Consider the following 144,179-nt stretch of genomic DNA (forward strand, 5'->3'; position numbering starts at 1 on the left):
CATTTCTAGCAACTTCCTTTCCTTTCTCCCTCCTGTCGGCTCCCAAAGTAACTGCGCTGTTTGGTGTTATGTGCAGTAAAGCGAGTAGGAATGTGAAATGCCCCCTGTATGTAGTATCCCCTGCTGTGCCCCCTATGAACTAATAATGCCCCCAGAGTTGCCCCCTATGAACTAATAATGCTCCCAGAGTTGCCCCCATGAACTAATAATGCCCCCAGAGTTGCCCCCATGAACTAATAATGCCCCCAGAGTTGCCCCCATGAACTAATAATGCCCCCAGAGTTGCCCCCATGAACTAATAATGCCCCCAGAGTTGCCCCCATGAGCTAATAATGTCCCCAGAGGTGCCCCCAGAAGTGCCCCCTCATGAACTAATAATTCCCCCAGAAGTCCCCCCCCCCATGAACTAATAATGCCCCCAGAGGTGCCCCCATGAACTAATAATGCCCCCAGAAGTGCCGCCATGAACTAATGGTGCCCCCATGAACTAATAATGCCCCCAGAGGTGCCCCCATGAACTAATAATGCCCCCAGAGGTGCCCCCCATGAACTAATAATGCCCCCAGAAGTGCCCCCTCATGAACTAATAATGCCCCCAGAAGTGCCCCCTCATGAACTACTAATGCCCCCAGAAGTGCCCCCTCATGAACTACTAATGCCCCCAGAAGTGCCCCCCTCATGAACTAATAATGCCCCCAGAAGTGCCCCCTCATGAACTAATAATGCCCCCAGAAGTGCCCCCTCATGAACTACTAATGCCCCCAGAAGTGCCCCCTCATGAACTACTAATGCCCCCAGAGGTGCCCCCTCATGAACTAATAATGCCCCCAGAGGTGCCCCCCATGAACTAATAATGCCCCCTGCTCTGCCCCTAAAAAAAACAAAAACAAACATCCTACTCACCTAATCCGGGCTGTGTGGCTGCAGGCAGCAGCTCTCCTCCTCTTCAGGCTCCATCTTGTGAGCCGCAGGAACGGGACCTCCGGCAGGCGTGATGACGTCACATCATCACGCCTGCCGGAGAGCTCACGTCCCGGCGTCCCATAGGCTGCAGGTATGAAGTGCCGGCAGCCTATGGGAGTGAATGTAGGAGCAGGATTCTGATGGGGACTTACTGTGCGGGCGGAACATCAAAGTAATCTGTGCATCCCGAGAAGCTGCGTGGCTGCAGCTTCTCGGGATGCTTAAAGAGGACCTGTCACCCCCGTGCCGGGGTGACAGGCCCCCGACCCCCCGCTGGAGCATCCTATACTCACCTGATCCTGCCGGCTCCCGCTTCTGGAGGTGGTCGGGTGACTGAGATATTAGCGCCTGAAGCACGAGTCCGACGCTCCGTCATTCTCTATGAGCTTTGGACTCCAGAAGCGGGACCCGGCGGGATCAGGTGAGTATAGGGTGCCCCAGCGGGGGGTCGGGAGCCTCTCAGCCCGACACGGAGGGTTACAGGTTCCTTTTAAAGAGACAGTGACAATTCCCACCGGGATCCCGTGGCACCCCAGTGTGCCGCGGCACTCCGGTTGGGAAACTCTGCATTAGCCCGAAACATACAGATAGGTGAATTTAGATTGTGAGCCCTAATGGGGACAGAGAGCAATAATTGGCAAACCTATGTCAAATGCTGCAGAATCTGTGAGCGCTATACAAATAAAAATATCATTTATTATTATTATCCTGCCTTCTGCTCCCCGTTGCTGTTATGGATGTGCTGTACTCGCAAGGGCCATCCGACGACTTGCCAGTTTGCGTCTGTGCCGACAATTCCCTCTGGGGGGCGCTCCTGACTGCATGCGTAAATGGCGTTATTGGGAGCGCACCCCCAGAGGGAATAGTCTGCGGCCCTTGCCAGCAACAGCACATGCGTGCAACTGCATGACAGCAACTGGGAGCAGGAGCCAGGAAGTCGAGAAGGAGGAAGTAATGGTGAGGCGTGCCAAGGTGCGTCACAAACCCCAAGCTACTACTCCACTTTGACACTTGGTTAAAGTGTGTTTGTAAAGGGTGTAAAAATGTACTACATGGAGGCTTTGTAGACAGGGACCATGCACACCAGGGGACACATACCTATACTACACTGTCAGCACATTGGGTCCAGTCCGGGTGCTGACAGATTCCATTTAAGGTTTGGTGCTTTAAATGCCAGAATCAGACGTCAATGTCGCAGGTGGGGCAAGTAGGGGAGATGCCCAACATGGGGGCATGCTATCTACTGAAGGAGGCGTGAATAGGGGAGATGTCTAACATGGGAAAAAGCTATCTACTGGGGGAGATGCCTGACCTGGGGGGTGCTATCTACTGGGAGGACTAACAGGGGGCGCAATTAAGTTTGCTACGGGCCCCAGCCAGTTCTAGTTACTAATCTGTAATTTTGATCAGTACCACATTTGTATGTGTCTGACTTTTCGATTACTTTTTTTTTTTGTGATGTGACCTAATATCACTTACACTGTTTACTGTGCCACACTCCTGCTCTCACAATGTAATTGCCCAGGCAGTTACATGTACAATAAATTGCACCAAATATTTTTTTTTTTTTTAATGGCAAAAGGGGGTATTATTAGAACTTTTTTTTTAAGTCTCTCCTAGGGTTGTTTTATAATTGACAGACTGCTGATTCCAACCTATGTAATCTGCCTATGCCATACTCTCTCATGGTATCATATTGTTTTTAAAGGGAACCTGTCACCATGGCACAGTGATTTCCCCATGGACATCGGACTTAAAGCGACTCTGTACCCACAATCTGACCCCCCCCCCCCCCCCCCCCCCCCCAAACCACTTCTACCTTCGGATAGCTACTTTTAATTCAAGATCTGTCCTGGGGTCCGTTCGGCAGGTGATGCAGTTATTGTCCTAAAAAACTACTTTTAAACTTGCAGCCCCTAGCCCAGTGGCTGGGGCTTAGATTGTGTATGCATTAGGCTTTAATTAATTTGTGTCATTGTGTATGCATTAATGCCCCTAGAACATTTTCTCTATGCTGAACATTGCACAGGTGCCCTACTGATCCAGCCGGGCTAACAGCTGATGAATAGGAGACAATCTGCCTGGAGCATTCCTAATGATGAGGAGGGACAGAGAGGTTGTGCCAGCCTAATGCATACACAATCTAAGCCCCGGCCGTTGGGCACAGGGCTGCTAGTTTAAAAGTAAATTAAGACTATAACTGCATCATCAGCCGAACGGACCCCAGGACAGATCTTGGATTAAAAACAGCTATCCGAAGGTACAAGCGGTTTGAGGGGGGGGGGGGGGGGGTCAGATTGTGGGTACAGAGTCGCTTTAAGCTAACTGATCTGAATTCAGTTTTTTTTCAAGACTACAAACTATCCAGGCATCGCCGTTCCCTAACCTTGGGCATTTGAACTATTGCAAAAGCAGAAGGCTGTTTGAGTATGATGTGAGTTGTATACTTTCAATAGCTAGAGAGCTGTAGGTTGGAAAACATTGATGTGTCTGTTTATTTGGAATCAATTCACCATTTTATATATACACAGATTTCTTCCTCAGTGCCTCACATTTACTGTGCCTGATGTGTCAGAGTTGGCATCGATGTTACATAGTCGTGAATTCAAATGCCATGAGCCAAAACACTTCAAAATCTAATTTTGGTGCATTACCTTTGCCTTAAAGGAGACCTGTCACCCCCTTTGCCGGGGTGACAGGCTCCCGACCCCCAGCCAGATCTTCTTATACTGACCTGATCCTGCAGAGTCCCACTCCCGGAACGGAGATATCCTGGTCAGAAGCTGGCGCGCGCTGTGGACATAAGGTCCGGCGTCCATAGAGAATAAATGGAGCCAGACGCATTTCTGCAGCACGCACGGTTCCATTCATTCTCTATGGACGCCGGGCCTATCTCCACAGCGTGCACCGGCTTCTGACCAGGATATCTCTGTCCCGGGATGGGCTCTGGGAGCAGGACTCTGTGGGAATAGGTCAGGATAAGGGGATCTAGCTGGGGGTCGGGAGCCTGTTACCCCGGCATGGGGGGTGACAGGTCCTCTTTTTAAATGGAATCTGTCAGCTGCAATTCATGTTCAAAGCCGCTGGCAATGTCAGGTGCTAGGCCAAGGAGACACATGGTACCTTTCACATATCTATCTGTGCTCTAATAACGTAGAAAAATGCTTTTATCATCTGATGCAGTGCAAGAGGCTTTACCAAGCTCTCGGCTGGAATGCCTCCTCGCTTCCCTCTTATCCCTGTTTCTATTGACAGTCAGCTTCCAGCACTGAGCCCTGCTTCCACATCTTGCACCTGTGCCCAATCTTTAGGCACTGTAACAAGATTTGCAATCCACATTGGAGAGCGGATCTCCCTAGCATGATGTGAAAGAGTTGTATACTTAAAATTCATGAGCATAGCTATCCATAAAATAGTTTATTTTATTAAAACAAAATCATTCATACGGATTAAAAACAAGGGAATAAACAATGTCCAAAATGCAACACAACAGGACAATAACGCAGCATGGGTAAACAGACCGTGAACATACTGTATATTACTAAATTCCTCTACCCAATACATCTACAGATAGCAGCCAATAAAGTGCTCAGTGCGTTTCCATACTAGTCGTTCATATAGCCAGCACACATCACCATTACCTATACCACCTATTGTTGCTATAAGGTATCTCCACGCATCAACCGGGGACCAAAATTCACTGTAACAACTTACCCATCGTGCTGCGATTGTCCTGATGCCAACTCTGACGTACTTTTTGCCGATATTAGCTTTGACTAATGAGTGACTAGTATGGAAACGCACTGAGCACTTTATTCATTACGTTATGTTCACAATCTGTTTACCCACGCTGCGTTATTGTCCTGTTGTGTTGCATTTTGGACATAGTTTATTTTATTAAAACAAAATCATTAATACAGATTAAAATCAAGGGAATAAACAATTTTATGGATATCTATGCTCATACTTTTTAGTATACAATATTTTAAGTGAGTTCTATCCTTACTATTGGTAAGAAATGCGATGTAGATATTTACCTGAGTTGTTACATAGATTGATATTAAGGTAACATTGCAGATTGGAGCTTAAGAGGCCTAATAGATATTACAAGAAGGCAAAATGCTATAGAATTAAAATCCAGAAAGAAAAGTGAAACAAGACTAAATTTTCCACATTTTATTAAAAATAAAGTGCTGTAATAAAAAAAGGTCATAAACTGCAAATCAACACAGGGAAGCAGACTGTACAACAGGACTCACCAACACCACATACTGACAAAACATTTGGCACAGAAAAGCTGCACGTACATATTTACAACAGATGGGACGTTTCCATGCATGCATTGTGATAAGGTGCGCATTCCTCTCTTTTTTTTTTGCAACACAGGTAAGGTTATGTCAGAGTCCTAGTGGTCCTCTATATTCAGTGTAGTACCGGTAAATATCCCTGTCAAGCAGCAGCTGGTTCACAGCATTGTAGATCTGTTTTATAGCATGTACACTACAGGTAGTCACTGAACGTCTGCATGTAGAACACTAAGGAAATTTTGTCTTTGCTACAGGAGTTATAGTATAGCGGCTGTGCTTTAGATCAGATGCTACTGAGTCAATACTGTACAGTCAGAGATGTATTCGCTATTCCAAAGTAGTTTTATACAAATCGACATTGATCAATGCTCCTTGGGCTGCACCGAGACGGGAAACTAAAATTCTAGGGCAGAAAGGTCTATAGATTATTGTTCTGTAACGTGAGTAGAAAAGTAGGAGCTGGATTATAGCTGAGGTACGTGTGCTTTATAAAGAAGTAGCTATACTATAGCCCACTGAGAGGATAGATCTGTAGTCCTTAGTACCATTCTCACTCAGAGTTTGTTGTGTATAAAAATGGCAGCTGCCTGAGATATTCCCAAGGATTTATCTGCACAAAACCACTTTGTAATCTATACAATATCTATCTAGTAGCCAGACAACTACTTTGGTATTTTTCAACACTGTTCAGACTAATCTGCAGGAAAACAAGAACAGACATTTATGGCACTCTTGGAGTGTAGAGCGTGTTCTTGCAGTTTATTCTCAGACACTCTACGATCAGTATCTTGCATTAGCCGAGGAAGAGTGTGATTGCCACTTCCATAACATCTTCCAAGTCATAGTTTACACCAATGATAAACAATGTCTAAAATAAGCGCAGGATGTCTTACCATCCAGACTTTGAGTATGTTAACAAAGTCCCACGTTATGAAGGCACTGGAAAAAGTGTGACAGGCGAGATTCTGACAGCTCACAAACAATGCTATGTATTTTTCCCTACTGGTCACTTGGTGCACACTACTGGTAAATCTGTCGATACTAACAGGACACATCCCGTACACACACATTTTCTCAAAAAAAAAAAAAAAAATTAATAAATGTACAATATTTACACCCCACCCTCTGAACAAAACAAAAAAAAACCTATATGTTGTCATTTCTAACAAAAGTATAAATTAAATAAATCTGTGTGTGTATCTTTTATACTTTAGGCAGAGTATAGCTGGTTGTTGGTGCCGTAACACCAGATCCTGGTTTCACATTTTTTAAACAAAGTAAAAAGGTAATGACAATACAGAAAAAAAAAGAAATAAAACAGAAATAATAATAATAATTGATGTTTCCTCAAAGGTTTAGGATGTGGATGAACATCAGCAGTAGATGGTTGCTTGGACGACGTGGCAAATATCTGACAATTCCTTTGTCTGACAGAAGGGCTTCTTACCCCCGCAGTAGAATATTGCTACCAGTTGGCAATGTACCCGACCTATATTCTGAACACCCTTTTTTCAGGGCTAATGCCTGATTCTTATTGTGCTTCTCATAAAAAATAAAGCCTGCCAACACTGACAAAACGTTCATTGGTTGCTCAGAATTACAAAGTCCGGACGCTCAGTGATCTACAAAACGTTCACAGGTACAACATTCTTGATGATCTTCCTACATGGCCATGAGGACTTCCAACGACATTTGGTTTTCTCCATAACCGATACTGAAGACCAGCCATAATGGAGGAATAACACTAGTATCCAAACGTTCTACTAACCAAGTGCAAATTTCTCAAAAGATGGTCCTTGCACACAGTTTATCAAATGAGTGTTGAAATGGTAATGTGCTACCTGGAGGCCAAGTGTGCACACGCTCCCAAACACAATTGTCATTCTGTGCCTAGAAACCATGATGATGATTGTAACAGAAGATGATGTGCTATCTTTCCACAATGTACACTTGTATACTTTCTGCACACAGAAGCTATCCAAGTATAGGTAGCCTGGGTTGACAATCAAGTTTTGACCATCATCATTAAGTTGCATGCACACACATAGAATACTTGTGGATCACAAAGCCTCGTTGAGCAGTTGCTTGTGTGGTCCCATAGTAGTTTGTGGGTTCAGGAATGTATTCGGTTTAGTCTCTCATACCACAGAATCTCTTATCTCTGAGCCTAGTCGTACCCTCGGTCTTGGGCATGCTGCTGTTACCTCCACCAGAGTGTCCTTGACATTCAGAGGTCTTTTCTCTGATTCTGATACAATTTTACTAGCGACCAAAGGGTCATGAACAGGAGTGCTGATGATATAGTTGTCATTTAGAGTCTGATAACCCTTATGGTCAGCTTGTGGGATAGGAACACTGCTTCCATTTAGAGGCACACTTTCAGCATTTTTACGTGGCTTCTTGTCTGAGTTTTCTACTGGCTTCAGAATGGATTTCATCCCACTGCGATGTTTGTACAAAATGCACAATGTCATAATGACCAATACCACCACAAATAATATAGTCATTATTAAAAATTCATTCCAGTATGATTTCCCTAATAGCTGGGCAGAGTTACCACCCGAGACTGAGGAAATAAATTTTGAGGTGTTGACAACCTTGTCAATGGCACTAACTTGGTGAAAGATCATTTCTGTTTGAGCCCTTTGCGTGGTTGGTCTTACGAAGTTCTCTGATGTCACACAGTACTTCACCATCATCTTCTTGAAATCCTTCTCTACTGACCAGCATTCATATGTTCCCAGCCTTTCAGGACTGTTTAAGAGAATGAGGTCTCCAGTTTCTAATACAAAATATGAGGCATCAATAGCTTTTTCATTGTGAAGCCATTGACGTGACGCTAAGTTGGATAACAAGTTGCAAGGCAATGTAGTAGCATTATTCGGCCTTAGCACAATCTTCTTACACTCAACCTCTCCTGTGAATAAAACATCAATAATAGGAATTAATGGTCATTTCTACTTACTTTTGCATCTCATCTATCTATCTATCTATCTATCTATGGCTTTAGCCTACTCTCTCTCTTTCCCCACATTTTGGCTTCTCTCTCTTTATATCTTTTCTTATCTCCCTCGCTCTCTCTACTTGCCGCCTTCTCTCTCTCTTTACATTTTCCCTCTCCCTGTCTACATCTTCCCTTCTCTCTCTCTTTCTCCATCTTGCCTTCTCTCTCTCTCTCTCCACATCTTCCTTTCTTTCTCTCTCTACACATCTTCCCTTCTATCTCACTCTCACTCCATCTCGCCTTTTCTATCTCTCGCTCTACATCTTGTCTTCTTTCCATATCTCACCTTCTCTCTACACCCCCCCCCCCCCCCCCCGCGCTATCCATCTGTAACATACTGAATCATTTCTATTAGCGACTTACCCTTTGTAATAAGAACACGTCCAGAAGGTCCGGAGCTATTGCTCTGCTGGCAAAGTTTTTCAGTATCTGCATTTTCAATATCTTGGAGCCAGTGTCTAGGATACAGAAAATCAGCCGTAAATAAAGGAAATCTATGTATGTAATCATCACTGCCAAAAAGACATAAAATAGGGACCACTCACTGGGCATTTGGGTCATGTGAATGGTGGTGGACACTGCGGCAGCCCTTCTTGCTCCAAGCACAGTAGGGATCACGTGAAAGGATGCATTCCCCACAGCTTGCATACATACTGCAGTTTGAGACAGGAACTTGTACTACCATGGAACGAGATGAGGCGTAAACCAGGTTCTATGGAAGAGAAAACAACATATGAGTTTCCAAGGCTACAAATGGAAAATCAAGATGTCAGCAGTCAATGCATGTCAACCGATTGCTTAATAAGACGTAGATATGGATTTTTTTTTTTTTACTACAGGAAAGGCTTATTGCGTCTGTAAAGAAGTAAGCTAATATTAAATGGTTTGTTAGATACAGTATGTTTTGTCAAGCTATTTTAAAATAATAAAATAACCAGTGATGAGAAAGGGTAGAGGTGTATATTGTGGTTCTAGAAGAATACCGATCAATAGCTCAGTATCTATGCTCCAGTTAACACCAAGCACAATGGCCACTACTACTGCTCTGCTACTATGGGGTCTTCCATTCAGTTAGAGTAATATCTATTCCTATCTCATGGACAATGCCCTATTACTGGGAGGATACATGATGTGGATGAATGCATTCTGTGAATATGTTGGCCCAATTTAAAGTGAATTCACTTTTATTAAGTTACTTTTACTTGTGTAGCCTACAGTGAAGTCAGACCTTGTTCTTACCTTGCTGTGATCGATCAGTAGCTCCTGAACTGGATCTGCACCGGGGAACAGTTTAATCTCTTCAATAACGTGGACTTTTTTATTCACATGGACAGCCTTGTGCAGCCGTCCGTCATCTGTGGAATGGAAAGCATTGTTAAGATTGGTAATAATAAAAGGTGGATAAAACGGTGCCAGGATTGAGAGTGTACAACCGCATTAACCCTTACCTGTCCCCAAGAACATGACATCATAGGTTTTCTTCAGCCCCTTGACTCTCTGCACGCTGATCTGCTGATAGAGCATCTGGGTCTGGAGAAGCAGAGGCTGGCTCCTCACAGGACTGTCCATCAAGAAATGGTCCTTGATGAAGTTCAATACTCGGTCAGGCATTTGTAGGGAGGAATTGATTTTCATGTTCCTTGCTTTGTTAGTGATGCACTGTTGGGAGGAAAAGATATGAATGAGCTATACGTAGTATGATTGGCTTCAATGAGCTGTGTCGCTTTGCCAGACGATGTACAACTTGATCAGTAAACACTGCAGAATAAATAGTCTTTCATTGTATAAGACTTTGCTGCTAGAATGTATTCACTTACACACAGCTATAGCTATAGTAAAAGCGGACATTGTTTGCCTCAGGCTGATGTCAGTTTGGGGGGGAAACCGGTATTACAGGCAATTTAAATTAAAGTATTTAAGATTTTGAGGTCACAAGTTTCGATTGATAGAGTCTGAGCGTCCAGACCCGCACGATTGCTACATAGAGCTGGAAGAGACATTTGGCCTTGCTCCCTGGCTCACTTCAGGAGTCAGGCTCCATGGACTTACTATAGAAGCTGATCCCTGCAATAAAATGGAGAGTGTCCTGTGGTTTTAATTCTACATGTTTATAATGTCAGGGAGTGAAGTGCTTAGCCATGCACTTCTCCCGACTCTAACTAGCAATCAGTTGGGCTCCCACAGCCAGACCCTGACTGATGAGAATTCTTGACATTGTCTGAGACAGTAACACTTTACAGTTATTTATACACAGGATAACTAGCTAATCACTGAGGGCCTGACTGTTCAGACCCCCACCAATCACAAGAAAAGAAACCAATTACTCATCAAGTAAATGGAGCAACAGCGCATGCTCGACCCTTTTCCATTCATTCTCCATTGGAAGTCCCATAGACTGTGACTGCATTGTTGACCAAGCATTTCCTTTACATTCACAATTTATCTATATTTTCATGATCAATGAGAGGGGTCTGATGATCGAATTCAGACTGAATAGATAAAGAGCTCCTATGGATAGGGGATCATTTTAAGCTGGAGATTATTCCTTTAACTGACTTTCCATAGGGTATGTGAGACCTTAGTATGGGGGGGGGGGGAATGAAGATTGTATGAAGGCTTTGGTATTCAGTGTGGCTTACGGTTTACAGCACTGTGGAATATATGGGTCCTAAATCATAATGAAAAATAATGAACTAACACAATCTACTAAAAACTCTGTACTGCATACAGTTGTCCATGAGGGGGCAGTGTTGACACACATTACCCAATAAAAAGACAAGCGTTCTTGAAATTTTAGCAAAGAGATCAAAGGGAACAACAGTGTCTGATCCTGTGCACTGCTTGCTTTTCCACTACACAATTGTATGTCCATACATGGCTTTCTATAAGAAAAAACACCATATACTTACAGCTCCGGGTCGTGGCTCTGGGACAGAATTGGTGTATGTACTCCACTGCTGAGATTCCCGGTTTACTTCCTTATAGAGGCCACTGAACGCCCTCTGCACATCACTCATTGAGAAGGCACATACTGCTGAACTTCCAACACCCCCCTTGTTCCTGAGGAGAAAAATACATTTCTAGAATAAGTTTCAATATGGGCCTAGTGCATCTAAAGCTACCAGATTCATTTATCATAGTTACGGCAGATACACTATGTACCCCATGTGCTTATAATTATAGTGATCCAAGTAATGCAATTTAATGGTCACATAAACAAGCTCGGGGAACTGAGAAGTAGGACAAAGCGGCCATTACGAAACAAAGGAAAGGCTGAAATGTAGTTCACAATACAAGACAGTAATGAACGCTAAAAACAGTTTTCACAGCTAAGTCGCAGCATGGGACTTGTTAAAGGAAAGCCCAAAATCATGGGTGTTCCTCACATTCACACATAGAATGAATACTAATAGCGTTCTGCTTACCACTGGGAATTAAAGACCCCATAGAAAATGGTATTCATCCAGTGTTCCCCTCCTGGGGTGAGGACAAACATGTCCTTCAAGACATTAAAGGGGAAGCCATCTTCTGGGCGATTGCAAAGGAGCTGGGCCTTCAGGAACGTGGTCCACCTCTTCTGTAGGACACGCTCACCACCCAGGTCACCCTAGGAAAGGAAGGACATGATTGTGCTGTCAAGTCAATCATAAGAGACAATAGCCAATTATATAATTAGATAATAAGCCAGATCTTGTTATGGAGTTAACACTGTGCACCTTGCACCCTGACCAAAAGTGCAAATTCATGTGCAATCTGTGCCTACTACATCATATCGACAACGATCAATTGACAGAAGAATAAACCAGCCTGGCATAACGTCAGCCTTTTTTTTTTTTTTTTTAAAGCGGTGGGGGAGGACGAGTTATGCATAAATGGGAATGCCTCTATACATAGAACACGCAAGAAGAAAGTGAAATCACATCAGTTAAGGTGGTACATGGACAGACCCATAAGGCCCCTAGTTGGAAAATTTCTCTTTGATGAATTATATACATGCCGCTCCTGACAATATGATGTTCTTTGCTCCGAAAGACTACATAATCTGAGATGAAATGGAATACATACATGTATACTGATCACTATAAATTATGCTTTAAGTAATAGCTGGCACTTGAAATGGGATAGAAATCCCATCGCCACCCTTATTTGTTATGAATGTAAAGCAGGGGTGGAGAACATCTGGTCCGCTAGGTCCTCCAATCCAGCCCTCACCCCACCAACTATTAAAAAAAGTTATAAGCATGCTGCGCCTGCCCACCTCATCACCGCACTCCTTAGCGGTCAGTAAGCAGGGAGTGTGCTGTGGAAGTGGGTAGGCTTACAGTCCCTGGCCTAGATGGCTGCTCACTGCCATCCCCATGTACTGCCATGCTGCGTCTCATTATGTGACGTAACTCAGCAGTCTTCCTGTTGATTAGACAAGTACGCCGCTACACTCTCAGACCGCCTCCACAACAGTGAACAGCAACACGGCCGTCCTGCGCTTTTGTAATTATAATCCCTGGAGGGAGAAGATGGAGCTATGCTAGGTTAAACTTAATGATTGAGTGGTGGGCATTGGTCTCGCTGCAGTGGGGGTATTCATGGGTACAGCTTGTGGTAGTATTATATTCAGGGGCACAGAGTTTGGCATCAATATATTCACTGGTACAGCGTGCGGCAACATAATATTCTGGGGCACAGGGTGCGGCAACATAATATTCTGGGAAACAGCGTGCGGCAGTATTATATTCTGGGGCACAGGGTGCGGCAACATAACATTCTGGGGCACAGCGTGCGGTAGCATTATCCACGGGGGCACAGTGTGCGGCAGCATTATACACTGGGGCACAGCGTGCGGCAGCATTATACACTGGGGCACAGCATGCGGCAGCATTATATTTAGGGGCACAGCATGTGGCAGCATTGTACACCGGGGCACAGCGTGCGGCAGCATTGTAAACCGGGGCACAGCGTGCGGCAGCAATGTACATCAGGGCACAGCGTGCGGCAGCATTGTACACCGGGGCACAGCGTGCGGCAGCATTGTACACCGGGGCACAGCGTGCGGCAGCATTGTACACCGGGGCACAGCGTGCGGCAGCATTGTACACCGGGGCACAGCGTGCGGCAGCATTGTACACCAGGGCACAGCGTGCGGCAGCATTATATTCAGGGGCACAGCGTGCGGTAGCATTATCCACGGGGGCACAGTGTGCGGCAGCATTATACACTGGGGCACAGCGTGCGGCAGCATTATACAGTGGGGCACAGCGTGCGGCAGCATTATATTTAGGGGCACAGCATGCGGCAGCATTGTACACCGGGGCACAGCGTGCGGCAGCATTGTAAACCGGGGCACAGCGTGCGGCAGCATTGTACACCGGGGCACAGCGTGCGGCAGCATTGTACACCGGGGCACAGCGTGCGGCAGCATTGTACACCGGGGCACAGCGTGCGGCAGCATTGTACACCGGGGCACAGCGTGCGGCAGTATTATACACCAGGGCACAGCGTGCGGCAGCATTATATTCAGGGGCACAGCTTGTGGCAGCATTATATTTAGGGGCGCACCGTGTGGCAGCATTACATTCAGGGGCGCACCATGCAGCAGCTTTATATTCAGGGGCGCACCGTGCGGCAGAATTATATTTAGGGGCACAGCGTGCGGCAGTATTATACACCAGGGCACAGTGTGCAGCAGCGTTATATACCGGGGCACAGCGTGCGGCAGCATTATATACCGGGGCACAGTGTGTGGCAGCATTATATTTAGGGGCACAGCGTGCAGCAGCATTATATTCAGGGGCACAGTGTGTGGCAGCATTATATTCATGGGCACAGTGTGTGGCAGCATTATATTCAGGGGCACAGTGTGTAGCAGCATTATATTTAGGGGCACAGCGTGCGGCAGCATTATATTCAGGGGCATTTTGGTAATTTTCTTTGGTATTTTTTTTTTTTCCTGCAATTTTGTACAACCCTCAAACTATGAATATTTTTGTTTGTTCTCTCACCTTGCATACTCGAGCAATTCGAGACACAAATGGATTCTTAACAAAATCAAACTCTTTTGCCGTCTCAGTGAAGAAGAAATAAATCTTATCATCATCACCAACAGTGTTCCCTTTGGGAAGACTCTCTGGAATATGAGCCGAGCCAACAAAAGCTGGATCTGCAATGACAAAGCAGAGGATAATGAGTTTAATAGCAGGTCCTGTGCACATAATCACAGAGTCAGCACAAGCATACATCCCAGTCTGATGAGTACTCAGACTATGCTCTTATTTACATACTACAAAGTACTCATCCCAAATTATCTTCCAACACGCCTCCATTGTCGCCTAGTCTAAATTACACCAACCCAGCCATATCATCTGTAAGTATAGTATAATAAAGGGTTTGTGCTCTTTGGGTTTAGGAGCAGAGGAAAGGATGTTAGAGATTCCTAACAATCGGCCTGTTCTATTTTAACTATAGAAAACCTGGATTGAACCCTACAGGCAAATATTTGCAATTTAGGAAGGATCTGCATACATCAAAGGTGGTTCCTGATCTCTATCAAAAGCCATGTTACTGTATGTCTGAACACATGCTTATCAGAGAAGTAAATCAAAGGTCAACCTTGGAGCCAGTTCATGGAGGTCTCGGTTTTCAGAGTAATTTTGCTGTCATCACTCTTGTAAATAATAGGCTCATTTCCTTGGAAGGTACTGACAGTGCCTCCATACATGTCCCCATCTGGAACAGAGACAGAAGAATAGATTAAGCAGTGTACAGAAAATCGGGGAAATCACGAATCCTCCATTGGGGATCCAAGAAGAAATTACAGGACATTTAAGGGAGACTATTATAAAGCTCTTGGAGGCACTGTACTTACCAACCATTAGAGCAGAGGACCTATATTCTGGATCAAAAGGGCATCGGCCCCTTCCATCTTCCATGATGGGGATACCATCTGAATCTGTTTCCAAAGCAAAATCATGGGTTCTCTAGAATGGAAAAAGATTTGCCCAACTGTTAAGATATGGTTTTTAAGGACAAGAAAATGTGTCAGTGAGAATATACAAACTCTATGCAGATATTACTAGACAGCATAAGACCCCAACTGAAGCCCTATTCACACAGCATTTTGTTCATGCATTACAGATTTACATCTGAATATCTCCCAATCAGTAGTGGATTATAATAGGGGTGTTTCGGGCGGCAGCCCGGGGCCCTGAGCTCCTGGGGGGCCCATGACCACCCAAAAAGACTTATACTTTCAGTGGTGTACTGTCTCCTGGCTACACTTCCGCCATGATTTGCAAAAATCACAGTTTTTTAATGGCAATTTTGCACAAATCAGGACATCATGACATTATCTATACTGTGCTATGAACACCACGCTAGTGCTGCCAAAGTTACAGTGGGGTGGGGGGGCCCAGGCTTGGTGAACAGCCCAGGGCCTATGGTAAGGTTAATCTGCCCCTGCTCCCAATAAGTATTCTGGTATTTACAATGATTACATGTTATTCTTTAAAAAAAGACTAACACAGTATAAGCCTATGTTTACACACATTAAGCGACGGTCTCCAATTGATCTTTAGGGCGCCAGAGTTCAGATGCGGGCACATCTGTGTGCGCCCGCATCAGAACTCCCCACTGCATACTATGGAGTGTGCGGCCGGAGCCGATCGCTCCATAGTGTGCACTGACAGGGTTTTCTGCGGCCGCTATTCACTGAATAGCGGCCGCAGAAAACTGACACGTCAGTTTTCTACTGCGGCACGAGAGATCCCGGCCAGAGCGTATACTATGTGTATACGCCGCGGCCGAGATCCAATAGAAAGCAAGGCAACGTATGTTTTCGTACAAAATAAGGCCATTGTTGCCGATTGCAACAATGGCCGTACTTTTACGAAAATCTATCTTTTGTGAGCATAGCCTATAGGTGTAAAGAAGACAACAGATTTAAGGGTACATCACTTGATTCATGGCGATGCATTCGATCAACTGACATCAAGGTCTTTATGTGAACAGCCCCTTACATCTATGGCCAGCTTCCCTAGCAGACTACATCTAGTTACTGGAGTTCCATAAGCAGGGCACATTACAGGACCCATCTAAAAATGGACAAGCTGCATCCTAACTGCTTGCTATATACAGTACACTTAGGCCTCATTCACATTTTCAGTAGTTTTTCAGGACTGTATATTATATCCACAATTGTAAAAACACAATCTGCAAAAATTTTGTCCACAGTGCATCATTGTGGATGTTTCTTTCACAAAAATTAAAGATCTGCAAAAATGACAAACGTTCCCATAGACTTCTATGGGTGCCACAATTATAGCCAGTACTAGGACATGTCCTATTTTTTGTGAGACATCCGTAAAACTACAGATTCGCAGTGTGAACTACAGTGTTAAAACCCTAATAGAAATCAATGTTCGCTAAATTTAACCATAATTTATAGAACATATGAATAAGGCTTTACTCTTTTCTTGTGCCATGCTTCTTCTATATATTGGACCTCACGCTCCACATACCTTCAGCTCAACACTTTCTGAATCTATTCTTACTGTCGCTTAGAATTCTTCACTTTTTGGCCGCGGTGTACAGATGTGTGTCACTGCAATGGCTTCATGTAGCATGGGATTTTATAATTGGCTTCACTGTGAGAGGCAATGAAGCAGGCAGAATGTGTTTGTGTGTGCCTGTTTACAATGATTACACGTTAGCTTGGGTACCCTTGAGTATCAGCGCATCTGTGCATAGGCAATCGCATTTATCGTTTTGTCAGAACCAGTTGGCGTATGGATAAATATTGGTATACTTAATAATCCTCAGGTATTCCATGGATAAATAGATGCGCTTTTGGCTGTTTTACCCAGATTATTGTTAACCGCTTAGGTGCCGTTTCTGAATAACAATGTGGTTAATGATTTTTCTTGTGGGTGTAAAGACATAAGATCGGTCTGATGGGTGTCGGTATGTGGGTACAAGCATGGATTGATGTTGTGGGTGTTTAATATACTGGGATGATACGAGTGAAGTCACTACAACAACACTGGGCAGGTTTCAGCCTATGGCCTATATACAGCACATAATAATGCCTCATTCATGGAGGCAGACAAAAGTCCTGGAACGTGTAAAAATAAAAAATATAGGGAGAATATTAAATGATATAACCCGGAGGCCTCAGGTAAATAATTGCCAGGTTGTGGTAAGAAGAAAACACAGATCACTGCAATCCTGAATTCTCGTCTACTTCTATAGACTGCATAACCCACTTATCAATATATCACCCCATACAGCAATGGAAAAACATCATCTGCATGACTACAGCAAGACGAAGCATCAAACTCTAAAACAATAGAGATCATTAGGAAATCCACTATATTTGGGCCCCATTCACATCTTGTTGTTGATCTACGTTGCCAGTATAACTAATCTGCCAAATTGATGATCGCTTCATGTATTTTACACTTATTAGGCAAGGGCTGCACAGATATCGCTTACAATGTCCGTGCAGCCCTTGATGTACAATTATCGAACTGTATATGGGCTCAGTAAGGGAGCGCCAATCTAGCAGATTGGCGCTAGCTTACATCAAGTCATCAGGCCTTGTAATACGACCCTAACAGTGTACACATTCAGTCTATTACTGAAATGTATACTTTTTTTTCTTGCAAGATTCAAAAGCATAGTCTACCAGATTTTTGAGCCTATTAAAATGGAAGTATACATTTAGACAATATGCAATTAGAGTCAATGGGGAAGATCTATCAAGCATGGTGTAAAGTGAAACTGGCTCAGTTGCCCCTAGCAACCAATCAGATTCCAACTTTCATTTTCCAAAGAGTCTGTGAGGAATGAAAGGAGGAATCTGATTGGTTGCTAGGGGCAACTGAGCCAGTTTCACTTAACACCATGTTTGATAAATCTCCCACAATGGGTTTACTGGGGATATGCCAAAAAAAGTTAATAAGGCAGATTCGCCACATAGCAATGAGCGCCCAATGCCTGATGATTTTAGGTGTGAACCAGCCTGATTCGGACGATCAGTCCGTGTAATAGGGCCCTAACTCTTATCATTCCTGTAACTTCCTCTGGGACTTGCATCTATCAGTCATCTATACTGTGGATATGACATATTTCTAAAGTGAGAATACACCTTTAATTAAAAAAAGTTTCTCACTAATTATTAATAGCAGAAAGGGTTTTGGGCTTTTTTTAGCGCCAGTTTTTATTTTCACCATTGGCTAAGTTTCCAAATAATGGTTGGATTTGTCCAACAGAAAGTGGGTAACAATGTCCGACAAGTGGGTGATGTCATCTGCCAGTCTTGAGTTCTCGTGCTAATACCATCAATCAATAAAACCAAATATTTATCAGGAATAATATTCCACAGAATTATTTTTAAATGATATTTTAAACCATAACCGTTAATGACGTGTATGAACACAATTAATTCATGTAACCTCCTGTATTATAACACCAAACTGCATTTAGCAAAACTCCTATGATGCAGTCTGTGAGATAAGCTGGCCATAAACAGCAGCTTTCTTCTCCATATACTCAAATATACATCCAAGGCTTGTTCGAGCATGCATGGTTATTCAGCCGGGGGATGGGGAGATGCCAATGTTGGACACTTCTATGGGCTAGCAGACTAAAAGATTAGGTATGTCAAAATTCAGGATACCCGATCCTTGTTTTCCCAGATGTCTACTGTCAAGAAAGCTTCATATACAATAGAGTATGAATGGATACCACCGACAAAAAAAAAAAATGTATTAAATGTGCTTTGGCAGCTTTAGTTTTTCATAGGTCTTATAACTGTACAATCCCAGGTGTGAAGTCCTTTTCGAGAAAATAAAATAAACAGAACAAGTGTGCAGACACACTAGCAATGAATTCTGGAAGATTTCAGCTTAGAAGCCTGCAGAATTAAAGTGCTTACTTTAAAGCTCACTCCCCCCCCCCCCCTCTCCCCCCCCCCCCCCCCCCCCCCCCCCCCAAAAAAAAAAAAAAAAACACAACAAAACAACCTTTTGACGTCTCAAAATTTTTATCGGTCAGAGTGTTTAGACTGCCGCGATCAGGAGAATTAGTATGGAGAGAAGCAAACCACATCCTACTTCTCTATGTGAGAAATACGGCCCAATAGATCTACATCAAGTGACACAGAGCCACACAGACTAGACAGAATGCATTAAAAGGTAACTCCGGGTAGAGGTAAAAAATTAAATAAATTAAAACTTATGCAGAAGCATATAACAATACTTACCTTTCTATCCCAGTTTTTAAACTACCAAAAATCCATTTGTTTTGTTCTGTTTTGTGTTTCTGCACTTCCTAGTTTAGCAGATGTACTCAGTACTACAGGTTCCAGAATGCAATGCTTTCCCTCAGCTGTTCCATCACAGTCCCCACCCTGCACATTCCCCGCCCAAATCTATTGCAGAACATCTAGGCTGTGTTCACACATTGCAGTTTCATAGTGTTACTGAATTATTTGCAGTACTTTATCATTTCATACCCGCGCAGCATGCTGTACTCTCTACCTGTAATGCTGATATTGGAATAAAGCAAAGAATTTTTTAAATAATTTTTTCCCCCCTTTCCACGCACATATTATGATCAAGCATCTTTTATCTTTGAAGTTGATTCCCACAAAAAGGACTTTATCCGATATTATCTTACATGGGATATACTGTTTATGCCTTGTTTTTGTGCAGGTGGGATTGGCAGTGTCGGCTCTTATCTTCTCTGCTGTTTAGCATTATCTATTTGTGTTACTGCATCATTTTTGTGCAGATGCTGCAGTACTGCAATGACACTTCAACATGTGTGAACACAGCCCTAATTTCTCTGTAGACTTTTGCACAATCAGCGAAAGTTGAAACCTGCCGAGAAGCGCAGACTGAGACTAGCAGACACACACAATGTGAGACAGAGGCATGGAAGATTTGTCTCCTAGGGGGGGATAGCAGCAGGAGCAGGAGCCAATGTAGATTGACACAGAGGCCATTTTTTTTTTCACTTCCTTGATTTCTATAAGCTACCAGTGTGGCAGAACAGTACAGATACAGTAATACATTGTATAGATACATCTATATAACTTTTAATGTACTTTTAATAGAAAACAAGTTTTTCTTATCCGGAGTTCCCCTTTAATTGGGGACTTCTCCTAACTTGCTCTGATTGGTCACAGTCTGAACACTTAAGGCCCCATTAAACACACAGATTATTGAAGCCGAAGCTAGGGACAGACTATAAACAAAGAACAGGTCATAAAGAAAAGACTTAGATTTCTCCTCTTTTCAAATCCATTCCTGGCTTTGGCTTCAAGAATCTGTCAGATAAATCTGTGTGAGTAATAGGGCCCTTAGACCCTGACTGATGAGAACTTTTGATGCCCATTTAAAAGGCATGTATCACCTAAATTTTCTTCTACTGATTAAAGTTACATACACAAATGTGTTCTTTTATTCTAATCTGTTTCCATTTTCAGACAGTAATTTTTTTTATTTCACTCCTTAAAGATATAATGTTTCCACAACAGATTATAATTTTGTGATCCCAGGTACACTTCTAATAGAAAGCTAAGCAGCGTCATTACTAGCCCAACCCAGACAGGGTGTGACAATTCTGCGATATAGCTGAAGAAGTGTGCTTACGATATAGGTGCAGTTGGGGCTGAAGGCGTACGTTCCACAGGTGTAGAGGTGTGTGCTGTTCAGCTGCAGGAGGATCTTAATATAGTTCTGACAATCTCTCTGAAACAATAAGAAACAAGACTCAAGTTATTTGCTGTCACATAACCTAGTATTGATCATTAACTCACCGCATGGTGTCATTGGGGGCAATGATCACCAAAAGTGATAAGTAGCAAACAGCATTATATGGCCACACATCAAACGCTATGCATTTAAAGGTGAAGCTGCCACCAGCACTTAAAATGCCTGATCGTAGCTTTATACATAGTAATAATTGTTAAAATTCATACGTTTCAGATCAGTCTTAATAACTGTTAAGACATTACAATTGTTAGCTCCATTGGTCATTGTCTCTGACCTGACACATTTGCAATGGTCTAAAATTAAATTCTTGATAACTCCACCTTGGCTGCATGAATGCATTGAAAGACGTTGTCCTGGCACATAAGCGGATGAAATATGCCATCAATGTCCAAGGGCCAGGGCTCTGAACACTGTGACCCTGACAATGGCTGGAACAGTGTGTGATGCCATGACATACCAGGTTTTTTGTTGGGTCTGCCCTACTTTTTCCCTTTAAGTCCCTATTTATAACCAGACGTTTGACCTCTTCGGCAGCGATTCTCTTGTGGGTGGGGGGGGTTGGTTTAACAGAGAGCACAAGTTACAAAATATAGACAATCAGGGCCGCCATCAGGAATTTCGGGGCCCCATACAACCAAAGTGTCTGGGCCCCCCACATTAATAATAAAAAAAAAATAGTGTGTTCGCCCCACGCCTTGCTGGGAGGTATAATTTGGTTCCGATCAATCCTAGAGAACTGGCTCATATACCCCATTTTCCCCAGTGGCTTAAAATGTAACCTCTGTTATACAGTTATAAAATTGTAGAAATTAAATGTGAACAAGGTGCAATTCAAATAGACACTTACTTGTATAGCTGTCTCTTGTGCTCTGTATGCAGTGCATTATACTCACCCTTGCAACGTACAATTTATAGCGTGTCTACAAGCCCAGCGGGGCTCATTATGATGGAGACTAAAACTTATACAAGAGTGGGGTAGGGGTTCCCCTGTATTCGGAATGCTGTTGAGTACTAGGCAATGCCCCGTTTGGGATTATTGAATTTCGAGGGTCTGGGGGGCTGTTTGATTTGTATATGTTCACCAATATCCCCCCCCCCGGTATGCTCACTAACATAGAATATGTTGATAAGGCTAATATAATGAGGCTGTTCCATGTTAGTGAGCATATACAAATCACCCCCCCCCCCAGGCAGACTAGTTTAGCTCACCCAAGACAGTGATAGCGAATACATGGCGGTGAGAACGCTTTCTAGGAGATCCTGTTTGTGCAGCAGAGGTGTCTTTATCCTGCTCTGCATAGACCCTCGAAATTCAATAATCCCAGATGGGGCATTGCCTAGCACTCAACAGCATTCTGAATACAGGGGAACCCCTACCCCACTCTTGTATAAGTTTTAGTCTCCATCATAATGAGCCCCGCTGGGCTTGTAGACGCGATATAAATTGTACGTTGCAAGGGTGAATATAATGCACTGCATACAGAGCACAGGAGGCAGCTATACAAGTAAGTGTCTATTTGAATTGCACCTTGTTCACATTTAATTTCTACAATTTTATAACTGTATAACAGAGGTTACATTTTAAGCCACTGGGGAAAATGGGGTATATGAGCCAGTTCTCTAGAATTGATCTCACACACAGACACCAGCACACATGTATACAGACACCAGCACACATGTATACAGACATACAGACACCAGCACACATGTATACAGACACCAGCACACATGTATACAGACATACAGACACCAGCACACCAGGGCACGATGAAGTTTGAACTTCTGCAACCTGGAGAAATCACCTGATATCACCTGCAGTCCTATGTAACACCACATAACACAGTGGTATCTCTGAGTACAGATAATGTAGTAGATTTCACCTCCAGTCCTATGTAACAGCACAGATAACACAGTGATATCTCTGAGTATAGATCATGTAGTAGATGTCACCTGCAGTCCTATGTAACAGCACAGATAACACAGTGATATCCCTCTGAGTACAGATAATGTAGATGTCACCTGCAGTCCTATGTAACACCACAGATAACACAGTGGTATCTCTGAGTACAGATAATGTAGTAGTCACCTGCAGTCCTATGTAACACCACAGATAACACAGTGATATCTCTGAGTACAGATAATGTAGTAGCTGTCACCTGCAGTCCTATGTAACACCACAGATAACACAGTGATATCTCTGAGTACAGATAATGTAGTAGTCACCTGCAGTCCTATGTAACACCACAGATAACACAGTGATATCTGAGTACAGATAATGTAGTAGTCACCTGCAGTCCTATGTAACACAACAGATAACACAGTGATATCTCTGAGTACAGATAATGTAGTAGTCACCTGCAGTCCTATGTAACACAACAGATAACACAGTGATATCTCTGAGTACAGATAATGTAGTAGCTGTCACCTGCAGTCCTATGTAACACAACAGATAACACAGTGATATGTTTGAGTACAGATAATGTAGTAGCTGTCACCTCGGAGCCCCTACTAAATGATGTTCTACAAAATAAGAAAACCGTCATACAGGGACTCACAGGTGACGTCTTCTTTGATCTGAGGCGTCACTTTCCCTTTTCCTCTCCATCCGGCCCAGACCTCCATGATGATTCCTTCCAGATACGTTTCATCTTTTCAGAACCTGCGAGACAAACAATTTAGGCTCCGCACATTTCTAGCAACTTCCTTTCCTTTCTCCCCCCTATAGGCTCCCATAGTAACTGCGCTGTGTGGGATGTCCCCTGTATGTAGGATCCCCTGCTGTGCCCCCTGTATGTAGGATTCCCTGCTGAGCCCCCTGTATGTAGGATCCCCTGCTGTGCCCCCATGAGCTAATAATGCCCCTAGAGGTGGCCCCCATGAACTAATAATGCCCCCAGAGGTACCCCCATGCACTAATAATGCCCCCAGAGGTACCCCCATGCACTAATAATGCCCCCAGAGATGCCCCCATGAGTTAATAATGCCCCCAGAGGTGCCCCCATGAACTAATAATGCCCCCAGAGGTGCCCCCATATACTAATAATGCCCCCAGAGGTGCCCCCATGAGCTAATAATGCCCCCAGAGGTGCCCCCATATACTAATAATGCCCCCAGAGGTGCCCCCATACACTAATAATGCCCCCAGAGGTGCCCCCATGAGCTAATAATGCCCCCAGAGGTGCCCCCATAGGTGCCCCCATGAGCTAATAATGCCCCCAGAGGTGCCCCCATATACTAATAATGCCCCCAGAGGTGCCCCCATGAACTAATAATGCCCCCAGAGGTGCCCCCATATACTAATAATGCCCCCAGAGGTGCCCCCATGAGCTAATAATGCCCCCAGAGGTGCCCCCATATACTAATAATGCCCCATATACTAATAATGCCCCCAGAGGTGCCCCCATACACTAATAATGCCCGCAGAGGTGCCCCCATACACTAATAATGCCCCCAGAGGTGCCCCCATACACTAATAATGCCCCCAGAGGTGCCCCCATACACTAATAATGCCCCCAGAGGTGCCCCCATACACCAATAATGCCCCCAGAGGTGCCCCCATACACTAATAATGCCCCCAGAGGTGCCCCCATACACTAATAATGCCCCCAGAGGTGCCCCCATATACTAATAATGCCCCCAGAGGTGACCCCATACACTAATAATGCCCCCAGAGGTGCCCCCATACACTAATAATGCCCCCAGAGGTGCCCCCATGAACTAATAATGCCCCCAGAGGTGCCCCCATATACTAATAATGCCCCCAGAGGTGCCCCCATGAGCTAATAATGCCCCCAGAGGTGCCCCCATATACTAATAATGCCCCATATACTAATAACGCCCCCAGAGGTGCCCCCATACACTAATAACGCCCCCAGAGGTGCCCCTAAAAAAAAACAACATCCTACTCACCTAATCCGCGCTGTGCAGGCAGCAGCTCTTCCTCCTCCTCTTCGGGCTCCATCTTGCGAGCCGCAGGGACGGGACTTCCGGCAGACGTGATGACGTCACATCATCACGCCTGCCGGAGGGGCACATGATCACGGCCCGGCCTCCCATAGGCTGCTGGTATGAAGTGCCGCCAGCCTATGGGAGAGAATACAGGAGGAGGACGCTGACAGGTCCTTCTCCTGTATTCTGATCGCTTTAATGTTCCGCCCTGTGCGGGCGGAACATTAAAGCGATCAGTGCATCCCGAGAAGCTGCGTGGTCGCAGCTTCTCGGGATGCTCAAAAACAGGTGGCAAGGGGGGCCGTGCGGGCCCCCCTAGCGTAGCGGTCGGGGGGCGGCGGCCGGCGGGCCCGCCCCCCCGTGTCTCTTAGGGTCCGGGCCCCATACGGCAGTACCACTTGTACTGCCCTATCGGCGGCCCTGTAGACAATTACCTAATAACTGCTGCAATGATGTATGAGAGCAAAGCTTATGAAACCAACTCCACGGCATGTATCATTGGAGAAATCTATATTGTTTAAAGGCCACGTCTCTAGATCTTCCAACACAAGAGATCATCCCTCATAATTATGTTATACAGTGAGGAATGCACTCTCTTAATTTACCCCAATCATTAATATGTCCCATGTGGTGATAGACTTGCTGCCATTGATACCATGTGATTTCTGTAAGGCCAATGCATCAAAGTCAGTGAATTGTAGAATATAAGGCTACAAATAAATGGAAACAAATGTAGTCCTTCAATGGGACCTTCCATGACTTCTACAAATCAAAGGGCTTATAGTATTCCAGGTACTGTATCTATGACTAGTGGACACTTGACTATTGGCTCCAAAATCCACAAGGTTCATACTGTAAGTATCGCTATAGGTGTACGCAAGTCCCAGTGCCTGATACAAGTCCCAAAACAGACCCCTATTTCTGACATTGCTCTAGACATGGACAGGGCTGTCTGAACAGCATTATGGACCCCTGGGCAGAGCTGTGAACTAAGCCCCCACCACCGCTCAGGCCCCGCCAAGCGCAAGCACAAACGTACAATAATTATGATGTGTGATCGTGCAGGGTATGGTTCCATCGGCCTCTTGTCGCAGGGATTTGTGAAGTGCAGTCTCTAAGTAAGTACAGCGGGGGTGTCGGGGGGGGGGGGGGGGCTGACAGTTCCCTGTGGTGTGGTCCGTAGCCCTACTATTACGAAAGTGAATGACAGAGAAGCAAATTGCTCATCACTCCTTTGTCTGTCAGTGTTTTACAGTCAGTTCAGGGCACAGATGGGCCCTCTATGAGACATGGGCCCCCAGGCAGCTGACTACCCTGCCCAATGGGAAAGAAGGCTCTGGACATGGCTGGATTAGAAAAACATTGTTTCCTACAAGAACAGCACTTTTGCCCTCTATGTGAGGTTTTGCAGCTCAGTTCTATTAAAGTCAATAAAACAGAGTTGTAATGCGGCACACACCCACAGGATAGGTGTGCCGCTGTTTTTGAAAGAAATCAGCTACATTTTTAAAAATCTTAGATAACACCTTTAAGAATGAGTTCCAATGGACACCATAGGAAGTGGAAACATCTTTTTCAAACTTTCTTGTTACCCATACATGGATATGCAGCAGCAGATAGACATTTCAGCAGTGTTTGCTGCACGCCAGGAGATTTTTGCAGACACATGACACAACCCCTTTAAGCTCCTGTTTACCAATTCGTATTTCAGAGAGGTCAGGTACAGTGCACATGCAAATAGAGCTCCTGCAGAGGATAGGTGTAACAAGGGTGTGGTTGTACTTTGGTCAATGAATATGTATTCTGTTTAATAGTCTCAAGCCACATGGTTGTAAAACCACAGATCTCTTTTTTTTTTCTAAGAGAACAATTATATAATATTTGTAATGTATATGGGCATTTATAAGTACATGTATAAAATGGAGAAAAGTATTGGAGAACTGGTGAGATCAGGGCCAAATCATTCTACCTAAGCAGACGAAAGAAATGGTGTCATGGAGGGCAAAGTGCAAATCTAACCTGTGGGCAATTTTAAGTACAAATAACATGTAGTAATGTGAATACATTTAAAGGGGGGGGGGTTTCTGGGTTGCACTTGGATAAATCCATCAACAGGATCCTACCAGTCTTCAGTATTCATGCCCACCCCCATATTTATCAAGCACCCAACAATTATTTGAGTGGCTGAGGCTAATCTATATGTATTTTCCATCCCCAAATATTCTTAAAGGACTAAAATCGAAATAAATCATTTTTTGGTCTCTGTTTAGGAACTTCAACTAGACTAAAGACCGGGGCAATTTGCTGTAGGTTTACCAGGTTGTGTAATTGTAACATAGTCACGTATAGACGTCAACCCAATACATCAACAGTCATCCTGCAGACACAATGCTTCTGCTTACTATTAGCTTAAAGCCACAGACATTGCAGCAGTATTAGCTGAACTGTTACAACTATAGGCTTCTTCAAGAATATCTCCACATCTGTCCCAGTCTCAACTACATCTTATGCAATCATTATTATTATCAATAAGTATAAAAAAGCAAAGAAACAATGTTCCAGCAGTTGATGGCACTTAAAACTAACAGCTTTATTTCCGGAGGCACGCATAAAAAGATGTTCTGCAGAATGCAGAATGCAACCCTGCATCCATTTTAGATGTAGAACTGGAAATAAAGCTGCTGGTTTTAAATGGCTTCAATAGCTGGAACATTGTTTCTTTGGTTGCAGTCTTTCAGCTGGATGGTCCCTGGATGTTTCTTGCACTCTCCATAAACCACCAGATTAATACCAGGATTGTAATACCAAGTTGTGTGTGGTATTACAAATCAGCTCCATCACTTCAATGAAATAAAGCTGCAAAACCACACCCAGACTAAAAAAGGACAAGAGAACTGCTATTTCTGGAGGAAAGCGACCATCTTTTTCTAAGGCTGGGCAATCCCTTTAAGGTGATATTTGGTAGTTGGTTTGAGCAGGCTTGAACTTTATAAGAATAAACATGCCTTGGCATTCAGTGAACAGTACTATAAGTATAATATACTATAAGACCATACCTGGGCATCCTTTCCCTTGAAAGTACATTCCTTCTTTTTACTGTCATCTGCTTTCCATGTTAACTGCAAAAAAGGAATTTAAATTGCTGTTTAATATAGAAACACAAGGTGTCTGTTCATTATTTAGAAATGAAGAAAAAAAAAGCACCTACCATTGACTGAGATGCAAGGTTTGTGCTGTTCAGTGAGAAAAGGGTTTCCCGGGCCCCTACATATAAAGTGCTGCCATCTTTACTGAGAAGTAGAGTAGTGTAATGACTGACTCCTTCTGCCTCAAACCTCTTTACCGTCCTCTCTGGAGATCCTATAAACAGGGCACAACATGGGTGGACATTGGTTAGGTGCTTTGTAATGTAATAATTTACAGCATACAATAATAAACCAATACGATAATACCGATATAAATAAAATATTTCCTACATTACACATTTTTAAATTGTCTTCTATTAAACAATTGGACAAAGAATCGGAAACACAAACAATAAAGGACGTTGTACCATTTGCCGTCAGCTATAAATGCAGACGTTACAAATATACATTCAAGTCTGTTGTATGTATGAACGGAAAATATTTCCCAGCTGGAAAAATTGGTGAATAAAAGAGTAGCGGAGCCAGTATTCATGGTATTCATCCCCTCACCAACACATGTGCCGCTCCAATCAATTGATCCCCAGTGGGGAGTTATTCAGGACTGAGTGGCGCAGGATAAACTGTGTCCTTTGAATAGTTTTCCAGTTCATTAATAACCATGAGGTGATCACTATTCCCCCGTGCAACTTAGCAACTTCTCGTTTCCTACGGCAGCTCCATAGCACATACTCCATGTGCTGCCAGATACAGATCTTTGGCTCAAAAACACGATATCAATATGTTGAACAGCATGACTGCTGCTCTGCTCCAAAGCCTGAGACACAAACCGTGTGGAACCTTCTGTCGAGTTTATTAACAGTGTGACGGATGAAGTGTTTAAAGTACTGTATACAAGGGATAATAACACGCACATATACTGGTCACCGAAGGTCTACATAGTAGTGATACCAGGGATAATCTCCAGTAGTCACTGATCTCATACATGATATGTAGCATGTTTCAGGCTTTTGAAGAAAACTAGGCCTGTAGACCATGACAACCAAGAATTGCTTGCCAAGAAAACACTTTCATTTTAGTCTTTATAAATGCCGTTCACCGTGAAGTGTGCCACTATAGAATCAGAAAAATATGTATGCATATGTATTCTGCACACATATCTAGTGGTCAACTCAATTCCCCGCATGCCACTGCCTTGTAACATATGTTGGAAATGTCAAGCTCTCAAGTACCTCAATACTGATATCTAGTCATCTGAGTGTAACACTTGGTGCAAGTACAAATAAAAAGGGGACAGAGAGGTATAGATCATCACAATATTTTGCAACTGTCAAGCCTTTTAGTTGAGCCTACCTGTCCCACCTATCTCTGTCGTGATCTTTTCACCCCCTTATTTATGAACCCTGCTTAAACCCCTTTTTCCTTTAAGACAATTTTCACTGAGCAATGTGGCTTTTGCATAACAACTATGGAAGGTGTACTGTGTAAACTTACCTTTTTCTTTTCATTGCATTTCAAAAACTCTGGGCTATGTTGACCCACTTTTAACCCCCCCCCCCCCAAAAAAAAAACAAAACAAAACAAAACAAAAAAAAAAAAACACCACAACTCTTATGTCTGATTCTATATTATGCAAAATGCTACTGGGTCATGAGCAAAATACTGTCCCAAGCCATGGCAGAAGTGACAGGCTAGGGCCACGGATTATAGCTACAGTAACCTGTGACACTAAACCACCTGCAGCAACTCAAATACTCTTCACTAGAAGATGACTGCACCAAGCTGACAAGAGTAATGAAGAGCAAAGCTCAGACAAAATTGTTCTGTTCAATGCCCGGGCCTCCTGTGAGGCGAGATCCACAAATGCAGCCTGACCTTTGTCATCTTTCATGCCGTGTTTCACAACATTAGACAGCATTCTGTTATTAGTGTTCATTAGCTTGTCTGAACAGCCTTGACATTTTCCAGTTGTGACTTGTCAGAGGAAATAAAGAAGTTTGCATGTTACTTGTAGCTCTGAGCATTAACACAATGCTGGTATACTCCATGGTGGTGATGGTGCCTGTAATGGGGATTATAATTATATATATATATATATATATATATATATATATATATATATATATATATATATATATATATATATATATATATATATATATATATAACAGAACTCTGACAGTGGTACATCCCATACAATGATTTAGATCAGTGCTTCTCAAACTGTGAGGCGGGCCTCACCAGTGAGGCGCCCCCTAGTTGTTGGTGAGGCCCAGTTGGGGAGAAAGTTTTCACAAAAGTGACTATAAGCTGCACAGGCCTTTTGCTGTTAGCAAAAATCTTTTAGCAACATTATTAAATTATTTTGTACTTGCTCTTTTAGCATATCGAGCTTGGGAGATGGGTGAAAGATAGCTCTAGCATTATTTTCAGTTTTTAAATGGACTTTCATCACAGATGGTGAGGCCTAGGCAGTCTCTTGGTCAGTCTGGTGAGGCCCAGCCATTGCCTTGGTCTGTCGGCTGAGGCTCCAGTAGAAGAAGTTTGAGAAGCACTTATTAAGATGGACTAAGCTCATATTTGTACTTACATACACCTGATATTGTACCAGAGGGATAATACGAATGGCAAAGATCAAATACAGTCAATTACAGGTTACTGAAGGACTAAAGCTAGCCATAGACATAGGACAGCCATCAGTCAAATGCTTAATCAGCCAATAGGTTCTCTCCCAATCCCACTATACAATTGCAGGCTTGATTGCGAATGCACAGTCAGACTTGTATAGTTATACACATACACACACACACACACACACACTTTACACACTACACCTGCAATATATTGTATGATTTCGGACTGTTCATTCATTTGGTACTGTTTAGTACATTTTACAGCACTTACTGTAGGCCAATGTCAATACTTATAAATCCAATGAGCATTAGCCACCATAACTGGTAACGATTTACTTCCTATGCAATCCAACACGTGCCATCCTGGTTACCTGTAAATGTCCGGCTGCTGGTATCCTGGTGCCCAATCTACTACTGCTACAATCTACTACTGCTGAACTGGACTGTCCTTCTGCAGCTATTACGTCCCATAGCCTATATATAGTGCCAACATATTCTATATTACTTCAAGGCTATGTTTACATTATGGAAGTGCTAGCATTTAGCGGGGAAAGAGGTCTGTCTAGTGATAATGATGGCAGCAAATTAATGATCTTAATCATTATTCGCAATGATGCATATCTGGTGGGCCTGTCCGGGCATCCGAGAATTTTGGGACAAGATTATTGGCATTTATAATGCGTATTCTGGAAAGACTGTCGTCAACTCCCCACAACTGACCCTCCTCTCGCAGATCCCGGGTTCTCTCGCTACAGTTAAAAAAGGGATTTTGCGACATTTTCTCACTGCAGCAAGGATGGTTATTCCCCGACATTGGAAAACACCTGTCGTACCTTCAATAGCGGAATGGCTGGGTGAGCTCCGGGAATTGGGCAGAATGGAAGAGTTGATAGCGGAGGCGCACGAGCAGTCTGACAAATTTGATAAAGTGTGGTATCCATGGCGTCTGTTCATGGACTCAGAGGAATTCCTTGCTCTCACTTGTTAGTGGTGGGAAATTCTAGATTCCGCAGATATGTATTGGTGGCGATATATGGTTTGGTGTCTGTTCCCCGTCCGTCTCCTCGCCTTTCTCCTGGTCTTTTCTCTTTCCCTCGTATCTTTCTTCCTCTTTTCTTTCTTGCATCTTACAACACTATTAGGATGATTAGCATTGGGTTTAAGCGGCGCTACTGTGTAGGTAGTGCTTTTGTCTGGATATGTTTGCATTATACTGCTTTTCTCTTGTTCTTTTATATATTTGAAAAATGACTGACACCACGCGACTTGCAGGTCGTTTTGGTCCGATACTTGATGACTTTGTATTTACTGTATGCTGTGTGGTTGTCAATAAAAACCAGATTACACTTAATCATTATTCGCAGCCATCAATATTAAGAGATGTCCGCCTTTTCCTGCTGTGACCCCATAGTAGGAGTATAGCCTAAAGAAGCAACTATGAGGCTTACAATCTGATTTCTATATCACAAGTAGAGATGAGCGAATTTACAGTAAGGGTATATGCACCCTAAGGAAATCACGCCGATAACTTCCCATGACTCAGTCGCTTGAAGCACCCCCCACGCTTCCCCTTCACTCTCCGCCCGTCCCATAGACTACATCTTATCGTCAGGCGGACTCCACTGTCCTCCCAAAGAATTGACATGACAATTCTTGGGGCAGACAGAATCTTCCTGCACATAGAATGGAGCATATGGGACCAGCAGAACTTCACGTAGGAAGTCACGGGATAACTTAATGCGACGGAGTAACTGGAAGTTACCTGCATGATTTCCTTAGAGTGCATGTACCCCAATATCAAAGCAAAATGCTTTATTATCTTCACAATCTGCTCATCTGCTGGCTGCCTTTTAACTGACTGCCGCTTCTCCCTGGGTGCCAGAAAAAGCTGGATCCAGTACTGGGAAACTGCGAGAAGTTTCCCAGGACTGGATCCAACTTTTCCCAGCTCACGATGAGGAGCTACACGGAGCTGTAGAGAGTTAAAAGGCAACAGGCTGATGAGCGGATTGTAGAGATAACAAAATGATTAGCTTCATTATTAATGTAAATTCACTCATCTCTAATCACAATACCTCATACATCAAAGCAAATTTCAAAAAGTAGTAATGTGGAGAGAAACTAGAGTAGGAAAAAACATACACAGTATTAGGGAAATTGGTCATAAGTAGAGATGAGCGAACCGGGTTCGGGTTTGAGTCGATCCGAACCCGAACGTTCGGTATTTGATTAGCGGTGGCTGCTGAACTTAGATAAAGCCCTAAGGTTGTCTGGAAAACATGGATACAGCCAATGACTATATCCATGTTTTCCACATAGCCTTAGGGCTTTATCCAAGTTCAGCAGCCACCGCTAATCAAATGCCGAAAGTTCGGGTTCGGATCGACTCGAGCATGCTCCAGGTTCGCTCATCTCTAGTAATAAGGAACTTATTATAAGGTTTACTTCCTTTATAATCCAGAATGTTCCATGATTATTAATAAATATTATTGGATACTCTTACAGGTTGTAATAGAAAATGGCAACATAATGTTTACTCACTGGGGTGCAAACAAATATTGATGTTCTGGATGACTTCTCTGCAGTAATTTACTCATCAAGATCATTTTATAAATGCTACAGGACATGGTATGTGGGCAGCTTATACTGTGAATTGAGATGCTGCCATACTATGTCAAGGTCTCCTTCTATTTCCTTGTTACTAAGGCAGTCTTGCAATAACATAGTGCTGGCCCATCTGCTTGACAAGTGTGCTTCACATTTGTTCCGAATACCGATTAATTAGAAAAAGAAAACATCAGTTGTGGTAAAATTTGGAAAAGCAACACAGGAAGACCATTCTATCTCATTACCGATTCAGCAATAAAAATGCTCCCGGCCAAACGGCTTTGAATTTTTATGGAATTATTTAGAATTTGAAAAAAAAACATCTGCAATCATAAACAGTTATGTTTTCAGAAGAACAGATTTAATGAAACCCTATCCAATATTGATATAACAAAAGGCGCCCATAAAAAGAACCAGCAGATGCAAGACTGACTGGAGACTCGCTAGACTTATCAAAAAGCCATACAAACACACCCATGCCCAGTTAAATAGGTCCAGATGCAGCAAGAGAAAAAAAAAAAAAAAAGTAGCAATTGTGGTTGATCATACCATGAAATTCAGATTATCGCTAGCTATTGGCTCAAAAACAAACGCTACCACCATAGATCAAAGTTTTGGCAGATCATTAATTAATAGCCAATAATTGAGAAGATGATTAAAAATGTCCCTTCCCTTCAATAGCAATGTCTTGTCTATGGTTGGCTATAGTCTAATGGGCCATCAAAATCCCTACAGTGCTATGAACTAAATATCCAGCTGATTTGCGAACATAATGTAAAAGTAAATTTCTTAAAATTTCAGGTTTTACCACTTTTGCTGCTACAGAAAACATGATGAAATAAGAACCAAGGGTTGTGGCCACGATATACGCAGCTGCACGTCATATTTAATCCTACAATGCACCCTTAGGCCAGGGCTACACTGCAGAATATTGTAGTGCAACTGATTTTAACTATTACAGTCCACAGCAACGCACTGTAAACTACACCTTTCACTGTGTTCATATACTAATCTGGACTGATCATGAAAACCACAAAATAGTAAAATTCTACAAGTATAATGGACAATACAAAATTGCACCCTGGATGGTGCCCCCAATCTTTAATAGCATCTCCCCTCCATATTAAAGGTGTTGTCCAGTGCTACAAAAACATGGCCATGTTTGCACCACTCTCGTCTCCAGATTGGGTGGGGTTTGAAACTTAGTTCCATTGAAGTAAATGGAGCTTAATTGCAAACCACATCTGAACTGGAGACAAGAGTGGGGCAAAAGTGACCATGTTTTTGTAACCCCTTTAATATAGTATGGTGGACTACCAGGCACTGCTGGGAACCTTTGACCTTTCCAAAATATTCTCCCCAATAAAAAAAAAAAAAAAAAAAAAAAGACAAAAAAAAAGCATCTAAGGGTGATACAGTTGGTACAATCTAACATCTATGGTGGGGTTTAGTTTCTCCAAGAGAAGAGGAACGGCAGGCCTGGGGAACCAAACAAGTATTATGTGGGAAAGGAGCTTACGGCAAAGGACAAACTGAAAAGAAGAACTGCAGTGATCCATGAACTTATTCTTCGGCGGAGGAGACTGGAAAATGGGATTTGAATCCATGTAATCTTCATTATTTCTTGGCCATTTTCCTAATCATAGTTGAGTACTCAATTAACAGATGGTTTTCATCTTTATGAATATTCAGTAAGCTTTATTCCACAGATCCCCCCTCTACATATCAGTCCACCGAGTCTCCCAAACTCTGATTGTTCAGCACCATGCAGAGCCTCATTCACAGCAGTTTACTGTAGTGCCAATCTTAAAAATTTACCAGCCCGCAGGGACACTGCTTTCTCTGAAAGAGATGTGTTACTCTTTGATGCTCTACAGAGTTTAACGAAATGTAATTTACAAACCGTGAAAATCCTTTCCTGTCCTGGCGTCAGGGGACAAAACCTTACTGCCTTACCGATTTGTTGTGCCCTTTCAAGAAACCGCTTGGAAATTCACGATATACAGAGTGAGGGTAATGTTTCTTTTTTATTTTGACATTGCACTAATTTTAGGCCAAACACAAAAGTTTTATGGGTTCAGTTATCTGGATATGGCTCTAATGTGTATATAGAGAGCACCTCTTTGAGAAGTCAAACCCCAGGCCAGATTACTTGTTGAAGGGAACCTGTCACCTGGGATGCGCCCGACCCCCCGATGCAGCCCCGGATGCTTAACCTTTTCTGCAAGTCCCGCTCCTGGACATGGTCTTGGGACAAAGATATCCCCGTTGGAAGTGGTGTGTGTGCGCTGCAGAGATGAGTCCGATACCCATAGAGAATGATGGCTCCATTCATTCTCTATGGGCATCGGACTCATCTCTGCTGATTAGCATACAGCGCACGCTCAGTTTTGGGCGCCAATGTCTCTGTCCCGGGACCGGTTCCAGTAGCGAGACTTGCAGGAAAGGGTAAGTATCCGGAGCTGCACCTGGGGGTCGGGCGGGCTCTGTGCCCGTGTCCTGGGTGACAGGTTCCCTTTAAGCATTTTTGGGTCCACTATGTAATATCCATAGTGGTCATCTTCTTTGAGATGAATACATAAAAGATCACTTTTCGATGCAAGTTCTAAGATGTTTTGCTATTGTAATATGTGTAATGCACACACAAGGGTAAGGCCATGTTCACACAGTGTATCTGGCCGTTGTTGCAGAGTATCTGGCCGTTGTTTAACGGCACTGCTTAATTGTATTGAAGTCTATGGAACCACAGCAAGTGTATACACTATGGCCGTGGTTCTCTGTGGCCACACAAAATAATTGATAGGTCTATTTTTTGCAGCTGTTTTTTAGTGAACAACGGCCACACAAGATGTTTACAATGTAACGTATGGCTCCTGGCCCTACTTTACCTTGTTTTCTATGGCTATGTGCCCGCATTCCAATCAAAATAAAGTGATGTTCATGTATGGGCTGGGTGAACATCCCATACAGCGGCCGTTGTTTGACCTGGCCGGGTCAAACAATGGCCAATGTTCATACATTGTGTGAGCATGGCACTTATGCACTTAGGCTTTGTTGTGAATAATCCCGGGATGGAAGCCCCACTATTGTAGAATACTCAGTTACATCAGTATCAGTAGACTTCAGAGTCAGAGGACTAGGGGCAAAGGGATGTTGTTTGAGCCATTATTTAGGAATTATACAGAAGTAAAGGTAGTCATTTGGGCACTGTATGGCAGTATTACTTGAGCAATGCAATGTCAGTACCAAAAAGTAAACAATTCAATATTTTTGGTACAGTATGGTATTTAGGTACACACATAATGACATACACTTTTTTTTTCCCTTTAATATAAACCTATTCCTCAAAAGCAAACCATTGGCTAAACATGCTTTCTAAATTCACAGATTTGCAGACAATGATGGAGATATGCCTGATAGCAGCTGCTTGGTGTTGTCTGGATAACCAGCTTACAGATAATCCCGCCAGGCTATGTATCCGTGCTGGCTCACAGCAGCAATCCCTGTGTGTAATAATTAACTTTCAGAATGATTAACACAAGCGTAATCAGCTGGAGAGATTAGGACATACACCATAAACCTATAGGAGCAAAGTTCATTCGCTTTGCTCTGTAGAGTATGTAAGGGACAGATGAGGAAGGAAGTCCCCCAAAACTAGTTGGGAGGGACAAGCAATCTGCTACTAGATCACATGAAGGATACACCCCAATAACCTGGAGTCTGAAAAATCAGTTTAGGCATTTCATGGTTATAGCAGAGTGTTAAAAATTTAGGTGACTAATAAGCCTGCCATTTATTTGTATCTCTCCTATACTATCTAAAGGGCAGGTATATCTAACATATTCTAAGGGCCCCCATACACAGACTGTCCAACATTTTACAGTATACAAAGCTGCACTCTCTTGTCAAAGAAAACATACGTTACAGTATATTTTAATTGACATACATGGAAAGTGTACATGCAACTCTATAGTTTTCCCATACACTTTATACACAATATTTTGCCATACACTTCAACCATACATTTTTTACAGATTAGTGCTGAAAATTGTATACTGCTACTATAGGGGGCGTACACTGTTGGATTCCATTGCCATTCATTTCTATTGTAAAAATAACACTAAACGTAAAGTGCAACCTGTTATGCTTTTCTGTCCTGGCAAAAAACAGGATGCAACGGCATAGGCATTCAGTTGTATCCCATTGTAAGGTTATGTTCCTACAATGGGGAAATGACGTCCGTCATTTTAGCGCCATAGGTAAAAAGACAGGTAAAAAGAAACTACAGAATGTACATATCATCTGGAAAACGGACCATGTACATGGGATTTGTTCTGTTGTATATACCTCTCTGCAAAGCCTAGATTACACAAAGGATTAAGCTGCTATCTATAGGCCATCACCAAAATAAAGTGGAATCAACAGATCAGCAAACAGCTTCAGCCAGTTAATGTAGTGAAGAGATAATACACGCATGGGTCATCGGAGGCCATATGTCCACTGGGATTCAGGAAAATGGGACTATAACGCCGGTATCATTCTTTACTATTAAGCCAACATTTGTGCTCTTAGGCCATCAGTACAACTTGTCCTTTATTACTTCTTTTCAATACTATTTAACAGCCAGGGCTGAACCTGTACTTTATACAATTGTCTTTGTGCCCTGTTGAATTTCTGCCAACTGGTTCCACTGTCACACAATACTACAGTACATTACTCTGTAACCATCCGGACCATTCAGCGTGTAACTAAATAACTATATAAACCTGCTACCCACACTCTGTGCCATTGATTTACTCATGTCATTACACATCAGCCATGATTTCCTATGGCTTTACTGGAAACACATTATCTAACCACTCATTAAATATGTGAAAGGGAAATCGCTAGTGCAGAAACATTGCTAAAAGGGGAAACTTCACATCAATGGTTGGAACAAAACAAAGAAATAAATAAGCTCTGAAAACTTCTGGGAAGCATCTAGATCCCCATAACAGTCACCGGGGCATCTACAGTAATGATCATTTCATAATGAATAAATTTGTAAATGGAAAATATGAAAAAAGGCTAAATAAGGAAAAAGAATACATAGAAAAATAGCAGGCTCATAAAGACCGTAAGCCAAATCCCTAATTTGTGTACACCCTAAGGCTGGGTTCACACTACGTATGTTTGAGGCTGTATATTTCAGGCCTCATAGCAACCAAAACCAGGAGTGGATTGAAAACACAGAAAGGCTCTGTTCACACAATGTTGTAATTGAGTTGTCATATAACACTAAATAACTGCCATTATTTCAATATAACAGCCGTTGTTTTAAAATAACAGCACATATTTGCCATTAAATGGCGGCCATCCACTCAATTACAACATTATGTGAACAGAGCCTTTCTGTGTTTTCAATCCACTCCTGGTTTTGGTTGCTATGAGGATCTGACTTGAGGACCAAATATCGCCTCAAATATACGTAGTGTGAACATAGCCTAAGGCCCTATTACGCCAAGCGATAATCTGTCGAATCGGGACGATTTGTCAGATTATTGCTCCATGTAATAAAGACAACAATCAGCCGAAGAGCCAATCATCAGCTGATCATCTTTCAACATGTTGAAAAGTCATCAGACGCCAATACGCACATGAATTCGTGTAACTGATGCACGGCCAATGGCTAATAACACTGTAAGAAAAATAATAAAGTTTATACAGATGTGTCCAGACTCCCCCGTGTCCTGCAGCCTTTTCCCTACATTTCCTGCTTACGCAGCCACCTCTGAAACTTCTGGACCCATATCTGTAGTGACTGTAATCACTGGCCGTGGGGCAGTCTGTCACTGAAGAGGCGGGGACAGAAGTGTCAGGGACAGCTGCAGGAAGCAGGAAATGCAAGGAAAATGCAACAGGACACTGGGGAAGCATGGGTAAGTATAAACTTATTTTCTTTTACAAATACAGTGGTACCTTGGTTTAAGAGTAACTTGGATTGAGAGTGTTTTGCAAGAAGAGCTCACGGCTTTTCAAAATTGTAACTTGGTTTAAGAGCATTGCTTTGGTTTAAGAGCTCCCTGTACCGGATAGTAGGGCAAGTGGGGAAGGGACATGGTCTGCATAGCGGTGTCTACACCCTGACCCAGGAAGTCTCCCTCACCTTCCAAATCCAAATCATGGCAGATCCACTTCCGGCTGGGGCTTACATCAGGTGACAGGACTGTGAAGGTAATCTCATAGCTGTAACCCCTCTCTACCCGTACAGAGAGTGCTGCATGTATGTGCCCACATATGTCCTGCTGATTCCTTCCTGCTCCCTGCAGTCTCTGTCAGCCCTTGTGTTTCCCATCCTCTCCATTACTGTACAGCAACTTAGAATATGACATATTCAGCTGTTTATTAATATTTGTTTTGCATGTTATTCAGAATAAAAAATCATTATTTTTGGGGTGTGGAACCATCTGCATTTCAATTATTTCTTCTGGGAAAATTTGCTTTGCTTTAAGAGTGGATTTAGATTACAAACACGGTCCCTGAACGAATTATGCTCCTAATCCAAGGCACCACTGTATTTAATTGTCTTTTGACATTTTAAAAAACATACATTAACATGTGGTCCACATTCCAGCATAACATATCACATAGGTAACAGCTATCTGAATTGGACAGTGACAGGTACACGGAAAATACAAAAAAAACAAACAAACAAAAGAAGTGTTCGATCACACAACAATTATGAACCGAAGATATTATCTTATAAACGGACGGTAAGTTTGCACTTTTCCATTTTTGGGCGAGTTGTTGTGAGTATATGTTGCTCTTGTGAGTATATGTTGTATTATTGCTAAGTCTTGCATCTGGAGCTTTTCCAGACCCAGTGACAACAATGCAATCTTGGGTTGCTATGGTGGTAAATGAATACCCGGGACTTTAGCTATTAGATGGAAGATTTGGTACCAATATGGCCTTACTAGCTTGCATTTCCACCATGTATGCATCAACGTACCCATTTCAAACATTATTATTTTCTATGTGAAAGCAAGGGATGCACAGAAATTGCCAATGATGTTCGTGCAGCCCTTGCTACACAATTGTCAAGCCTTATAATAATAGGCAGATGGGCATACAATGCTCATTGGGCAAAGTTATATGGCCTTAACTTCTTCATGCAAGGGTGGTTATGTTTTTCTAAAAACTGTTTTCTTTTCTAATCTCAGACAGTTCCTTTAAACAAGATGTCTTAAAAGGGGTTATCCAGGATTAGAAAAACATGGCCGCATTCTTCCAGGTTGTGTGCAGTTTTGCAATTTAGCTCCATTAACTGGAGTTGCAAAACCATACCCAAACTGGAGAAAAGAGTGGTGCCATTTCTGGAAGAAAGCAGCCATGTTTTTCTAAGCCTGGATAACTTAAGGCCCCTCTACACAGGTCGATAATCGGTGTTCATAGGAAAGCTTGTTCCCAATGACCATTCACTGTAAAAGGACCAGCGGTTGATGAACAAGAAAGCACTCCTGTGGCAGCTGATTGCACTGTTTGTGCAGCCATTAAATTCATAATATGCCGCGTCATCAGCTGCTCTTCCGCAATTGGCTGAGCATAACTGTGCTCAGCCAATTGCGGCTGAGCAGCTGATGACGCAGCAGAGGGGGGGCCGGCATGAGGGACGGCTAGAGTGGTCCAGCCGACCTCCCGAAGATGACGTCGTTGTCACAAGATGGCGGCCGGAGGTCAACACGAATGCGGTAAGTATAATGCACCAACACTTCTGGGTCTAGCGTTGGGGGGGGGGGGGGGACACGGGGAAGGGGGCCATTCACATAGATAACACACATTACAAAGTTGTATAACTTTGTAATGTGTGTTATTTTGTGAATTAAAGTTTAGCGCTGCACTGCCCCTTTAAGGCTGGTGGAGGCCCCTGGCGACAATCCCCCCCCCCAATAAATAAACAAACAAACAAACTATACCACGATCTATACAGATAGCTGCTTACTGTAGGTGACTTAGCACAGACCACTCCTCGCTCCTGGCTGTATGGGTCAGCATCCTCCTCTGTTATGCACGTGGTCACTAGAGGCTGCAGTGCAGGGGAAGATGCCAGGCCCTAGAGACAGGAGCGGGGAGGGGGGGGGGGGGGGGGAGGTTAGGGCCCTATTACATGGCCTGATATCCTGGGTAAGCAGCACTGTTCTGCTAGGTTTCAGGCTGGTGGGGGCCCCGAGGCACGTGCCCTAGGTGCCCTCCCTTTAATCCGACCCTGATTATAGGGACTTGCTTGGCCCATGTAAAAAGGCCCTAACCCTTTCCTCAGGTTCTTTTAGATCTCAACTATAAATGCCGACTCACATAATAACATGCAATAACATTTATAGAATAAGGGAAGTGTAATTTTATTTGGTTACTATAGTTTATAAGTTTTATGGCTAAATGACTGACCTTTGCCACTGCAAAACCCATGATCACTTGCCTGTAAAGCCAACCACATATATTTATACTCTTTATAGGAGGGAGCTGGGCCATAATCTTACTGGTTTGTTAAAGTTTTTTTTTTTCCCCCATTATCCAGTCTGTTACCTGATAATCTGCAATGCGGATGCTGTAATATTGGATCTTGCTAAAATAATAATGGTAATATTACGACGTTAAATGGACTAAATGTAAGCACTGTAGGGATTGCTGACCTAACGTTTTGATAACCCACCATTTGATTCAAAATTTGGCAGTAAACAAAATGCCCAAAAAAGAGCCAAGAAAACATTTTAAACACATTACATAATCGTGTATATGCTGTTCATCTGAGCTGGCCATGCATATGTTGTATCCATCTATAACTCAATGTCAGTCTGACAGTAAGCTATCACTTGGCAGAACATCTACCATTGTACTCAATGAAGAGGGTTGGCCAGTTTCTATTTAGAAGTTCCAAAATGTTTAGAGATTAGAAAATCTTGCACGCTGTGTTATTTTCCAGTAAAAAGCAAACACCATGACAGAAACTCAATGGTCCCGGGTAAAGTTTGTAGGGTCCATTGGGCAAAATCATGTTCAGCACATAAGGGATCTGCTGGCAACATTTTTTTTTTTTTTTTTTTACACTATTTGTTCTGTTCCAAAAACAGACCAAAACAAAGGAAAACATGACAAAAGGTATAAACCCAACATAACCACATGGCTGAGCAGCTTTCTTGGAGGTATCTATCGCAGCTTTCTTGGAGGTATCTACCACAGCTTTCTACCCGGAAGACAGCAAATTGTTCTCTCATCAGCAATGGGAGCAATAAGAAGGAATAAAAAAAAACTAATAAAATATGCACAATTAGGAGGAGATTTATAAAACATGGTGTAAAGTGAAACTGGCTCAGTTGCCCCTAGCGACCAATCAGATTCCACTTTTCATTCCTCACAGACTCTTTGGAAAATGAAAGGTGGAATCTGATTGGTTGCTAGGGGCAACTGAGACAGTTTTACTTTACACCATGATTGATAAATCTGCCCCTTAGTGTACACAGAAACTGCCCTTTGATGTCACAATATTCAGTGATAGGCCAGGCCATGATCTTTGTCCTGCATTGTGATCCCTACTCTATCATGTCAATCCCTGGATCAAGGGGTTTATAAATCCACATGTCCATACATTGACTGGACCGTATAGCACTTTAAGTAGCCAGCATTACCAGTTTCATGTTACACGTGCCCAGAGATCTAAGCTGTCAGCCTAGTCACCTGTTTATATAGCAGATTTTCTCAAGAATTTGTCTTCCTGCCACTTGGAATAGAATAACCTCAGACTATAAAAAATATGATGCAATATTAAATTCCCTGAATTTCTGGGCAATTTACTCATGGCAGACAATCCAAACAGACGCGGGGAGAAGACTTTGTAGGCCTTTGAGAAGTGTCACATGGGGAGATTCTGTCCCATTTTCCAGAACATAAGCAACTTTCTAAACTAGTTAATGTGAAGCGTTCCCAAGTGTTTCCTTCCTCAATTCTATTTGCAAATTACAGAGAGTTTTATAGTTTCAAAGCAAAGCTTTTGTGTGGCTGGAAAAAAGCATTAAGATGTTTGTGTGACACACTTCATAAGTTATATAGTGCACTCCAAGGTCTTTCACACTTCAGTCAGCTGCCTAGATGAGCAAATCAAAACGGCATGGGTCCTAGAAAAAGATATTATTTTTGTTTTATAAGTTGTACAATTGAAAGGAATATGTACATTTCTACACAATAAATATACATCAGTACATGTGCAGCAGAGTCACCATAAAGTTACAACCTGCAGAAACTACATACAACTCAGGGCAGGTGCATTTTACGGCAACCAGACATGGCTAGTATGGCATTGAATGCTTTAGCCGGACCACGAAGAACCACTGGTGGCAATGCTGTCTGCTCAAAAGTCACCAATGGAAAAGGGAAGTAACAATAAAAAAAAACATAGGCATAGTAAATAAGCTTGAGCAGCAATATCAGACACTAGCGATGATATAAATCATTTACAGCCCAAGCAGAAAGAAAAGGATGAACTTCTACAATACATTTAAAGCACACTGTCCTTCACAGCTGACGCTGAGCAGGTCCTAAATCTCTTCTACCCGTATACTGTAGGCAATAACACAGTCAAGGAAATAATTGTGCAGCCAAAGAAACGTGTTAGAACATGGCCTACCCCTCCCAGGTAAAACCGTTCAGGGCAGGATCTTAGTTGGCTTTGTGAACTCAAATAACACGCCGACTGCAGCTAACCAGCAGCATGTCAACAACTCACTGGCCTCCCTGCCAGCCCCGACCTAAAGGGTTAACCACTATCAAGCCTCATAAACAAATAAAACCTCACAGAACATGAGCACACAAAAGTTATCTGGAGTTTCTCAGGCAATGGCTGCCGTTCCTTTTCTGTTCAATTGTTTTATGGCTGCCCTGTCTATACATCATGTTATATGCATGCTATAGAAAGGGGTGTGGGCAAGTCTCCATTATGCTATACGGCCTGGATTAAAGTTCACAGAATAGGCTATTCTATACAGCACAGCCTGGTGCAGACTCCACAGAATAGGTTATGCTATACAGCACAGCCTGGTGCAGACCCCACAGAATAGGTTATGCTATACAACAATGCCTGGTGCAGACTCCACAGAATAGGTTATGCTATACAGCACTGCCTGGTGCAGACCCCACAGAATAGGTTATGCTATACAGCACAGCCTGGTGCAGACCCCACAGAATAGGTTATGCTATACAGCACTGCCTGGTGCAGACTCCACAGAATAGGTTATGCTATACAGCAATGCCTGGTGCAGACCGTACAGAATAGGTTATGCTATACAGCAATGCCTGGTGCAGACCCCACAGAATAGGTTATGCTATACAGCACTGCCTGGTGCAGACCCCACAGAATAGGTTATGCTATACAGCACTGCCTGGTGCAGACTCCACAGAATAGGTTATGCTATACAACAATGCCTGGTGCAGACTCCACAGAATAGGTTATACTATACAGCAATGCCTGGTGCAGACCGTACAGAATAGGTTATGCTATACAGCACAGCCTGGTGCAGACCCCACAGAATAGGTTATGCTATACAGCACTGCCTGGTGCAGACTCCACAGAATAGGTTATGCTATACAGCAATGCCTGGTGCAGACTCCACAGAATAGGTTATGCTATACAGCACAGCCTGGTGCAGACTCCACAGAATAGGTTATGCTATACAGCACTGCCTGGTGCAGACTCCACAGAATAGGTTATGCTATACAGCACGGCCTGGTGCAGACTCCACAGAATAGGTTATGCTATACAGCACTGCCTGGTGCAGACCCCACAGAATAGGTTATGCTATACAGCACTGCCTGGTGCAGACTCCACAGAATAGGTTATGCTATACAGCACGGCCTGGTGCAGACCCCACAGAATAGGTTATGCTATACAGCACGGCCTGGTGCAGACCCCACAGAATAGGTTATGCTATACAGCACGGCCTGGTGCAGACCCCACAGAATAGGTTATGCTATACAGCACGGCCTGGTGCAGACCCCACAGAATAGGTTATGCTATACAGCACTGCCTGGTGCAGACTCCACAGAATAGGTTATGCTATACAGCACGGCCTGGTGCAGACCCCACAGAATAGGTTATGCTATACAGCACGGCCTGGTGCAGACCCCACAGAATAGGTTATGCTATACAGCACGGCCTGGTGCAGACCCCACAGAATAGGTTATGCTATACAGCACTGCCTGGTGCAGACCCCACAGAATAGGTTATGCTATACAGCACGGCCTGGTGCAGACCCCACAGAATAGGTTATGCTATACAGCACGGCCTGGTGCAGACTCCACAGAATAGGTTATGCTATACAGCACGGCCTGGTGCAGACCCCACAGAATAGGTTATGCTATACAGCACTGCCTGGTGCAGACCCCACAGAATAGGTTATGCTATACAGCAATGCCTGGTGCAGACTCCACAGAATGGGCGAAAAGTTTGTGATGGGTTGAGGTCCAAGCACCAGGATGCTGCTGATCTTAACAATGCGGGTCCCTAGGTGCTCCTGTTTGAATGTACTGTTAAATACGTGTACTGCAGCTCCATCCTAACTTGTATACTACTGCTGCTGAATGCCAAGTCATGATATTTTTTTTTCCTATGGCAACATTTACATAATGCTGTGTAAAAATGGTCATCACCAACATCATCTCCTCTCCTCGGCTCACTACTAAATTCTAAATGAACCTATGAGTATGTTTTGGGTTGTGGGAGGAAACCCATGAAAACAAGACTGAGAATAAACAAACTCCATGCAGATGTTTTCTTTGGTGGGATTTAAATCCAGGACTACAAAAAGCCACCATAGTGCCAGGCGTACATTTTTTTTTCGGCGGAAGGTGGCGATTTGCGCATGATTTTATTCGCAAATGACCGTTTTGCGAATAAAATATTCGCAAATCACCACTTTCTGCTGCGTACGCCAGGGGGGGGGGGTGTTTTTTAAACTGAAAGATACGACGAAAAACCTACTCCACCTTTCAGGAGGCGTAGGTTTTCGGCTGTGCGCACTGACGCACGGGATTTATGTAGAGGCAGTCTGACTCTACATAAATCTCCATAGCGCCAGAGATGTGGGGACCGGCGTAAAAAATGTCGGACTTAATAAATGTCCCCCTTAGACTTTTTTATAAGTTAACATGCAACAACATCTTTCACTATAATATAATATAATATAAAATATATATATATATATACACACACACACACACACACACATACAGTGGTACCTTGGTTTAAGAGTAACTTGGTTTAAGAGCGTTTTGGTTTAAGAGCTCACAGTTTTTCTAAATTGTGACTTGGTTTAAGAGCATTGCTTTGGATTAAGAGCTCCCTGTACTGGGTGGGAGGGGGAGTGGAGGAGGGACATGGTCTGCATAGCGGGGTCTACAGCCCTGTACTCTGACCTAGGACGTCTCCCTCACCTTCCAAATCACAGCAGATCCACTTCAGGCTGGGGCTTGCATTTGGGGTGTGAAACGAATCGTCTGCTTTTCTATGATTTCTTATGAGAAAATTTGCTGTGGTTTAAGAGTGGATTTGGATTACAAGCACAGTCCTGAAACAAATTATGCTTGTAATCCAAGGCACCACTGTATATAGATAGATATATGTATCTATATCTATCCTAAAAGGTTACACACAAGTAGGAAATACCTAGGGGCATAGGCTAGCTGACATCTGCCAGCCCTTTCCTGCGGCTAGAGCTAGGCTTCTATGCAGCGAACAGTTTAAACTTCAGCAATAAAACAGTAAAGATCCAGATCTATTAACTAGATAGGACTAATAAAGATTGTGCAATAGCAATGACCTCTATGTTTCTAAATATATATTTGTATAGGACCATTAAAATGATAATGTCTTTTTATAAAAGCATTTACCATACAATTCAATAGCTTTTTTCCCCTCTTGTATAACGGACACTAATAAAGTGAGAAATCTGCCGCCATGATGTAGACAACATTATCAGTAGAAATGGTCAGAAAATGAGGTCACATGGTGGAAATGTATGAAGAAGCATTATCCACCTGCAAAATAGGAAACCTGAGAGAGTCCAGCCGGTAAATGTTCATCTGGATTTGTCCACTCTCGGACAAGAATGAACCCATTCACTTAAATTCACAGACCTTAGATCACTCGGTAGAAATAAACCAATAAGCCTGTTTCTCATCGAGTTACAACAAAAAAAAGTATTTAATGCTTTTTCTCAAAACAAAACTCCATTGAGATGCTTAGAACCTTTGCACTCTCCAAGTGTCCTCCATCAGCTTTTCAATCAGACCTCAGCTCGCCAGTATATGAATAAGAGCAGGTACATAGTGAATTTGCTGGAATGCAGTAAGCCATCTCCATATTTACTTTAATTCTCGCCACAATAATACATCACACCAGATGTTAGATTATATAATCTGAATATTCCGCAAAAATAAAGGAATTTCTGCATACTTGTAGATTGCTACTTTCCAAACAGCCCAGCCTTTGCCAGCAAACTTTGCTCTATAATATTATATAATAACCATTATGACCTATAGATTAGATTTTCAGTCAGTGCAACGCAAATGAGGGATAGCGATAATGAATACAGGTTAATAACTTAAAGGGAGAACACAATTCTGCAGGAAGTTGTATTTTCTTTCTAGTCTGTCATGGTGCACAGGAACTGTACAGAGCATAAAAATTCTCTTGCTCTGGACAGTTCCACAGACAGAGGTGGCAGCAGAGAGCACTGTGTCAAACTGGAAAGAATACACCACTTTCTGCAGGACGTACAGCAGCTGATATGTATGGGAAGACATGAGATTTTTAAATAGAACCAACTCTATTTCAGGGACATATTGAGTAGAACATATTGGACTATTTCATAAGCTTATTTTTGTTTCAGTTATATGAGTCAAACATTAGTAGTTGTCCATTCATGCTACCAGACTGCCTCTGCCCTGGTGTACCATACCTCCTTCGACCCTCCTTGATGTACTGGACCTTGAGGCATCTCTCTGATATACCAGATTTCTGCAAGCTGTTTAACCTTCCTCTCTCAGTATAAATAATTGTAGAGGAAACATAGTTATTCAGTCCACAATCAGGTCCGTTAGAAATTAGAAAAATATTAGAAATATTAGAAAAATAGGATGGATATAGACTATGTAAGCTGGTGGTATAAATGTCTTATACTCTACAGTCTTTCTGTGTTGGACTGACAACTCCAAGCACTGGGTTTTATAGATCAGCAATAAGGACATCATTTCTAATGCCATAAAGGGCAGGTGGGGAGAATCTCCTATTCTTGTTAAAAATGCACCAGATTGGTCAATTTCCAATCTACTGGTACCAATTGGTTAAGAGTTCTAGGTGCCCCGCCCCAGACAAGCCGACCGATAGACTGTGGTTGGGGTAGCTCAACGGACTACTTAATGCAGACTATTAAGGTGGCATACAAAGCTGAAAACACTCTATAGTAATCAGAATGCAGTACCAGATTGTGACCCTGCCTCAGTACAGCAGCCAACTCCTTAGAGACACTACATTTTCCCATCGCTGGGTGCATCTGCTGAAGGCCGTCCCAGTTGTGGTTGCTATTGATCTTGCTCTTTTTATTTAGAAATATCTAGACCTGTTAACCTTATCAAAAAGGCAATCCAAACATCCTGATCATGAACAGGAAGAAACCTCTAAAGAAATAAACTGGATCTCTACACTTCCCACAAAAACTTGAGAGTGGACAATTTAAGCCAAAAAACACAAGAATCTGCAAATATACAAAATATACATAAGAAGCACTTCTGAACGTAAAGAGTACATTTACCTATGATGTGTCTACATATCTATAGATCATAAACATTTACGTCTAGTACTGATCTTGAGTTACAACCTGTGTATCATTTATATAAACTTTTCACATGTTGTCTAGACATGAAAAATTTAGATCACATTGTGATCATGAGTTATAAGGCTACGTTCACACAGAGCAAAAGGGGCGGATTACGCAAGGAAATATTTCCGCCTGAAATCAACTGACGCTGAATTCCGAGCAGAATGTAAGCAGAATCCCTGCATATTCCGCTAGGAAAGTGTTTAGCTCATAATCAGCTCTTGACAAATTTAGCGCGGAATACTCGAGGAATCTGCGCTGAATCCGCATGCATTCAGCGCTGAAATTCAGCGAGTATTTGGCGAGTAAACTAGACTATACCAGAATATATACTAGAATCCTCCTCCCCCCTTCTCTCCCCATTTCCGCGCTGATCCAGCGCGGAATTTCCGCTTGTATTACGCTTGTATTCCGCGCTGAATACGCACGTATTCCGCGCTGAAACAGAAAATCAGAGCCCCATTGATTTGTATAGGCTTCCGCTAGCGGAAGAATGAACATGTTCATTCTTCTGGCGGAAAGCGGATTAGTTCAGTGCGGAAATTCCACCGGGTGAACTGCAGAGCAGAATTTCCATTCAACACAGAGGAAATTAGCTCTGCACCTATTTTAACGGCTGAAATTTCAGCACTGATTCAGCGCAGAAATTCTGCTGCTTTTGCTCTGTGTGAACGAGCCCTAACTGATAATGAGTAATTGGGTAGCAGCATGCTCCACCCCACAGCCACCTGCCCGATCAAACTGATTACAGGAGCCTGGTCCATAGACTACAATGTACCCTAAAACAGCAGGTCAGGCAGCTGGCCAGTGACGCATGCGCCTGTGCACTACCCCTGGGTATAACTCACGACTGCACCAGGTCTTGGGACCCAATACAATCTAAACATTTGACATGTCTGAACAACATGTGAAAACGATCATACAAACGACAGTACAGCTTTAGGCTATGTTACACCTTTTTATGCAAAATAAGGGCCTCTGTTTTTCAATGACTGCCGCTAAAGATTATCACAATCATTATCAAACAATGGCCTTTATTTTGTCTAAAAAAAATAAATAATAAAAAGCTGACATTGTGAGAACACAGCCTCAAGCACTTTAGGAACATATTGGAAGATCATGATCATTATAAGCAGCCGTCTATGTAACTAGCCTTAAGGCTCTGTTCCCACAATGGGATTCTGCAGCCATTTTTCTAGATGGCCAGAAAGACATCCGCAAATCAAGTTCATGAACATAATTTGCAGTCGTCATTACCAATAGACGTCTTTCTTTTGGTGTTAAAATGACGGCCGTCATTATTACATAGTGGGCACATAGAGTTAAGATTTAGCGCTGCATTCACAATTCTGCAGGTTACAATTCTTAAAGGGGTTATCCAGTGCTACAAAAACATGGCCACTTTCTTTCAGAGACAACACTACTCTTATCTCCAGTTCAGGTGCGGTTTGCAATTAAGCTCCATTGACTTCAATGGAACTGAGCAGCAAAACCCCGCCCAAGCTGGAGATAAGAGTGGGGCTGTCTCTGGAAGAAAGTGGCCATGTTTTTGTAGCGCTGGATAACTCCTTTAATTTGTCACTGGCTACCACCAATAGGCCACTTTGCAGAATGTAAATTCCCAGATAACGCTTTGTGCACAACCCTTTTCCCTCATTTTCCATGTTAAATAGCTTCGCCTATGCATCCTACAGTTGGCAGGTGTATATAGTCATGTGACTGCCCTAGGTAGGAAAGAAAAACGGCAGATAGAAATGATAACCTAACCGAGTACGTAAGGAATAAGGGCTTCATTCTACAGCTCCTATCTTCATGTCATATTACACAGGTTTCATCAGTGAAAAATTATGTAATTACTGGAGTTTCCCTTTAAGCCCCAGGCAAAGGCTTTCAAGCAGAGTGTCTTCACTGATTGTAGACAAGTAATATAAATGTTGTTTTTAGTGGCACGGATGTCTCGTAGCGGACCTTCTGGCTCGCTCCCAGCACTACAAGTTAATTAAAAGTCAAAAAAAGAAAACGATTCTGTCACCGCCTGCGCCAGGGAGGAGACGAGTGTCTATTAAATATAGCTAAATCATAGAGAATTTTCCTTATAACATTTACAAACAGCTCCAGGAAAAAGGAACAGAGAGATGCAGCGATGTTTCCCATTGACAGTCTGGTTTACGGACATCGTAAGCTTAAAGCTTCCTGTATGAATGGAAGGCAAGCACATCCCAAAAATGACTTTATAACTGGGAACGTTGCCATGTGGCTAGAGAGTCGCAGCCACAACAGCAGCTGCAGGGTTCTCTAGGAAGTGCAGATTAGCGAGCAGATCTTGCACTGTGCATAGATTATCTTACTATATAGAATTTCCATAATAGCCAGTCACCGCTGAGGTAACATGAGCACAAGGTCTACTGTAACACAAGAGCTCGGCTTTCAGCACCGAACACAAGCCATTTGGCATTTAGAGTCGGCTTTGTTATGACTGTACTGTGTCAGAGCCAGAAAATATTTATACGAATATCTGGAGCACATAAATGGGAGTGGGGGGGCGGCTTATATGCAGCAGTATCGTAGGGTTAGATATATTCAACGGGAGGTAAATGTCATCAATTATCAACATTAAAAAGGTCAGAAAAACATTCCTTCCCCATATTTACTGTGCTGAGAATACCTTGAAAAATTTGTATACATGTTAGTGAATGATATCAGCAGCAATATTTACGGCCAGTACAACCAGCGATAGGGTCATGGGTAACCAAGGCTCGTTGCTGCAGAAAAGTTAGTCCACCTGGTTTAATCACATAGAAAAGCTGATAAAAATAAAATAAAAATAAAAAAGCAAGAAAAAAAAAGGTGGATACATACTAGCTATGATAGAGAGGTGTCAGTACACACAATGCAAAACAATGTGCTGCATATTGGGCTACATAGCCACAGACTGGCCAGGGTGTGCATCCCAGTCTAATTGAGCATCTGTTGGATGCGCTGGAAAACAAGTTCTATCTATGGAGGCCTGTCTTTTTATAGGACCTAAAAATATCAACTACTAAAACAGGACACCTTCAGAAGTCTTTAGGAGTCCAAACCTTGATCAGAGCACAGTATTAGGCTACATTCACACACAGTATTTCCATCACTATTTTTTCAACCAAAATCAGGAGTGGAATTTACAGGACAAAATTACAATGGAAAGGTTTTCACATTAAAAAAACAAAACAAAGATCTTTTGCTTATTGGTATGAATATATCAAAGGCTCTATATCTGTGGTATCAGGCCAGTTGCACAATAACGCTACAATTCTGTGTGTGTGTGTGGCCAGCTTAGTGGTAGTTAGACCACAGAGTAAACAAATGGAAGGAACTTGTAATCTCTCATACACTCCTCCAACTTCAATTTGCGTGGAAATGTTCTATAATTCTTGGCTTATTCACTTTGCTGTCAACAAACAGGCCGGAAAGGAAGAGCAGTGCACATTTGGGAAAACAGAAAACATTGACTTATTGTGCCAAGCATGTGCAAGTGAAGAATATAAAATAATGACGTGTGAGGTCTTTTTTCACTGACACAAAAGCATAACAAATCCTGCATATAAAGTACAATGAAGTCAGAGTCAGCTAACTACTTTCTCCATTGTCTGCATATGAGAAAAAGTAACTATATTATGTAAACATATGTTTATGCAAGAGGGGGGGGGGGTTATTCCCATTGTCGACTTCTTAAAGGGACTCTGTCAGTAGGTTTATGCTGTCCTATCTAAGGGTAGCATGAACTAGTGACAGAGAAGCTTAAAATAATGATATATCACTTACATTGTTCTGTGCAGCTGATCCTGAGATATCTTTCTCAATAACATGAACAATAAGTAGTCCTCTCCATTATGTGCATGAGCCCAGTAGTCCTGGATATTCATGAGAAGTAGAAAACTCCTCCCACCAGCTGCTGATTGGCAGTTATCTATCCATGCTGTGTATAGGCAGTCAACTGTCGATCAGCAGCTGAAGGACGGGGGGGGAGGGGTGTGGCAAGAATCCTATTCTCCTGCATATAAGAAGACTGGCTGAATAGAATGATGGAAGTAATACACCAATCTGTTCAGCATTTCTGTTACTAGTTCATGCTGCCCTCATTTTAGGTGGCATAAACCTGGTGACAGAGTCTCTTTAAACAGAATAAGAACTGTTCTGATGTATGCCAAACTAGCAGAAAAAGCTAGATCAGGAATAACCATGCTGAATAATATGCAGAAGGCTGAAATAAGATTAAAAATAAAAAAAAGTATTATTCGCCAGTGAGCCTGCACTTAAACACAGCAGCTAACCTGAACAGGGAGCCGCAGTGCAATGTAGTAACTCTTACATACACATAACACTATACAGGGAAAAGGAAAGTAGGGAAATGTCACAGAAATGTCACTACTTCAGCTTACTCTCTGAATAATTTCTTAGCATTACTACTTTTTACTGGCTCTTGCCCTTTCCGGAAAAGCAAAAAGTTATTTCAGTTGACTTTGCATATTGATCCTCTTTTTTTACTGTAAAGATTTGGCTATGTAAAGTGTGACAAATCATGTGTGTCCCTAATCCTTCAACAGGTGGCCATGCATCCTGCTATACATCCTGACCACCAGGTGGTGCAGTAGTAAGTTACCTAGCTTCCCAAGGCTACACTGTACACTTTTTATCATCTATACAATAAATAAATTAATTGGTGTGGCAACCTACTTAAAGGATAGAGGGTCTCTACCGAGATGGACTACTGTTCCTGCGCAAAAAAGATTGGCCTGTTTATGCATACTTTAATATACATAAGTAGGCAGGCCAAGGAACGCTCCCAGTGCACCAAATTAGCTCATTTACATAATTCTTTCAGATGGAATTCCTTGAAAATGGTAGGACATACAAAGATTACAAGAGTAGGGCCAGAGACAGGAGGTAGGGGCTACAGGGGACATATCAACAGGTTCATATGCAAAAAAAAAAAGCAGTCAAAAGAAAATGGTTAAAAATGCAGTATCAGCATCAGCAAAGTTACAAACTGATATATGAAACACCATGTGACCTTTTGCTTCACAGAAAGGATATTGCCAAAGGTGCCATACAACCCCATTCTGGCTCCAGTAACAGGGCCTTACATAGCACTAACAGATTCCATTGATTTTCACCCTTCAGGGCTGTAACAGAGATTTATGTACAATATATCTGATTACAACACCTCTTATATTATTATTATTGTTATTATTCTCAGAAAGTACGGTATATACTTGAAGGACTGAAAGAAATGATAGCTAGGAGAAACAAGCTGACAAGTACATGATTCTTAATGGCAGGTCTACCTCGATATTTCGCCACTTCCAGTAATGTCACAAAGGTCACGTCATTCCATATATTTCACCAAGTCATCCTGGATAACAAGAGATTCACGTTCTGGAGTAAAGAAAATTTACATAAAGGGGTTCTACAATACAAGTCTTTGACTTGCTAGAGAGCATGGATCATCAAGGCTACATAGTTGTTTTTTGTTCTTTCCTTCCAGATTGTCTTTGCCACTCTTTAGTTAAGATTTAGAGGATAAATTCACATGGGGCAATGTGGTACCCATTCCAAACAGCGTTAGATCTCTTGTACAGCTTTGAGTCCTGCACATGTAAGGCAGCACATAGTATTCCTATTACAGAACCATAGGCATGCTGCTGTATATGTGCCAGTATACACCTTCATTTTCTACAAAGAATACCTTCATAATAAAACCTGCAAAGGGTCATGCATTGTTTTTTCCATTCACAGATTCTGTATGAAAGTACCACAATATGCAAGTACAGTATGGGCCCACAGGATAGTCATATTCCAGACACGATTGTGCATGCAAAGCCCTATATTTATGACAGTGCAGTAAGGCCATATAAATAATCATGTCATGAAATACCATGCATCTTGCTCCCAAGGGCAACACCAACTGAGAAAATATAGAGATTAAGCCCCCCCCTATATACAGTCTTAGGCCATGTTCACACACCGTATATTTTTGTAAAACCACGACCGTTGTACAACGGCCGTGATTTTTACAGAAATATACGTGTCATTGCTGCCTAGGAATCCCGGCTGGAGAGTATACACATAGTTATACCCTCCAGCCCGGATCTCTCGCCACACCACAAACAACTGACATTTCAGTTTTCTGCAGCCGCTATTCATTGACTAGCGACCGCAGAAAACCATGTCAGTGCACACTATGGAGCGAGCGGATCCGGCTGCTCGCTCCATAGCGTGCAGTGGAGAGTTCTGATGCGGGCACGCAGGGATGCGCACACATCAGAACTCTGCGGGGCTTAAGATCTTTTCAGAGACTGGCCGCTCCGTGACCCAGCCAGGTCACGGAACGGCCAGTTTCATACGTTGTGTGAACATGGTCTTAGGCTAAGTTCACACACAGTATTTTTGCTCAGTATTTTGGTCCTCATATTGCAACCAAAACCAGAAGTGGATTGAAAACACAGAAAGGCTCTGTTCACACAATGTTGAAATTTAGTGGATGGCCGTCATTTTATGGCAAATAATTGGTGTTATTTTAAAACATCAGCCGTTGTTATGAAATAATGGCCATTATTTGTCATAAAATCCACTAAATGTCAACAGTGTGTAAACATAGCCTGTGTTTTCAATTCACTCCTGGTTTTGGTTGCAGCATGAGGACCAAAATACTGGGCAAAAATAGTGTGTGTGAACCCAGCTTCATTATGTACAGAGCCATTATAATGCTTCCATTGTAGTGCAAGGGGCTTCTTCTGTACATCTGTAAGCCAGTTGGTACGCTCATATAAATGGATGTGCTGTCTTCTATAAGAAGTACTACTAGTTGTAAGTGAGAATCTCTCTATATACATGGTATCCAATAGAGCCTGTTGCACTAGGGAGCAGTACAGCTGTGCAGGCAGGTGTGCATCAGGCTTGAGGGTGTTCATAGAAATAAAATATTTAAGCAGAGATTTTTATCTTTCCTAATGGATTTAAAAAAAAAAAAAAAAGCATTTACCGCATGCCATGTTCTGGTAATAGATAGGATATTCTGACAGTCTCACACAGGGGTCCATTGGCAGAATAAGGGCCCTATTCCACCGGACGATTATCGTTTGCATAATCGTTAACGATTAACGATCTCAAACGACCGCTATTGCGAAAGACCTGAAAGCGTTCGGTCATTTCCATGGAACGATAATCGTTACTTATGATAGTAATTGCGATCGTTTCTCTTCGCTATTTATTCGCTATTGCGTTCGTATCTATTGCGAACGACCGAACGATGTCTTATTCAATGCGAACGATTTGCGAACGAGCAACGATAAAAATAGGTCCAGGTCTTATAAAGCGATCAACGATTTCTCGTTCGGTCGTTAATCGTTAACTGCATTTCAACCGAACGATTATCGTTCAGATTCGAACGATTTAACGATAATCTGAACGATAATCGTCCGGTGGAATAGGGCCCTAAGTTCTGTGATAAACAAAAACCTTGGGTCTCCCAGAGACTACTGCATGGCAGCGCAATCTAATTTTAAGCTCCCTGGAGAAGAGTCTTGTTATTAGCTGATCGGTTCTGCTTATAAAACTTATCTTGCACTTCTATAACATACTCAATTAAGTGGATCAACTGGGAATTTTTGGTGATGTTTTCTAGTTTAAATTTTACTATCTATGTTATAAAATAATATTGAAATCTTGCAGTTTTTGTTCTGGCCACTAGGCCTATTAATAACATGCCACTTTCAATTCTGTAGACAGAACTTTTCAGCAACTTATGATGGGCAGAATTAGAGAGAGATGTGACACTATTATATACAGAACACAGGATCTGGACATTCACAATAGATAATACAATAATCTCTGCACATGTCACAAAGCATGCCTAGAAAATGTTTCCATAGAATTTCCCTATGTGCCTGTACAGTAGATGCTGTAAAGCAACTCTCTAAATGCTGTTATATAGGGCAACTATAATGTTCAGTGGGTGGCAGAATATACTATAAAAAAAACTGTCACTAAACCTTCCGCCCGCTAAACATTATAGTTCCCCTATGTTTTAGTATCTGACTCTGGCTCTGATCAGTAAAATATAATCTTGGTGACACATTCACTTTGAAAAATTGGCGGGATACAAAAAAAACAAACAAAAAACAAACACAGGACTACAACCAATCATCCTTTAGCTTTCAAATATGACGAAATTAAAAACTTGAAAGTGGGCCCCAACCCCGCTAGTATTGTTCTTTAAGAATTCCGGCAAAGCATTTATTTTACCCCAAACTGAACAAGAAATACTCTGATCATCCTTTCAACAAATACAGACAAGCAGTAGAGATCAGCTGCAACATGCACATGGAATTTCCAAGATATTCTATACCCCAGGATTAAAGTGAAAATATGTCATACTTCAAACTCAATGCAAGTTCATCCCTCCTTGTATAGTTAGCACTTCACGCTTATTATTACACTTAATCCAGTAACAAGATTACAGATTATTATGGATATCTTCAGTGGTAGGATTGTTAACTGATCCTGAAACCAATATCAATTTCCATTACCACATTGTCATACCAGTGATCAGGGTCCAACAAGACTGTGACATATGCCACATCATCAGTATACTTTACTCTCTAGCTGGGACCAAAATGACACAAACAGTAAAGGATTAAGAAGGTACCTGTTATTTGAAATAGGTGATGGTGTGTACAATTCCTTGGTAATTCTATGGAATAGGACATTTTGGCAAGAAAAATATATCTATAGGGAAGGAATTATGGGTCTTCCAAGGCACAAAGGTGAGTCCTTCCACAGGCAATACGTTATACTATTGCCTGGATCCATACACTTTTTACTAGCACGTCTTACAAGCTCAGTTGGGTGTAACCTATTATTTTGTTGCCATAAGGGGGGGAAAAAAAAAAAAAAGAGACTGGGAATGTTAAGCAGCAGAGGCAGTGAGACGCAGAGGTAGCTGCTGTTGAATGCCCCTGTCTAAAGTATGTGAATGCCCCTCTATAACGTATATAATTTGAACTAGAACCTGTCACATTGCAAATGCAGTCCAGTCAACAGACATCATTCCCATAGTTTTGTCAGAAAAGTTCCAGGATAACCAGTCATTTATCCTTGTAAATCTCATTCTGGGCTAATGGTGCCTATACACCTTCAATAACTATTGGCTGAATAAATGTTTGGCCATCAGTTCTCTCTCCCATCCTCCCCTATGCATGAATGCTTGGCATAGCCGAACATCCATGTGTATGGAGAGGGGTAAGCCACAGCCAGACTTCTCCGACGCCAATCTATCCCTCCAAAAGCAAAGGTGTTGGGCATTGGAAATCTATCCCTCCTGACGCTTCTCTTCACCAAAAGAAGTCGGAAGGGTTCTATGTGCCTTACATTGTCAGCCGAATCTGCTGCCAGCGGAAAGTTTGGCCGACTTTAGTATAACGTCACCTTTAGTAGTCATGTAAGCAGACCTACACAGTTATGGACAGGTTGTGGATAAGTGTTTAAATAGAGAGCTGTCAATCAATAAGTAGGACCGCCTAGTAGACTACTAAGAAAGAATGAGCATGAATAAATGACAACTTATTCTAGAACTTTCCCAAAAAAACTGTATATGAATTGGCTCTATAACATGATGTTCCCTTTAAGATGAGAAGCCTGTATTCTGCCTGTCTGACTAGAACCTACTTTTTACAGGTGATTTTTCACAATTTTAGCACTATTATGCATGAAACGGTTATAATATAATCTCTTCAGAAGCAGATTCTCAGTCAGCACACTTTACTAGTGTTTTAGAAGAACCTTTATTCTGAGACAAACTATACACTGCAGAAAAGTTCTAAAATGCAAGGTATCGTCCATACCCAGATTTCATCCTCACATAGTCACCACAAGAAAAATGGTTTCTAGGTCATCACTGATAGTTTTATGACTACAGGGCAAGGATCTGGCCAGTTTCACTAGATGATTCACACATGTAAATGTTCATCGTAATTTGATTTGGTCATAAGACAATATAAGTAGTTCCTTAGTAAAAGCCCAGTTGGTCACAGGTAACATGAATCACCTGTGATCACTTACAAGCATCCTGTGACCTCTGACCTATCACATGTGGACAAAACACTGGGCAAGCCAAATGGTTATACAAAATGACTTTTTCACAGTACTTTGGCTGGTTTACTTACCATATCTGCCAGAAATTACTTCAAAATAAGTTCAATAATATACATTTTCAGCATGAATTATCAAAACTAAAAGGAAAAAAAAAAAATCACAACCATTACTTTTACCCCCTATTTATAGAAGGAAGTTCCTCGGAACGGATTTACAATCTAGTCCAGAGAAGAGGAGCTGCTCTCTGATCCTTATTAGAAGCAGATTGCGGCCGCACCCTGAACATCAAAGCATGAACTGCAAAACAGGTTAACAGCAAGTAGAGGCATGAGGCTCTTCTCAATGGACACGCGCTCTTTCAAGTAGAAAAACAGACAAAAACAAAAAGGCCTTTTCCAAATTGAACCAACAAATGGCATGTATGCAGCTGGCAGCTAGATCCAGCCAATAATTCTGTGTGTAGGGATAGAACATATTTTGGCACTAGTGTGGCTGGAGGTGGAGGATATGTTGCCAACAAGAAATCTTGATTGGACGGGTTATAATAATAAACATATATCTAGCTTAAAAACAATAGCTTGGCAATATAGAGTCAGAAAATATAAGGAGGCCACATGGAGGAGGGTTAAACACCCACCATATAGTTGGACCCCTTTTCTATAAGAAAAGAGTTTGACCCATATTCAGTTTATATAATCAGGAAACTGTATAAACAGTTTATATTATTTCTGTTTTATTCCCCTGCATTTGTCATCAGATACTGGATCACTTTTTTTAGGCTGACATATATTTCTGCCAACTCCACCATAAAAATGAAACTGTGGGTATTCCAATGGAGAGAGGAGCCCAAGCTGCTGCTAGACCCCTCCATCAGTGAATAGGGCATCATACATGACTTTTAGGTATATGTCAGCTTAGCACTTAAATGAGGTACCTTACACTAGTGCTATGAATAGAATGGCATTTTCAGCTACAAGTAGACACTAAATGAGTGTTTGGCCTCTTCAAACAGCTGATTAGCCGAGGTCCTGGGATTCAGATGCCAGCCAATGTATTATTGAGGACAGGCTATTAATCTTTAAAGCTTGAATATCCTCTCTAAAGAGAACCTGTCTTTATGCAGCTGGGGTTTAGTATTCCAAAAATGCTTATATGAAGTCCACCCGTTTTCACTTTTAGGTTATGTTCACACAACGTAAGTTCCGCAGAAATCATGGCCGTTGTTATAAACAAGCATTGTGTGCTGTGGGGAGTTCTGATGCGGGCATGCACGGATGCGCCCGCATCAGAACGGCCGGTCTCATACTACCTGTGACCATAGCCCCAGGACCAATATCAAGGGACTTCAGACACATGCGCCTCATGCCATAGGGAAGTGAGCTGTACTCTCCTCAGTTTCAATAGTGCACTGTGCCCAAAGTCACCCAAGTCCAGATGTCATCTATAATAAAATGAATGGTAAAGATGTAAGATTGTAGAACTGACGTACTTCATAAAGCTAGTTTTAGGACACTAAACTCCAGCTGCATAAATACATGCTGGTACTTTAGCATCCTAAAAGGTAATGACAGGTTCCCTTTAATGGACATGTGAAGGCACACCATTGGTTCATTAAAAAGGGGTATGAAATTTAGGGTAGTAAAGTAGATGTCCTATGAAATTCAAAACAGGCAGGATGGCAGGGGGTCAGGGAACTTAAAGCGAATGTACCATCAGGTACATCGCTTTAAGGTTTTTACATCAACAGACTGGCGCGGCATGAGGATGCTGATGCTGTGGTCCTTTTTTTGAACATAGGTCCGATTCCCAATCACGTCTATTCCTGGTCATTGGGCTGGTCTGGAGCACTAGAGGCAGGCCCCCCAGTGTGATGTTCTGCCCTCCCCTCTGTGATGTGGCACCATTACCATCTGTGTTTTGTCACACTGGGGGCAGGTGGGCCCGCCTGCAGTGCTTCTGGCCGGGCCAGTGACCATGAACATGCATGGGAACCAGGCCATGGTTCAATAAAAGGATTATGGCACCGGCATCCCCATGCAGGCGCCAGTCTATTGATGTAAAAACCTTAAGGTGATGTACCTGATGTTTCATTCGCTGTAATAAACAAGGTATACTTCCCAGTCCTCATGCCTCTGTAGAGCTGCTCCAGGGTCAAGCTGTTATTTTCAGCCAGAACCCTTCCAACTGCAATATCACTGCCCGGCTGATCAATTGCCCGCTCAGTCAGTCAGTGACTGGGGTGGTGTCCTACCCCAGTCACTGATTGGCTGAGCGGGCAGTCGCTCAGCCAGGTATGTGACGTTGCAGCTGAAGGAGCTGCAGAAGGACGGCGGCTGTTAGCTGGACTTGGAAGCGGCACTAGGGGCATGAGTATAGCTAAATATATTATATATATATATATATATATATATATATTATGTTCCCCCCTGCCTTTCTGCTTTTTTCAGGGGACCTCTCCTTTAATAACAACTACTAAGCTACATTTAGAGTTTACACAGTAAAATGTTCCTAAAGCTTTGGCAAATGTGCACCCAAAGTGACCAATACTTTGGAGAAATGACTCACATGCCTCTGCCCTTTCACTATGGCCAGAGAGCATTACTATGCATATGGCAGAAGTCAATGTAATCACCCTAGAAAACACAAATCCCTGAAAATACACAAATCATGAGATGAGAGCATTTATAAAAGTCCCTGTGGATAACATCAAATCTTCGGAAACATTGCAGTATATGCTGGGCTCAAGACGATCTGCTACTTACAACCCTCAAGAGACCAATGAGTATTTATGAAGGTGAATATATTCTGCATTACTAGTTATTCAGAACAAAGGCTACTTTATACTGTATATCTGTGGTATTATACAGTAGGTATATACCATGTAACTCCATGGCAGGCAAAAAAAGGACATATGTTATAAAACGTAATAAACATCTGTAAATGACGTACAACCAGTCATACAGAGAAAGCCAAGGGTGAAACCAACCTGCCAGGTCCTATAATGACAGCATTTCCTGTACACAACGTCACTAAAGTGTCAGCAAGTGCAGAGGTGATTCATTCCTCTGACTTGTGGTGTGGGATGGAAAGGACTATAGTATTACAAAGATAAATCAAATAGAAGAACATTCTGTCAAGTTGTCAAAGCGTTTCTCAGCTGTGTCTGTTTCTGGGAAAGCTGGGTGATAACTTGTATGGCCAACATTACAACTTGTTGTCAACTAGCCTCCCTAGGTTATAGCTAATGATAGGTTGGCAAAAGCTGTGGGGAGTTTTAGTACAGTAGTTGTCAGCCAACATTAAAATTTAACATATCACCCTAAATTCGTTCAATACTTAAATGTGTATATAAAAATGGTTATGCAAATGTATGAAAATCACTGTTTTATAAACCTTCCTATTATAATCATGCTTATCATTATACATTTTGGCTGTCAATGTAACACAGCCCTCCCCGTAGCCTGGCTTTTGTGGTTACAGGGTGATTTATCAAAATGTTCTTTGAACAGTTGCCAAAATAATCCTTGACTTGTCAGCTAAAGTTGAACAGGGGTTAATATGCCAACTACATCAGCAGGGGGCAGTGAGGTCTGCCTCCTCTTATCATCCCTTACAACAACATAGCAAAGGTCACCAGACCAGAGGCCATCTCTCTCCTTACTGTAAACACCTACCTGCACCATGCTGCATGGAAGACACTTCTCAAAGTCACCTAAACACTGCAGAGTACTTGTATTTAGACCAGATCTAGTTTATACTATGCTGGGGTCAGGGAAGGGTGACAGGCTACCAAGTATTGCCAGAACACTCTGCTTCTAAACAATACAGAGAACACATGGGTTCACTTTGCTTTTTTTTCTCTAAACCCCAAATGTTTCAAGGATTTGTCTGTAATTTTTATATTAGGTGGACAAACCTTTTAAATAGCACAAAGAAATCTCACACCATACATGCCTGATCCTCCACTAGAAATCCACCACCAGCAGGTACAAGGTGCCTGACAGTGAATTGAGAAATCATTAAACTGACCAAAAAAATTAAAAACACCATAATAATTTTTCCTAATGATTTAATGTCTATTAATCCATAGTAGTATCAGGATTCATTATTAGTCATATAGAATAAACCACACTGCCTGTTATGACTATAGACAGCCTAATAAAGTTACAAGGAGCTGTCAGGCACAGTCTGTTACATTGTTATTTATCTGTTTGTAAACAACACGTTCTAACAAATAACAATGTAACAGACTGTTCCTTATAAAACAAACAGACATACACAAGGCTCCAGGAGAAGATGAGAGAAGAAGTTGTAGAGCCCAGTAGTTACCCCAGGAGATAGTCCCTCTCCTCCCTCCTTCCCAAGCTGGATCCTCAGGGCAGGGGCCCCTCCATGCTTGGGTTAACCCTTTCCATGTAGCACTTACCATATTGTAAGGTGAGTCTAGGAATAGCTTCATCCGCAGCCTGTACCCAGAGGATAGTAACCACAGTTTGTCCGAGGAAGAAGAGCCATGTCCAGGTCCCCATAGCCAAGCCTGGCAGCAGCCCCCTGGGAGCTTCCCCTGCACAGTAATCCAGGTGAGGTCTCTCGATTTTCAGACTTCTCTCAGGTTTTGTAATCCAAAGCAGAGTCGGTGTGGAGTGCTGGATATTGACTCAGTAAATGAAGCTTTGTAAAGTTTCCAGAGCTGAGGCTGTGATCCCGCCCAGCAGAGCTCTCCTCAGGCCTCCTCCTCCTCCAGCCTTCTCCTCCTCCTCCTCACTGCCACTCACTGACCTATCACATAGCAAGAGAGAAGAAGAAAGGGAGCTTTAAAAAGAGGTGAGGTTTCCTCTAGTATACAAGATTGCTGCTATGAACATCACTCAGCATAGTAGTAGACTAAATGTCAGCCCCTATGGTGAATATAAGAATAATAGAATAAAATTAGAAAGGTAGAATATCATTAGAGATGGGCTTAAGGTAATTTCTTGCTAGGCAGGGGGTTCTACTAAAATAACAGAGATAATAGAATATGTTACATGTAATAACATGATTTATTGTGATTCATCAATCTTACACGATCTTACATCTTACAGCAATGCCCTTCAGGATAGGTCTATGAATAATGGTGCGTTTACACAGACAGATTTGTCTGACAGATCTTTGAAGCCAAAGCCAGGAATGGATTTAAAAAGAGGAGAAATCTCAGTCTTTCCTTTATGACCTGTTCTCTGTTTATAGTCTGTTCCTGGCTTTGGCTTCAGTGATCTGTCAGATAAATCTATCTGTGTAAACGCACCCTAAACTTGTGCAATCACCTTTCATGTATAATTAAAACACAAACTTGCATGCAATATATGATTGTTGTCTGTATGGGATTCAATTGTGGTCTGCAAGAACTCCAGGCAGAACTACTTTTTTTTATCAAAATGACAGGGAAGGGGGTGGCTGAAGAAAATAGAAGCCTGGGAGGTAAGTGGATTTTTTTTGTTCACCCACCCCCTTCCTGGGCATTTAGAAAGAAGAAGTTCTGCCTGGAGTTCTGCTTTAAAGGAGAAGTCCAGCAAAATTTTTTATTTTTATTAAAGTATTGTTTTGCCCCCCAAAAATTATACAAATTACCTTTATACACTTATTACGGCAAATGCTTATAAAGTGCTTTTTTCACCTGCATCAAGGCTTCACTTCATGGATAACATAATGATGTCATGGCCCGACTCCCAGAGCTGTGCGGGCTTTGGCTGCTGGAGAGGATGATGGCAGGGGGATGCTCAGTGTCCCTCCAGTGTCCTGTGTCCCTCAGTGTCCCCCTGCCATCGTCCTCTCCAGCAGCCACAGCCCGCACAGCTCTAGGAGTCGGGTCGTGACATCACCATTTTATCCAGGAAGTTACATAGTTACATAGTTACATAGTTAATACGGTTGAAAAAAGACACATGTCCATCAAGTTCAACCAAAGTGAAACGATCAACCAAGTGAAACGATCTAACACTGTCTTGTGAAGTCATGTCCTTTCATAGACTTAGTGTTAGGCTGGTATCACACATGGCAGTTTTTCTTTAGAAAAGTACTACTGCAGTTTTAGAGCCGAAACCAGAAATGGATTTAAACAGGATGGAGGATATAAAGGAAGGACTTGTAGCTCTCGTTTCTGTTTGATCCACTTCTGGTTTCGGCACAAAAACTGCAGTGGCAGGTTTCCAAAAACTGCGGTGTGTTTCCAGCCTTAGGCTATGTTCACATAACGTTTGCAATTGAAACCATGGTCGTTCTTGTCCTAGAAAAATGAGTTGCATGCTGTTGATAAAGCCCGGTGGGTTGTAATGCGTGCAGCGTTTGAATTTATGTTACAATAAAGTTCTAAGAAGCATTGATACGAACGAGTGCCGGGATCCATTATTCACCTATTCATCATTTGCCTCCAGCACTGCGACACTGAAGGTAAACTGGAGTGCCGGTTGATCTATACACAAGATTTACTGTATGCAGAATAGCCATTCTGTCCATAAGATGGCCAAGCACAGAGGAACATGTGACCATGCCCCTCCCTCTGTGTCCTTCATGAGCATATACAGGCTGAGTGGAGGACACTGAGAGGCGTCATGGTCACCTGTTCCTCCATGATCAGCCATCTTATGGACAGGATCACCATTCAGCATACAGCGCAGGACAGCACAGTCTGGAGGAGGGGTATCAGGGGCCCAGTATCAGCGCTGCGAGGCACACAGGGAGCTGCTGTCAGTAAGAGAGGTGTGTACATTTACTCCAACTGTATACTAAACTATCTTACTCTAAAGTGGCCAACCCCCTTTAATGTACAAATAAGCTTAGCCTTATACCTTACAGCCGTGTGTGATGTGCTGGGCGATATTGTACATGCAGCAGCTTTGTGACTGGATGCAATTGATTCCTTGATGACATTGATCGCCGTCTGACATCGGGAGGCTAGACATTCCTATGCTGACAACTGAGAAAGACTCCTATTTACATGCAGCAGTCATTGCACTTCAGCTTGGCAGATAACACAAAGTCTTAAAACGACAGATTAAATTTGATCTGCTGTGAAAACTAAAATCATCTCTACATGTCATTTATATAGCACATAGCTATTATCATTGGCTGTGGTCTGAATTAATCAGATTGTTCACAAAATTGCAGTATATAAACCCAGTCTCATAAAGGGTTTTCAGAAGTAATATCCTTTAATCATCATGACAGTAATTTAAAAGGACTGCTCTCCTGCTACCCTGCATGGTCCAGGCTGGCACATCTACTGTGAACCTCTGCCAATCACTGTGATGGCACTGCTGGGTCCTCTGTGCAGCAGGAGAGCTCTGACACAGCACTTCTGATTGAAAACAGAGAATGGTTGGCACTCCATTGATATGAATTGAGAAAAAGAGATTAGAAAATGTAAGACTTGATTCACATGTGTTTTAGCTGGTATGTTTGTAGAGGTAAGGACATGTATATAGTGGAAAATGCATGTAAAATGGGGAAACGACAGTAAAAAAGCCATCACACATAGAACATTATCTGTTTAATAGGCTGCGTTCACACTACGTATATTTCAGTCAGTATATGTATATTTCAGTCAGTACATTTCAGTCAGTATTGCAACCAAAACCAGGAGTGTATTAAAAACACAGAAAGGATCTGTTCTCACAATGTTGAAATTGAGTGGATGGCCGCCATTTAACGGCAAATATTTGCTGTTATTTTAGAACAACGGCTGTTATATTGAAATAATGGCAGTTATTTACTGTTATATGGCGGCCATCCACTCAATTTCACCATTGTGTGAACAGATCCTTTCTGTGTTTTTAATCCACTCCTGGTTTTGGTTGCTATACTGACTGAAATATACTGACTGAAATATACGTAGTGTGAACGCAGCCCCCAATTAAACTTCCCCAACTAAACTTCCCCAACCCAAAGAAGCAAGAAAACAGAACTGACCATGATGGCAATGTAAGAGACAAAAAACTAAAACTATCTTTGAAAGGAAAATCATGCTTTTCTATTTGCTCATTGCTACCATGACTTCGTAGTCCATGGCTTTACCTTGCCTATTAAGATCTCAGCTGGCCATACATATTAGCTGTCTGGCAAAGGCACTTCTCCCATTTATCCTATAAACATGCGGGTTTAGCTTGGGCATGTGTGTCTCCAAGTTGGAAGAAGGACAAAAAAACAAAGGATCAGACAGTTAAAATCAAACTGCCTGATCTACAGCTCCCCTGACATCAGACAGGCGAATGTTCCCTTTGAAATTGGTAGGTTTATGTTGATATTTCGGTATATAACCAGCTTCAGGGTATGGTTATACAGACAAAAACCACTCAAAATCGGCTAAAAATCAACTGCATAAATGTTGGCGCTCCCATTCATTTTTGAGGATGCTTCTATGCCAAGCTGCCCTAAAAAGTGATGTTTTTTTGAGCACCCTATTGACATCAATGAGAAATGACTAAGAAAACCCAGGAAATTAAACAATAAATACCTAATATAATGTGCTCCTAGGTTTTGGGCCATTTTATACGGCACAACGTGAGGAGGAACTGGCACTGACCTGTCAGATCACCTCGTTCCATGCTCGTTGTCTGTGCAATTACACACATGCACATTGAGTAGTGGTGGTGGGGAAGTTGTGGCACAGGAAGCAGCCGGAGGGGGGTGTTCCATTGAAGAGAGTGGTGGTCTGCAGCCACCGATCCTATGACATGGAGCAATGTTTTCATTCAACATGTTGAAAGACAACGATCAGCCAACATTGTGCATGTCGGCTGATTATTACCTTTTAACTTGACCTAATCGGCCAAGTATGGACGACAATCATTTGTGGTAATAGGGCCTTCATGCTGTATGCTAATAATGGTGATCAGATCACAAACAATATATGCTTATAGACCTGATCACTATGACCCAATATAATCCAAAAAGGCAGCAGCACTCCGTAGTAGTGAAAAAAAGTGGAGGATTTATTCACAACCCATGCAAAAATACAGCAGCGACGTATCTGACCACAACCGTGGTCTTTTTTTAAGCCCATGACTAGAGATGAGCGAATCTCGAGCATGCTCGAGTCGATCCGGACCCGAACTTTTGGCATTTGATTAGCGGTGGCTGCTGAACTTGTATAAAGCCCTAAGGCTATGTGGAAATCATGGATATAATCATTGGCTGTATCCATGTTTTCCAGACAACCTTAGAGCTTTATCCAAGTTAAGCAGTCCCAGCTAATCAAATACTGAACGTTCGGGTTTGGATGGACTCGAACCCAAACCCGGTTCGCTCATCTCTACCCATGACCCATTATAACCATTTCCATGTAATTATTAGTGCTGCATTCCTGCATTCTCCATTGACTCTTCCCTAAATTCACGTAACGTGTGCAGCTGATCCGAGAGTTCATGTATTTTCAATGAGAAAAAAGCTGCTGCCAGACACTTTATTTTGGTATTGAGTTCCTAATAAAGACGACGTACTACTACTGGGCATTAGAGAGGGTCATGTAAATCCTTTCATGTTAGAGATATCCTTACAGATATTGGGTAAACTAAACATTTTATTAATAAAAAACCTAACTTTGAAGCTAAAACATGTTTTAAAATAATAATCCTCATGAATACATTAATACGTTCTCAGGGGTATAGTTCCTCAGCATTGCGTGCCAGCTGCAGAACTCAGCAGTGTTTGATATTATTGTACAAATGTTTGGGTATCGACTTTCCGAGGGCCCCTCTCTGTGGTAGCGATCACATCTCACATTTACAATGGATGGATTATTTTATTTATTGCTATTTTATTGTTGGAGAAAGCAGCCGAGTCTAGACTGAGCTGACACTTAGCCAATAAAATGTGTGAGCCGCTTTATTTTCTGAATTCCTGCTCTATGGGCCTGAAAATGGGGATAAGGCCTGACCTTTCCTTAGTGTGAGGAGGAAAACCCACACCTGTTAAACACTTGGAGAACCTGTTAATGGAAGCCTCAGATACGATGAATACTTCAAAATATAGAGTCCTAGTCAAATAAATCACGTTTTCCATAAAAAATAATTGGAGGGAAAGCAGAACATAGCGCTTATATGAAATAGTAGATTAAAAGGCATTTTGGCTTACAGCACACCCTCTCCACCCACCGTCCTTATATTTCTGTGTTTACAGAGCTTTACTCCAAGCAGCTCAGAACTCAGCCCAATAAAACAGCAAGCCAGACTTCTTCTAAAGTCATTTTCAGAGGAACTGAGCTGTTAAATGGCCAACATAAATGACTAAATTGTAACACCGGAAATATTATCCTCACCGGTGTAATGCTGTGGGCTCACACCTTACTGCTGTATTGTTTGGTCTTCCGGTGAAAAATCTATCTATCTATCTCTCTCTCTAACAAAACACAACAATCACTGAACTCAGGGAGAACAGCGAAAATATCCAATGGAGTACTCATTTACGAGTCTCCATTGATTGCCCCCTACAAAATTTGAATATGCAAAGAAGGGGTCCGTGGAGCCTCAGTTACGAGTATCAAAACACGGGAATAGCCAGATATCCCTCTCTCCAGAGAAGGAAGTCTGTTGCCAAGGGGTGCCCCTCCCAGTGGCGAGAGCACCAAACCACCCTGATACGTAGTCCCTCAGGTCCTCACTCTGTTGCGAGCTTTGGGACCTAGATCTATCTATCTATCCATCTCCTATCTATCTATCTATCTATCTATCTATCTATCTATCTCTCTATATCCTATCTATCTATCTATCTATCTATCTATCTATCTATCTAATCTATTTATCTAAATAGTTCGAAGAAGAGCTACACATCCACACAGATGATGCAGGTACTAGCAAAGGGGGATCCCCTCAGTATATCGCAAAAGTCCACAGCACACCAGCTTCAAGTGCAAAAAGGTGGTTTATTCCATCAAAAGTACATGAAACAAACTGTTACTTTTTGTTAGTTACTGTTTCATGCACTTTTTATGGAATAGATCACCCTTTTGCACTTGAAACTGGTGTGCTGTGGACTTTTGTGGTCTACCTATGTCTATCTATCTATCTGCATTATTTCAAATCAGAATCAGATTTCTACATGCTGTTATATGACATCAACACGTTCGGAAATAACAGATAATGGGGGTGATTCATCAAAGGGTGTAAAATATAGACTGGTTTAAATTGCCCATAGCAACCACTTACACCTCCTCTATCATTTTACCAGAGCTGAGAGCTGAGCTGTGATTGATAAATATGGGCCTGTCTCTGGAGTGACAGCCTGCTCAACCAATCACTGGCCTCGGCACTGTCCCTTCTCAGTTGGCTGAGCGGGTTGTCACTCCTGAGATGGGCTTTGAAGTAACGGCGGCTTCAGACGGCGGGGAACACTGGTGACTGCATGGGTACCCAGGGGAGCGCAGAGAGGTAAGCATAACATATTTATGTTTACTAATATGACAGCAACATGTTAAGAATTTTGGAGCTCTGGATAACCCCTTTAAGAACTATGGCTAAATGTCTCTGTCAGGACAGAGGAGGTAGGGAGAAGACGCTACAATGGGCCCTGAGTCTGAGCCCACCCACTGTCCCTACCTACTTGCCTCAATCGGTCCTAGGTAGTAACCACGAAGATGTTCCCTATACTGAATAAGTGCAACACAGAACAAGACAGACAGACAAACACAATAAAGGGAAGTCAACAAGCCAAGTCTCAACAAAACGGGCAACGTAGTACAAAATCAGGAAATAATCGGATAGTCAAAGGTCAGGTGGGAGGTCAGGTAACAAGTCGAGCAAGCAGAGGAATTAGGAACGGGGATCGCATTAATAGACAGGGGAAGCTGGGATCAGGGTATGAACCTTAATAGCCAGAAGAGAAGGACTGGCTCAGCTTTCTTTTATGAGGATCAAGAGCCCGGTCCGGTTCCCCGGTGTACTGGTGCTCTGATGCTCAAGGTTCCGGACAGGGATAGGAATATGTCAATCAAAAAATGTGCTCAGCTGCAGCAATCAAGGCTAGCAGTGAGCAGTGTAACTCCTGCATTGCCGGAAGCTAAGAAGCAAGGCCCAGTTCACACCAGGCTACTGCAGTCTCTTTACAGATACAGTTACTTCTAGGGCACATCCCACATGCTTTCTTAATAGGTCACCAATATCACTGTATACCACCCGCTTGTTTTATAAGTTTTAGTTTGTGATTCCCCAGTTAGGAATGTCTTTCTAAACAGGCAATGAAGCTTTAATGCTATAATTTACATAATACTTTGTACTGCACAAATTACACTGGCGGATTATGTTTTCTTTGTATACTTGCTTTATTGTTTTGACCCTTACACAGTCATGTGACCTGTATGTATCACAACATTTTGGGCATTGTTGTTCTTCTTCCTACACAATACATAGTTTTCTTCCTGTGAACAGCCTAATTAACATTCCTTTAAGAGAATCCGTAGGTTACAGGAACTCTTCATACATGTTGGCAATCTGTATTTAGGCTAGTGTGAGGATGTTTTTACTTAGTAGGAGAACATAATATTGTTTATTCTGGCCTATAATTATCTTGATTAATCTGAGTAAGAAATTCCACTTTGTCTTCAGTGCCTAATGACTCAGTATTCTGTAAGATGCATTTTATATATGTGTGTATCCACATCTGTGTATAAATAGCAGTTCCTTTCACACTATAGAATCAGCGCCGAAACTCTGTGTGGAAACCCACCGCGCAGACTCAGCGACGAACCCTGCCTTCTATCTGTTTGAATGAGAGGGCTTGTGCGCCTCCGCTCTCTGTGTCTCTCCGCTCAAAGAACAGATAGAAGGCAGGAATCTGCGCCGAGTCGGGGGTTTTCACAAAGAATTTCTGTGCCAAATACATAGGGGGGACATTTATTAAGTCTGGCGTTTTTTGTGCCAGGAGGAAAAATGTCCCCACAGCTCCCACAGTACGGAGATTTATGTAGAGGCACACTGCCTCTACATAAATCCCGTGCGCACCAGTGTGTGCGTTGAGGAAACCTACGCCACCTCAGAGCTGGCGTAGGTTTCCTTATCATTTTTTGTTGCAAAAAATGATAAATGAAGCAGACCCAGATTCCGGGCCCCCCATTCCGACCCCTCCACACCCCCTACCCGCCCCACTGGTGAAGGTGGAGTAAAATGGCAAGATGTGAATATTTTATTTGCAAAACGGCCATTTGCGAATAAATTAATTCACATCTGGCCATTTTACGCCCCAAAAAATTTTTTTTAGTTTGATAACTTTCCGTCATAGTGTTAACGGGCCCCTATGTGTTCATAATTTATCTGGCCCAATCCCTTTAATAAATCCAGTGTTAGGGACGGCCTTAGTGTCTCCTGATGTCTCACATTTACTATTCTAAATTTTCCTTGCAACATAAATGATGCCAAAGCCATCTCACTACCTAAGACCATGTTAACACGTCGTAAGAGACCGGTCACGGAACAGCCGGTCTCTGAAAAGATCATCCCGGCCAGTACTGCAGTACCGGCTGGATGATCTTTCACGTCGCAGAGTTCTGATGCGGCGCATCCGTGCGCGCCGGCATCAGAGCTCCCCACTGCACACTATGGAGCAAGCGATCGCAGCCGCTCGCTTTATAGTGTGCTCTGACATGGTTTTCTACAACCGCTATTCACTAAATAGTGGCCGCAGAAAACTGACGTGTCAGTTCTTTGCGGCTCCGTGAGGGATCCCGGCCGGAGCATATACTATGTGTATATGCTTCAGCTGGGATCCCATAAAGAAACAGGACACGTATCAATTTGTAAAAAGTATGGCCGTTGTTGCCGATTACAAGAATGGCTGTACTTTTACGAAAAGATACGGTGTGTGACCATAGCCTTAAATGTGTTCATTGGAAATTTTGGGGAGAAAGCTGTTGACTGAATAAGAGTTAGTTTATGGCAACTTAAAGGTAGCCATAAATATGTTTTGGCTTTATTAAAGCACACAAAATTAGTTGCAGAAGTTTATGCAACACAAAAATTCACTCCATGTATGTGTATGGGGTTGTTTCTGCTGCATGCACATGGATTTCTGCAAACTCCATTCAGAGGCATGAGGCGGTTGAAAAATTGTGCAACAAATTTGCTTTATGTGAACATACACCTACCATATGGAAGGTATGAGGGGCATTTTTTTTAAATAGCAGATATACATTTACTCTTCAGGCTACTATTTCACATTCAGTGTAATTGTGCAATAATGAAACATACCTCCGCCGGACCCTTCCACGCCTCACTCTCGTCATACCCCTTGGAGATAGCCTTCAGCTAACCTGCTGCGTCTCTGTCTACTAGCGAGGATGAGTTGTCTGCTTATTCATGCAGAGTGTCATACTATATTTTTTTCTACAACTCTGCGGGTATTATCTATAAAGATAATACAGGCATCACGTAAGTAAACTAAAATAATCATAGTGTCAAGGGCAAAGTGCTAGGCGTAGGCTATGATAATTCGTGGAGGGTTGCTGGTTATTTTCTGGATGGTTGTTAGTTAAAAAAAAATACAAACACCCTAAAAACAATAAAAACAGGATTTACTGGTACCAATATTAATGACAGTCCTTGCTGAGTCTGTCTGCAGTTTAGTATTCAAACAAACCTAGTATTCTATCAGAGCGAGGGCGGCGATGTCTCCACTTCTGCGCTCAATCCCAATTTAAGCTATCACAAGTGAGATGTCATAAACACACAGATTACAGCCTTTGCTCTGCTTATATTATATGTTCCTATTACTACGTGCAGACATACCGGTAACAGACTAGGGTAACCTCAATTACCACTTACCTGTCTGACAACATCACTGAGAAATTTAGCTCTTTGAACTTTGCCTACACAGAGGCTGTTACCGATGTCTGGCTGCGAAATGTGGAACAACCATAAAAGAACATGCTCTAATAGTTTAACAGTCTAATTCTCCGGGCCATGTGTTTCTAAAGCAAAAGTATAACGTGCTTTCAAGGAAAGTGTGTAGTTAAATTTACCATTAAAAGCTATAGGAAATTCAGCCAAGCAATGTCATCAATGTGACAATCTGGACATATTACCTGATAAACCACCATTAGGCCATGTTCACAAGGCGGATGACACCGGCCGTTCTGTGACCCGACCATGTCACAGAACGGCCGCTGTCAGTGAAGATCATCCCGACCGGTACTGCAGTAACGGACAGATGATCTTCATTTGCGATGAAGGTGCATCCGTGTGTGCCCGCATCCCAATCCTTCATAGCCGACAATGGAGCGTGTGGCCGGGGCCGCACGCTCCATTGTGTACCCTGTCAGGCTTGTGCGGCCACTATTCAATGAATACCAGGTGGACAAAACTGACATGTCAGTTTTCCTTGCGGCCGCTAGGGATCTCGGCCGGAGTGTATACTTTGGGTGTGGGTTTAATTGAAAAGTCTATTGGATTTAATAGTACAGAGAAAGGACTGTAAAAAAAGAAAAACTGTGTGTGAACAACTAAAAAATAATGTCCAGTGTTTTCAAAAGATGTCCGATAATGATTGTCATGATGATTATTTTGCCATCCCCACAGATAACGTCCGTTATTCTATATATTATGTGCATTGGGCGTCCTTCATTCCATTGACTGTGGCTGCTGGAGAGGATGATGGAAGAGGGATGGTCAATGTCCCTCCAGTGCCCTGTGTCCCTCAGTGTCCCCCTGTCATCATCCTCTCCAACAGCCACAGCCCGCACAGCTCTGGGAGTCGGGTCGTGACATCACCATGTTATCCAGGAAGTGAAGCCTTGATGCAGTAGTAAGTGCAGGGAAAAAAGCACTTTATAGGCATTTAACGTAATAAGTGTATACTGGTGATTTGTATAACTTTTTGGGGGGCAATACAATACTTTAATAAAAAAATGTTGCCGGATTAATGATATTTAATAGAAACAGAAATCAAACCCACAAACAAAAGCATGCCAAATATATCGGTGGCACATCCAATAATAAATGTAATAAGGTGAATCAAAAGAAAGTATAACAAAATAGATTTTATTGGTACCAAAAAGCAAGTGGGACAAACAAGTTAAAAACATTTAAAATACACAAATAAATCTATTTATTTTTGTATTTATTTATTTATTTGTGTATTTTAAATGTTTTTAACATGTTTGTCCCACTTGCTTTTTGGTACCAATAAAATCTATTTTGTTATACTTTCTTTTGATTCACCTTATTACATTTATTATTGGATGTGCCACCGATATATTTGGCATGCTTTTGTTTGTGGGTTTGATTTGTGCTTTTCATGCCAATTCGGTTTGAGCACCCTAAAATAATTTAGTGTGCTGTTTTATTGATTATATCGGTTTATGAGGTAGTGCCTTGTCCGTTTTTTTAGTTTCTCATTTAATAGAACCAGGGAGATAATCAGCTACTAGATCCTCCTGGTATTAGTTATCATGCAGAAAATAATAGGAACTGACTCATGATGTCAGGGGCACTATTGGACCATATCTATGTACAGTAGAATGTTGGCAGATCATGGTTTTTCACTACATTTTCAAATTGTTGCACAATGAGATTTGTTAGTATTGATCATAAAAGAACACATTTTACTGGACTCCTCGTAACTCAGCCTATTAGGAAACACCATTGTCAGCGTCTCAGCCCAAAATGCATCAATATTTTAGCAAAGAGAAAGTATTCCCTGTGCGACCAGTTCAACTTAATTTTTACCTAGAGAAGAAAATTAGATTCTGTTTACAGGGCTGTAATGTGATAAGTAGAATGGAAACATTTTTGCAGCCTTGTCTCCCAAAGAGTTAGAAGTTACCTTGAAAAGTGGCTGCATTTTTTGCATTAGTAGTTTAGTACATGTATTTTTTTCCCCAGTTGTGTTTTTCTCCTTACAAGTCATGTGATTCTTTGATAATAAGACTGGTTACAGAGTTTTAAAGCTTATCCACTGTGTTGGAGGGAGAATTTCATGATCAGCCAACCATTTCTTCACCAGCCAACTTAACCCGGATATGGCAATCCCTTGAGCGAATTTCCCCTCAAGTTTTTGGCTTGAAAAGGAGCCTGACGAGGATGTTGTAATCGATAACATCCCTTATTTTATTGGAACTGATCTTTCATCACTTGTAATACATATCCTCCCTGTCTTATATAAATCTTTATTATAAATTGCTACACCGTGTGTGTGTGTGTGTGTGTGTGTGTGTGTTTTAATTTTAGCAGATGTCTTATCTCATACTGTCTCACAGGGTGATATCTGTTATGTGGCCTCTAACACAACTTCAACTCTATATTACACACACACACACACACACACACACACACACTGTGTAGATGTATGCGACATGTAGTGTATCTAGTGGGGTCTTTATCTTTCCCCCTATTCCATAATGAATCATGGATCAATTTTTTTTATGGTTTCTTACTTTTTTCCCCAGAGGGGAAACGCTGAATTTGCTTCATGGCCATATTAATGCAATGATTATACCAGTCGTGAAGTCAGAGCTAGTTTTGGCTGGAGTCAGAAAAAATGTACAAACTCCAACTCAAAACTTAAAAAAAAAATCTTTCATATGAATTTTATAATAAATGTTCCTCAACAATATATATTTATGTTTTAATCTAAGGATCTTATTTATTACAACCAGAAAACCCTCTCTCACATACATTAAGTTTCCTCCATAAATCAGTAATTAAGCACTGGCCCTATTAGATAAGGGTGGTTGGGGAAAAGTTGTTGGTCACTATTTGGTGGAAGAGTCCATTGTGTTTGTGTGGGGGAGATCTGTGCTGTGTTCTTCCTGGATGCTGGATGATTGTGTATTAACAGCAGTGTAATATAAAGATATCATGTGTAATATAAAGAAGAAGGAGGAGAAGCCATAAGTAGAATAGCAGTAAATTCTGTCCTTAGTGTGGTGTTTTCTCTCTGGGACAAGATTGTGTGTTTTTCTATGCTATGGCTGCAGGAGGCTGTGTGTGTGCTATGGCTGCAGCAGGTTTTGTGTGTGTGTGCTATGGCTGCAGCAGGCTGTATGTGTGCTATGGCTGCAGCAGGCTGTATGTGTGCTATTGCTGCAGCAGGCTGTGTGTGTGGTATGGCTGCAGCAGGCTGTGTGTGTGCTATGGCTGCAGCAGGCTGTATGTGTGCTATTGCTGCAGCAGGCTGTGTGTGTGGTATGGTTGCAGCAGGCTGTGTGTGGTATGGCTGCAACAGGCTGTGTGTGTGGTATGGTTGCAGCAGGCTGTGTGTGTGCTATGGCTGCAGCAGGCTGTGTGTGTGGTATGGCTGCAGCAGGCTGTGTGTGTGCTATTGCTGCAGCAGGCTGTATGTTTGCTATTGCTGCAGCAGGCTGTGTGTGTGGTATGGATGCAGCAGGCTGTGTGTGTGCTATGGCTGCAGCAGCTTGTATGTGCGCTATTGCTGCAGCAGGCTGTGTGTGTGGTATGGCTGCAGCAGGCTGTGTGTGTGCTATTGCTGCAGCAGGCTGTATGTGTGCTATTGCTGCAGCAGGCTGTGTGTGTGGTATGGCTGCAGCAGGCTGTGTGTGTGCTATGGCTGCAGCAGCTTGTATGTGCGCTATTGCTGCAGCAGGCTGTGTGTGTGGTATGGCTGCAGCAGGCTTTGTGTGTGCTATGGCTGTAGCAGGCTTTATGTGTGCTATTGCTGCAGCAGGCTGTGTGTGTGGTATGGTTGCAGCAGGCTGTGTGTGGTATGGCTGCAACAGGCTGTGTGTGTGTGTGGGCAGGACCATTTTTTGTGCACTGAACCTGGAAGCACTGCAATACCAGGTCAATGCCTGTAAAGGACAGAGCAAGCTCTTTTTCCATCTTCCTTTTCTAAAAACCCATTTAACATATGGCCCCCAGATAGGGGACGTTTCAGATATTAAACTGATAAGAACAGATACTACACTTGATCTTAGCCAAAAGACTGAGAAGCGAGAGGACCACTTTTTTTAAATGCCCTGGAGGGTCTGAGAGAAAAAAAATAACGTCTACTTACCTCCTTGGCTCAGGCCCTGGTGTCTGCATTCCCCTGCTCCTGTTCCCCGACCGCTTGTTGGTCTAGAGATGGGACTTGGGACATGGTGTCCCACTCTGGCCTGCTCAGCCAGTCAGCAGCTGTACTGGTGTCCCTCTGCTGCCGCTGACTGGCTGAGCAGGCCTGGAACATCATGTCCAAAGTCCCGTCTCTAGATCAGGAAGCAACCGGGGGTCAGGTACAAGAATGGTGGAATGCGGACAACTGCGCTGGAGCCAGGGAGTAAGTGGATGTTATCCATTCCCCAGGAGTTCTCCGTTAATGTGTATAGGGAGGACAGGGGAGATAACTGTTGACCAAATGATCTGACTGTCGTCCAAATGAATTTGTTGAAGATTTTACTGCAAAGCATTACTCTACTAGCTTCTGGGCTGCCACAGAGAGCCACAATAACCCTCCCTCCCCCTGCTCACAAACAATGAATGGACCCTGCCCATGTGCCCTATAAAGGCATATGGACATCACAGTATTGGTGACCAGGGCCGTATTTGCCATTAGGCACCTGGGGGCTTGTGCCTAGGAGAGCAGTGCTTAGGAAATGCATTTGTGATCACCCTAATGGGGTGTTCTCAGTCCAGGGACCTTGGGCAACGTAAGCTGTAAATTAGTAAAAAAAAGCTCAATCTGCCCTTATAGTCTATACACGTGTGTCATTCACATGCTCTGGAATCCCAGCTAGAAAGTATGTGATGTGAGCTGGGTCTTTCTATACTGGGAGGAACAGCAGCTGTCTTAGCATAGTGACTTTAGCTTAACCCCAGGAGAAGTGGCTGCAGCTCTCTACTTGGAAATGGTAACATGAACCGAGACAAAACCATCATTATACAGGTTTGTTCTAACCTAAAGACATTTATCATGGAGGCCAGGCAGGAGATAAGCTGCTTGTCTGAACCTGCCTGCCATCTCCAGCCTTGCAAACTGGTTTATGATAGATTTTTATTTAAATCTCTAGATGAACAGTACACTCTGTAGCAGAAAACACCCAGAATTCTCTTTATTAAGCTTAGTCATGGAGATGTAATTTCATATTACTGCATTTCTGTTGCCGTCTTAAATCTACTTAATCATTGCTAATATTACAAACACATTACAAAGATTTTACAAGGAAAACAGGATTTGAAGATGTGTCGTTGGATTAACCTCAGCAGTAAATTCTTGCATTCTCCTCTTCTTAGTTATTTCTTTTTCTAAAAAAACAGTGTGACAACCAATATGGCCGCATCACATGAATTGTCACCTAGCTTAGCCCAGACCTCTAGTCTATGCGATGCCTTCTCTTCTCTGCCCAAGGTCCCCATACACCTTATACTTTTGTCAGTACTTTATAAGCACTTTATAAAGCACAAGGAGCTAATAGTGCTCGTTTGCTCCTCTCAGGCGCCTTTAACCCTTAACCCTTCACTTCCCATAGAGATTACAGGAGCGCTTGGCCATGCAAAATGTTCCTATTGTAGGTGTATGGCCACCCTTACACTAAAGAAAACAGAATTCACCATTTTTCCCCTACCTCACTCCACATTATCTGTCAATTACATTCAATCGCCATATTGTCTGCCCATCCCACTAGTCCCCTGCCTTAGGGTCACCTTTGATTCTCCTTTGTCATTTAAATCGCACATCCAGGCCCTTACTACTTCCTGCCGCCTCCAAATTCCAAATCCGTTCTTTTCTCAAATCTGATTCAACAAAACTACGATTACATTCCCTCATTATTTCCTTATTGTAACCCTGCAATATCCTCTTCTCTGGCCTTTTATTTAACAACCCCACTCCCCTACTATTCGTAACTCTAGTGCCCAACTAATCCACCTCTCCCCTAGTTCCTCCTCTGCCTCTCCCCTTTGTCATTTTTTGTAACTGCCTAAACACATCTACTCACCCTGTAGATTGTAATAGCCCTATTTCACGGAACGATTATCGTTCGTAGACTCGCTCCAATGACCGCTCGTTAACGAGCACTTAACGATTTTTGTAAGCGAACACATAATACGTGTGGGAACGTGAACGATATCTGTAGTGTAACGATTTTTTAGCGGTCGTTACATCGTTACATGGTTGTTTAAAACGTGGGGAAATGTAGGTAGACATTTCAAGAACGACTGAAAGATTTTTTATTCAACGAAAAGATTAGCGAATTATTGTTGAAAGACCAACAATTTTTTTTCGACATGTTGAAAAAAAATAGTGAACGACTCAACGACGATTTTGCTGTTGTCGTTCGCTCGTTTACAGCTGTTCCACAGAACGATTATCGTTAACGAGCGGTCGTTTAAACGATTTTATGAACGATAATCGCTCGAAAAAGTTCCATGGAATAGGGCCTTTAGCCCTCAGTGGCAGGGTCCTCTCTCCCTGACCCAGTCCCAGTCTGTGCGTTCCTGACGTTACCTTAACTTTTCACTTCTAGCACTGTGTCAGAATGAAAAGAAAACACCACTTCCTGCAGGACATACAAGAGTTGATAAGTATGGGAAGACTTAAGCTTTTTGAATAGAGGTAAATTACAAATCTATATAACTTTCTGAAACCCGTTGATATGAAATAAAAAGATTTTCACTGGAGTACCCCTTTAAGGTCCATACTCAGCAGCCATTATTACGATTTGACTGATTCCTGGTACATGCAATGATAATTGGTGCTCGTACATTTACAATTAGAACTCTGCTCACACCATCATGGTTTCTGTTACAACTGGTGTGAGGCTTTGATGGCAATGTGAATATAGCCTAGCAATAAAGACATCTTTTATCAAAAGCTGATGGCCCATACATAAAAATGTGTGTATATTTTTAATGCATATCCTTTTCTATAGTACATAATAATATTTTATTGAGTCTTTTATTATTGCTTCATTGCCAGGATGACACAATGCCATTATTATATTGTGTTTTACATAATCCTGTCATTTGTCAGGGCAGCCTCCCTATCTGATTGTAATTTGCACCATAGATAATGTTGGCCTTTGTAACATCTTTACAATAGCGAATGATCCTTTAGCTGCAGATCTCTGCTCATGAGTTTAGTGTTCCAATATGTATTTTTAGCCAGGAGGATAAGGACAGCTGGAAAAACAACCAGGAATAAGTCTTTTCTTTCTACTTTGTAGCAATGTGGTCAGCCTATATCATTGCCACATGTGACCTCTACAAAGCTAAGAAAATCAGCAGCTTCATATTTAGTATAGATAATAAAGTAGGCCGTACATGCGGTGTGGAGCTTTAAATTACACTGGTCATAAGAATTCATTTATAAACCTTTCATCTTTTAGGGACATGCCACATGACACAATGGCGGAGCTGTGGTTAGGTACAATCGGCAATCATCTCCGTTATATAGAGTTTAATTTTATTGCAGCCCAGAACGTTATATTTATTGGATTACATTTAATAAGACCGTTTCTGGAGGAATGAAAATTAAGCTGTATTTATAGGTCTTTGTTTTATTTTCTCTTCTGGTATATTGTTCTAAATTAGATTCAGTCACTGTGTAAGTTATATCGGCTCTTGGACAACAATTTATATGCAGTCAGGTTCTTCATGACATCACATAATAGCAAACAGTATAAAAGTACACACAGTATGCAATGTATTAAAATGTTATACAAAGATATGTACATTTACAATAAACTAGATTTTATGACATAAAAGTCCAACAATATAGAACTATAGTAAAGAAAAACCATCAAAGACAACTTGGAAAATAATTAAGTGAACAGAGCTGGAAGCAGACAGCTCAATACATTGCATAGTGGCCATGCTGGGGTGCTGCAGGTCCGCTCCCATTCACTTCAATAGAAGCTGAGTTGCAGTAACACAGCACTACCACTACACAATGTATAAAGCTGGTTGCTTCCAACACTCTTCACTGATCATTGGGGTATTGGTTGATGGACCACCATGATCACAAAATGCTAGCCTATAAGGAGGATAGGTCATTGATGGAAAACTCCAGGAAATCCCCTTCAACGACTATATAGACCTTTTGAAAGCACTTTAGGCTCTGGTATAAATTATCGTACAGTAAAAATTTAATTCATTAGGGTGTATTAAACATTTTGCTCGCTCTTAAACAGCCTCTTGCAGTGACCCATTCAGAGCAAAGCCATCAGAGAAGCTTTGACAGGTTTTATTTTTTCTCTCCTCAATGTTTTGTCTCTTAGGGTGGGTTCACACTGCAAAATTTGCGCTGATAAATTCCGGCAGATTCCGTTGTTAGTACTGACGTGTCAATTCTTTCGGCAGAATGCAGAATCCGCCCGGCCATACAATGGTGTCTATGGCACGGGCGGATATGCGCACGGCTGCGAACGGGTATGAGCGATTGGAATCTGATGGAACTTCTTTGTGCGGATTCCGTAGTGTGAACCCACCCTTAGGGTATGTTCACACATGGTATAATTCATGAAAAATACGTCCTTAATTTTCAATATAACAATGCACTATAATAAATACCACCCTCTTTTACATTTGTTCACACTTTGTTTTATTTTTACTCGGTATTACTGTTGTATTTAGCTTTTATTTTACTGAGTGTGAACCTAGCCCTAAGCTGATTTATGACCCAATAAAAAATTTGAGTAAATGTTTTTTTGTGGCGTAATATGTATATATTATATAAGAATACATAAAGTGTATTCAAAGGTTTCTATAGCCCTTAAGGCTCTGTTAACATAAGGGTAATGGCTTCCATTCTTAACTGAGCCATGATAGATTTGATGGATCTGTTTTCAAATTGATGCTGACAATACTTGACACTTGATAAGCTTGGTCAGGCTTCCATTTTTTTTTTTTTTTATAGCGAGAATAATGCTGCAGTCACAAACCAACACAGACCTGATAAATAAGGAACCTGGTGGTAGTGTGATCAGACACTAATAAACAATTTTATCACTATTACATAGAGGCTAAGTTTCATGCAGTGTTATTCTGTGGTGTACTGTCATCATATGTGCTTCTATGGGCAGGATATGTCATAATCCCAACTTTATTGAAGGGCAAAGTCAACTCAGCGTTTCCATTTAACTATGTACAACATCCTGCAATATATTTTATTTTTTAATGGCAGTCAACAATGGATGTATTGCACTTGGTTGGACCACCAAATGTCTGTGCTAAATGTATTGTGAATTTAGCCTCAGTCAGCCACGTTTCCTCAGATTTCATTGCAAAAATATGCAATTTTGACATCCAGAAGCCTGAAATACAGCAGCTGAAGCAGCCGTAATGGTGGCCATATCGATTGGGAGCTTTCCCAGAACAAGGTATATCTAGAAAAGTTTTCACAACTTGATATCAGATGAAAACTCAAGGATCTTTATTTGCTGGAGATTTTACTAGATGTGAAGATGCTATATATGACGTTTCATATTCTCAGCAGCTCTATAAACATGAAGCTTCATCTAAAGCTAATGTAACAGTAATGTAAGGAATGTCACACACAGACACATTTAATTGAACCCGAGAAGCCTAATTGTATGATGACAAATGATACAGTTCTCTCCAGCTTCATACTAGTCACCTGAGTTGCAGTAAGGATTCTGTATGTTAGTATCTGCTGGTACTATAAAAAAAAAAAAAAAAAAAAAAAAAAAAGCACAACACAACAATATCACATTGTGCAACAAAAAATTATAGATGCTACAATAATAACAATGTATATGGTGACAGCCTGTGCTTATTATGGTGAATATTGTTGGGATGGGTGTTGTATGGGTTTGTGTGTTACGAAGCTGATATCAACTTGTTTTCTGTGTAAATGTTCATGAAACCATAAAATCCATACATTTTGTTGTTGGTCATCCCCTGCCTGCAAACTGTCTTCCAATTAGCTGGATTTTGTTCTAATATAGTCTAATTATTTTGCTAATTTTTGGAAGTGATATTTGATATACTTATATAGTCAGGCCAGTTTCACATTGATCCTTTTTATGCTTCAAATTACTTCTAAAACATGAAATTGGTCATCCATGTTCAGCGCATTAGAACTGTTTGTGTGTGTGTGTGTGTGTGTGTGTGTGTGTGTGTGGGGGGGGGGCTAGGGTCCAGGTCTTGTGGCCACCCTTATCAGCATTTTTAGGTATATTGACTATTGTAAAAGTGAAAAGAAGAAGAACAGCTAAATAGGTTGTTACTTTTGTCATTTGTCACCAGTGTCGGACTGGCCCACCGGAGGACTGGAGGATTTAGAACCTGCACAAACACTGACTGACATATTGTTTCTCACTGGTTCTTCATTGGTGGGCCCCCAGGATCATTTCCTCTGGTGGGCCCCAGATACCCCAGTCCGACACTGTTTGCCACTGGGTTCTATCGCTAATAAGGAGACATTTTCTGATAAGCCAAGTCAATGGTGACAACAGTATGGTTTCAATTCCTGCTATTAAGTGTTGGTGCTAATCCAAAGATAGCCATTTGTGGGCAGGGAAATGAATTATAATGGTGGCTAATGTCCTGTGTCATCTTCTAAAGGATTCCCTGATCCCTGATTCAAATGGTTCTTATTGGTAAGAGCTATTCAAACTGCATATGCTATTCCTCTGGTAAATCCTGATAAAGAAGGTAAAATGAGTTGATAACGCGTTGCCCCATATTGCCCTGTCATTTCTACATCAGGTGTATTTACTTATTTAACAGTTTACAATCCTTTGTACCTGAAATATAATGTCTACTATGACTATATGGTGCAATACAATTGCTTCCATAAAGTGAAGATGCACTATGTTGTTTATACTGTGGTTGGATGTTCATTTAGGCATTATTACATCTTATATAGAGTTATTTGCTCATACTTACTCCTAGTTGTATTTGTTTATTAGTATATAGTTTAATCAGTACAATGTTGGTGCAGTCAATGCAGTGCAATGTACAATGTAAGTGCAGTACAATGCAATCTGCCCAGGATACCTACAGGATATTATCAGCAAATCTGTCAGGTATGTGCAGTAACCTGGTGTGAACTGGGCCTGTTTTTACTTTTGTGTGACACACCCGCTTGCTTCTCAGCTTCCTGGCAATACAAGAGTTAAACTGATCACTGCTAGACTTGATTTATACAGCTGAGTAAGTCTTTTGACTGGTTTCTCTACCTTTCTGTAAACTGGAAGATCAGAACGCCGGTCCAATGGGTATCCGGACCAGGCTCTTGGTCAGCATAAAAGAAAGCTGAGGCAGTCTCCCAGCGCTGGCTATTAAGGTTTACTCCCTAATCCCAGCTCCCCCTGTCTATTCCTGTGATCCCCGTTCCTAATCCCTCTGCTCCCCCGACTTGTTATCTGACCTCCCTCCTGACCTTTAACTACTCGATTGTTTGCTGATTCTGTACTGCGTTGCCGGATTGGTTCTGACTTGGTTTGTTCACTATCCGATATTGTGTTTGTCCGTTTGTCTTGTTCTGTGTTTCACGTATTCAGTATAAGGAAATTCTTTGTGGTTGTCCGCGGCTGCCTAGGGCCGATTAAGGCAAGTAGGTAGGGACAGTGGGTCGGTTCAGCCTTAGGGCCTACTGTCTTGTCTTGTCCCTGCCTTTTCATCCTGACAGAATGCTTCTGCAATCTCTTAAGGGTGCTAGCATCTACATTTTTTTTTATGTAGAGGACAGGAGCATTTTCAGGGTTTTGTACAAATCACATGGGGTCCCAGAAAAATAAAATAAAGCCACCCTCACCTGGTGGCCAAAGGTGCAACTCATCCTGGCCCAGGTAAGGAGCAATGCAGGACATGTAGTATCACACTGTCATGTAGAGAGGAGATACCAGACAGCCAACCAGTGCATGCACTTAACTAATACTGGCTACAACCTATAACTCTGCATCACACTTGAGTGGCTGCACTTTACCTCCTGTCTCTCTTCCCATACCTTATAGATTGTAAGCCCTCGCAGGCAGGGTCCTCTTCCCCCATGTACCAGCCTGTTATTTGCCTTCATGTAATGTGTCCTGATCTTGTACTGTTCCTGCTTGTTACCCCCTATCTATTGTATAGCACTCTGGAATTAAGGGTGGTTTATAAATAAATAAATAAATAAATAATAATAATAATGGGATTTTACCAGTAAAATGGCCACTTTCACTGGTCGATCAGCTAGTTTTTTTTTACATGTTCCGCAGATCTGGACTGTCTGTAGCATTATATGTTGAGTCTGGTCTCAAGTTACGATGGTCCAGAAAGTAACATTGTATGTTGAAAATATTGTATCTTGAGGCCATTGTAAGTTGGGGGACCACTGTACTGCGCTGTCTTGTGTGAGCCTGGCCTAATGATGCTCTCTGAGACTGACAAATATTCTGTAGTGTAAGGAGCTCAACTAATAGTAAACCCTGGCTTGCAGAGCCCCAAATCCCCACTTGTTTTGTGTTTGTTTGCATGGACATGTGAATACATACCAACCAGTGGACGTGCATAAAACCAGTAATGTCTGGAAAGAGCTCACTGGTTGCCTACACTTTTACACAGACGGCATTACAGATTGTAAGCACAATAAACTCTCTTAGTTCCGAGAGCAAACATAACAAGCAGCAGTATACTAACATGGCATTGTTGACCTCATTTCATAGTAAAAGCACAGACATTAGTAAATATTGCAGCCTAGACACTAACAGATTGTTGATTTATGCCATCTTTCTACAAGTCCTACCATGAGCTTACAGCTCACACCTGGGGTATTATATGACAAGTTTATGATTAGTCTACATTGCTCATTTAACCTCCCCTGACCCCGCTGCCTAGTCTAACCAAGAGCTAGTCACGTCTCATTTTCCGCACCTGAATTGACTACTACACTCATTCTTGTGTCTGATTTTGTCTTATGAAGATGCACAATATTACGCTGTTGTACATCTGCTCTTTCAGGCTGTCTGAGAGCCAGGGCCAGATACACTCATGGGCACTGTAGGTTTGAGCCTATAGGCAGCCCCCTGGGAGGGAAGCCTGCTGAAGGGAAGGTAAATTAGGAAAACTTTATATGTTAATTAGACACATTGGGAGCAACAAGTGGAAAGCCGCGGAGGTTGCTAGAAATGTTTTTATTGTTATCTGGGGACTAAGGGCGATAAAGTTTCTTCTTAAGGAAAGCACCAAAAGGTATACAGAGTCTTACAGGTCATGCAATGCTCCACTGGGAGCAAAAGTAGCTCTCTTGATGGAGGAAGCGTACTCCCTAGTGTCACCCATTGGAGGTTGCATCCCAGCAACTCATTGATCGTCCCTTTAAAGTGCCTTTAAATATGACTTTGGAATATTTGATAAGCCAGAGTCTCTCCCAGAAGGAAGAGTTACTCATCTATAGACAGATGTTTTTGCCATTTATGAATACAGAAGAGAATGCAGGCTTATGAAACATTTCATGTTAAAATATTTTATTTCAGTCGATGAAAGTTATAAACAGTCCAAATGTATGATTTTGAAGCAATAGAACCATCTGAAGCATTGAGAATAACTCTGTACAAATAATGACCCACATCTGCGTCTGTTCCTCCATGCAGATGTGGGTCATCCATCCTTATGGGACATTGAGGATCCAGTTCCTGGAAAACCAATGGGATCCAGTCTGATACAAGCCTATACAACCCTGATGGCGAACCTATGACACGCGTGTCAGCACTGACACGCATAGCCATAGTTGCTGATACGCGGCCGCCATGCGGCCGCATACAGAGAAGTGTGTCGCCGCATGCAAGCTCCAAGACAGTCCAGCGGCCTTACAGTGCGGCCCGACCCCATGCAGTGCCCAGACACAGCTACTGTGACGCCACCTGGCACAATAGCTGCATATGGCTGGCCGAAGCGGTGACGCACTCCAGACCCGCCTTGCTCCTGCCTCCAGCATCGTCTCCTGGTGCCACAGCCCGCATCCTAGACCGCAGAAGTATTGTCAGGGTGTGTAAGGAGGGATGGGGGTCGGGGGATGAGTCAGGTGGGGTATTGTGTGTGCATGTGTGTGTGGAGGGATGGGGCCAGGTGGGGTATTGTGTGTGTGTGTGGGGGGAGGGATAGGGTCAGGTTGGGTAGTGTGTATTTGGGTAAGGAGGTCAGGTGGGGTAGTGTGTGTGTGGAAGGGTCAGGTAGGGTGGTGTATGGGGAGGGATGGGGGTCAGGTAGGGTAGTGTATGGGGAGGGATGGGGGTCAGGTAGGGTAGTGTATGGGGAGGATTGGGGGGTCAGGTAGGGTAGTGTATGGGGAGGAATGGGGGGTCAGGTAGGGTAGTGTATGGGAAGGGATGGGGGTCACGTAGGGTGGGGTAGTGTGTGTGTGTGTGTGTGTGTGGTTTTTAGTTTACTTCACACAATAATTATTTTTTGGTGTATTAAGTACAGCTATATATATTACAATTACATATTTTTGTTATTTAAACTACAAATAACTCAAAATTATGGTGTCTTTTCTCGAAATGACACACCATTCGAGTTATCGACTTGCCCATCACTGCTATACAAGATGATTCAAAACCTTCCTCTGCTACCAAAAACATAACTTTTTTTGGAAAGTCTTGAGATTCTTTGACTTTTTCACATTTTAGTATGATGTGACCTTGTGCTAAAATAAAAAAATATATTGCTAAAATTAAAAAAAATATATATATTTAAAAATTTTTTATTCTGCACTTATTCCATAATGAAAACGTGAAACTGAATCTTGCATTTTTTTTTTTAAAGGAAAAAGTGAGAGTGAGAAACAAGATTTTCTGGTTTGATAAAAACAAGAATTGACTAAGTTCCATGTCTGAAGAAAACCAGGCAAAGAAACCAGAAAGCGTGGTGGTGTCAGCATCATGCTGTTGTGTTTTTCAATGGCTGGGGCAGGGAGACTGGTCAGGGCTGAAGGAAATCTGAATGGAGCAAAGAACATAGATATTCTTCAGAGACATTCTTCCAGAAGGCTCTGGAGCTCAGATTAGGCCAAATGTTTACCTTCCAACAAGACAATGGCCCTAAGCACACAGCTAAAACAACATAGGAATGTCTTAGGGACAACTCTGTGAATATCCCAGAGTGGCTGAACCAGAGCCCTGACTTGAACCCAATTGAACATTTCTGGAGAGACCTGAAAATGACTCTACTGATGGCTCCCTCTAACCCGACAGAGCTTCAAAGCAGCTGCAGTGAAGAATGGCAGAAATTCCCCAAAAACCTTGTGGCATCATACCCAAGAATTGTAGGAGTTTTCCTCATTGTCAGTGTACAAACGGGCTGGCAAAGATAGTTATAGGGCACATCTAACATGTAAGTGGAGTAGTTGTAGTTTTTAAGCAAAATGATGTCAGGAAACATTATATTTATTACTATGTTGTGATAAGTTATATAGCCAACAAGTTAGGAACTTTATCCTGTGTATGGTTTATGATACAGATATACTGGAGGAGTCAGACACACATTACACAGAGGAAATGAGTCACTTTTAAAGGAGAGATTAGGCTGAAGAAGATGTGTGATCGGTCAGAGGGGGTTGAATAATTTTATGTAAAAATCTAAAAATCCATAAGCAGATAGAGATATGAGGTCAGGTATTTGTGGTATAAAAAGCAAAAAAAAAATTCATTTAACTACCATAAAAGTTTTTTTCCCCCTTCAGTTTTAATGTTCTGTTTTCCATCATTTAGATGCAGAGTTCATCCATTATTATAACATGCCAGTAAAACTGCAGATGAAACTAATCTCCTGTGCTTACTACAGTGGCTGATGGGTCAGGCAATCAAAAACATTTATCAGCAATCCCCAAGATAAGTAATAAATGTCTGATCCCTGGGGTCCCACCACCAGGATTCATCAATCTCTGTAGCCAAGATTGGTTCTAATGTTTGAATGGGGCTGACCAGTTAGAAGCACTAAAATGATATGTGAGACTGTAGCGCTACATGATACTTTTGAGAGGATACAAATAATATGATTTTGAAGAATACATAAAATGTGTATACATTAAACAGGATTTCTAGTCTTTTTTTTTTTTAATTAGTGTGCTGTCCTTAGAATATCAATATCCAGACACCATTGAGGCAAACAAGGATGAGCTGCAATACCAGATACATCTATTACTGAATGCAATGGAGCGGTACTGGGTAGGAAGTGAAAAGGCCACAGTTCTCACACGAGTGCCATGGCACCTTTAGTAAACTGATTGGTGGGGGTATCTGGAGTCTGACTGCTATCAATGACATATTGATGGCCTATCCTACTGATAGTGTACAAGTGTACTTGTCAATGACAAAAACTTTTGACATGTATTAGAGTCATGAGTATAAAATGAGCAGGGAGACAGCTGTGCTACTGCACACTTCTATTCTGGCTCTGTGTCTGTGAGACCTGGATGACACTATAGACTTGGGAGGCTATCTAGGTCATGTGACACAGAGCCAGGAGTGAATGCACAAGGCGCATACTTCTCCTGACTCATTTTCCTGATCAGTCGAGGTCGGAGTGGTCTCTCTGACTTATGAAAAGTTTTTGACAATAAGAGGTATGCTTTATAAAAGTACTCAGTGTTCTCAGTATTGGATAGCTACTAGCAGTATACTAGGCGCGAGGAAGTCTTTGACGCCCTTGGCTTTCAATCATTAGCTAAAAAATGAAAAGGATGCTTTAGTGTTTTGGTACTGTGGTACAACCTGCATGTGCAATATTTTGTGTCCCAGGGGTTGTCCTACACTTACAAGTTATCTCCTATAGCAGTCAGGCCAACCATAGTCTTAAGAAAAGGGACACAAGTCTCCTGTCAGAATGGATTAGTGGATCGCAGGAAATTAGACAGGAGAATTCAAGAAAGTGAGGTCAAGTGAGGTCGCATGAATAGTTAATGTGTAACTTTCTTTTTTTTTTTTCAGAATTCAATAGTACAGGCGATTTTAAGAAACTCTGTAATAGGTTTTTTTTAGGCATTTTTTGCCTTGATTTTGGTGAAATTGGCAGAAAATAACTGTTATTGCAAATCGCTGGAAAATTGTGGCAAAAATGGACCAAAAACACAACAAAAATGGCATTTAAACACAACCAAATATTACATATATTGGTACCGACTTGCAGCTGCCTGATATGTTCCATGACTGCAGATGGCAGCTAGTGACAAGTTCAGGTGCTGCCCCCAATTAGTGGCCACTCAACCCTCATATTATAAAAGTTGAGGGGGGGGGCACCAATCAATATTCAAATGTGGTGCTATATTATAAATGGGCGGGGCACCTATAAATGCTCATATATGTTGCCATATCAGGGCTGATAATAATACTTCTAGTAAGTGTGTAAAAAAAATTATTATTTTTTTTTATTAATAAAAATCCCATTCCCTAATAAAAGTTTAATTCACCCCCCTTTCCCCATTTTATAAATAAAAATAAATAAACATGTTTTGTAATTGCACAAACTATTAATTTATTTAATTTCTGATCTCTCACGGTAAATTGCGTAAGCACAAAAAAATTCAAAAGTGCAAAATTGCGCATTTTTGGTTGCATCAAATCCAGAAAAATTGTAATAAAAAGCGATTTAAAAGTCGTATATGCGCAATTAAGGTACAGATCATGACGCAAAAAATGACACCTCATGCAGCCCCATAGAGCAAAGGATAAAAGCCCTATAAGCATGGGAATAGAGCGATTTTAAAGGAACATTAATTTTTTTAAAACGGTTTAAATTTTTAAAAGCCATTAAATAAAATATGTTACACAAGTTACATATCGTTGTAATCGTGACTTCTTGAGGAACATGCAAAAAAAGTCAGTTTTACCCCAGGGCGAACGGAGTAAATACAAATACTCCCCTAATTAATTTTTTTTTTCCCCCAATTTCCTCACATTTAAATTTTTCCTGGTTAGTGGCGCAAAAAATAAGGGCTCATGTGGGTCTGTAGGGGAAAAATGCAAGCGCTATGGCCTTTTAAACACTAGGATTAAAAATACAAAAGCGCAAAAACAAAAATTAGTCCGGTCCTGAAGGGGTTAAAATATAAAATAATGTACTTTCCCCCTCCCTCACAATTCAGTTCACAACATTAAATTATTCCAGACTTCAACCAGACCCCTAAATACAGACACTGGACCCTAAAATTAATTCAGACCACAGATTACACCAAAATACCCCCCCCCCCCATACACACACATTGCTCCTATGACCTTGCTCTTCTAGCCCCTAGACTGGTTAACCTGTATCCTCCTGCCCCCACCCTAGACTGGTCACCCTGTATCACTCTGCCCCAACCCCAGACTGGTCACCCTGTATCCCTCTGCCCCAACCCCAGACTGGTCACCATGCACCCCTCTGCCCCAACCCCAGACTGGTCACCCTGTATTACTCTGCCCCAACCCCAGACTGGTCACCCTGTATCCCTCTGCCCAAACCCCAGACTGGTCACCCTGTATCACTCTGCCCCAACCCCAGACTGGTCACCATGTACCCCTCTGCCCCAACCCCAGACTGGTCACCCTGTATCACTCTGCCCCAACCCCAGACTGGTCACCCTGTATCACTCTGCCCCAACCCCATGCTGGTCACCCTGTATCCCTCTCTTCTCTGATTGTCCTCCCTGTCCCTTTTTCACATAACTGTAGCTTTAGTATTCCTCCTCCATTGTGCAGACTGTACAGTACCTGTGGTCGAATCATAGTTACATGGTAGCAGCAATTGTCTGATAATAATGGCAAAAATGTAGCCAGGAGACAATACACCATTGAAAGTCTGTTTTGGTGGCCATGGGCCCCCCAGGAGCTTAGGGCCCCAGACTTCCACTCGAAACAGACCTTTTATAATCCACTACTGGATTCACAGGTCTGAAAGGTCAATGCTTATCTGGGAGTTTGGTGAGGGAAGATTGCAGGATGTAGTGTTTTGCATCTCTATCTTTTCTCCTCTCAGTGCTCACTCATCCCCCTTGACCCCTCCCCACTCCATAGAGCATAATGGACACAGAAATCCTGCTTCTTCTGAAGGAAGGAGAACTGCTTTTGTGTACAGAAAGAAAACTCATTTGCTTAATAAAGCCTATTACAGAATTTTTAAAAATCACTTTTGATATTCACTATTGATATTCATTGATTTCTTAAAAATTAGAGTTACATATAGATTTATGGAAATCCAGCCAAAGTTAAAAAAATATATCTAATGTTTGCTAGTTTACAGTTTAACAACTTTAGACTGTCACATGAAAATCTCAAGAATGTTGCATGTACATATGACTAAGTATATTCCTGTGAACTGTAACTATCCTAGCTCTTGCCTTAAAGAACTCTGTGTGACACTGAGAAGAGAGCCGTACAGTGCTTGCCCTCTGGATATATATTTATCAGTTTATCAGTTTGCTTTATATAATATGTATATACATTTTTTTTCTTTTTGTTTTGTGAGTACTCTTATTTTCCCACACCTTTGGGAACAAAAACAAAAACTAGTTCCTAGCAGAGGTGTGTATTGCTGGTTTCTCACGAATGTATGTTGTATCCATATTACATTTAATTTTACAGAACATAATACAGAACTAATATGAGTTGTTCACACCTGTGCATAAAATACATAGTTTGCTGCACGACCCTGCTCTGAACTGCCGCAATCCTGGCTGCAGCTATTAGTGGGTGCGGCTGATCACAGCACCCGCTAATTATGACAGTTAAATGCAGCTGTAAAATATGACAGCTGCTTTTAAATGTCCTTTATAGCCCATCTCTGGTGTCTAGTGATCACGATGTAATCGTGGAGGGGGGATCCGTTGTACTGGCTGGGCCAGTGCTCAGTGTCAGAATGATGCTAATCCTGCCGCATAACCCAACTCTGAACTGCCGCAATCCCGGCTGCTTTCTGCACACAGTACCCGCTAATTATGACAGTTAAATGCAGCTGTCAAACAGATGTTAAAATGCAGCTGTCGTGGGTTGCTGCAGCCCAGAGTAATAGAGCGCTGATCTAATGGATTAGTGCTCTATTACGTATACTATATTGATCTCTATGAGAGATCAGTGTAGTTGTATTAGAAGTCCCCTGGCTCATGGCTGGGTTAAACATGTAGGTGAGCGGTCGTTTGACACGGCCAATATCTTACATAGTGTGAACATAGCCAAATGGTGTGTTTACACAGAGAATTTTTTCTGACAGATCATTAAAGCCGAAGCCAGGAACAGACTGTAAACAGAGACCAGGTCCTATGGGAAAGACTGAGATTTCTCCTCTTATCAAATCCATTCCTAGCTTTGGCTTCAATAATCAATCTGTCAGATAAATCTTTGTGTAAACACACCATAAAAGCAGTTTATAATTTATTGTTTCGATTGACAACTCAGGCCATGTTCTCTCTCAGTTAGACAAATCCACAGCTTGGTAAGATCAGTGAGCACTTTTCCTTCTACCTGAAATATAATTTGCAATATCAGGCTATGTTCACACTACATAAGCTACGTAATAATCACGGCCGTTGCTGCCGATTTGCAACAACGGCCGTGATTACTACATAGCTTAGGTAGTGCTGCCTTCAATGGAATCCCGTCCGGAGTGTATACACATGGTATACACTCTGGCCGGAATCCCTAGCGGTGCAGCAAGTAACTGATATGTCAGTTTTCTGCGGCCACTATTCAGTGAATAGCAGCTGCAGAAAACCCTGTCAGTGCTCACAATGGAGCGTGCCGCACACTCCATTGTGAGCAGTGGGGAATTCTGATGCAGGCGCACACGGATGTGCCTGCATCAGAATTCAGTGGCGGTAAAGGTCATCCGGCCGATACTGCAGTAGCGGCCAGGATGATCTTTTCTGACACCAGCCTTTCTGTGACCTGGCTGGGTCACGGAATGGTTGGTGTCTTACCACGTCTGAACATAGCCTTAGATTGGTGCCAGGATTCCCTGATTGTTCCAGGTGGTGTACATGGATTGTGTGCCCCATGGAGGACTGTCAATGATGTCAATGGTGACAGTTCTGTATAGCACTGTGGAGTATGTCACTGCTATATAAGCAAAGGGAACTAAACAATAGGTCTCTGTGTATACAGGGCACAGACTATATAGACCTCATCTGTAAATGGCCAATCCTCTGTGTGCAGTTACAGTCCTGCAGTCTCTGCAATTACAGATATTCTATACACTTTACTATCACTGAAATGTATAAAACCCCTTTATATGTTTCTTGTCAGTGTACAGTATATTGGTATACAGCCTACAACATGTGCTGATTCTGAGGCTCAGCGTGAATGCCAGGCTACAGCATATTATGACATAAGGGAGGAAGACCAAGATTCTCAGTGTTGCTATAGAAACTACAATAACGTGTCTTTCTCTCCTTTTTTTAACCAAAGTAACCCGTTCCCTACATTATGTACAGAACTAGGTTATAAGTATAAACAAAGAACATATATGAAATAATAGGTCATTACATGGAATTCATAATTATTTCCTATTGGTTCTGGTGCCTACAGTATAATGAGATTTATTTAGTGTGATGAGTCTATAGACATGGTGTCATGATGTGTGTATACATCCTAAACAGACATCCTACATAATGGTGACATTCAGGGAATTACATCATGAATAGGTGTCTGAGTTATTAAATTATTATGGCCGCAGTTATCGCTGTAGCCATTACAGGTCACTGGGTGTATGGGCATTTGCATATTTATACCGTGAGCTCATTATAAATTATTGCTCGTATTCCTTTATAAATGTCACAGAAAATGATGGTCAGACTCTGTTGCTACTGCAGAAATATAGATTTTTTTTATTTTATAGAAGCTTAACGTAGCAATGGAAAAGCATCTCAGCCCTATGTTTTATGTCGGGTTACTGCATCCATGCTAAGATTAGCTTGTCATTACTAGTGACAATGATAACTCTTGCTAATGTCTTTGATAAGGTTCCATTAGGGTGGAATCATGAAAGCCTGTAATGGCCATTTACATACAGTGGGATTTGCAGGGATGTGTAGCAACATAAATCCATGCCGGACCCAGTAATGGAAGTTTCTAATCAGATCACCATTGACACTACAGGCTCTAGTGTGGTCATAGTTGGAATGAAATTGGTAATCGGATCTTGGTCATAGTACAAGAGAAGGCCAGGACTATAGTAGTGGTAATCTATGAGCATAAAAGCATGGCAATGCAGCCACTCAGCTCACTACATGGCAGTAGAAAGTGCTCATGGACCTACCCGATACGGCAAAAGTCAACAGGTACAATAATGGTGATTGCAATGGAAAAGAATTGCTAATTATAGTAGATCCAACTATTGAACCCATTTAGGCTATGTTCACACATAGCATTTAATTAGCGTAAATTGCGCGATCATGGTAAAATATTGCTAACTAATATGCTATGTGTTAACATAGCCTTAGGCATAGCAATTATCATTACAATGTGACATGCGATCCCAGCTCTGAATATGGTGCCCATAAACCTTCACTGCCACTGCCAGATATCTCTGAACAAAAGGGTCGGGAAGTGTAAATTCTGCATAACTGACCCTTCTCTTCCCTACCATCATCAGGGGAGAGTTGAGATGCCTCCATACGCTTTAGACAGTTGGCTGGTCCACTGACGTTGGCAGGTTTATTTTTTTCCTAGACAGTTTAGGATGTTGGAGACATGAAGACTGATCTTAATGGAGCCCCTTGTGACTGAGTTGTTGCTGTACCTTTGGAATCATTTTGGCAGGCATGTCAACACTGGGGAAACTATTCACTATAGCTTCAATACTTATACCGGCTGCAAGCAAGCATGACTGGCTGCAAGCAAGCATTACTGACATTCAGATATTAGCAGATATTAGCATGGAGTCGATGAAGCATCCTGTCTTTTGCCAAAATGGCCTCACGTAGACCCCCCTGTAGCCATCCTGTCTGTAAAAGTTAAACAACTAGAAATGGGGGGGGGGGGAAACTATCACCAAGACTTTTGAAATTATTGCTATTAAAAAAGTTTTAAAATCTCTAAAAAGTCATTTTAAGGCTGGGTTCACACTACGTATATTTCAGTCAGTATTGTGGTCTTCATATTGCAACCAAAACCAGGAGTGGATTAAAAACACAGAAAGGCTCTGTCCACACAATGGTGAAATTGAGTGGATGGCCGCCATATAACAGTAAATAACTGCCATTATTTCAATACAACAGCCGTTGTTTTAAAATAACAGCAAATATTTGCCATTAAATGGCGGCCATCCACTCAATTTCACCATTGTGTGAACAGAGCCTTTCTGTGTTTTTAATCCCCTCCTGGTTTTGGTTGCAATATGAGGACCACAATACTGACTGAAATATACGTAGTGTGAACCCAGCCTAAAGATGTAATTAGTGTAAGTGTGAAAATTATTAGTGTAATTAGTGCAACATTTCCTGGAGCCACACCTTCCATGATGTGAGATGAGCATCTCACCACAGGCAGCAACCTAAAATGTCTATGAGGGGGCAGCACTGGAGCAAAGAACCATGACTGACAGCACCTTTCTGTAGCTCCAAAGTAGTTGAGAGTGGCAGCCATCTGTTCCTTGATCTCAACTGGTATTTTCACTTCCCGCCATGCTCTCCCATTGTCAGCCCATTGTGTTGATTCTAGTGTTGGTGCTTGCATTTCCTAATTGCTCCTTTAAGTAATGCTACTACTTAGACTAATATGACTATGTTGCATAGTCTAGTCTGGGGACCCAGTGCAGACTCCACATGTCCCACAATTTATATTTACAGTATTTCTGTAGGTATCTATGTAAAGTATTTTTATTTTATCTATGGCTTCTTTTTTTTTTACTCATTTTAAGGTATTTATGTAGAATATTTATATCTCACCTATGGCTTCTTTTTTACTCTTTTAAAGTATTACATTGCTCTATCTTCTGTATACTTAAGTGCTTGAAAATGTGTAAAATGTGCCTTAAACAGCGTAAGTGATCTGTGAAGAGGGCACAGCACATCTCTTCCGCTACTAATACCATTGCACAGCACATCCGGCTGTCTGTTCCAGGTTCTTATGAACCTTTCTGTCACTTTTGTACTGTTCAGAATCATAGAGCTGCTAATCCTCTGCTCACCTCATCATACTTGGCTTATGAGAATACAAGGTTTGCATCTAAAGGTCTTCACAAGGATTAGTAGTGATAGTAAGAATTATAGCTATATTATTATTATCATTAACATGACTGCAGGGGACAATATCGTGAGAAGATGAAATTATCTCTTGGCTGTCTTCCATAACCACATGATCTCTTCTATCACCTGTTCTCACTTCTGGAGTATAGAAGAGTTTACTTGACAGGCAGATGACTTGTATCTCCTATGTATTGTGTTCTTTAAAAACAGGGGAGTATCTGTAGGGTGTATACCGTAACTAAGGCTGAAGTTAATTTTCGAATTCAAGGTAGATGTTATGTAAAAAGTATACATATGCATATACAAGATAGATATTATGTAAAACATGTACATTCATGAGCTAATCCAGAAATTTCCATAGCCTTCAGTTACAGATGTGTTATTGTAAGTGTAAACTATGGAGGGAATTTATCAAGACCAAAATAAAGCACATACCCCATGCACGCCGCCAGATTTACTTCAGGATCTCCTTCACCACCCTCCTTCACCGCTGCAGTCACTGATTGGTTGAGCAGGCAATCCATCAGCCAGGTAAGGCATTTCCCCCTTAATCATGATGTCATGGGAACTTGGGGAAAATGCCTTTCAGCGGGGTACCTGGAGCCTGTCACATGGCGCAACGTGGCTAATCACTGGACCTCTCCTTTAAACTCCCTTTTTTAGTTTCATCTTTCAATTACTTGATCATTGTTGTATATTCCAACCTAAAAACCATCCGCTAGCAGGCCCATAGTTGATGACAGTGTAAATTTTTTTTTATATAAATAAACGTATACATAACTCTCTACACTTCCTGATGTCCTGCTAGATTTGGTCCGCTCCCTGCAGCCACCACTGGAGCTTCTAAGCTGGTCTTTGAAGTGACAGGCCACTCAGCCAATCACTGGCCACAGCACTGTATGGGTGAATTGGCTGAGCGGACTGTCACTTTCAGAGGCCAGCTCAGAAGTTTCAGTGGTGGCTGTGAGGAGCGGGCTGAAGCGAAGAGAACATAGGGAGCGCAGAGAGTTAGTTATAAGTTTTTTAATGTTACACTTATTAGGCAAGGGCTGCACGGCCATCGCTAACGATATATACTGTATATACAGCCCTTGCTGCATGATTATCAAGCTATGTAACAGGCTCAGTAACAAGCACTGATCTAGTTGATCTGCACTCATTTACATTAGTCATCGGGCTGTGTAATATGGCCCTTAGTGTGTCTTAACATTCTGGATTTAAGAGCAGATTCTGTACCCAACTGCTGACAGAATCTATTGATATTGTGCAGGTAATGCAAGTGAAAAAGATATTGGGGGAGATTTATCAAACTAAAGTAAAGTAGATCTGGCTCAGTTGCCCATAGCAACCAATCAGATTCCACTTTTCATCCCTCAAATCCTTTGAAAAATGAAAGGTGGAATCGGATTTGTTGCTAGGGGCAACCAAGCCAATTCTACTTTACACCATGTTTGATAAATCTCCCCATTTTCTATATATATTCTATGGAGATATCAGTCTGTGCTATAAGTGTGCTATGCATGTTAAACTCCATAACTTAGTCAGTATTGTGGCAGATTCTGCACAATTTAACCTCACTGAACTACAATGGCATGGCCTATCTACAGAGACTCCAGCATTTATGGATAGGAAACGCTGTTACCAGAACTAGGCGGTGGAGAGGTGATGGCTTCAGTCTTTTTTTTTTACATATAAACTCATGAATAATTTGCTACTTCTATGCCTATACATAGTTAAAAAAAAAAAACATTGTCGGTCATAAAGTTAACCTAGGTTTTATATTAAAGGAAATTGCTAAATCAGTGCACATTTATCATATATAATGTTTTCCTAGTTGTGAATTATTTGTCATGTAGTATTACATGGAAATATTGCTGTCCAAGAAGTAAATGCAGATACAATAGAATAAATCGAGCTCAGCAAATCAGGGACAGCTCGGGGATGATGAAACTCAAGTGAAGGAGAAATAAATCATTAATCTTTCTATTGCCTGCAGTCTGACCAGAATCAGCTCCAACAATCTAACTTTGCTTACTCATTCAGAAATCTTTTTCTTTTATTTGTCCTATGGAAAGGTAAGATTGCTGATTCATGCAACATCGATCGCACCCTGCAGCAATATCACAGTGACCTGGGACTGGGGAGCATTCTACGGACGCCTGAGCAGAATTTCTATGTGACTTCCATTCAGTTAGCCTTGTTCCAGGGGGACCATCCATAGTGACGCAAATGCTTCTCTCTTATATAGAGCTCTCCTATTTTGGAGCACAATAAAGTTATAGGTTTCCAGGAACATGGTTTATTATAAAGCTTTATTGGGGTAAATTCTATGTTGTACCAATGACCCATCTGAATGCTGGCATATATAGCACTGATAATTGCTGCCAGATCTGGCTATACTCAGGTTAAAGAGTTGCCTTTTATATCCAGTTCCTGTAAATGAAACCACTCCTTCCATTCAACATTTTTTTACAGCTCCTAAAAATAATAAAACACCGGCGTCTTTGTAGATTAAAAGATGATACCCTTGTATGTATTTTTAGAAGTGGGTTTATTCATTGAAAAACTGAACGGTCTGGCATATTTTCTAAGCCATCAACACAAAGGAGAGGAAAGGTTACCTGGCTGTATACAAGCCGACTAATAACAGTTATGTAAGCGGAATTCAGATAATAGTCACTAGCTAAGAAGAACTGCCCTCAAGGGTAGCCAGATATAGCAGATGGCCCTCTACTGCTGGTACATGCATATAAACACCATATTAGCCACCTATTAGCCGGAAGGGAGAACTGCTGTAAACAATGGCTCCTAAGGACTTCCTATGTTTATGTATTACATTTGAATGAGCACAATGTATTACTACGGGTATGTTCACACAGAGTAAAAGTGGTGAAATTCCGCGGTGGAGCTTTCCGAAACGGAATCCCACCTGCCGTCTGTTTTAATGGGACGGCTCGTGCACCTCTGTTTCCGCCGCTCTCAGCTCAAAGACATGTCAATTCTTTAAGAGGAGAGTGGCGGAAGCAGAAGCGCGCGCGCCGTTCCACTGAAACAGATAGCAGGTAGGAGAATTCCACCACTTTTACTGTGTTTGAACTTACCCTAATACTATTTATACTGGAGTAGTGGCTGCTGCTGGGCAAATGTGCCACCATAATCACTATTAACGGCAAATATCGGCTGTTATTTTATAACAACGGCCATTATTTGCTGTTTAATGATGGGCATCCAATAAAAATGGCTGTCATTTGTGAATATAGGCTTACAGTATTTTTTTTTATTACATGTATCTGCAAAAAATTATGTCCGCCATTGACTAAATCGGTCAGTATCTAGTAAGGGCAGTGCAAGCTTTCAAAGGAATTGTCATTCATTGGCATGCTTAAATAGTCATCTGTCTATACAGTAGCATGGTACATTTTATGGATGTCCTTTTCCGTATTTCTTATAAAAATGCTTTTGCCTGTCAGTTACAGCGTCATGGAGGCATGTCAGAGTCATTGATGATCCCAATCCTGCTGCGACACCACCAGCAACTTTTCAGTGCCCCCTCTGCCTCCTCCCACTTTGACAAGCAAGGCTCTCTAAGGGCCCTATTCCACGGGACGATTATCGTTCGAATTATCATTACGTAGTTCGGATCTAAATGATAATTGTTCGGTTGAATAGCAGTTAACAATTAAACGATGAACGAGAAATCGTTGATCGCTTATTAGGACCCGGACCTATTTTTATCGCTGCTCATTCGCAAATCGTTCGCACTGAATAAGACGTGGTTAGGTCGTTCATAGTAGCAATGAACGCAATACCGACGACCGCAAGAACGATCATAAGTAACAATTATCGTTCCATGTAAATGGGTGAACGATTTCAGGCCGTTCGCAATAGCGGTTGTTTGAAATCGTTTATCGTTAACGATTATGCAAACCATAATCGTCTCGTGGAATAGGGCCCTAAGTCCTGATGAAGTAACGCAGAGGTGCCATGCAGTCCCCACTTGGCGCAGGAGCATCAACGCTTGGGGACTGTACAGCCCCTTTGCATTATTTTAGTGAGACTGAGAGTGCAATGCCCATCAATCAAATCAGGTGGAGGTGGAGGGGGCATTGTAAAGGAGCAGAAGGCAGTGCAGCAGGGTAGGAATTGAAAATAAAGAAACAGACTTCCATAGCAAAGGTACCATAGTAAAGTGATACTGTCACCGCCCTGCCACCTTACTTTTGCTTAATTTAATCAGTGGACAGTGTCACCTAGACAGTTTTTTTACTGCAGTTTGGCCCCATCTCCCTGCTGGGTAGAGGGCCCAAGTACTGTGAAGCCCCCCCTAGGGGACACTGTCCCCCGATAAAATGAAGTGATTTTAGAGCAGAAAGAAGACACAAAGAAGTGTTATACAGTATATATCACATGTGAAGCATCTAAGCTTGTGGATGGCGTGGAGAACCACATATAGTAAGGGAGTGATAGGATCACTTTAATGTAAGCGCCATGCATTTATATCTGTTCCGAGGGTGACAGTTTCCCATTTAAATACAGCCCTACATAAAACTAAGGACATAGATGCAAATACGATTATATGTGTTTTGCTGCATTAAGTATGTACCCATCAGATAATAAGTAAACTTAGTTTTGGGAGCAAGGTATTAGACATTATGATAGGGTGCCATGGATTGTTTAATCCACCAACATCATTTTAAAGAGAGGAAGTTGCTGAGCAAATTGATACATAGTTTTAGGGGAAACAATTTATGATATTGTTTCATTTATTGATTGAAATCCCAGATTTTCTGGGTTTAGGACTCCAGTGGGCGGACCTAACCAGTGATTGGAAGCCATCTGTGTATTAGTGTACACGCAGATATAAACTGAGTAGGACCAGCATATAGTAAGCAGAGATCTAAATTAACAGTATAGAAATTAAAACGAATCTATCCCTGCACAACTATATATCAATCTACTCCGCATCTCCTGCCCTATAACATGATGATGATTTAATGTGACAGGTTCCCTTTAAGTTCATAACTGATCACGTGATTTTATATGTTTCTCAGCACAGTAAACTTCATTGCATATAAAACCGCTGTTATGAAAGTGATACCTAACCTACTGATGAATTCTGTCAATACATATACTTTTAATAAGCCTGTACTAACAGTACCATTCTGCCTCATGAAATGCCAGACATGTAATTATAGGAAAACTGAGCCCTGTATACTGTTTCCACTTTAACAGACGTGCAGCAGTGATTTGCCAAGTGCGGTAACATGGTAACCTGAATTAATTGAGCTTGGTATATACTTGGCTGCTAGTACATGGAAATTGTAAGAGCCTGCGGGAGCTAGGGCAGGATTCAATCATTTGTGTAGTATTCCTCTGTGTCTTGACTCCCTGCTACTAAGAATATCAGTGTGATCTCCCTTCTCTTTGCACCTTATTCCAATTTAGCTGTTTGTCTGGTTTAAAAATATACTTACTATCAAAGGAATAGTGGTGTGGAAACCGATGACACTCAATATGTGAACAGAAGACGTTACCAGTCAGCAAGCATCGTATGGTATAGCCTCTGTGTTCACACGTACGTTGCAGATAAAAACTTGTGTGAAGTGCTATGAGAATCTATGGTTGTGATAAACACTGTCATTACTGTGATCAACCACTTATAACATCATTACTGGGATGGTACTGATACTAATGCAATATACATAATGCAATGAAGTTATTAAAGGGCTTCTCCAGTTTTCATGTATGCCTATGCATCTTTCTAGTATAAATTAAATTTATTTCTAGCAGGTGTTAGGAGTCTGATTGCTGTCAATTAGTTGAAACATTTACATGCAAAAGCTGAATCTTTACTGACCTCATACTTCTTACAGTCTTCTTAGAGCCTAGCCCTCTGAAGAAACCATGGTGAAACACGCATTAGGGTTAGTGGTTGCAGGATACATTTGGACAGTAATTCAGTTATATAGCTATGTGCTTTAGATATTTGCTGCTGCTTTATTTGATTATATAACTGCTATACTTCTAGGAATACTTGTACATGTATTATAGTGATTCTGCCATTACATTTATATGTACACAATATCTATTTTATCTAAGGCTGGGTTCACACTACGTATATTTCAGGCAGTATTGTGGTCCTCATATTGCAACCAAAACCAGGAGTGGAATAAAAACACAGAAAGGATCTGTTCACACAATATATTTGATGTTATTTTAAAACAACGGCTGTTATATTAAAATAATGGCAGTTATTTACTGTTATATGGCGGCCATCCACTCAATTTCACCATTGTGTGAACAGAGCCTTTCTGTGTTTTTAATCCACTTCTGGTTTTGGTTGCAATATGAGGACCACAATACTGACTGAAATATATGTAGTGTGATCCCAGCCGGGTAAGCCTGTATACATTTTTGTACTGGTGCCACTCCTTATGTTTTTCTGTATATTCTTTGTATGACTAAATATTTTCAATGTCTTTTATTATTATTTTTAAAATAATTTAAATAATTGAGTGTTTGCTAACCTGGTAACTCACTCATACTATTATGTAGGAATGCAGTTGTCTATCCTAACTATTGCTTTGTGAGCAAAACAGCAAACATATCTAAAAAATGATGTGTCCAGCAGAGTATTTAAAAAAAAAAAAAAAAAAGAATAATGCAATTGAATAAAAAAATATAATTGAAGGAAAGTAGTTTTATGTATTTGAGTGCAATGCAGATTTATACCCATCTGTCACTTCCTGCCTCTGGTAAACTGGAGACCAGCCAATATGGTTGGCATTATAGCTGTCACTGGGGTTGTCCCAGCTTTGCCTAACTCTTGTATGGCAAAGCTTCCTAGTTATTGCCCATATGTCAGCCATGTTATCTGGAAGCAACATTTATAATTATTTATGTCAATGTTGCATCGGTTTATCATTGCAGGAGACATTGAAGACAAATTTCCTATAACATCCTATAACATTTTTTTCAGACATAAACGTATGTAACTGATGAATACAGAGGATTAGATATATTCTATGATCCCAGAGATGTTGTTCAGGACACGTAGACCTCTCCAATCTTAAATTGTTCATAAGATAAATTTTATGTTCCACTCAACCATAGTGAATTTGAATGCAATGAGATATAGAAAGTAAATTGAACATTTTCATACACCTTGTGTATGTATGTATGGTAAATGGCATTTTAAGGTCCTTTATTTAAAGCAATTTGTGTTTGAATTAAATGGCACTTTAGTAAGGGATTGTCCAGTGTGTGCTCCATTGACATTACCAGCTTAAGATGTGACCACAGTATTACAGGGCTATCATGACAATCTATTACAGAGAGTTCTAATCAATATTTTCATTGGATGCCTGCAATTCTACAAAGCCAAAAGCTATAATAGATTGGCCTCTCCTCTTTAGTTAATAGAGGGGAAGCCCAAGTAATGGAACCAATTCTGTTGGCTACACATGTTCTAGTTGAAATAGGCATAGTATTAGGACAAAAATCACCTATCATGTCCATAGGCTGTGTTTACTGTTGTACCTTATCCCTGCTTATGTGAATAAGGCTGAATACTAGGTACACTAAATGTGCATCAGGGTTCGGTCTCATCCCTACTGTGCATTGTGCAATGCTTATTGTGCAGTAATCCTGTGTGTCTGTTTGTGATGGTGCTGTGTCAGAATAGGGTCTCTGTGTGCACAGTAGAAAACCTTGATGTTGCAACTTTTTAAAGAAATCACATATGGGTATTTTTTCTTTGTTGCTGTACATCCCAGGTATACAGTACATGAGGGTCCCAACATATACTGAAGCGCACAGCAGAAGGTCTATTCCATTTTTTGCCACCATTGTAGTCTACTTTTAATAGCGTGGGAAGAAGCTACAATAGAGTCACCAGGTGACTATGTTCGAACCATTAAGTGACTGGACATGCTGCTATTTGCCTTGGTATACATTGTCAATCAATTTTTGATGAGCTGAAGACATATACTTGTATACTTGACATGTATAGGAATAATTCTTACATGGCACGAGAAAGAGAGTGCCAAACTGTCAGAGCAACGCTTGCCTCCTCCTCATTCCCCACTCATTGCCTGTGCTATTATACACACACAAACAGGGAGTCGGTGGAGCCTGAAGGTGGGGGTAGGGAGCTGAAGGAGGGGGTGCCCATTCATCCAGGTGGCCCATCGAGTTAGCGGCAGTCTGCTGCTGCTTCTATTACACAGAGCAACGTGCAACAGATCACATGTTGAAAGACCACGATCAGCCGACATTGTGCTGGCTGATCGTGGTCTTTTTACATGAGCTATTACACCAAATGATTATAGGCTGGAACAGTCGGTAATTGGCCAAGTACGGCCGATAATCGTTTGGTGTAATAGGTTCCTTAACACTGTGTAAACTTAGCCTAATCAATGCGCTAGGTAATCGGAAGTGCCCTCTATTGGTTTTGATCTTATTAGCAGCTCTCTATCCCTTTCCTTTACCAGCACCTGCTGATGGCAGCACTGTGGTGCCATGAATATGATATATTCAACAGGCAATCAGCATCCAATGCATTTCCTGCTGCTTACATTGTATCTGGCTCTTGACCATGTGTTTCTGCTTTTGGGTTTGATTCCTGAAAATCACCCTTATTTCAGTCCTGTTCCTAATTTATGCTCCGGCCTTGTTTTTTATGGATTGTCTGCCTGGTACCTGTTGTTCTACTCTCCATTCTGACCCTTGGCTCTGTTCCTGATTATACTGCCATATCATTTTCTGTCTATTAACATTCATTACAGCAATCATTGGTTGAGGCCTATATTATGACACTGCTATATCAGTGCTACTGCTGCTAATCTAGGACTACTCTGGACTTGTTGATCTTCCCGCATTAAAGTCCAGATCACCCTGTGGGGGTTTAGGGTAAATCCAAGGCACTCTGTACCACAGTCAGCACCAAATGGACTAGGGTTCAGAAAAAAAAATATAAAGCTTCAGCAGCTCCTGTGTGCTTATGACAGTGTGCATATAAAAGTTATTACGGCTTTTTAAAAAAAATATAAACAGGGTAATAGCCCCTTGCCATTCCCAACTGAAATATTGGACATCCATACAAATATATGGCTAGATCTAGATTTACTGTTTGTCACGCACTATGCTTTTTAAAGGGTATTTGAGGACAGTATTGAGAAATACAACACAGCTACTGTACATTCATATTGAAAGCAACAAAATGGGATTTATTCAAAATCTGAAAGGAGATTAAATTCAAAGCCCTCAAGTACGAGGAACTGAACTAATTTAAAGAACCAATATAAAATGCCTGTTACTCTATGGTTTTTAGGGCTATTAAACATGAATAAATATTCAAACCTTTCTGGTCCATGAATAGAATGACTGTAATATGGCTTTTAATATGAAAGACGTTAAAAGCCAGACGCAGATAACCTTTGTCTTTGAGAAATAGTAGAACAGCTTTAGGGAGTTGTAGCTTAAACTATACCTCAAGGCTTCAAGCACAAATATCTTTCTCAGCTTTAATAAATCCATAGCCTCTCATCATCAGGGTCAAATTTTTAAGAATTTTTTTTTTTCGGAAGAATAAATAGCACTCCTTAAAATTCAATACACGAGAAGGATCCCAGTACTCGTTTTTTGAGGAAGGCTACATTCAATTGAACAATTTATTTTCAGCCTATTATGTGAAATAGAAAAACTAGATGATATCTTTTGCATATCAGTGGTTCATTAGACTGATTCCTTACAGAAACACTGCTGGAGCTTTTCTTTTGCTTATATAGTGCAGTATAATACAGATGGCCAGTGTGGGATAGGAGGATGGTAAAACTCTGCAGATGATCCTTGTATGGACTCACCAAGTATACCACTGCATTCCTGTGTCATTTAGGGCAGAAATTATCTTTTTGGCAACATTTTATAAATAAAAAGACATACGAAGGAACAAGGAGGGTGGAGCTGGGTAGGGAAGGGCGGAGTCTGAGGACTGCCAGGAGGGATCCCATAGGTAATGATGTGGTTCACAAGACATTGGCCACAATGTATGGATTCAGCTGAGCTGGGATGAAAAAATGGTTCTCCAGAAGTACTACTAATACTGCTAAAAAGATATATATATATATATATATATATATATATATATATATATATATATATATATGTGATCTGGAGTTCTTTATGTTATGTTTTTTTCTAATTTGTACCAACCATTATGTGTAACTTTCCTTAAAACAATAGTACAAGCAAAGGTAAGAAACACTATAGTATATCTTATTAAAGAAAAATCCTTCTTTCTATTAGACAATAGACTAATTATTAGACTCTGTTCCCCCACTCCAAAATTCACTAATTGAGCCTGTAGAGGAGATGCATTTTCAGCTTCACTAAGAGATCAGGTTACATCTCATGCATATGACATATTTTACTAGATTATTAGAAAAAAATTATTAGTTACAGAACTTATTCTGCATTTTCAGCTTCACTAAGAGATCAGGTTATATCTCATGCATATGACATATTTTACTAGATTATTAGAAAAAAGTTATTAGCTACAGAACTTATTGTTCTGCATGTTGCAGATAAAGTACCAAGCAGCTTCCTTCGAGGCTAAATCTAAGGCTGCGTTTACACACACACATAATTAACCAATTATACATTTATACAATTATACATTTATTTCTATATAAATTTTGTAGTATTTAAGAGTAATAGCAAAAGCAAGGAGGCATTCATTTTGAATTATGTTTATTGCATCCTCTGAAGTTAAGCACTTGAGATTGTAATGTGTGTTTTGAATTTATTCTTCATGGGCTTGGCCGCTTCCTACTTCAACCCACACTCAACATGTCACAATTAAACTTGGGACCACACATTAACAAAGCCACCATGTAGAGCCCCCTCTTTAGCGAGGGATGCTTCAGCAGCAGCTCTGCTACCTAAGACAAACATAAAAACTGAACCAAGCAGAGAAGATGTATATTTTATAATGCAAGTATGAATGAATTAATGGTGGAGCATCACATCAATGTGTACGTTTGAAAGGCAGCAAAATGTGCTGAAATTGGACAGTACCAGTGACCGTCATGTTCTATTTCCTATCCTACAGTTTACAGCAGTTTGACATATAGCGGAGATAGAAATCTACATAGAACAGATGCTTAAAGTATCCTATAAAAAAACCTTTTCATTATGGAAGAGTCTCTCCTCTTTATATACTGTAGAAGTTGATCCACTCTATAATAGCCACATTATGGGATTGTAGCAGGATTTCCTGCATTGGCTAATGACTGTAAAATCAATGCGGATCTCTTCCACAACATTTATCCAGATGATCACACAGGAAGGTAATACATTTATCCTAATGTTTCCGCTATTCCCTGTCTATAAAATTCCTATATTTTTATTGCTGCATGAACAGTATCTGACTCCTTGGGCATGCACCGCATCAATCACAGCTTGACAATAGTGGCCTGAATACTGCATCAGTTATTCCTTTCATACTCCCGAATAATGTAGGCAGGTAGACATTTATCACAGCGACCAGAGGTAGGCTGAGGAAGGGAAGAGTCTTGCTGACATAGCTGAAATATATTGGAGTCATCACTCTTTCCATGCAGTGAGATGGGGAGAGACCTTCATTTTCATTCCTAGTGTATATGAATAAATTCCAGTTGTATAAGAGATAGATGGAACTGCTATATGTAAAATTGCTATTTATTTATGGCACAGTGCCCAAAGGGGTCAAAGAATGAGATCTTCCTTCTATTTTGCAGTTTACGAGGATTTTATTCTTGTATATCAGGTTATGTTATTTGATAACCATTACAAAAAAACAGTGGTTAAAATAGTCTATACATCTGAGATTAATATTCAGGGGGAGGGGGTTATTTTGAAAGGCTCTGGCTATGATCTACTATGTATACGGTTCTGCTAAAAAACTTTGGCCACCTCTTCTAAAGCATTTAAAGGGGTTGGCCACTTTATAGTAAAATAGTTCAGTGTACAGTGTACTCCCTGCATATACTGACAGCAGCTCCCTGTGTACCTTATAGAGCTAAAATCAGACTCCACTCCTCCAAGCTGTGCTGTCCTGCCGTAAGTCTGTCCATAAGATGGCCGACATGGAGGAGCATGTGACCATGCCCCGTCCCCAAGTGTCCAGCACCGAGCCTGTATATGCCTATGGTGGACACTGGGGGGCGGGGCCTGGTCACATGCTCCTCCATTTCGGCCATCTTATGGACAAACTCACCACAGAGCAGGGCAGTACAGCCTGGAGGAGGGGACTCTGATTTTAGCTCTATGAGGTACACAGGGAGCTGCTGTCAGTATATACAATGAGTACACTTACTAATACTTTGTACTGACCTATTTTACTATAAAGTGGCCAACCCCTTTAAGTTTTAAGGCTAATTCACATGAGATGTAGATGTGACTATAGGTTTGAAGCAACTAATCATCATATCACACATGTTCTTTTGGTTTTACCATAGGGCTGCAGACTATACTATTGAGCTCTCTATCTCAAAGGAAGAAAAGAAACAGTTAAATTAGATATTCAGAATAAGCAGCACTAGGAGTGTCTTGCAGCTGCCTTCCTTTCCTCTATAGGAATGGAGCCAGATGTGCATGTAAATGGGCAGTCTTGGACTCATAATGTTTCCTTATGAGTGTGCGCTGTTTTTAGGATTATAAGACGAGTGGTTTGCATTTGACTTGAAATTATAGACTGTGAGTATCAGAGGAATTGTTGATATATACAGCCTGCCCCTCTAAGTGTCAAGCGTAACTACACTATTGCTAGTATCTATAGGAACTTCAGTATGTAAAATTCTAGAAATAATACAGTATATGGGTTATGCCACAATACACATCTATCCGTATAGATAAGCAGATGCTCTGCACATATTTTAATTTTAAGAAAATCTGTCTGCAGTTTTGAGCTCTTGAAACTGCTGACAACCCTATACAGAGCACAAGTGTAGTGAGTGAAATGAGGAGTGTAATGATGCCTGGTGTTTCGGTCGTAATACTTGCATAACAGAGAAAAGTGTTGTTTGATGTTCTGGCCGCTTCTAACCCGACGGCTCCTTTTGAGTTAGTCCAAGAGTTCTTTGTTATGACAACTTCTTCCTCTAAGCTGTGAGTGACAGCTGTAGTGTCCAATCATGAGACCACTAGAGCTGAGAGGAGGGTCTGGAAAAGCCATTTCCATCTTCTGAGCAGTTGACGTCGTGGGAGCTCGGACATTAAATGACCTTTTTCTTGCAAGTTTCATCACCAAAACACTAGATATTATTACATTCCTCTCTCTGTCCTCTGTACAGGGCTGTCAACAGTTTTTAGGGATCAAAGCTGCTGACCAATTCTATAAGTTTGTTCTTCTTCTGTTTAGGTCTTTGCACTGGGAATGCTCTTATGTGTCACTTGACTCAGGTCATATCTTCTCTCTAGCAGCTGCCCCCGTGCCACATGTTCTTCACACATAATTAATAAGCAAATAAAAAAACATCGCAATTTCAAGGATCAGTTGTTGCTGTATGAACAATGTATTCCATGATTTTCTATAAGTACAGTAGTTTCATAAGCAGTGATGTTGCACCTATAACCTTCTCCCCAACCATCACATGGGGCCTCTGCAGAGCTTTTTTACTTGTTTAGTGTTGTTCTATCAGTTGTACATGGTACACATACAGATGGTTACATTTTTTCAGTACAGGACCTGTGTGTTTTGCTGCTCTGTAGTTACCTTTGCTGATGTCATTTTGATCATATAGTGAAATACTGATTAAATCCAGATACAATCTCCCTATTGCACAATTGTTGCTATCCATATGAAGCTTCCCAAATTTCCAAGTATACAAGTACATGTAATGTTTTATTGATGATAAGCTAAAACTTGTTACAGAATCCTGCAATCCCTTGTGTACTGAACCGAGGCCCTATCAATCTGCTTCCCGTCATGCTAGTTCATGTTCTATGGGATTTTGTACTGTTCAATGTTCACTGACCAGCATTACCTGCGCAGGTCTTATAAACTCCCAATGCCCTCTGTTCCAGAAAATGCTCTCTGCACCACATGAAAAAAACATCTCCCAATATCATCTTCAGGAGTGGTCCTATCTCTTACAGTGATAATATATTGATAGGATGTATTACTTTTATTATTAGTAGGCGGTCTAACCTTAAGTGTATGGAGTAGCCTGCAGATCCCCACACCTGCCAAATAGTTGTGTGCACTGCCCTGCAGGGAAAACCTAGAAGTGGATGCATTGCAAAACCAGTGCTGCAGTGCAGGGGCGGATTAACTTTACCATAGGCCCTGGGCTGTTCACCAAGCTTGCCCCCCCCCCCCCCCCCCTCCACAACCCACTGTAACAATGGCAGCACTAGCTTTAGTCTTTTTCCTCCATAATGCAGCCTGTTAAGGACCTGTGGTGACATCATTGTCACATAATAAGGTCCTTCAGTATGTTCTCTAATGTTACTACATTGTCTCCTGGCTGCAGTTTTGCCCTGTTTTGTGAAAAATTGCAATAAAAAGCTGTAATTTTATGCAAATCATGGCAGAACTGTAGCATGGAGATACTACACCACTGAAAGTATAGGTCTATTTGGGAGGCCATGGGCCCCCAAGAGCTCAGGGCCCCGGGCTACCTCCCGAAACAGACCTATTATAATCTGCTACTGTGCCTTTGTTAGAATCAGATCAGTGGGGTCAGAGACCCTGGACCCACATTGATCATAAAGTGAAGGTAGATCTGAGTGATAGGAATAGGAAGATAGTAATAGCCCTTTATTTGTTTATAGCCGTTAAGCAAAGGCTGATGACCAAAATCGGCTTTTGGGTTCCTGTGGAGCTGAGAAGTACTGTATGTTCTAGTCGTCATCTTCAGATAAGATATACAATTGCTAAAAATAAGTCAATATAATTTTGGAAAGGTTAATCCCAAAAGTGAGGGTAATGATATGTATATGTATACAGTGGGTGGCTGTAAAGGTATGCATAAATGGTCACTAGTCTCATTGACAATGACAGCCGGCAAGGCATATGCTAGTGCTTAGACCACCACAGAGCTGGCAGCATGTTCATCAGTGGTGCATAAGAAGCAATTGCTGTCATTCTTTATCTCAATAGAAAAAGGATATGTGGCACTGCATATTAGGAAGCACATGTTAATACCTATATATAGTTCAGCCATGGTTGAAAGCCTGATTTAAAAAAAAAAATAAAAATCTGAAAAACTTTACAAAAAAGACTTGGACAGCTAGCAATTTCTACCACCAAACTGGAAAACCATATTAAATAATAAAGTAATATTAGTCCATAGCTGGCTATGTTCACACAACGTCAAAAATAGAGAAAAGGCGGATGATTTTGCTATTTAAAAAATGTCCATTATTGTCGCGATTTAACTGACTGCAATGCATTACAGTGAATGGAAAGACGGATGTCCAATGCACACATTGTATTGAATAACGGACGTTGTCATGATCATTATTTTAATGTCAGCTGAGATAATTATTTTCGGACGTCTTTTGCAAACAGTGGACGTTTTTATTAGTTGTTCACACACCGTTTTTCTTTTGTCACCGTTCTTTCTCCATTTTTACTATTAACCCCTTAACGACATCGGGCGTAAACTTACGCCCTGGCGCCCTGGTACTTAGCGCATCAGGGCGTAAATTTACGCCCGATGTTTCCCCGATCGCTGCGTGTTCACACACAGCGGTCGGGGAAGATGGCCTGCTATAAATCATAGCAGGCCATCATAGCTTCTCGGCACGGGGGGTGGTTAACACCCCCCGTGCTTACGATCGCTGCTATAGGCTGATCAATTCAGATCAGCCAATAGCGGCGATCGGAACCTTTCCGGGTCATCGGTGACCCGATGACCCGGAAAAAAATGGCGGTCGGTGCTGTCCGAGGACGGCACCGACCGCCATTACTGTAAAAAGTAATGTTGATCGCCGTGCCACCGGCCCGATCGCCGTGAACGGCCGGCCGGCCGTTCACGGCGATCGGGCCGGTGGCACGGCGATCAGAGTCCCACAAAATAGTAAATACCTGCCCTGGACCCCTCAGCTAGGTAGCCGAGGGGTCCAGAGCAGGTATTTGTACATTACTCACCTGTCCCGGGCTCCTGATCGGCGTCCTCCGTCATTCCGTTCGGTCTTCGGGTCTTTCCGGCGGTCCTCGTCGTCTTCTTTCGGCTATTTTCGGCTCCAGCCTCGTCATTTTCCGGATTTTGCGCTCTGCTGCCCCCTAGCGGCTGATATGTGTAATACACTTATCAGCAGCTACAGGGATATTCAGAATATAGAAAAAGTGTTTTTTTTTTCCCCAATTTTTTTTTTTCTATTTTCCGCACCCTATCGCCGCTGAGTGTTGATCAGCATCGCACGAAAGTGCGCTGCTAATCAGCAACTCCTCCTTTTTGGCGTAGGGTGTTTTTTTTCTATATTCTACTGCCACGGTCTGCTTATAAGTGCCGCACATAAGTGCGGCATTTATCAGCAACTCCTTTGTTGGCGTAGATTTTTTTTATACTTACTGTAAAAAAAACACGTAAAAAACACTACATTACACCACACTACATTGAATAAAGTTTGACACTACACCACTACATACCCCATATACTAGTCCCCATATAAAGATGGCCCCCAGGGTGTTTTCGGTGTCAGAGGGATACGTTATTATTGCCTCCGACACCGAAACAGCCAGTGAGGATGAATGGGGGGGATCCTTCTTTCCTCCATTCATCCTCATCATCCAGTGACGTGTCTGGGGGTAGCGTAGCGTACGCTGCCCCCCAGACACGTCTTTTCCGCCAGTACCGTCCCAATAAGAGATGACGGTATGGTGTGAAATTCTACAAACTCTGTGAGAGTACCTCTGGGTACACTTACAGATTTAGGGTACATGCACACTGCGGAATGGCGAAGGATAACCCTTTGTGCATTCCGCAGCTGGCACCCGCCGGCGGACTGATGGAGGCGCGCGTCTCCATCCGTGTCATAGACTCCATGTTATGCACGGGCGGATTCCGTCGTCCATCCAAAGAATGAACACGTTGGACGGAGAGCGGAATCCGCCCGTGCATAGAATGGAGTCTATGACACGGACGGAGACGTGCGCCTGCATCAGTCCGCCGGCGGGTGCCAACTGCGGAATGCACGAAGGGTTATCTGTCGCGATTCCGCAGTGTGCACGTACCCTTAGAGTGTATGTAGGAAGGAACACCCGAATCCAGCCCCCAGATGCCCCCCCCCCCATCCTCGGAACAAGTGGGAAGATCGTCCGGGAACTGATCTTCCCACTGCTGGATAAAGGTCACCACCTGTACGGATAACTTTTATACCAGCACCCTCTCTTCCGGTCCCTCACTGCCCGAGCTACTGTAGCTTGCGGCACGATACGAAAATATCAGAAGTAGTAATAGAGCCCTAATATTTAGCAGCCATGGAGCGGACCCAGCGCTTCTGGATATGAAGAACCCCGTATCGCACCAGGACAACATTTTCCAGGTGACGTCCCCCACACTGGAGAACAGGAGACCCCAGAAGAAGTGCAGAGTGTGGCGTAACAGGGGGATCAGGAAGGACACCATTTCCAGTGTGACGCCTGTCCTGATCACCCCGGCCTCTGCATATTGGATCGCTCCAAGGCGCACCACACGTCATTGGAGTTCTACATTATCTAAATTCTGTCCCTTATTCCTATTTCAGGGGTCATGTTGGTCCGGGGATTATTCTGATCGCCATTATGGAGTCGGGAAGGAATTTTTCCCATTGATGAGGCATCTGTCGTCTGCCTCACGAGGGGTTTTTGCCTTCCTCTGGATCAACACAGGTTGAGTTTGATGGACACCTGTCATTTCCAACCTTATAAACTAATAATTGGCCTAATACCCCCAAATAAATTAGAATTGTCCCTTTTTCCCAGCTAAATAGATATGGCCGCCATTCCCATTAGAGGATGCCATGATGCAATTACAAAGCCTCTGTGCGGCCAGGACAGTAGAAACCCCCCACAAGTGACCCCATTCTGGAAACTACACCCAATAAGGAATCTAACAAGGGGGGCAGCGGGGATATGGCCCCCAAGTGACGGCCACATTTGGGACGTGAAAATGAAAAAAATGGTATTTTTTATTTTCTCGGCACATGTTCTACGTAAGTGCCTTTCACCAGTGGGGTCCATATGCTCACTGCACCCCTTGTTAGATTCCTTATGGGGTGTAGTTTCCAGAATGGGGTCACTTGTCGGGGGTATCTACTGACCTGGCAGCACAGGAGCTTTGTAATTGCGACATGGCCTCCATCCTCCATTCCAGCCTCTAAATGGCGCTCTGTCCCTTTGGTGGCTTGCCCTGTGCCCATATGGCACATTATGCCCACATATGGGGTATTTTCGTAATCAGGGGAAACTACCCTACACGTTTTGTGTTAATTTTCTTTTTTAACCCCTTGTGGAAATGGAAAAAATCAAGGCTAGACCAACATTTAGTGTAATTTTTGTAAAATTTTTACTCTAAATCATTAATCTTGTCATGATTTTTTCATTTTCACAAGGGGCTAAAAGATAAAAAAAAACACTAAATGTGTAGAGCAATTTCCCCTGAGTACGGAAATACCCCACTTGTGTACATAAAGCGCCATTCGGGTGCAGGGTAAGCCTCCGAAGGGAAGGAGCGCCATTTCGTTTTTGAAGGCTGGATTTGGATGGAATGGATTTTAAGGGGCCATGTTGCATTCAAAAGGCCTCTGTGTTGCCAAGACAGTTGAACCCCCCCACAAGTGACCCCATTATGGAAACTACACCCCTCAAGGAATGTAACAAGGGGTGTAGTGAGCATATGGACCCCACTGGTGACGGGCACAAATGTGGAACAATGTGGCGTGAAAATGAAATATTACATTTTTTACACTATAATGTTGGTTTAGCCTTAAATTTATCATTTTCACAAGGGGTTAAAAGAGAAAAAAACACACAATATGTGTAGAGCAATTTCCCCCGAGTCCGTAAATACCCCACATGTGGACATAAAGCGCCATGTGGGCGCAGGGCAAGCCTCCGAAGGTAAGGAGCGCCATTTGGATTTTGGAGGTTGGATTTGGCTAGAATGGATGATGAACGCCATGTCGCATTTACAGAGCCCTCGTGCTGCCAAAACACTGGAAACCCCCCACAAGTGACCCCATTCTGGAAACTGCACCCCTCAAGGAATCTAACAAGGGGTGCAGTGAGGATATGGACCCCTTGATGACGGGCACATTTGTGCCATGAAAGTGAAAAAATGAAATTTTTTACTTTTACGTCACATTGTTCCACATTTGTGCCCGTCACCAGTGGGGTCCATATGCTCACTGTGCCCCTTGTTAGATTCCTTGAGGGGTGTAGTTTCCAGAATGGGGTCACTTGTGGGGGGTTTCCAGGGTCTTGGCAGCACGAGGGCTCTGTAAATGCGACATGGCCCTTGAAATCCTTTCCAGTGAAATTCAGCTTCCAAAAGCCAATTGGCGCTCCTTCCCTTTGGAGGCTCGTCCTGCGCCCCCTTGGCACTTTATCGCCACATGTGGGGTATTTCCGTACTCGGGAGAAACTGCGCTACACATTTTGTGTCTTTTTTTTCCTCTTATCCCTTTAAGAAAATGAAAAATTGAAGGCTAGAACAACGTTTTAGTGTAAAAAATAAATTTTTCTTTTTTCACGCCATATTGTTCGTAAAATCTGTGAAGCACCTGTGGGGTCCAAATGCTCACCGCACCCCTTGTTACATTCCTTGAGGTGTGTAGTTTTCTAAATGGTGTCCCTTTAGGGGTGTTTTTTAGGTTTTGGCACCCCAGAGCCTCTGCCAACCTGAAGTGGTACAGTCAGAAATGACCAAATATAACGGAGGCATTGAAATTCACTAGGCGCTCCTTTGTATCTGAGGCTTGTGGTTGCGTCAAATAGCGCAACATATGGGGTATTTCTATAAACTGCAGAAACGGGGCAATAATTATTTGGGTGCATTTCTCTGGTAATAGGTTTATAATTATGAAAAATATTGGATTACAATAAAATCTCTGCACAGAAAATTAAAATTTTCAAATTTCTTACACACTTAGCTTTTATTTCTGTGACTCCCCTAAAGGGTTAAAACACTTTATGGATATGCTTTTGCAGAGTGTGGGGGGTGCAGTTTCTGAAATGGGGTGCTTTGTGGGGCTTTCTAACATACAGGCCCCTCAAATACACTTTAAACCTGAACAGGTCCCTAAAAATATCTGATTTTGAAATTTTACTGAAAATTTGGAAATTTGCTGCTAATGTTTTAAGCTTCCTATTGTCTAAAAAAAATTAAAGATCGTTTAATAAATGCCGCCAACATAAAGTAGACATGTTGCTAATGCTATTTAATATATAATTTATGTGGTATAACCACTTTCTGTATACGCAAAAAAGTTTCAAAGTTGGAAAAATGCAGTTTTTCACATTTTTTCACATTATTTGGGTTTTTTTCATAAAGATTTGTTATGATTATCGACTCCAATTTACCAGAAATGTAAAGTACAATATGTCACGAGAAAACAATTTCAGAATAGGTAAAAGCATCCCGAAGTTATTAATGACTAAAGTGACACTGGTCATATTCATAAAATTTGTCTCTGTCATTAAGGCCATTTCAGGCTCTGTCCTTAAGGGGTTAAATTCAATGAACTTTTCAAGTAAGCCACACCCAAAGTCCAATAAGTAACCCCAAACTAGAATAATGTACCAACAGCCGTCATTGCACTAAGGAAAGGCCAGACAGCTAAATGACTTCCATTATTTTAGCCTCAAAATGACGGAGCTGAAAAAACATTGTGTGAGCATAGCCGCTCAGTGTTATGAACTAGTGTTATTTACTATGCCCTGCTAAGCAATATAATCAATCATACTAATCCTAAAGATTCTCTCGTTAAAAAAATCAGGCAGATTTTTTTTTTCATGGACACTAAAAAAAAAAAAAAATTATGTTTTTACGGCCTATGAAGAAATTTATGGTTGTTGGCAACCATGCATCCAGTTATCTATGAATCATTGAGCGTTCTCCATTCCAGGCAGATTGTATATGGCTACCGTAGATCATGCTTGTCGTATTGTATAGACATAGATGTTTAATACTCATATGTGATGTCAGTCAGGAGCCACAGCGAAAGCGGTATTAGAGCATGGGCAAGAATTGTTCTCACTCTTTGTAGAGTCGTAAAATTTTACTGGACATTATCCAAACTCAATGGTATTTTGTATCCCTCTTGGGAACCTAAGGCTATGGGATTTATAAGAAAAGAAAATACAATTGTTTTTTCTTTCTGCTTTTACGTCTGGTGTCCCGTGACCTTTCCCAAGCAGTGTGGTACATTAGAAGCCACCAACACCAGTTTATTAAGATTTACCGCTGGAGGCAATGCCACATTGGAGATGCTTTGTATTCTAGCTAAATGTTCTCTGAAGAAAGTTTATCACTGTAAAAGTAATGGTAGAACTGATAGAACAGTTTCCTAGAAACATATAGATCTAATTTGCCCACATACCTTCAATAGCAGTAAGCCAGATGTTACTAATGGCCATTATGCCATCTTCCTGGATTGATGCCTTGGAGCACGGCGGCGCCTTCTTTCATCTGAGCTGCCCGTCCAGAGATAAAGTGGATCTCTGAGACCTTTCCGGCGCAGACGCAGTGGTGAAGATGAGCCTGAAACTGGATCGGGCATAAGTATCCCTTTCTTTATGCTTTGCGCATGCGCGGGATTCGCCGCATGCGCATTAAGCATGTTTACAAACAGTGTGTCGCCGCTGATGTTGTGGTCTCTACGCCGTGCCCAGGAAGATCGGACCGTTTGGGGGATCCCGGGATCACCTTATGAACACCACCAATATGGTATTACGATGTCATGGACTATTGGAGTTGTAATTTATATCACTTTGAAGTGTATGTGTATTGGTCACCTAGGTGACGACCAAGGGGTGGGGTGAAGCCACTTATGTCCAATGGGATCGTTTGGGGTGTGTTTTTGCACTGATTAACTATGGAATACCCTTGTGTGTGAACCAATCTCACGACAGGAGGGAGTATAAAGCTATGCATTGTGTCTGTTGTATCTATGCTTGAAAAAGGTAGCTGGATTCTTTATTGTGTGGACTTTAATAAACATCGCTGGAAAAGATACCTGTGACCTTTTTACTACACTGTTGCCTTGGAGTGAGTGTGGAGTAAAACGGGGTTATCCATGTCAGCTACCTGCGGAGTCAAGGTGTCCGGTGCTGGTTCCCTTTTGTGTTTGCTGTATACTATTTTAGACAGTACAAACAAATATTTGAAATGAATAATTTTACAGTATACACATGTATGAAATAAATACATAAATATTTATAAAAAAATCTGTATTCTGTACTACCAAACTTGGTTTAAATAGACTGTGTAATTTTGATGGAAGACAAAAAACAAAGCAAAACTATACCCAAACTACAGACACAGGGCACCACTGGCTGTGTATGATAGAGGAGCAGGCTTTGATACCACTTCGTTCAGCAATTGGCAGGAAGTTTATTGGAAGCGGTGCCAAATCTCCCACAGACTTTCATATACTGCAGCTAAACTGTGTGCAACTCAGACACCAGCCCCCTCCTCAAGTACCACTCTGTGTCCATGCAAGTGCTGTTATTCTTGCATACCTCATATTTCATTGCTGCCTGAGTAAACAGCAAATACCTGCTGACATAAGGGCTCCTAATTCTGCAGCGGTTTGTTACTTCAGTTTACATTACCCTTAGAATCCACAGAGATCTACCCAAAGTACATTTATATTTTTAGATAAAATAAATAAATAAAAATAAAACTATACAATAGTGTATATACTTATATTTATAATGATGTGTTTTCTAGGTCTTTCAACAGCATGGCAGTAGATGACTTTTAAAATCTATGAAATTGAAAGGGAATCTGTCAGCTGCAATTCATAGTCAAGTGCCAAGACTTTTAGCTGTTAGGGCGAGGAGACACATACTGTATATCTGAAAAATGATTTTATTCTCCTATACAAAGTGTCAAATACAGCAAGCTGGAATGCCTCCTCACTCCTTCTCCCATCCCTATCCCTGCTTGTGACTCAGCTTCCAGCTGTTAATCAAACAGGGATGGGGCACAGGGGCATAGAGCCATAGCAGCTGTTACTGGGCTTGTCCCATTAGGGGGCCCTATGGCCCGCTCCTGCAATACACTTGGCCCCCTGAGCTGTTATCATTTGCAGCACCCGGAAGCTGAGCAGGCCTCCTGGGTTCTTCAAATGTCCCTTTAACCCCAAGCACTCCTGACCAGCGCTTGCAGTTATGCGCTTGTAGCTTAGTGGTCAGTCGGGGGGAGTGCCCCGTCTCTTATCTGGATTGAGTAGATGGATAGTGAATGGGTCAGTGATGGCAGCAGAGACTGAAATTTGCTCCTACTGCCTGCCCAGTAGTGGATGTGTACCTGAACATGTATAAAACATGCTACTGTAATGGTAATTTTGGGGAAAAAGCCTACTCATTTGGGAACTAAGGAAGTCTCCCCCCAAAAAATTTGTTGACATTTGTGCTATATCAACTATTTTGTCACATTACGGGGCAGTAACCATTTTAGCACTGACAGTAAGGCTGCTCTAGCAATGCTACCAGCGACAGGTAGCACTGGTAAGTATTGGAGAACTGCAAACGCTGGTGGCTAACTGCAGCCATTAGCATTTGCAATTCTCCAATATTTTTAAGTTTCACCTGGACTTTTGCACTTTTTAAAGGGGTTATCCAGCGCTACAAAAACATGGCCACTTTCCCTCTACTGTTGTCTCCAGTTTGGGTGGGGTTTTGAAACTCAGTTCCATTGAAGTAAATGGAGCTTGATTGCAAACCGCACCTGAACTAGAGACAACAGTAGGGGGAAAAGTGGCCATGTTTTTGTAGCGCTGGATAACCCCTTTAAAGCATCATGTCCAGGTTCTGTCTGGAGTTCAGGATTGCACGCCCTAGCGAGGGCCAGTAGTACTTTATGTAATATTTTTTGCAATGTATACTTGACAATCCCTATAGTTGGAATAAAAACAAATAAACAGGCCTAAGCCTGGCCTTCAGGGATCTAGTTCACAAGAAAATTGATGTCTGAGATGAATACATGCAGGCAAGTTGGTGCAGGTGGGCTTGAGGAATGGAATGCTCTTGTAGACAGGGACAAGTCTCATAGCTGTGAGCATTGTATCTTAGTTGCTAAAAACTGGAACAACAACCAAAAATAATAGTCGGCTTCTGGGGTAGAGTTCGAACCTCCTGCAGTCATGGAATAGTCCACTTGTAATGACTCTAGTAAATTTTCATGTTCAAATGATATAATTTACTCTGACAGTTTGTCATATAAATGCAGTACAGAATGCAGGTAAAGCATAATATGGTGTGGTATAAATAACACAATGGAAATTATTGCGGTGAAGAGGTATAATCAGGTGTTGGGACCATGTAACACATGTTGAGAACTCCTCATCCAACCATCGAAAAAAAGCCCTGGTGGGGCCAAAACGTACTGACCACAATTATTTGCATTGTATTATAAGATATTTCTACCTGCATTCTGCACTGCATTTCTAGGACGGACTGCCAGAATAAATTATATTACTGGAGCAAGAAAATTTACTAGAGTGCTTGGAACTCTTTTACTGACTATAGTGAGGAACAGCTCATCCATATAGCACCTAGATAGAGATGAGCGAACCTCGTGCATGCTCGAGTCCATCTGAACCCGATCATTCGGCATTTGATTAGCCGTGGTTGCTGAAGTTGGATAAAGCCCTAAGGCTATGTAAAAAACATGGATATAGTCATTGGCTGTATCCATGTTTTCCAGACAACCTTAGAGCTTTATCCAACTTCAGCAGCCACTGCTAATCGAAGGCCGAACGCTCGGGTTTGGATGGACTCGAGCATGCTCGAGGTTCGCTCATCTCTACACCTAGACCATAACCTGAAGTGCACCCATTATTCTATTATATAAGTCCACTTGTAATGTGCATTCATGAGTGGCTTGGCAAATAGTACAGACACAAAGTGAATGACTACTATAAAGAGGCGCTACAAACACTCAGCTAATGCTTGTAATGGGTTTAGAGCAAATATTGAGGTCTATGAGTGGGAATAACTTGGAAAAACAGGATCTTAAGCAAACTGTGTTATTAAACTATACTTAGTGAGGCACGGGTCTATAACAGACGTGGAGATGTATGATGTCTACTCTGGACATTACACTGAGAGGTTTCTGCTATTGAGATGTTTACCGCTGCCCAATGCACAGCACAAAACTTATGAATGATGTTTTATTTTTATAAAGAAAATGATAGGACATACCACAATTCAAAGGTGTTTCGTCCTGAAAGCTGTCACATCAGGCGAATAAAAACCTGAAAAAAATAATATAAAAACTACATTAGTATCAGTAAATCCCAAAACAACGCCATAATGTACCCTGTAGTATCCTCTATAACAAGTTTTGTAACCAAACGAGTCTATTTTTGTCATATACACTGGATAAAACTTGTCCAGTTGCTGAAGTACACATAGGGCTCCATTCAATTGATAGAGGCCAAAGAGTTTCCTCTTGGACTCTGTATGGTTCATATATTGTTTTCTTTTCTGAATAGAACACCTTATTAAAATATGCAATCACATAAAATTGTAAAATTAAAAAAAACATATAACATATACGCATAGTACTTTTTAACAATAATGTTTTTTTAAATGTATAAGGTGTTTTTATAACTGTTCGCCCATACAGCGTGATACTTTGCAGTGTCCCATCAGAGGTAGTGTTCTTCATGACATCCTACTGGCATATGCCACCATTATAGGCTGAAATTGTGATGTGAACAGAGCCTTAGGGTATTGTAACAGAGCCAGAGTTTTGTGTGACCAGAGTCTTAGGGTAGGTTCCCACTATGCGTCAGAATTTCAAGCGCAGGCCGCATGGCAGCCTCTGCTTCAAGTTCCCCCTGTCCCATAAACTCAATGATATTCTTAAGCGAAAGTCTGCTGTTCGACTAAAGAATTGACACGTCAATTGTTTGAGCTGACGGCAGATTTTGTCTATGAGTCTATGGAACAGGCGGAACTTCAAGCAGAGTTTGCTGCGTGGCCTCCACTTGAAATTTAACTGCATATTCCGTAGTGGGAACATACCCTAACTGATCATTGTCTTGCTTTAACAAAATCATCCAGTGAATGACCAAAATCACCCAGTGTATGACCAAAATCATCCAGTGAATGACCAAAATCACCCAGTGTATGGCCAAAATCACCCAGTGTATGACCAAAATCATCCAGTGAATGACCAAAATCACCCAGTGTATTACCAAAATCACCCAGTGTATGACCAAAATCACCCAGTGTATGACCAAAATCACCCAGTGTATTACCAAAATCACCCAGTGTATGACCAAAATCACCCAGTGTATGACCAACATCACCCAGTGTATGACCAAAATCACCCAGTGTATGACCAACATCACCCAGTGTATGACCAAAATCACCCAGTGTATGACCAAAATCACCCAGTGTATGGTCAAAATTACCCAGTGTATGACCAACATCACCCAGTGTATGACCAAAATCACCCAGTGTATGACCAAAATCACCCAGTGTATGACCAAAATCATCCAGTGAATGACCAAAATCACCCAGTGTATGACCAAAATCATCCAGTGAATGACCAAAATCACCCAGTGTATGACCAAAATCACCCAGTGTATGACCAAAATCACCCAGTGTATTACCAAAATCACCCAGTGTATGACCAAAATCACCCAGTGTATGACCAAAATCACCCAGTGTATGACCAACATCACCCAGTGTATGACCAAAATCACCCAGTGTATGACCAACATCACCCAGTGTATGACCAACATCACCCAGTGTATGACCAACATCACCCAGTGTATGACCAAAATCACCCAGTGTATGACCAAAATCACCCAGTGTATGACCAAAATCACCCAGTGTATGGTCAAAATTACCCAGTGTATGACCAACATCACCCAGTGTATGACCAAAATCACCCAGTGTATGACCAAAATCACCCAGTGTATGACCAAAATCACCCAGTGTATGACCAAAATCACCCAGTGTATGGTCAAAATTACCCAGTGTATGGTCCTACATAATAGCTGTCCCTCATTTACTGCTGTGTTACACCTAGCAGGAGTAATCCACTAGAGTTAATTCTGAAGAGAATAAGCATGCGGCAGCTGAGCGGGTGATGTTTATAAAGATAACATTTCAGCGCAGAGCTTGTTTGTTATCGCTCCACTTTGTAGACCTTATGAAAATTCCCAGCTTCAATGCATAGTTGTGCAATGTGACTGGCAGCCTGATAAAGCACAGGCCTGCAGATCAGTTGAGGAGATGAGCACAAGATTAATTCCCCTTTTCAGGCCTCACAGCTCAGTTTATTGTCCCAGATCAACTAAACAGTGCTAATTCTTACAACTGTCCAGACTTAAAGGGGTACTCCGGAGATTTGAAATTACTACATTGCTTTATTAAATTTATATTACCTTGTAATATAACTTTATCACAAAAAGTATATATTATTTTATTTGCAAACATACTTCCAGTACCTGGCAGCAGTAGGGGGGCGACACAGTACCTCTGCTGCCACTGCTGTGTTGGGAACTGTAGGGCTATAATACCTACAGTTCCAGATCACCTGCTCTGTTCTAGAGCTGCTGAGCAACACTATACAGAGCAGGGTTTGTGTTCTGGTGTATTGTATATTGTTATATACAGTACACAAAGGGGAGGGCACTGCCTGACATGATTGCGGTGTCTGTGCACCAAGATGGCTTGACCTCCTTTTCCTCTGTCATCACATGACATAGTTGTTGGACCTATAAGGTACAAAAAAACAGCATACAAACACAATGGCGCTTTTGAGACAATCAGAACATTCCAATTGAATTCCATGGGGGAACAAAGCCATCATTTGCAAAAAAAAAAAAAAACCACACCCTCAGCATGGTGCATTATGGAAAAACTCCCACAAAGCCTCAAAAAACAAAAAACGAGAGGAAAGAAAAATGAAAAATGCCTCACCAAAAAACACCATGGGGGAGATTTATCAAACTGGTGTAAAGTAGAACTGGCTCAGTTGCCCCTAGCAACCAATCAGATTCCATCAGATTTTCATTTTCCAAAGAGTCTGTGAGGAAAGAAAAGTGGAATCTGATTGGTTGCTAGGGGCAACTGAGCCAATTCTACTTTACACCAATTTAATAAATCTCCCCCCATGTGTGTAAGGCAGATGATAGATTTCCATTGATTTCCAGCTAACATCTGGCCGCTGGCATTTTTGATAAAAAGTTTGAAGCCAGCCTCACAGATTAAGTCCATGGAATACAATAGTAATACAATAGTGCAAAATAGTACAATTCAAGGGCCATGCACGACATATGTGAGCTTGAATGCTGGGGCCACACCAAAGGCTAGAATGAGTGCTGCTTTTAGCTGAGAGATCTTCTGTTTTACAGGCTGCTGACAGGTCTCCTACTAAAACCAGTGGTACTGTAATACGCATGCATAGGCAAGTCCAAAGATGTTGAAATCTACAGTACTTTCACAGATGCAGTTATTGTTTCCCTTCTCCCACTGAGGTATCTAACTCTATCAACCAGATGTTATATTACAGCATGTGCTGTCCCTAGTGGTATTGGGGTCTTTATATAGCATTTCCCCTAAAACAGTAAACGCAGCTTAAACAATGTCTAAAAAATGTATAACATTCAAGTCCAGGTAGAAAATACAAAAAATTAAACAGCCAAAAAAAATTCAAGTAGACTGGTAAAGTGTGTAGCCTTTCATATAATGGCCTGTCATCTTCCATGTTCTGTGTCATGGCAGCCTTTCATACACTATATAGCCTGCTGTACTCTGCTGCCTTCTGCGTTTATGAAGTGCAGCTGCCTGACACATCTCCTGCATTTTATTCCAATACGCTGGCTCTTTAAATTGGACTAATTTACAAATGGTTTTTATAGCAGAAATCTGTCAGAATACAAGGCACTTCTCTTCTGTGACAGCAACCCCTGGAGAAAGCAATTACTTCCGTCAGATGAAGAAATACAAGCAGATACCCATTTGCTATGTAATTGAAAATGGAGTCTGTGAACAGCATATAGAACAAGATACATTTAAGTCTGAAGCGAATGCAAGACAATAGGAAATTAAAAGGATCATATTATTACCTTGATAATTTTGTACATGCTCACATTTTTATTCATATTAATTTATTGCTGGAAAGACCCACCTATATTGAGACGTAGTAAACATGTACACATAGACCCAGCATAATACATTACATTTTATTCGGATTAAAGGACATGAATAACCAAGAGGTTTTTTTTTTTTTTTTGCTGATTTCCTGATTAGAATTAGATACTGAAACATTCTTTTTTCTAACCTGTTTCTCCTATGGCTGTATCCATGTTTTCCATCTACCTTCTCCAGGCAATGGGATTCAGCGGCCGAGCAATCGGGTTTGCGCAAATCTGAACTTACTTTGCTCATGTTTAGCAATGACCATGAATGTGCAGTCACCTCTACACCATGGCAGGTGAACCCTATTTTCAGGATTGGGAAATCCTCAATAGTGGTACCTCAATATACCATAAATGTCTCTAGTAGGATTAATCTCTACGGTATGTTCAAATGTTAAGGTTTTTAGTTGCTGAACGTTTATGTGTTGTGAAGAGAGGAGTGGTAAGCTGCTGTCAGACATGTTTGGCAGCTTATCCCTTGGAGAACAAAGAGGCCACAAAGTTGAAATCCAAATCACCTGTCGGGAGAGCCAGGCGGCCCCCATATACCTTACAGAGTTGCCAAAGCCTGCTTAAGTTATCAGGTTAGGCTAGGGCCACACTGTGTTTTTACTGTCTGTTTATGTATATGTTTTATGGAAAAAACAAATGGTAAAAATGGATGCAGTTTAACCCCTTAGTGACCGCCGATACGGCTTTCTACGGCGGTCACTAATGGTCCTTATTCTGCTGCCATCAGCTTTTTACGGCGATGGCAGAGAATAAGGCTGCGGGGCCGGGACGGCCCCCACCCCATCCCCCCGGCTACCGGAGGTAGCTGAGGGGTTGGGGCAGTGTATGAGGTCCGTCCCGGCCCCCCCCCCCTTACCGACGATCGCCGCTATTAACGTTATAGCGGCGACCGTCGGTAAAGGAGATTACCGGTGCCGCCGCCTTTCATCTCCCCCCGCCGTGAATCTACGGCGGGGGGAGATGAAATAACTGTCCCCCAGACCTCAGATCAGCCCCCCCTAGTGCCCCAATAACTAACCCCCCTCCCCCGGCGGCCATCATTTCCAAGATGGCCGCCGCCATCGCTGTGAACCGACTAATGTCGGTTCACAGCGATTTAAAAGTTAAAATGAAGGAAAGCCCCATGCTCTCCGCCACCGGAGGTAGCGGAGAGCATGGGGCAGTCATCGGGGACCCCCCCTGTGGGGTCCCGGTACAAGCGATCAGCGGTATATACTATATACCGCTGATCGCTTGTGCCATGTGCTCCAGGCACTTTTTATCCCCTGTCACCATGAATGATTGGTGACAGGGGATAAAAAGTGATGTCCCCCCACCCCCCAAGTCGCCCCCCCACCCCCCGTCACCCAGTCACCCCCCCTTCCCCATATACTCACCGGATCCACGGAGCTCCTTCCTCCTCGACGTCCTGGCTGGTTATGAAGTGCGCATGCGCTTCACAACCAGCAAACTCTGAAAATTTAAAGTGACAGAGACCAATTTGGTCTCTGTCACTAAACTATGATTACTGAGATAGAAAATATCACAGTAATCATAGTAATACAGTGAAAATGAATATGTAAAGTACAAAAAGTGACAAACATACAAAAAAATAAAACACACACTTTTTATTATAGTAATAATTGCAGTTTACTCCCAAATTACCCCTAACCCCTCCCCAGATTACCCGTAACCACCGCACGTTGCCCGTAACCACCGCACGTTGCCCGTAACCACCGCACGTTGCCCGTAACCACCGCACGTTGCCCGTAACCACCACATGTTGCCCGTAACCACCGCACGTTGCCCGTAACCACCGCACGTTGCCCGTAACCACCACACGTTGCCCGTAACCACCACAAATTGCCAGTGACCCCCTCCCGATTGCCCGTAACCACCCCAAATTACATGTACCCACCCCAGATTACCTATAAGCACTTCAGTTTATCAGTAACAATCCCAGATTGTCTGTAACCCTTCCAGGTTGCACATAACCCCCCAGGTTCCCCGTAATCATGCCAGATTACATGTAACCCCCCCCAGATTGCACGTAACCACCAAACGTTGCCTCTGACCACGCCACGATGCCTCTGACCACGCCACGATGCCTCTGACCATCGCACGTCGCCTCTGACCACCGCACGTCGCCTCTGACCACCGCACGTCGCCTCTGACCACCGCACGTCGCCTCTGACCACCACACGTCGCCTCTGACCACGCCACGGCGCCTCTGACCACCCCAAATTGCCAATGACCCCCTCCAGATTGCGGTGCCCATGCCAGATAACAGGTATCCACCCCAGATTGCCTATAAGAACTTCAGTTTATCCGTAACCACCCCACATTGCCCGTAACCACCCCACGTTGCCCGTAAGCACCCCAGATTGTCAGTAAGCACTGCAGGTTGCCCGTAACCACCCCACGTTGCCCGTAACCACCCCAGATTGACTGTAAGCACTGCAGGTTGCCCGTAACCACCCCACGTTGCCCGTAACCACCCCAGATTGTCTGTAAGCACTGCAGGTTGCCCGTAACCACCCCACGTTTCCTGTAACCATCCCAGATTGTCTGTAAGCACTGCAGGTTGCCCGTAACCAGCCCACGTTGCCTGTAACCAGCCCACGTTGCCTGTAACCAGCCCACGTTGCCTGTAACCAGCCCACGTTGCCTGTAACCACCCCACGTTGCCGTAACCACAGCAGGTTGCCCGTGACAACCACACGTTGCCCATAACCACCCCTCGTTGCCCGTAACCACCCCACGTTGCCTGTAACCACCCCAGGTTGCCGTAACCACAGCAGGTTGCCCGTGACCACCCCATGTTGTCCGTAACCACCCCAGATTACCTGTAACCACCTCAGGTTGCCCATACCCACCCCTGGTTGCCCGTAACCACCCCACATTACCTGTAATCTCATTTTTTTAATTCTATTTTAGTAACTGCGCTATTCTAATAACCATTACTAGCTGCAATTTTGCTCCTGTAAATTGGCGCTCCTTCCCTTCTGAGCCCTGCTGTGTGCCCATACAGTGGTTTATGCCCACATATGGGGTACCGTTGTAATCAGGAGAACCTGCGTTACAGATTTTGGGGTACGTTTTCTCTCCTGTTCCTCGTCAAATTGAGAAATTTCAAACTAAACCAACATATTATTGGAAAAATTAGAGTTTTTCATTTTTACTGGCCAATTTTGAATACTTTCCTCTAATACCTGTGGGGTAAAAATGGTCACCACACCCCAAGATGAATTCTTTGAGGGGTGCACTTTCCAAAATGGGGTGAATTTTGGGGGGAATCTATTCTGCTGACACTACAGGGGCTCTGCAAACGCACCTGGCGCTCAGAAACTTCTTCAGAAAAATCTGCACTGAAAATGCTAATTGGCGCTCCTTCCCTTCTGAGCCCGGCTGTGTGCCCATGCAGTGGTTTATGCCCACATATGGGGTATCGTTCTACTCAGGAGAACCTGCTTTACATATTTTGGGGTACGTTTTCTCTCCTGTTCCTCGTCAAATTGAGAAATTTCAAACTAAACCAACATATTATTGGAAAAATTAGAGTTTTTCATTTTTACTGTCTACTTTTGAATACTTTCCTCAAACACCTGTGGGGTCAAAATGCTCACCACACCCCAAAATAAATTCTTTGAGGGGTGCACTTTCTAAAATGGGGTGACTTATTGGGAGATTTTACTCTGCGGACACTACAGGGGCTCTGCAAACGCACCTGGCGCTCAGAAACTTCTTCAGCAAAATCTGCATTGAAAAAGCTAATTGGCGCTCCTTTCCTTCTGAGCCCTCCTGTGTGCCCATGCAGTGGTTTATGCCCACATATGAGGTACCTTTTCACTTAGGAGAACCTGCGTTACAAATTTTGGGGTACTTTTTTCCTCTTGTTCCTCATAAAATTGAGAAATTTCAAACTAAAAGAACATAATATTGGAAAAATTTGAGTTTTTCATTTTTACTGTCTACTTTTGAATACTTTCCTCTAATACCTGTGGGGTCAAAATGGTCACCACACACCAAGATGAATACTTTGAGGGGTGCACTTTCCAAAATGGAGTGACTTATGGCGAGATTTTACTCCGCTGGCACTACAGGGGCACTGCAAACGCACCTGTCGCTCGGAAACTTCTGCAGCAAAATCTGCATTGAAAAAGCTAATTGGCGCTCCTTCCCTTCTGAGCCCCGCTGTGTGCCCATGCAGTGGTTTATGCCCACATATGGGGTACCATTGTACTCAGGAGAACCTGCGTTACAAATTTTGGGGTACTTTTTTCCTCTTGTTCCTCGTGAAATTGAGAAATTTCAAACTAAACGAACATATTATTGGAAGAATTTGAGTTTTTCATTTTTACTGTCTTCTTTTGAATACTTTCCTGTAATACCTGTGGGGTCAAAATGGTCACCACACACCAAGATGAATTCTTTGAGGGGTGTACTTTCCAAAATGGGGTGACTTATGGGGGGTTTTCTCTCTGCTGACACTACAGGGGCACTGCAAACGCACCTGGCGCTCAGAAACTTCTTCAGCAAAATTTGCATTGGAAAAGCTAATTGGCGCTCCCTTCCTTCTGAGCCCTGCTGTGTGCCCATACAGTGGTTTACGCCCACATATGGGATACCGTTGTACTCAAGAGAACCTGCATTACAAATTTTGGCGTGCTTTTTGTCTCATATTCCTTTTGAAAATGAGAAACTTTAATCTAAACGTATATATTATTGGAAAATTAAAATTTTCAATTTTTTTACTGCCTAATTGTGAATACTTTCCTCCAGCCCCTGTAGGGTTAAAATGCTCATTATACCCCTAGATTAATTCTTTAAGGTGTGTAGTTTCCAAAATGGGGTCACTTATGGGGGTTTTCAGGATACCAGACTTCTAAATCCATTTAAAAAAAGAACTGGTCCCTAAAAAAATCAGTTTCACGAAAATGTGATAATTTGCTGATACATTTCTAAGCCCCATAACACCCTAAAAAAGTTAAATATGTTTACCAAATTATGCCAGAATAAAGAAGACATATTGGTAATGTGACTTAGTAACTAATTTATGTGCTACGACTTTCTTTTTTTAGAAGCAGAGAATTTCAAAGTTCATAAAATGCAAATTTTTTCAATTTTTCATGATATTTTGATGTTTTTCACAAAAAACACACAAAAATAGTGACCAAATTTTGCCACTAACATAAAGTGCCATATGTCACGAAAAAACAATCTCAGAATCGCTAGCATACGTTAAAGCATCACTGAGCTATAAGAGCATAAAGTGAGACAGGTCAGATTTTGAAAAATTAGCCTGGTCATTAAGGCCCAAACTAGCTGCAGCACGAAGGGGTTAATATCATTGGTCAAAATTAAACATTCAAAAATGGATACAGTGAAACTGATGCAAAAACGAAGTGTGAAACCAGCCTTGGACTGAATTTTGATGGAGGGCTGGCCCCCTCCATTGATAATCATTAAAGGGTACAGGCCATCCGGGGAGGGTGTAGCTCTAACCCCAATGATTATGGAGGGGGCAGAACGTTGCAGGGGGGCTTACCGGGCACAAGACATGCTTAGAATTCTCTCGCATATAAATCAATAAGTCCCCTTGAGGCACCAACTTCCTAAGGAGAAGTAACTCTGAAGTGTAGGGCAGAGTAACAGCTCAGACAAGATGGCTGCTCCCATACTAATGTACAATAGTAAAATAGACAATCAGGCAGTGAAAACTGATTAGAAAAAAAAGAATGTGTCAGCATCTGGTTTAATTAAAAAATAAAATCGGTGATACATTCCTTTTAATAGGAGCCAGCGAAGTGTGCAGACAATTTATGAGCTTGGAGCACAATATAATCAGAGAAAGTACAAAATATGCACGTAGCACACAACCTACACATAGAGAATGAGGAGTCTCCACTGAACCTTGATCACTCCTGTAAGTAGGTGTGTATTCAACAATCTGGAAATCTCCCAGTGTTTGTTATACTGGTATCAATGTAGCATCTGCGATAATCCTGAAGTACGCTAACACCTGCTATCGCCTAGTCACCATTGATTCATCAATCAAACAGATGACATAGGCAGTGCTTATCTGTGGTAATGGAAATTCTCAGTGTCCTTTTGGTTCCTTATTATAGAGCTGCATGTACTCCGTGTATAGCCCTACTGTACCTCCGTGATGTATTATTTCTTAAGCTGCTTCCACATATGTGATCAGAATACGTCCAAACACGCCCCCATTTCTCCCTCAATAGCAGCACAACATTGCGCAGCTATTGGGGAAAGGTGATATGGGGGTGCGGTTTCCACAGTGATTGGAACGCATTAACACTAGAGATGAGCGAATGTACAGTACAAACAAAGTGCTTTATTAGCTCGCCAATCTGCTTATGAGCTGGCTGCTTTTGAAGTATGTGCCGCTTTGCCAAGGGGGCCTGAAAAGCGGTATCCAGTCCTGGGAGAAGTTTCCCGGGACTGGATCCAGCTTTTCCAGGCACCCAGGGTGGAGAGGCATGGACTTTAAAAGTAGCCAGCTGATAAGCAGATTGCCGAGCTAATAGAGCGTTTGTACTGTAAATGTGTTCATTCATCTTCAATTAACACATATGTGGAAACACAGCCTCCAAAATGGGAGAATATTTCTTTAAGTCACATAGGCTTTGTTCACACAAAGTTTTTCAGCTCCGTTTAAAATAACATCCGTCATTTTGAGTTTAAAATAACAGACGTTATTTAGCTGTATAGCTTTCCCTATTAATACTGGTACATTATACTAGTTTAAGGTTACTAATTGGCCTTTGGGTGTAGCTTAATTGAAAGGTTCATTGAATTTAATAGTAAAAACGGAAAAAGAACGGTTACAAAAGAAGAACTGTGTGTGAACAACTAATAAAAACGTCCGCTGTTTGAAAAAGACGTCCGAAAATAATGATCATGATCATTATTTTGACATCTGTAAAAAAACGTCTGTTATTCAATACATTGTGTGCATTGGACTTTCATGTTTCCATTGACTTCAATGCATTGCATTGCAGTCAGTTAAATCAAAATAGAAAAATTGTCCGCTTTTTCTCTATTTTTGACGTTGTGTGAACATAGCCATACAATGTCATATAGACGATATTAATATCACAATTTATACATAATATATGTACCCTATGACCCTGTCAGAACAAAAATCAGTGGAACACAGTACAGGAACACAGATTACCATTGGCACCTTTTCACATTTTTATTATATGAAAACACAGTATGTCTGTGTGCTTGAGGTGTAACTTTCTAAATGTAGTCCTTAACAGTATCTTTTCTCTTCTTTCTCTTCTGCAGCTACACAGGTCGTAACTGAATAGCCTAATAGATAACATACTAGAATAATGGAGGAGTCTGGAGGAGTATATAAGGAGTATCTAACAGTCTTAATCTGACATATAAGTGACAGCATCAGCAGGTCTCAAGTAGCCAAATAACAAGCAGAGTTCAGGGTAGGGAGAGGTTGAAAACGATCAGTAAAGAAACCAAGGGCTTGTCCGCACAGCTACAAAGGAGTTCCCTTGGATTTGTTCTGATAGAGTTGACATTTGAAATAAAATATTCATGTGTATATATTTATTGCTTGTTATCTAGATAGCACCAACATGTTCCACAGCTCTCTCCTCTAAACGCATCAGCTCATGAATAGTGATATAAGTGGCGACAGTGACTGGACATTGAAGCTATACAGTATAAGCCATGTGGAATAAATAATAACTAATGCTATCATCGCACAGGTCTGGCTGCAGAGGTCAACAGCTTTCCAAGTGAGCAGTAGATTGCCAATTGCCGCACTATAAAGTGCTGTATCCTATAGACATCAACCATTGCACTTCTTAGAGGGACATTCAGGCTGTTGAATTGAATTGCATTTTTTGGGCTTAAAAAACACCCCAAACACAATCCCACAAAACTTCCAACTGTTTTTCCCCCCAGCTTTTTGGAGTTTTTTCTGTCAGTTTTTTTTTATTTTAGTGTAAAATAGAAAAGACATTTCTTTCTGGCATTTTATAAAGTATCCAGAATGTTTTCTAGTTATAGTCCAGATTATCAGTTCTCTTCTGAACCCCATCTAGACTGCTAGACTATAGGAATTTCTGGCCTGTCATACACCAAGATTGTTACATAGGCTCACTAAATAAGCATAAATGTTTGCAGAGATGATACAGGAAGCTTCTTAAAAGGGCTATGAATGGACTTTCCATATCTGGAAATTTCCTGCCCCTCCTGTGTCTTGTCCATATTTTAGTTTCCTCATTAAAACCAGGCAGCTCTGAATCACTGCAGACGTCACCATTTCCTCCCTGTAGGATCATCCACCTGCAAACAATATCAGGCGTGGACTTTGTAGAGAGAGCAGTGAGTCAGCATGTATCATGAAAACTTTTACTTTCTGTGGTGTTTAAACATGCTAACCTTGTGACAGGAAGTTACTTATCATGCCTAGGTATTCGGAATTTACACATCTGAGGAGGCATTTATTAAAGGGAATGTATAAGCAGGTAAAGTTGTCCTGACTTCCTGATAAATACTGAGCTGCCCCTCTTCAGTAATGGCAATTACCGAGGAGCAGCCTCAGTATTCATCAGGGGCATTGCTAGAGAAGCAGGCAAGCTTCTCTTTCAGTGCACTGAGGTGTAAAGGACAGCCCCCAGTGCACCTAATGGGCTGATGTCTATTAAACATCTCTTACATGAATAGGGCATACCATAGTGAGGGTACCCTGCACTTCTTGTAACCCCCCCGAACTAGGCCATTATAACCTGCTCATAGATTCCCCTTAGAGGCGTTTCATTTCTCTTTTGGCAGAAAGGATGTAGCACATTTTTGCACATGTCTGTTTTACAATGTTCACCCCACTTTACAGAAGTGTTGGTGGAGAGAGCATGGGGAGACAGTGGCCTCTGAACACAATAAATAATAAACATAATAAATAGGCACGTACACCATTTACCCTTAGTTGCATATTACTTCAGCTGTGCTTTACAGTAGTATAAAAATACAGGATGACATCTAGTGGCCAAAGTGCAGTACTACCTTTACTATCCACTGAATACCCAAAAACATATACGTTCAATGCCAACCTACATATACACACACAGAACCAGGGTTCTGGGACACTGCATCTGCTCCGCTGAAATTATCAAGAGCTGCAGGCCTCTTTACAAATACTGTGTAGCCTCAGACATCTATGCTAGCTCAGGAGAAGGAGGCAATTCTGCTAAATAAATGGATTTGCAAAAATATTTATCTTGGTTAACCATATAAATTCAGATTAGAATACCCACTTTAAGAGGCCTGCACCAACTAATACATATGCAGCATCTTAATCCTGAGTAGTTTAACTTAAAATCAGAACATGAAACGTTAATAGTATATTTCAGGATAAGTGTGTTTGAAGTTCAACCACCCAAGTTCAATATTCATATTTTATATAAAGTATTTAAGACCATCTAGAATGAATGAAACACAGATTTGTTTCAGCTGCAACATTGGAAAGATTACTACAGGGAAAAGCTCAGGGGGCTAAAAGATCTTAAACTGTAATTTCTTACAGGCCACAGTGTGGGAGAAGGAATATAGTGGAATATAGATACTCTTTATAAACGTTCAAGCCCTGCAAAACTCATTTATTTCTTTTTTTATTTATAAGAATTACATACATTTTATTTGTTTCATGAAGAGATACTTAAATAAGATTTGGCGAAATCCTGATATGTAAAAACTCTTGATAATTATAATAAATAGCCCTTAAAGCGAATGTACCATCAGGGTACAAACCCACTTGACTTATTTGCTGCGTGACTCAGTCTTAAAAATAAGCAGGCAAAACGCAGGTTGGCTTTATACAATTGTTCTGCGTTAAAATACGCAATTGCGTATTTTTGAAGCGTGAAGCTACATGCGTTTTTCGCACAGGTTGTTAACAACTGATGCTTTGCTAACAACAAGCTTCACGCTTCAAAAATACGCAATTGCGTATTTTAACACAGAACAATTGTATAAAGCCAACCTGCGTTTTGCCTGCTTATTTTTAAGACTGATTCACGCAGCAAATACGTCAAGTGGGTTTGTACCCTCAAGTACATTCGCTTTAAGTGTAACGTATCAATAGAACGGTGCCATCGCAGGGAAGCCTTTCCCGCGTTCCGTGTTGGTGTTTCTAGGTTTCCTAGGGATTGTTTACTTAACACTAGCTCTTCATCTCACTAGATCCTTAGTCTTTTTTCCCTAGCTGGTATGATCAGGGTTAGCTCAAAGATGGCAGAAAACCATCTTTGAAATATCCCAGTTTTACACACTCCACAAATGCTTCCTGTTTGCTGTAGCTCACTTGTCAGCTCTGCCATATAGACTGAGAGTTAGGGATCAGAGTCATCTCATTATCATTAGAGGGATGGTTTGTTCATCACTGTTCTGACTGTAAAAATGTAAGGCACCCTTTCTGTCAACTGACTGCCCTTTTTTTCCATTTCAGTTGCCATAAAGAGTTTCTTATACAGTTAAAGTTTCAAAATTAAACAAACAAACAAAAAAATACTTTTAACATTTTCATGAAACAACTGTCACGTTATCTTTCATCTCCATTTCCTTAAAAACATAGAAGATTGATGGCAGAAAAATATCATAGGTTCTAGTTAGTCTTTACCCGATACAATTTTAAATTCTTTTTAAAGAATTGTTTAAACACTGAACACTGCAACTCTGACAAATCATAGCTCTTAAAATTTGCCTAGGAGAGAACGCTATGAAGCATGGAGTGGATTTGGAGCTGTGTTTGCTTATGTACAACCATATCCGAAAAAAACCTCCTTTACAATTCGACTATATTAAAACATGTGTAGACATTCAGTGATTAGTTATAAGAGCTCTAAACGTAGAACTATACACCCACTACAAGACATCACTTCGGGTACATTGATGTTCTGGAAATAAACCTTTCCATGTATGACCCATGTGGCTAATAGCACATACTTAGATCAGTTAATATGCATAATGCAGTTTTTTTAAATGGCTTTTAGTAGAATTATGGGTCACAAACAGGTTAACTTTCCCCAAAGCTTATCATTTACTTGCCAATCCTAGTGATTTCTCTGAGCAGTGCATTTTAATCTCTTATACATGTACAATTATATAGTCTTCAGGTGGACATGTGTAGCAGATGAGTGCTCGAGCCTCACAACATAGCCCCCCTTCTCACATTACATGGATGAATGGAGACCTTAAGTGACTGTGACTTCAAATCTCTATTACCCAGGGGCCCTAATTTAGTTGTTGCACGCTCACCATGAAATCCCTGGTCCCAGCTTTGAATTCCAGCCAGCAACAGCACTTTGTTATTCCTTTATCTTTCACTCTGGGCTTTGGCAATGGCCCAGACATTACTTTCCAAATCTTTTCCTGCACAATTTTCTTTCTGTACTTTTGCAGGCCTGTAGAGGATCTGGGGGAAAGAAAGATTTCCTCGTAAAGTCTGACTTTGGCCTTAAATTACATGGTGACTAGTAAGCAAGAAGGATTATGGAGATAGTAGGGGGTGTTTGTCTATGTGCTATCTAGTTTCCTGGAACTGCAAACTGATTGGGAAATATGGGGGTGTTTCACAGGAAGGGGGAAGGTTATTCAGTTGTGAAACACAATGTGTGAACCATTGCAAATTACTTTTATTTTACCAGACACATTGAACAAACATCCATTCACGTCCTCCGTGTAGTCAGGCTTAAAGCATAATTCCACATTATTGCAGCACTTGCACTGACTACATAGTAATTACTGGACAAAGAAACATTTGCTGTAATGGCTTTATAAAAAGAGAATCTAATATGTTTGGTAAACTTTCCTTAGATGGGTGGTTTCCAAAATTGTTTCCATAAGGCAACCATATTTTACTGTGGTTGTAGTTGTATGAGGAATAGTAGATTTTATGTTTAGTTTTCGGCCTATATGTAATGTGTTGGATCCCTTTTTTTTTAGGAGGGACAAAGGAGAAAAAAGGCAATCTGTGCAGTGATATTTTTTTCTTTATGTCATTGTGGTTATGATGATGCCAAATGTATACAGTTTATGTTTTATTACACAATTTATTTTTATGCAGCTGCATTCCGAGTGGCATAACCTTTTTAGTTTTCCATAGCTGTAACTTTACGAGGGCCTGTGTTTTTTTTTTTTTTTGCGGAACAGTCTGTAATTTTTATTGATACTATTTCGGTCTACATACGACTTGTTGATTAACGTTTATTCTTTTTTAAAGGGGGGACGCACTGCATTTCTTACATTGTTAAATGGGTTTTCTATATTATATTTTTGTTTTATTCACAAACATGCTTTGCTGCAACTTAAATTTTTCTAATTAGCTTCAATTATAAATTTGTAAGACTTCTATTACTTAGAAAGCTGATCACATGTGTGACATCACCAACCTGTCCGAGATGGTAACATCACCGACCCAGGAAGTCAACCTGTCCAGCTTTGAAAGACCCGTCCTGTGTATGGGGCATGTCTTAGGGCAGCAGGGAGGGCTTTAGTGATGGTGGCAGCAGGGGAGAAGAGGTTCCCGCTGTCATCTTGTGCCGTCCGCCCATCCAATGCTTGCATTTGCAGAGTGCTCTGCCTGTGCAGAAGGGGCTGCCTTTTGCTGCCTGGTGCCGCTGCTCTTGGACACCTGTAAATTGGCAGTGAGCACCGCTCTCTGCACAGACGGAGCGTTCTGCAAATACAAGCACGGGACGGGCAGATGGCACAGGACAGCAGGAACCTCTTCTTCCCTGCTGCCACCGTCACTAAAGCCCTATTTCTCAGCAAATAGATGGCAACAGGAATGCCTTCCCTGTTGCCCGAGACATGCCCCGTACAAAGGGAGGGTCTTTCAAAGCCAGACAAGTTGACTGGCTGGGTCGGTGATGTCGCCATCTCGGTCGGGTTGGTGATGTCACGCGGTCATGTGATTGGCTTTCAAAGTAATAGAAACCAGCCGAACTTATAATTGAAGCTAATTAGTAAAATTTAAGTTGCAGTAAAGCATGTTTGTTTAAAAAAAATATAACTTGGAAAACCGTTTAATTATTATTCTTTTTTTTGCATAATTTATATAGTGTGGGATAAATAATATGATACTGTTATAGGACGGCTTATTATATTTGCAGTGTCGTTATGTTTTTAATATTTAAAATGTGCTTTTACTTTTTATCTGAATGCCTTTTTTTTCACCCATTTTCTTTTACTTCCAATATGACTTGACCCAGTGATCCTTTGAACGCTTACATAATACACTGCAATATATCTGTATTTCAGTATGTTATGTCTGTGAGTTTTACAATGACAAGCAACCTATTAGGTTCTGCCTTAGGCATCAACACCAGTTGTGTAAGATGTCTATAGAATGTAGGAAATAGCCAAACTAAATGCAGCTAGTGGCTAAATAGAGAAGACTATTTGCTATCAAGCAAAAGGGTTAGGCATAAGCAAATGTTAGAGATTATAGATACATTGTAACAAATACAAAGTAAAGAGACTTTAGGCAATCAGATGACATGGAAGCTCCCTATGCAGATAGAAAAATGAATCATTCTTCCAAAAATTCCAGCGAAAGTGACAAGCTATCCAACCTAATGGATCAAGTTTAAAACAAATTTTCTTTCTTTACTGACAGCTCCAGCAGAATTAAGAGTGGGGAGTTTATGGGAAAGGGTATAAAGGGGAAAACAGAAGGGGCAATCTGCACCATTGACATTATTGTGTGCACATTATACTATTGAGGATGCCCTTATTTTAGAGAAACATCACTGACAGCGTCTATAGCAGGGGTAGGGAACTTCGGCTCTCTAGCTGTGGCAAAACTACAACTCCCAACATGCCTGGACAGCCAAAGCTTTAGCCAAGGTTCCCTACCTTTGGTCTATAGTATGCATGTATAAGGGTCCTGGCTGTGGGAGGGTGAACTTAGATTCCCACAGTAGCAACATAGACAACTACAGCTAGCAAGACAATTTTGAATAGTATATGCTCTACAGCAGATTGCTGAGAGATATATATTCTCAGTTTTACATATTATGTGTATCCCGGATAAAATAATATAACAATAACATTTGGCTGCTACACCTTTTCTTGTCTGATTTTGTACGTTAATAATTTCAATAGTTATAAATTCAATTTAGCATGTAGTTGGTAGATACATCTATTGGACTACTGGATGTAGTCTAGTGGTATTACATAAGCCATGCATACTGTAGCTATTTGTCTGAAATTTATACTTGGTGTAAAAACTTCTCTATAGACACAAGGTCAAAACTGATTGCATAGTGAACAGGGATGACCAATGACTAGAAAAACATACAATAGTAGTAACCAATGTGTAAACTGGAAAAAATGCTTGAAGCTCTAATACATAAAGTCACATGGATAAATAGTCAATCATTTATGTAAATCTTTAAACAGCTCTGCGTTATGGAAACCGTTATCATTTTGTGATCTTCTTACTTTAGTAGGCGTCTGTAGGATGCAGGGTCTTCAGCACTGCTAAAAATATCTCTGCTGCTACACTGTCAAAGTAGAAATAAAACTTTCTAAAACAATTTGCACTTCGTGTATTTCTCACCGTCAGTGCATGATGAAGATTTCACACAGGCTGGCTGTAAGGAGGGGGCTATTAGCATATTTATTCTTCTTACAGACAAATGTTCTTCTGACAAGAAATTATGGAAATGCTGTTATTAAAATTAACAAAATAATAAGCAGAATCTATTTTGCTGCCGTTAAAAGATCTTAACTACTGTACTATGTAGGGACACGCCAGAAAATAAATAACTTTACATGATCACGCAAAGAATAATGTCTATTGTTCATTGTTTTCTGCTTATACACTGGACAATATTACTTGTTTTTAGCATCTCTCTACTCTGACTGGTAGAATAGGGACCAGCTGCTATGATGCCTGTATGCCCCAACTGGGCAAATTGAAATGAGTATCTTCACAAAAACCTTTAATGTCTATCTTTTTAATGTAGTTCATGGAAACACATAAGCTTACCAGTGGCCTTCACAAGATCAATGTCTAATCCGGGGCTGAAAATGTCGCCCCATCATGGCCAAATAAAAGAGACCTATACCACGTTTACAGATAAGGGGCAGCCTCTTATTGTGCGCAACATGTACTGTTGCACTAGGGCCAGGTGGAAAGGGGACAGCAGAGAACGGGGAATTCTTGCTATAGACTTGAGATCTACACATCCCCATGTGTCACTGACCGGTGAGAACCACAGGCACAGAACCCTGCAGTGACATCTTTGGAAGTCTGTGATTATCATGTAACTGTGGCATGATAAACAATATCAATAAGAAAGGAATACAGTGATAAAAAATAAAAAAGTTGTGCACAAATTATCATTAAATGACACAACAGTTACTATTGGTGCGGTAAGTTATGTGACTTGAAATTAGAACTACAAAATGTATGCAACCCCAATCTAATGGAGAATGATCCATGCAAAAACCTGTTGCTTTTATTATGGTATTTGATGACATACCCTATTATGTTGTGTGACATACTAGCAGATTAGCAGATTTTAGTTTTGTCAGGTTTTCTTGGTATAGATGAACAATATAATGATAAAGAAATCAGCAAATGATTTGGAAAACCACCAATATTTAGATTAATCCAATTTACAGTGCTAGCTGTTGCACATATCATTGTACTTGTGGCTTGGAATTCAAGCCAAGTGGCTTTTGGCTGGACCACAGACCATGTACATCGTAGTTGGCGCAGTTTAAAAGATCACAGAACCAAAAACTCATTGGAATTCCTATAGTTGCAGCATTATTGGGTAGTAAAACACTAGTACCAAATGATTGCTGACAAGGCAGAATCAGGCCCCATGTACATACTCTACTATCTCACTCTTACCCCCCTTTATATAGAAAATGCACTGTAATAGTTATCTGATATAGCTGTATACTGTATATTACTGTATTGAACTGTTTGCATCCATATTGCCTTGTATTACACGCTGTATGCCCAGAAGGTAGAGCTAAAAAGCGTCGACTTGATAGAGAAGCATGATGGTGGGCTTAGTGAGGAATAGAGAGGTGCTGAAATCTTCTCATGGAATATTGACTGCAAAGACATATTTCTTAAAACGTATTATTATTTCTTTTTTATGTTTAACAAACTCGTATAACAGACAGGAACCATGAAGTGTATTGTGCCCTTAAAAATAAAGGTAACCTGTGTAAAAGAAATATACTTGTTTGCACCAAAAAGTATCGATTACATCCCAGCAGGGTGCAGTCCTTTGGCATACAGTAACATACAGACGTTTCTGTTTCCCTAGAAACCAATTACCACATAGAAGCTCTAAA

General features: G+C 41.8%; 1 protein-coding gene and 1 non-coding gene across 2 annotated transcripts; both read right to left on the minus strand.

Moving 5' to 3' along the window:
* Positions 1–5,124: 5,124 nt before the first annotated feature.
* Positions 5,125–64,095, minus strand: SEMA4B (semaphorin 4B). Its single transcript, XM_069984362.1, has 14 exons — positions 63,838–64,095; positions 28,201–28,352; positions 28,049–28,111; positions 20,922–21,020; positions 15,134–15,245; positions 14,878–14,994; positions 14,271–14,428; positions 11,700–11,881; positions 11,184–11,334; positions 9,723–9,933; positions 9,514–9,629; positions 8,820–8,986; positions 8,638–8,732; positions 5,125–8,187 (listed from the first exon to the last, which is right to left on the minus strand). The coding sequence occupies exons 1-14, from the start codon at positions 63,938–63,940 to the stop codon at positions 7,409–7,411; spliced, it is 2,505 nt and encodes an 834-aa protein (XP_069840463.1). The 5' UTR covers positions 63,941–64,095; the 3' UTR covers positions 5,125–7,408.
* Positions 64,096–78,132: 14,037 nt separating this feature from the next.
* On the minus strand, positions 78,133–78,323 carry LOC138781453 (U2 spliceosomal RNA). Its single transcript, XR_011361478.1, has one exon. It is a non-coding gene; the product is annotated as a U2 spliceosomal RNA (small nuclear RNA).
* Between the last annotated feature and the right edge of the window lie 65,856 nt (positions 78,324–144,179).

Source organism: Dendropsophus ebraccatus, chromosome 1 (assembly GCF_027789765.1).
Source record: "Dendropsophus ebraccatus isolate aDenEbr1 chromosome 1, aDenEbr1.pat, whole genome shotgun sequence".
In the NCBI taxonomy this organism is placed as follows: Eukaryota; Metazoa; Chordata; class Amphibia; order Anura; family Hylidae; genus Dendropsophus; species Dendropsophus ebraccatus.

Coding starts and splice junctions, on each gene's coding strand:
- SEMA4B (XM_069984362.1), bottom strand. CDS start 63,940: ATGGGGACCTGGACATGGCTCTTCTTCCTCGGACAAACTGTGGTTACT. Junction 28,353..63,837: donor TAGACTCACCTTACAATATG/GTAAGTGCTACA, acceptor CCCTGTTTATAG/GATCTCCAGAGAGGACGGTA. Junction 8,188..8,637: donor ACGTGTTCTTATTACAAAGG/GTAAGTCGCTAA, acceptor TTTTATTCACAG/GAGAGGTTGAGTGTAAGAAG.